At 43.4% G+C, this 112,977-nt stretch overlaps 2 protein-coding genes across 3 annotated transcripts; one reads left to right on the top strand and one right to left on the bottom strand.

Moving 5' to 3' along the window:
- Positions 1 to 15,536: 15,536 nt before the first annotated feature.
- Positions 15,537 to 71,033, top strand: LOC129865643 (serine/threonine-protein phosphatase 2A 56 kDa regulatory subunit beta isoform). Of its 2 annotated transcripts, none has more exons than XM_055938577.1 (13): positions 15,537 to 17,457; positions 45,291 to 45,487; positions 45,959 to 46,060; positions 46,376 to 46,468; positions 46,628 to 46,758; positions 47,067 to 47,126; positions 55,952 to 56,060; positions 64,865 to 64,918; positions 65,185 to 65,235; positions 65,497 to 65,616; positions 66,553 to 66,680; positions 66,909 to 67,016; positions 68,533 to 68,623. In XM_055938577.1, exons 1-12 carry the CDS (start codon positions 17,265 to 17,267, stop codon positions 67,012 to 67,014), a joined length of 1,344 nt encoding a protein of 447 aa, XP_055794552.1. In that variant the 5' UTR covers positions 15,537 to 17,264; the 3' UTR covers positions 67,015 to 67,016; positions 68,533 to 68,623. The 2 variants fall into 2 exon arrangements, with proteins under 2 accessions (XP_055794552.1, XP_055794551.1); XM_055938576.1 differs by having other exon boundaries at positions 15,538 to 17,457; positions 66,909 to 67,010; positions 68,533 to 71,033.
- A 3,438-nt stretch (positions 71,034 to 74,471) lies between these two features.
- Positions 74,472 to 77,760, bottom strand: LOC129864832 (glycoprotein hormone alpha-2-like). Its single transcript, XM_055937115.1, has 3 exons — positions 77,640 to 77,760; positions 74,916 to 75,100; positions 74,472 to 74,576 (listed from the first exon to the last, which is right to left on the bottom strand). The coding sequence occupies exons 1-3, from the start codon at positions 77,758 to 77,760 to the stop codon at positions 74,472 to 74,474; spliced, it is 411 nt and encodes a 136-aa protein (XP_055793090.1).
- Positions 77,761 to 112,977: the final 35,217 nt, after the last annotated feature.

Below are 112,977 nucleotides of genomic sequence, written 5' to 3'. Positions count from 1 at the left end.
TGTAGACATCAATGTACAACACATCTGTAACGGTTCTCCTCTTCCTCTTCATCCGAAGAGGAGGAGCATGGATTGAACCAAGACGCAGCGTGATACTTAGACATGATGTTTAATAAACAAAACAGAAAACACGAAAGAACACTTGAAGTTACAAAACAAATAAACGATGTAGACAGACCTGAACGACGAACTCACATGAAACACGAAGAACGCATGAACACGAAAACTGCCTACATAAAACGAACGAACAAACAAACAAAACCGAAACAGTCCCATGTGGCGCAACGACATACACAGACACAGGAGACAACCACCCACAACAAACAGTGTGAAAACACTTACCTTAATATGACTCTCAATTAGAGGATACGCCAAACACCTGCCTCTAATTGAGAGCCATACCAGGCAACCCTTAAACAAACATAGAAACAGAAAACATAGACTGCCCACCCAAACTCACGTCCTGACCAACTAACACATACAAAACTAACAGAAACAGGTCAGGAACGTGACAACATCAGTTGTATGTGACAAGGCGAAAAAATATTTCCAAGCCAAACCATATCATAACTGCTACACACAACACACATCGTTGTCACCATATTAGCACTAACGAACACATTAGTAAACCTGCTACAATCATGCAGTAACGTTACAGCGAACAGTCAGTAAGCAGTTAAAATCAAATCAAATCAAATTTTATTTGTCACATACACATGGTTGGCAGATGTTAATGCGAGTGTAGCGAAATGCTTGTGCTTCTAGTTCCGACAATGCAGTAATAACCAACAAGTAATCTAACCTAACAATTCCACAACTACTACCTTATACACACAAGTGTAAAGGGATAAAGAATATGTACATAAAGATATATGAATGAGTGATGGTACAGAACGGCATAGGCAAGATGCAGTAGATGGTATAGAGTACAGTATATACATATGAGATGAGTAATGTAGGGTATATAAACATAAAGTGGCATAATTAAAGTGGCTAGTGATACATGTATTACATAAAGATGGCAAGATGCAGTAGATGATATAGAGTACAGTATATACATATACATATGAGATGAGTAATGTAGGGTATGTAAACATTATATTAAGTGGCATTGTTTAAAGTGGCTAGTGATACATTTTTACATAATTTCCATCAATTCCCATTATTAAAGTGGCTGGAGTTGAGTCAGTATGTTGACAGCGGCCACTAAATGTTAGTGGTGGCTGTTTAACAGTCTGATGGCCTTGAGATAGAAGCTGTTTTTCAGTCTCTCGGTCCCTGCTTTAATGCACCTGTACTGACCTCGCCTTCTGGATGATAGTGGGGTGAACAGGCAGTGGCTTGGGTGGTTGTTGTCCTTGATGATCTTTATGGCCTTCCTGTGACATCGGGGGGTGTAGGTGTCCTGGAGGGCAGGTAGTTTGCCCCCGGTGATGCGTTGTGCAGACCTCACTACTCTCTGGAGAGACATACGGTTGTGGGCGGAGCAGTTGCCGTACCAGGCGGTGATACAGCCCGACAGGATGCTCTCGATTGTGCATCTGTAGAAGTTTGTGAGTGCTTTTGGTGACAAGCCAAATTTCTTCAGCCTCCTGAGGTTGAAGAGGCGCTGCTGCGCCTTCTTCACAACGCTGTCTGTGTGGGTGGACCAATTCAGTTTGTCCGTGATGTGTACACCGAGGAACTTAAAACCTTCCACCTTCTCCACTACTGTCCCGTCGATGTGGATAGGGCGGTGCTCCCTCTGCTGTTTCCTGAAGTCCACAATCATCTCCTTTGTTTTGATGACGTTGAGTGTGAGGTTATTTTCCTGACACCACACTCCGAGGGCCCTCACCTCCTCCCTGTAGGCCGTCTCATCGTTGTTGGTAATCAAGCCTAGCACTGTAGTGTCGTCTGCAAACTTGATGATTGAGTTGGAGGCGTGCATGGCCACGCAGTCGTGGGTGAACAGGGAGCACAGGAGAGGGCTCAGAAAGCACCCTTGTGGGGCCCCAGTGTTGAGGATCAGCGGGGTGGAGATGTTGTTACCTACCCTCACCACCTGGGGGCGGCCCGTCAGGAAGTCCAGGACCCAGTTGCACAGGGCGGGGTCGAGACCCAGGGTCTCGAGCTTGATGACAAGTTTGGAGGGTACTATGGTGTTGAATGCTGAGCTGTAGTCGATGAACAGCATTCTCACATAGGTATTCCTCTTGTCCAGATGGGTTAGGGCAGTGTGCAGTGTGCAGTGTGGTTGCGATTGCGTCGTCTGTAGACCTATTGGGTCGGTAAGCAAATTGGAGTGGGTCTAGGGTGTCAGGTAGGGTGGAGGTGATATGGTCCTTGACTAGTCTCTCAAAGCACTTCATGATGACGGAAGTGAGTGCTACGGGGCAGTAGTCGTTTAGCTCAGTTACCTTAGCTTTCTTGGGAACAGGAACAATGGTGGCCCTCTTGAAGCATGTGGGAACAGCAGACTGGGATAAGGATTGATTGAATATATCCGTAAACACACCAGCCAGCTGGTCTGTGCTTGCTCTGAGGACGCGGCTGGGAATGCCGTCTGGGCCTGCAGCCTTGCGAGGGTTAACACATTTAAATGTTTTACTCACCTCGGCTGCAGTGAAGGAGAGCCCGCAGGTTTTGGTAGCGGGCCGTGTCAGTGGCACTGTATTGTCCTCAAAGCGAGCAAAAAAGTCTGTCTGGGAGCAAGACATCCTGGTCCGCGACGGGGCTGGTTTTCTTTTTGTAATCCGTGATTGACTGTAGACCCTGCCACATACCTCTTGTGTCTGAGCTGTTGAATTGCGACTCTACTTTGTCTCTATACTGGCACTTAGCTTGTTTGATTGCACTTACTCTGGTGGGCCCCGGTGGCAAATAAATTGTAAAACCAAAAGCTTACCTTGACTTGGGTTGTGTTGTTCCAGTGTTGTGTTGGATAGTCATAGCGAACTAGCTAACATAGCATTCCGCTGTTTGAGCAGGGTTTTTGAGTAGGCTAAACTATCTAGCTGCATTTGCTAGCTAAGTAAGTGAAACTGTTAAAAAATGATGAAATTTCTCTCTCTCTTGCTTCTCCTTCATTTTGGAAGAAATTGATTTGTTCAAAACTGTTCAACTATGGTCTTTCTCTCTCTGAGTCAACTACTCACCACATGTTATGCACTGCAGTGCTAGCTAGCTGTATCTTATTAATTCTCTGATCCTTTGATTGGGTGGATTGCTGCAAGAGCTCTGATAGGTTGGAGGACGTCCTCTGGAAATTGTCATAATTACTGTGTAAGTCTATGGAAGGGGGTGAGAACCATGACCCTACTAGGTTTTGTGTTGAAGTCAATGTACCCAGAGGAGGACGGAAGCTTGCTGTCCTCCGGCTACACCATGGTGCTACCCTACAGAGTGCTGTTGAGGCTACTGTAGACCATTGCAATTTGAATCAATTATTTGGTGAGTTGATTATATTTAGTATAGTTTTATCTAAATAGTATAACTTGTGTTCATGTTTAATTTTTTTAAATCTGATAATGGGGTTCACCACACCAAAATCCTTACGTACTGACTACTCACATAGAAAGTGAGAGTGTAAATTAAAGTGGTTATATGGAGAAATTAAATAAAAAAATAACCATAAGTATTGGCTTACATACAATATTTACAGGCCCATAGAGTATTGAGCTCCTGAGGGAAGAAGTGCTGCCAGAGTCACCTGAGCTTGATCGGGTCCATCGGACTTTCCAACCTATGCGAGCACCCGGCGCGAAAGGTTCCATCAATACTCAGTGAAGGAGATGGTCCTTCGCTCAGCAAGCAGAAAAACACTTGAGTTCCAAGGACATCAAATCCGGCTGACCCAAAGCTACTCCAGCGAGGTGACCAAGGATCGGGCTGCATTCCATAACATCAAGACTGAGCTGTATAACAAGGGGGTGAGATTGGCACTGCGTTTTCCAGAAACTCTGAAAGTCTTCCATAACAGAGTGGAGTTCTAGTTCAATGCAGCAAAGATGTGGAAAGTACAAAGAAAAAATACTTCCCTCACTGTAAGCACAAGACAGTCGAGGAGTATATAACTAATATTGCAATAGTCATATGAATGTAGCCAAGAATGACTTTTTACTTTACTAGAGACAATATGGGAATAATTCAGAGAAACTCATGAAGGTGAATGAAGGCTCCTTTTATTACTATTTTTTACCAATGGTTTTAAATCATGTTCATTGGGCCTGTTTTCACTATGTAATAATGGCTAAGCTAACTTTGTGTCTATTTTTATTTTTTTATTTCAAACACCGTTTGAAATTCGACCAAAAGAAGGAAGGGGAATTACACATTATTCCTCATAAATAACACAAAATAACTTTACTTTGAGCAAATTAACTTTCAAGAGGAAAATGTACTAACAATAGCAATGAACTTTGACTCCACTGGACACATGAACATTGTCCACACAATTAAAGGAACTATGACATTGAAAAACAGGATCATTCAAGAGAAGAATCATACATTGTAAGACTTTTCTGTAATTTCAACAGTAAAACACTGTAGAATGCACAGTAAAATACCTGAAATGTGTTTTACAGCATTAGTGCTATAGATTGCACTGCATTATGGGTAAAATGCAAAAGGATACTGTTATTAAATGTAATTGTAAGCCTCCTGTAAAAATGACTCTAACTTACTGTATTTCTTTACAGTAGTACCCAAACACTGCTGTAGTTGGTGGCGACAAACAGTCTGATGTGTGTGTGTGTGTGTGTGTGTGTGTGTGTGTGTGTGTGTGTGTGTGTGTGTGCGTGCGTGCGTGCGTGCGTGCGTGCGTGCGTGCGTGCGTGAGAGAGAGAGAGAGAAAGAGAGCTGTATCTCATAGTTGAAACCAAGACTGTTCTCAGAGCAGGTCTACCGGTTTTTACTAGCAGGTTACGAGAATTAACGCAGCAGGTTAGAATAATTAGGTAAAGGTTAGGGAAATCTAAAATGCTAACAATGTCCCCGACGCAACTCGACCCTATCTACAACCAAGCCTGCCCTGAGAACACACTTGATTTCCACTAATGCAATGTTCCGCGCCAAACGGTCTGCGAGGGAAGACTCATGAGTAAATAAGCTTTCTGTTCTACTCGAGCTATGTTATTTTTTATTTTAGTGGAAAAGTCGCCTAAATATTTTTGAGCAGCTGCCAGGTATTGTAATGAAACAGCAGAGAGCAGGTCTCGAACCCTCGACCTCCTAACCCGAGGTCCGGCGCGCTATCGATTTCCGCGCTTATAAACCCAGGGTCGTTACAGTATGTACTAATTCCATATACTATATACTTCTATACCGACTGCAGGTTTTCTTAACTAAGCTAATAACTAGGCTACTAAGCTACTAACTTTTTTGGATTGTGTTAGCTAACAGTAGCAAAGTTGACATATCGGTCTGATCTTTCTTGCTTGTAAAATTATCAGTGATATTGTAGCTATAGAGCAAATCATTTTAGTATTAACAACGTGCAGAAAATGTGTTTCTTTGGATAGGCTACTTAACTGGTGGGTGCGTTACATGGGTGGCATGGTGCTAACTATGGTATTAGTGGCAAAGTTGTTTAGTTGTGCACTGGGGCCTCCCACTCCTCTTTCTATTCTGATTAGAGCCAGTTTTCACTGTTCAGTGAAGGGAGTAGTACACAGCGTTGTACGAGATCTTCAGTTTCTTGGCAATTTCTCGCATGGAATAGCCTTAATTTCTCAGAACAAGAATAGACTGATGAATTTCAGAAGAGAGTTCTTTGTTTCTGTCCATTTTGAGCCTATAATCGAACCCACAAATGCTGATGCTCCAGATACTCAACTGGTCTAAAGAAGGCCAGTTTTATTGCTTCTTTAATCAGAACAACTGTTTTCAGCTGTGCTAACATAATTGCAAAAGGGTTTTCTAATGATCAATTAGCCTTTTAAAATGTATAAACTCGGATAAGCTAACACAACATGTCATTGGAACACAGGAATGGTTGTTGCTGACAATAGGCATCTGTACGCATATGAAGATATTTCGCAAAAAATCTGCCGTTTCCAGCTACAATAGTCATTCTGATCAATTTTATGTTGTTTTAATGGACAAAAAATGTGCTTTTCTTTCAAAAACAAGGACATTTCTAAGTGACCCCAAACTTTTGAACGGTAGTGTACACTAAAGGCCTTGTTGTAATGGGAGAAAATGGTGACGGATACACATTTAGAAAGATCTCACTGATTTTGGTCACAGAATCACAGGTTCATTTAATTGTTGGGGTGTATCAGTCTGTGTCACTGGTCGATCTCAGGGTTAATTTTATACCAGATTCTCTGATTAATTATGTGTGTTAATGCAGCTAGTCTGAGTGATTTATTACCCACTACCAGTTTATAAAGTGTCAGGTTTCTCTGTTTCCCTGCATCACTCAGTGTGCTCTCCTTAAACCAGTGTAGGCATGGAGGGTCTTCAAGATGCAATTAATCACCAATTGGCCGAGTTGGATACTGAGATGGTAAGATCTTTGTCAACGCATCTGAGGGCAAACGTTGGAGTGGAGAATATTAAAGACCTTGAATATGTTCAGCCGGAGGACATAAAATACCATTTGATGCCAATATAGCGCCGGGAATTGCTTCAGTCCTTCAACCAAAGAGGTGAGATCTTGATTGATAAATGTAACATATTTATGTAATTGTTATGAAAAAAGGTGCAATCTAGAACCTAAAATGGTTACTTGGCTGTCCCCATAGGAAAACCCTTTGAAGATCCCTTTTTGATTCCAGGTACATGTATAAGCCTTTTGGTTCCAGTTAGAACTCTTCTGGGTTCCATGTAGAACCCTCTGTGGAAAGGGTTCTACCTGTAACCAAAAAGGGTTCTACTATGGGGACAGCCAAAGAACCCTTTCGGAACACTTTTTTCTAATAGTGTACACACAAGGTTAAAAAGTTTCTGTAAATAGTTAATTTGTTTACCATCAAAATAAGTGGCTTATGCTATGAGGGAGTGAGGCATATGCAATAAAAGGGACAGAAATAACAAAAGTACATAAAAGTACAAAAATATACAAATGTTTCTGTAAAATGTTGGTTTGTCCTCTTATGCTGGTATGGAGTGCAGCGCATAGCCTAACAGTTAAAAAATAAAACAATTATAGGATCTGTAACAATGGATAGGACACTTGTCCTCCTCCAAGCATCAGTGACCCCCAGGAACAGTGGCCTTTCCTTTTCACCAAGTTATGGGTCTGCGACCACTTCAATACCCTCACTGGCATCGTGATTGACAGTCACCTGACTCAAGCCTTCCTGAACAAGGTAAGAGAATTGTCAACTTTTTTAAAAGCCAAAAGACCAAGTTGAGGAGAGGAGAGAGATCCAGTGCCTGTTGAATGAAATCAACGGTTACATCAGAGGAAATGACGATCTAACAGGCACTGCGGCCATTCTTTTGTTGATGACCCACTTCAAAGAGAAGGACGAATCTCTGTTCCTCTTGGCAGATGTGAGGAATAGTGCATTTATACTTATAAAGTTTATATGATTAATGGTGTTTATACTGTACTATTACACATGATTTGAATATTTTTAATATGTATGTTTGTCACGCCCTGACCTTAGAGAGCCTTTTTATGTATCTATTTGGTTTGCTCAGGGTGTGATTTGGGGTGGGCATTCTATGTTTTGTTTTCTATGATTTTGTGTTTCTATGTTTTGGCCGGGTATGGTTCTCAATCAGGGACAGCTGTCTATCGTTGTCTCTGATTGGGACCATACTTAGGTAGACCTTTTTCCCTCCTTTCGTTGTGGGTAGTTAACTTTGTTTGTGGCACTAAAGCCCTGTAAGCTTCACGGTTGTTTTTCGTTCATTGTTTTGTTGGCGACATTTTGAAACAAAAAGGGAAATGTACGCTCACCATGCTGCACCTTGGTCTTCTTCCAGCAATGGCCGTGACAATGTTTTGTGATTTTAGGTCACTGCAACTCGGGTTTATGTCGAGGCGCAAATTCCTTTGCCAGACACACCAAGGCTGATGTCACTTGATGTGTACTGGAGGCGAAGTCAGGTGCAGGAGAGCAGAGTGAAGTGAACAGGCGCACACTTTATTCCGGTAAAATATCAAAAGCACAAACAATGTGCCCAAAACACGAAACATAGACAAATGTCTGGTGCGTAACAAAAACACCAATAGACAAAATATACATAACACAAACAATCTTACACAAAGACATGATGGGGAACAGATTAATAAATACATGTAGATTGATTTGGGAATGAAAACCAGGTGTGCAGGGAACAAGACAAAACAAATGGATACATGAAAAATGGTGCGGCGATGGCTAGAGCCGACTTCGGCGGAAGTTGTGACAGCTGGTCATCCTTGGTAATACACTAATTTGATTTAAGGGGGAACAGAAATATATAGTATTGTGGTACCTATCTAGAGATGTCTAGTAAGTATACACTAACACCCTTACTTTTGTGTATTTCAGGAAATACTTAATTGGGTTCCTCAAAATGGATGGTGTCGATCGAGGAGAGAGTGGTCTGTGTTTTGGACAGTGAGTCCATTTTTTGCTGCTGCCCTCTCTGAGCTCTTCAGCACTTTCTATATTTTTAACATAGAATACCAAGAGTCGGCCTCTGCAACCTTGGAGCTGATACAGAGGTAAGCATTGAACATTCATTGATCCAACACTTACATTTAGCATTTGTTAGTTACATTGCAATGATATTTCTTATTGTTATTTTTTCAATGCCTCAACTGATTTAATATATTCTATGTTGGGTTCGAATAAACCCTGAAGGAACCAAATGCACAGTGAAAGCAGAAGTGAGCCAGAACACCGGAAAGGTTGTTCAGAGGGAGCCATTGCCAATTAACCCACATGTTACTCGCTTTCTCGCAGACCTGAAGGAGTTTGAGTGGAAAAACTCCAACATGTAAGTACACAAACACACACCTGATGAACACAAACTTTATTTGTCAGTTGTCATCTGCCTTTTTAACCCAGCGAGTAATTGCAATCGCTCTTTCTATTCTTTCTATTTCCATGTCTGTCCGAGTTGACGAAACAGAGCTAAGGAGGATCAGAGTTTCAAAGATTGGGGTGATAATCTGTACGCCACCGAGACTTGTTTGCGTCTCTCTTTCTCTCAGAAATCCTGCCATGCGGGTTGGATCAGCAAATGGACTGCTTTGCCCCATCCCGGAGCCTGCGTTGGCTTGTGGAAGCCTGCTTCTCTGGCTCCAGTCAAGCCCTGCTCACTCCTCTTTATCCATACTTCTCTCAGCCACTTTCTCTCTCGATCTCTTTCTCGTTTCTCTCTCAAAGACATGCAGGCAAGCAGTTGTTAAAGTTTTTTTTGTAAACATTTTTCCCTGTTCAACTGTTGTTTTCCTAATTTTCATTGATCGGTTTAGATTTATTTATTTTTCTTACATAATCCTGTATTTTCAAGAATGACCTATTCTGATGTCTTGGTGTATGGTGAAGTACATTATTGGCCAGTGTTTGTCAGTGTTCTTATCACTGTATCTCTGTGTCTGTTTCTCTCTCTCTTTCTCATCCCAACTATCTGGAGTTGTAATGTTGCTCTTTTCAAATGTTGTTCTTTGTGGTTAAAGTGCAATTCATGTGAAATTCATGTTATGAATTTGAATAAATATATATATATATATATTTGTACACGTATTGTTTTTCTTGCAATATTACATTTCAGGGAGCTGTCTTCTAAAGACAACCTGCAAGGCTGATTAGTACTGTAAAATAATTGTATATTACTGTAGGTATTTCCCTGTAGATTTACAGCATTATACTGGCACCACAGTTGCCAGTTTAATACTGTAATTTTGCTTTACAGCAGTCATGCTGTAATATAGTTCACAGTATGATTTTCCTTACTGTAAAACGTATTACAGCATCCCTGTTACAGTATAATGCTGTAAATATTCAGGGAAAGGTTTTACAGTGTAGACATATACATGTCAATTTTTCCATTGTCTGGGGTCTTTTTGTTCCTATATCATTGACAGCGATTATAGTTATTTCGTTTTCATTTTATCTATTTATTATTTCCTTTCCCAGATGTCCATTTAAAATCCATTTTGGGGGGAGCCTTTTAGGATCAATGATAATTTAAAAATAAAAAGGGTATTAACTAATCTGGTTTAAAACTTAAAATAAAACTATAAACACCTTTTCATATAGAAATAAGTTTGGGAGATGTAGGAGTGGTTTTGTTTACTCAGGAATTGGATCATAGGGCAGGGGGAGGAGAGTAAAGGAGGAACAATGGGTACAGTGCATTTGGAAAGTATTCAGACCCCTTGACTTTTTCCACATTTTGTTTTGTTACAGCCTTATCATAAAATGTATTGAAAAAAATACCCCATAATGACAACGCAAAAACAGGTTTTTAGAAATTATTGCTAATTTACTAAAAATAAAAAACTTTATCACATTCAAATAAGTATTCAGACCCTTTCTTGGAGCACCTTTAGCAGGGATTACAGCCTCGAGTCTTCTTGAGTATGTGTAACGGCTCTCTTTCGGTGAGTGAGTTGACCAAGGCGCAGCGGGTTGTGAATACATAATGAACTTTATTTAACAAGACGAAACTAAACACACGAAGAACACTTGAATAATTTTACAAAACAACAAAACGAACTAGACAGACCTAAACTATGAACTTACATGAAACGAGGAACACATAAACAGGAACGACCGTGTGGTGCAACAAACACAGACACAGTGACAATCACCCACAAACAAACAGTGAGAACCTCCTACCTTAATATGACTCTCAATTAGAGGAAAACGCAAAACACCTGCCTCTAATTAAGAGCCATACCAGGCAACCCAAAACCAACATAGAAACGGAAAACATAGACTGCCCACCCAAAACTCACGCCCTGACCATCACACACATACAAAACAACAGAAAACAGGTCAGGAACGTGACAGAACCCCCCCCTCAAGGTGCGAACGCCGGGCGCACCAGCACAAAGTCCAGGGGAGGGTCTGGGTGGGCATCTGACCACGGTGGTGGCTCAGGCTCCGAACGCTGTCCCCACACCACCATAGTCACTCCCCGCTTCTGTATTCCCCTCCCAATGACCACCCTCCAACTAAAACCACCTAAATGAAGGGGCAGCACCGGGATAAGGGCCAGCACCGGGATAAGGGGCAGCACCGGGATAAGGGGCAGGACCGGGATAAGGGGCAGCACCGGGATAAGGGGCAGCACCGGGATAAGGGGCGGCAGGTCCTGGCTGAGGGACTCTGGCAGGTCCTGGCTGAGGGACTCTGGCAGGTCCGGGCTGAGGGACTCTGGCAGGTCCGGGCTGAGGGACTCTGGCAGGTCCGGGCTGAGGGACTCTGGCAGGTCCGGGCTGAGGGACTCTGGCAGGTCCGGGCTGAGGGACAGCTCCTGACTGTGGGGCAGCTCATGACTGTGGGGCAGCTCATGACTGTGGGGCAGCTCATGACTGTGGGGCAGCTCATGACTGTGGGGCAGCTCATGACTGTAGGGCAGCTCATGACTGTAGGGCAGCTCATGACTGTAGGGCAGCTCATGACTGTAGGGCCGCTCCTGACTGTAGGGCCGCTCCTGACTGTAGGGCAGCTCCTGACTGGCTGGCGGCTCTGGCAGCTCCTGACTGGCTGGCGGCTCTGGCAGCTCCTGACTGGCTGGCGGCTCTGGCAGCTCCTGACTGGCTGGCGGCTCTGGCAGCTCCTGACTGGCTGGCGGCTCTGGCGGCTCCTGACTGACGGACGGCTCTAATGGCTCGGGACAGACGGGCGGCTCTAATGGCTCGTGGCAGACGGATGGCTCAGAAGGCGCTGTGCAGACGGATGGCTCAGAAGGCGCTGGGCAGACAGATGGCTCAGAAGGCGCTGGGCAGACAGATGGCTCAGAAGGCGCTGGGCAGACAGATGACTCAGACGGCGCTGGGCAGCCAGATGGCTCAGACGGCGCTGGGCAGACAGATGGCTCAGACGGCGCTGGACAGACAGATGGCTCAGACGGCGCTGGACAGACAGATGGCTTAGACGGCGCTGGGCAGACAGATGGCTCAGACGGCGCTGGGCAGACAGGCAGTGCAGAAGGCGTTGGGCAGACGGCCGACTCTGCCCTGCTGAGGCGCACAGTAGGCCTGGTGCGTGGTGCCGGAACTGGAGGTACCGGGATGACGGCACGCACTTCAAGGCTAGTGCGGGGAGCAGGAACAGGGCACACTGACCTCTCGAAGCGCACTATAGGCCTGGTGCGTGGTACCGGAACTGGAGGTACCGGGCTGAGGGCACGCACCTCAGGGCGAGTGCGGGGAGAAGGAACAGTGTGTACAGGGCTCTGGAGACGCACAGATGGCTTAGTGCGTGGTGCCGGAACTGGAGGCACTGGGCTGGAGACACGCACCATAGGGAGAGTGCGTGGAGGAGGAACAGGGCTCTTAAAACGCACTGGAAGCCTGGTGCGTGGTGTATGCACTGGTGGTACTGGGCTGGGGCGAGGAGGTAGCGCCGGAAATACCGGACCGTGCAGGCGTATTTGCTCCCTTGAGCACTGAGCCTGCCCAACCTTACCTGGTTGCATGCTCCCCGTAGCCCGTCCAGTGCGGGGAGGTGGAATAACCCGCACTGGGCTGTGTTGGCGAACCGGGGACACCATGCGTAAGGCTGGTGCCATGTAAGCCGGCCCAAGGAGACGTACTGGTGGCCAGATATGTAGGGCCGGCCTCATGACATTTGGCTCAATGCCCAATCTAGCCCTACCAGTGCGGGGAGGTGGAATAACCCGCACTGGGCTATGCACCCGTACAGGAGACACCGTGCGCTCTACTGCGTAACACGGCGTCTGCCCGTACTCCCGCTCTCCACGGTTAGCCTGGGAAGTGGGCGCAGGTCTCCTACCTGCCCTCGGCCCACTACCTCTTAGCCCCCCCCCCCCAAGAAATTTTAGGGTAGTACTTGCGGGCTTCCAGCCTTGCTTCTGTGCTGCCTCCTCATAACGTCGCCTCTGCGCTTTCGATGCCTCCAGCTCCGCCTTGGAACGGCGACACTCCTCTGGCTCTGCCCAGGGTCCTTTACCGTCCAGGATCTCTTCCCATGTCCAATCCTCCTTTTCCCACTGCTGCTGTCGTTGCTGTCCGTTAACCCGCTGCTTGATCTGGGTTTGGTGGGTGATTCTGTAACGGCTCTCTTTCGATGAGTGAGTTGACCAAGGCGCAGCGGGTTGTGAATACATAATGAACTTTATTTAACAAGACGAAACTAAACACACGAAGAACACTTGAATAATTTTACAAAACAACAAAACGAACTAGACAGACCTAAACTATGAACTTACATGAAACGAGGAACACATAAACAGGAACGACCGTGTGGTGCAACAAACACAGACACAGTGACAATCACCCACAAACAAACAGTGAGAACCTCCTACCTTAATATGACTCTCAATTAGAGGAAAACGCAAAACACCTGCCTCTAATTAAGAGCCATACCAGGCAACCCAAAACCAACATAGAAACGGAAAACATAGACTGCCCACCCAAAACTCACGCCCTGACCATCACACACATACAAAACAACAGAAAACAGGTCAGGAACGTGACAGTATGGCGCTGCAAGCTTGGCACGCCTGTATTTGGGAGTTTCTCCCATTCTTCTCTGAAGATCCTCTCAAGCTCTCTCAGGTTGGATGGGAAGCGTTGCTGCACAGCTATTTTCTGGTCTCTCCAGAGATGTTTGATTGGGTTCAAGTCCGGGCTCTGGCTCAGCCACTCAAGGACATTCAGAGACTTGTCCCGAAGCCACTCCTGCGTTGTCTTGGCTGTGTGCTTAGGGCCGTTGTCCTGTTGGAATGTGAACCTTCGCCCCAGTAAAAACATCCCACATCACGATACTGCCACAAACATGCTTCACCGTAGGGATGGTAGCAGGTTTCCTCCAGACCTGACGCTTGGCATTCAGGCCAAAGAGTTCAAGCTTGGTTTCATCAGACCAGGGAATCTTGTTTCTAATTCTCTGGGAGTCCTTTAGGTGCCTCTTGGCAAAATCCAAGCTGGCTGTCATCTGCCTTTTACTGAGGAGTGGCTTTTGTCTAGCCACTACCATGAAGGCCTGTTTGGTGAAGTGCTGCAGAGATGGTTGACCTTCTGGAAGGTTCTCCCATCTCCACAGAGGAACTCTGGAGCTCTGTCAGAGTGACCATCGGGTTCTTGGTCATCTCCTTGACGAAGGCCCTTCTCCCCCGATTGCTCAGTTTGGCTGGACGGCCAGCTCTAGGAAGTCTTGGTTGTTCCACACTTCTTCCATTTAATAATGATGGAGGCCACTGTGTTCTTTGTGACTTTCAATGCTGCAGACATTTTTTGGTACCCTTCCCCAGATCTGTGCCTCGACACAATCCTGTCTCGGAGTTCTATGGACAATTCCTTCGACCTCATGGCTTGGTTTTTGCTCTGACCTGCACTGTCAACTGTGGGACCTTATATAGACAGGCGTGTGCCTTTTCAAATCATGTCCAATCAATTGAATTTACCACAGGTGGACTGCAAGTTGTAGAAACATCTCAAGGATGATCAATGGAAACAGGATGCACCTGAGCTCAATTTCGAATCTCATAGCAATGGGTCTGATTACTTATGTAAATAAGGTATTTCTTTTTATTTTTAATACATTTTAAAACATTTCTAAAAACCTGGTTTTCAGTTTGCCATTATGGGGTATTGTATGTAGATTGCTGAGGATTTTTATTTATTTAATCAATTTTAGAATAAGGCTGTAACGTAACAAAATGTGGAAAAAGTCAAGTTGTGAATACTTTCCAAAGGCACTGTAACCATTGATTACAATCCCGTGAACATACCCATCTCCTGACCACTGTGCTCAGCTCAGCACCATCTCCTGTTTACCAAACTGATACCCGCTCACGTGTGCAAGGAGAGGTGACAACAAGAGAGAGGAGGAGAGGAAAGGAAAGGAGAAGGAGGGGCCAGTGAAAGAGAGAGAGAGAGAGCAACCTGGTCTCAGAGCATTTCGTATTATTCTGTACCTCAATCCGAGACACTCCACTTTGCATGATATGTTATGTTTGGTTTTGTTACATGAGAGAAATGGTTACTGAAGCAAAAACTCAAATGTTGCGAGTACGAATCTCTCTTACTTCTTTTAAGATAATTTGCAACTCATTTACATGTTAGCTAACCCTTCCCCTAACCCTAACCCTTTAACCTAACTCCTAAACTTAACCCTAACCCTTACCCTCAACCCCTAGCCAAGCTAACGTTAGCCACCTACTTTTTGCAAATTCTTAACATATTGTAAATTTTGCAATTCGTAATATATTGTATGTTTTGAAAATTCATAACATATAATACGAACTGTAATTCGTAACATTTAATACGAAATGGGTGATGGCAATCCACAAAAGAATACATAGCCCTACAATACGAAACTTAACATAAATGGAGTGTCTCGGGTTTGCATACAGAATAATATGAACTGCTCTGAGACCAGGTTGGAGAGAGAGACAGCATTACGACACCACTGGAGAGACGTGGAACAGTGATAATAAACGATAACGGCTAGGTTTACTAACTGGGTTAATACAGATGATTACATCATAAACATTGCGCATGCAGACACAAGGCACTAGAGCGCATGCAGTGACCGGTTGCGCAATTGAGAGTGAGAAACTGGGTTAGAACAAATGGAGGAGAGGAAGAAGAAAGGGATGTACAATGGTTTACCTCGTCTGTAGACACTATCAGCATCAAACTAATGTAGACACGTACAGAGGGGATGAAAGAAAGGGGTGAAGGAGGAAGAGAGAGGGAGGAGAGAATGGCACAGACACATAGACAGTGGTGAACAATCGGTGGACGAAGCCTAGCTAAAGAAACAGAAGGAGGGGACAGGAGGTCGGATAAAAGGGATAAACTATGTTCTTTTTTATTTAAAGATGGGGAGTGAAAGAGGGAGTGTTCGCCCTCGGCGTCATAACGCATCCACGGATTAGCCCAAGCCAAACGCTCCACCGCCCGTCCATGGCGTAAAGACCGGGGTACATAAATATATCTGAAATAATTAAATAATTCGCTGTGGCGAGAAGAGCGTCAGCCGCAGTGTGTCTCTCCTTGCACCACGTAACTGCAGCCGAAACAGAGACGAGGACAGGGAGGACGGAGAGAGAGAGAACAAGCCATCCCTTTCCTAAAAGAACCAAGGAGAGAGGAAACGCGACAGGCAGACAACAATGGGAATATAGGTCTATATATACCTAACCCATCTGTGAGCAACCAGCACAGCGGAGGTTTTTGTGGTGTTTTTAGCGGTTAGCTATAAAGGAGCCCGGGGATTCGGTGTTGCAGCGGCCGCGCTGAAGAACAGCACATGTCAACACGTTCAATCTCCACATCTCCATCCCCGCCCTGCGCGGATCGCATATCCGTCTGTAACGGCAGCGCCAGGCAGGTTACCGAATAACGGAGCAGTTAACGGAACCGGGGATCCGTGATGAGAAGGACTCAGATCAATGGTTTTATGATATGAGCCTTTGGAAACTAATCAATTAATGAATGACTTAACATCGATGAGAAAGGACCAATCAAACAACTGATTTTATGGATTCATGTTGTTGACATTTTCGGAATGATCCCCATAACCAGCGCTCGGAAATAAGCCTGCTTTATCGGTGTGATGTGCTTTATCTAAGGATCCATAGGCTATGGGCTCTATTCATGACATAAATATATACATAAATACAACATTTAGGCTGATGACTTAGTAGTAGTCTTAACAACCCATGCGTTTCTTCCTATCTCTATCGATAGATACATGGACAATTAGGCCTACCGTTAGATCTATTGCGTTTGCTTTGCATACAAATATGTTTCGGTTAATTTAAAAACGAGTGAAGCAACCGTCTTTTCGTCCCTCTGCTGTATTGAGACGTTAGGCAGCAGGCAGGCAGTCACAAGCAACACACACACCATCCGTCCCTCTCTGGACTGCACCTCTCCATCTCTATCCCTCCCTCCTTCCTCCCTCCTCTATCCCCCCTCCTCTAATCCTCCCCATCCCCCTGTTCCATTCCCAGATTATCCATTTTTATTAATTTGTTTACGTATTAGCTCTATAAAGGATTAAAAATTGTTCACCCTATCTCAATCCTATACGCCTCTCCTTCACTAGCATCTCATCGGCGCATCCAGACACACAGACACACAAACTTGACATACACACCGGACCGCTCGCCAATACAACACAGCAGCGATGGAGACCACCAAACTGCCCCCAACCAGCCCTTCCTCCCCGACCACCGGGTTCTCGGTACCTTCAGCGGAGAAGGTGGATGGGTTTCCCCGGCGCTCAATGCGTAGAGCCCGGCAGAGGCGCTCCCACTCCTCGTCCCAGTTCCGCTACCAGAGTTCCCAGGTCGAGCTAACGCCACTGCCGCTGCTCAAAGGTGGGTCCTCTGCTTTCTCCTCAATGTCTATTCTATGTGGTAGACCTTTTGTAGTACGCTACTATTTTTTGTCCTATCAATGTGTGTTTTATCTGTCTTATCTTATCCTATGTTTACAGTAGGCCTGCCTTTGCTCAAAGATGGGTCCAATACCTGCTTATCAAGGTCTATTCTATGTAGTGTGGCCTGTAATATGATTTAGGTTGCAGCCTATTTCCTTGATAGCCTATTTCCTCAATAGTGTACTTTTGACCAGGGCCCAAAGGCGTGTCCTACATCTCCATCAACTTCGATTCTATCTTTTTTTATACAGCCTAGGCCTATTCCTGAAAGGTGGATAGCCTACCCCTCCCTCATCAATGCTTATTGTATGTAATAGGCCTATTGATCAAATGTAGTGCACTAAATAGGGAATAGGATGTCAACGTAGTGCATTACATATGGAATAAGTAGTGCACTACAGTACATTAACGACATTTATTCTACTGATTTGATTTAGTCATTTAAAATCATAAGCCTATCAACGTGCATGGTATAGTCCATGAGGCCGTGCTGCATGTAGGCTAATAGACAGTATATACAATTACACTACATGGCCAAAAGTATGTGGACACCAGTTCAAATGAGTGGATTCGGCTATTTCAGCCACACTCGTTGCTGACAGGTGTATAAAATCGAGCAGACAGCCATGCAATCTCCACAGCCAAACATTGACAGTAGAATGGCCTGTACTGAAGAGCTCAGTGACTTTCAACATGTCACTGTCCATAGGATGCCACCTTTCCAACAAGTCAGTTTGTCAAATTTCTGCCCTGCTAAAGCTGCCCTGGTCAACTGTAAGTGCTGTTATTGTGAAGTGGAAACGTCTAGGCGCAACAACGCCTCTGCCATGAAGTGGTAGGCCATACAAGCTCACAAAACGCGACCGCTGAGTTCTGAAGTACATAGTGCTTAAAAATCGTCTGTCCTCGGTTGCAACACTCACTACTGAGTTCCAAATTGCCTCTGGAAGCAACATCAGCACAAGAAATGTTAGTCGGGAGCTTCTTGCACACAAGCCTAAGGTCACCATGCACAATGCCAAGCGTCGGCTGGAGTAGTGTAAGCTCGCCGCCATTGGACTCTGGAACAGTAGAAACGCGTTCTTTGGAATGATGAATCACACTTCAACATCAGGCAGTCCGATGGACAAATCTGTGTTTGGCGTATGCCAGGAGAACGTTACTTGCCCGAATGCATAGTGCCAACTGTAAAGTTTGGTGGAGGAGGAATAATGGTCTGTGGCTGTTTTTCATGGTTCAGGTTAGGCCCCTTAGTTCCAATGAAGAAAAATCTTAATGCTACAGCATACAATGCCATTCTAGACGACACTATGCTTCCAACTTTGTGGCAACAGTTTGGGGAAGGCCCTTTCCTGTTTCAGCATGACAATGCCACCGTGCACAAAGCAAGGTCTATACAGAAATGGTTTGTTGAGATCAGTGTGGAAGAACTTGACTGGCCTGCATAGAGCCCTGCCCTCAACCCCATCAAACACATTTGGGAATGCTGACTGCGAGCCAGACCTAATCGCCCAACATCAGTGCCAGAGCTCACTAATGCTCGTGACTGTATGGAAGCAAGTCCCTGCAGAAATGTTCCAACATCTAGTGGAAAGCCTTCCCAGAAAAGCGCAGGCTGTTGTAGCAGTTGTAGCAGACCAACTCCACAGTAATGCCTATGTTTTTGGAATGAGATGTTCGACGAGCAGGTGTCCACATACGTTGGGCCATGTAGTGTATGTTTGATGTAGGCTAATCAAGTAATTTCTAATCATTATCAAAGTGGATGAATCTAGAACAGAATATCCCATAATGCAGTGGTTCCCAAACCTTTTTGGCCCATGACTCAATTTTGTTATCAACATTTATTTGTAACCCCACCATGTAAAAGGAAGTAATTTAATCAATGGCCACAATGTTTACTTTTTTAATTGTGGATATGACAGTCTATTACAGATCAGTCTGACAGTACTTTTGACAGTATTTTAATCTGAAGGAAGGATGATTTGTAGTGATTGAAATCAGAATCAGAAAGGTATTATGAAGTGAAGAAGATCATCAGGCAATAATTTTGTATCGTCTTCTGTGTAGAAAAGAACATCATCATTGTATTCATAAAGTATCTCAGAGTAGTAGTGCTGATATAGGAGCAGTTTTGTCTTTTAATGAATAATGAATAAGATTACAGGGGACCTGATCCTACATAACCACTTATACTCTGAGAAGCTTTGTGAGTACACATGCAACAATACAGTAAAATAAATAAGTATTTGTCCTCCAGACCTCCACATCTCCCTCAAACAGGCTGTTAGCTTGGCACTCATACCCAGCTTTGATGTCCTCCCCTCAGGCTACAGCATCAGCCTGCCTCCCTGGTCATGGGTCTCCACGCTTTAGCTAACACGCTAACGATGCTAAGGTCACATTTTCACCCACAGGGAGACTTTCCTCCTCTCCTCTCCCCTCTCCTCTTCCCTCCTCTTCTCTCCCCTTTTTAGTTTTATTATGTATTATTTTACCTTTATTTGACTAGGAAGTTGAGGCAGAGAATCTGTTTATCAAGAGTTAATTCGACCCAAGAGTTATTGCGACCCAAATGGCAATCTATTCCCTTTGTAGTGCATTACTTTTGACCAGTGCCCTATGGTCAATAGTAGTGCACTACATAGGAAATACGCTGCCATTTGAAACACAGCCAGTGAACCTATAACAGGGGCCTGGTCGTATTTCTAGAACATTATAACATTATTCATATAGATTCTTTACTGAATCCAATTCAATTCTGAATCAATTACAAGCAAATTAAATACAGCAGTGTTTTTTAGTTTTTGCCATACTGTAGCGCTACACACCTGTTTCAACTAATCAACTCATCATCAAACCTTTGATAAGTGGAATCAGGTGTGTTAGTGCTTGGGCAAAAACTAAAATGTACACCCCTTCGGGTCCACAAAACCAGGATTAGGAAACACTGGAATACAACAATCAATTAAAATACAGTTGGATAATTGATAGAATATGCAGACGATGCCAAACTTATGTATGAAGGGCACACAGTTAGAATCCAGAGGCATAAGGGGGCTCTGTCTGTGTGTGAGTGAGTGTGTGTATGTGTGTGTTTGTGTGTGAGCTCTGAGCGCTGAGCGCTGAAGCCGTTGGCAGAGCCTTGCTCCCTAAGATAGACCAGATAGTTTATCTCGTGATCGCCCTGCTTCACACGCACGCACGTACGCACAAACACACACAAACACACACACACACACACACAATTATACCCTTGCAAATCGTACTTTAAAAGAGCCAATAATGTACTTTTAGGGGACAAAGTAGTATCTTTCTTACATATAGTCTACAGGTACAAAAGCGTAACTTTAGAAAAGGTACAAATGTGTATCACCACAGTGACAAAAAAGTTTTTTCATTTTAAGTGACAAAGACATACCTGTTCTCTATACCAATTCCTCAAATGTACACACCTCTCTGTCATTCAACTTCTGACACCAATGTAGCAAATTCAAGGGTAGCCTTGACTGGGACTTGAACCTGGGTCCAGCAACTGTCAAGCCTACACCTTAACCATTATGCCACAAAGTCCATACCACATGGCAGTGTTGTGTTAAGGTCACTATGCTATCCATTACAGCTCTTTAGTGTGACATGCTCTTATGTAAGCCTCTATAAAGACTTCAGAAGTGGCAGCAGACATGCTCTAACTTTAACTAACTTAACTATAGACTTTTTAAACTGGCACAACACTTCCACTCATCAGTGGCAAAAAATACTAACTGAAAGCCACACACCCACTAAGCCACGCCTCCAATATAAGCCTGGCACAGGTGTATTCATTATTGTACCTTATGTTGGGTACAAATATGTACCTTTCTTCAATACATTGTCAATTTGTAGCTTTTCTGCTAAGCAAAGGTACAGATTAGTGCCACCAAGAATTGTTTTTAATATCTGTGTTTTTGCATGTACTGTACATTGAGTGATTTATTGTTTGATTGATCTTATGCTACACAAAGATAAATACAAAAAATTATAACTAATTAAACATTTTTTGCACCTGTTACTGAAATGGTTGTTCCAGTTTAAATTACTCAGGTAGTCTCCTCACACTGTTTCTAATGCTGGCAGCCATTATAAATGCAAGTTGCGGGTGAATACAGATTTCAACTGTTGGATAGACTAACACTGGCTGGATTCCAATAGGAACTACTCAACACTTTGCAAGCCAGCATAATGTGACTTGCAGGTAGGGTTTCAAAATGCTGGTAAATTTCCCTTGTTTTCAAGAAATCCCGGTTTGAAGATTCCTGGAAATCCTTCAAACATGTTTTAAACTTGGGAATTTTGGGAGACTTACCAGAATTTTGCAAATTTACTTGCAGGCCCGATGTGGCCTGTAAACCATGAGTTTCAGGCCACTGTATTAGGATAAAGCTAGGTCATGAACAGTCAAAATCATGTTTCTCATGAAATTGGATGATATTTGGATGAAACCAGAACAAGGTATGATGACCAAAGTATGAACAAGTACTGTTGCTCCTGCATAAATAAAGTTTGATCATAAAGTTACTGGTCCCCTCCCTCATGTCAAACTCTTGGATTCAGGAGGCGGTATTATTAAAGGGAATGGCTGATATCACCCTAATTCACGTTTTAATACACCAATGGTAACATTATATTCTCTTACCTAATAAAAAAACTGTGCCTTGTAACCAACATCGGAGAAGGCATGTTTGCAGAGTTGCGGGGTTTACAGCCAGATAGCTACTCTCCTGGTGCCAATATTTGACTGTAGGGTGTCAGCAAATATAATTAAAAGTGTACACTATTCATATATGGCAAAGATATTTATATGATTCCCTTTCATCTGTGTCTGGTGTTAGCTGGTTACTTCAGCCAGCATGGAACAAAAGGAGTGGAAGGGTTGTTCAAAACTATGACGCAGTTGTCACATCCGTCTGTGCTGCTGTGAACCGCAACACAAGAGACATGCTAAATCGGAGATGTGTAAAATACAGTTGAAGTCAGAAGTTTACATATACCTTAGCCAAATACATTTAAACAAATATTTCACAATTCCTGACATTTAATCCTAGTAAAAATTCCCTGTCTTAGGTCAGTTAGGATCACCACTTTATTTTAAGAATGTGAAATGTCAGAATAATAGTAGAGAGAATGATTTATTTCAGCTTCTATTTCTTTCATCACATTCCCAGTGGGTCAGAAGTTTACATACACTCAATTAGTATTTGGTAGCATTGCCTTTAAATTGTGTAACTTGGGTCAAACGGTTCAGGTAGCCTTTCACAAGCTTCCCACAATAAGTTGGGTGAATTTTGGCCCATTCCTCCTGACAGAGCTGGTGTAACTGAGTCAGGTTTGTAGGCTTCCTTGCTCTCGCACACTTTTTCTATTGGAATGAGATCAGGGCTTTGTGATGGCCACTCCAATACCTTGACTTTGTTGTCCTTAAGCCATTTTGCCACAACTTTGGAAGTATGCTTGGGGTCATTGTCCATTTGGAAAACCCATTTGCGACCAAGCTTTAACTTCCTGACTGATGTCTTGAGATGTTGCTTCAATATATCCACATAATTTCCCTGCCATATATTTTGTGAAGTGCAACAGTCCCTCCTGCAGCAAAGTACCCCCACAAGATGATGCTGCCACCCCTGTACTTCACGGTTGGGAGGGTGTTCTTCAACCCCCGCCGTAAAAAAGCCTCCCCTTTTTCCTCCAAACATAACGATGGTCATTATGGCCAAACAGTTCTATTTTTCTTTCATCAGACCAGAGGACATTTCTCCAAAAAGTACGATCTTTGTCCCCATGTGCAGTAGCAAACCGTAGTCTTTTTTATGATGGTTTTGGAGCAGTGGCTTCTTCCTTGCTGAGTGGCCTTTCAGGTTATGTCGATATAGGACTCGTTTTACTGTGGATATAGATACTTTTGTACCTGTTTCCTCCAGTATCTTCACAAGGTCATTTGCTGTTGTTCTGGGATTGATTTGCACTTTTCCCACCAAAGTACGTTCATCGCTAGGAGACAGAACACGTCTCCTTCCTGAGGGGTATGATGGCTGCGTGGTCCCATGGTGTTTATATTAGCATACTATTGTTTGTACAGATGAGCGTGGTACCTTCAGGCATTTGGAAATTGCTCCCAAGGATGAACCAGACTTGTGGAGGTCTACCATTTTGGCTTATTTATTTTGATTATGCCATCATGTCAAGCAAAGAGGCACTGAGTTTGAAGGTAGGCCTTGAAATACATCCACAGGTACACCTCCAATTGACTCAAATTATGTCAATTAGCATATCAGAAGCTTCTAAAGCCATGACATCATTTTCTGGAGTTTTCCAAGCTGTTTAAAGGCACAGTCATTGATGAAATTTCTATGTATTTTGAGCTTTGTGTGTCAGCAAATTTGCTTGAGATGATTTTACTCTAACCAGTTGTGTGAAGTACTTAAGTAAACCTACTGTAAAGTACTACTTAAGTAGTTTTTGGGGTATATTTTTGACAACCTTTACTTCACTACATTCCTTAAGAAAATGATGTACTTTTTACTCCATACATTTTCCCTGACACCCAAACATACTCGTTACATTTGGAATGCTTAGCAGGACAGGAAATTCTTCAATTCCCTCACTTATCAAGAGAACATCTCTGGTCATCCCTACTGCCTCTGATCTGGCGGACTCACTAAACACAAATGCTTTGTTTGCAAATTATGTCTGAGTGTTGGAGTCAATCTCATCAATCTTCACACAATACCCCATAATGACAAAACAAATACAGGGTTTTAGAAATGTTTGCAAACATATTAGAAATAAAAATTTGCTATCACATTTACATAACTATTCAGACCCTTAAAACCTCTACCACTTCACTCTCCCGGATCCGGGATCCTCCTCATCAAAAAAGCTGACTAGCATAGCCTTGCCTAACGGGACAGGGATATCATATAATATAATTTTCATGAAATCACAAGTCCAATACAGCAAATGAAAGATAAACATCTTGTGAATCCAGCCATCATTTCCGATTTTTAAAATGTTTTACAGCGAAAACACAATATGTATTTCTATTAACTAACCACAATAGCCAAACACACAACTGCATATTTTCACCATGTTTCCACCGCATAGGTAGCTTTCACAAAACCGACAAAATAGAGATAAAATTAGTCACTAACCAAGAAACAACTTCATCAGATGACAGTCTTATAACATGTTATACAATACATTTATGTTTTGTTCGAAAATGTGCATATTTGAGGTATAAATCATAGTTTAACATTGCAGCTACCATAAAAAATAGCACCAAAGCAGCCAGATTAATTACAGAGAGCAACGTGAAATACATAAATACTCATCATAAAACATTTATGAAAAATACATGGTGTACAGCAAATGAAAGATAAACATCATGTGAATCCAGCCAATATTTCCGATTTTTTAAGTGTTTTACAGCGAAAACACAATATATATTTATATTAGCTCACTACAATAGCCAAACACACAACGCAATTTACTCCCCGCAAAAAAATAGCTTGCATAAAACTGACAAAATAGAGATAAAATTAATCACTAACCTTGAACAAATTCATCAGATGACAGTCTCATAACATCATGTTATACAATACAATTATGTTTTGTTCGAAAATGTGCATATTTATAGCTACAAATCCTGGTTATACATTGTGAATACGTAGCATCGATTCACCAGAATCTCCGGAGATATTTTGGACACTCACCTAATCTGACCAAAGAACTCATCATAAACTATACATAAAAATACTTGTTGTATGGCAAATGAAAGATACACTGGTTCTTAATGCAACCGCTGTGTTAGATTTTTAAAAATAACTTTACCATAACATACAGCTTGCATTATTGTGAGACAGCGCTCACCAAAACGGCGGAGAATAGGAGTCAACATTTTACACAGAAATACGAAATAACATCATAAATGTTTTCTTACTTTTGCTGAGCTTCCATCAGAATGTTGTACAAGGAGGCCTTGGTCCAGAATAAATCGATGTTTGGTTTTAGAATGTCCATTTCTTCTGTCGAATTCGCGCCACAATGCTAGCCAAGGTTGCTAACATTCCCATCCTCTCTTGACGCAAAGAACGGAAAACTCCAAATTCCCAATAAACGTTGAATAAACTGATAGAACTCGGTTGAAAAAACCTACTTTATGATGTTATTATCATATGTATCAAATAAAATCAGAGCCGGAGATATTCGCCGTGTAAACCGAACGCTTTTCAGAAGACAATGTCGAGCTCCGCCACGCGCCTTCGAAGACAAAGAAAATTCCAGACCTGTCACTCCAAAAGCCCTTGTTTGGCCTCAGATCAAGCTAGACACCCCATTCCACCTTCCACTGCCTGTTGACATCTAGTGGAAGGCGTATGAAGTGCATGCATATCGATAAATAAAAGCCAGTTGAATAGGCAGGCCCTGAAACAGAGCCTCGTTTTCAGATTTTTCACTTCCTGTATGGAAGTTTGCTGCAAAATGAGTTCTGTTTTACTCACAGATATAATTCAAACAGTTTTAGAAACTTCTGAGTCTTTTCTATCCAATAGTAATAATAATATGCATATTGTATGATCTAGAAAAGAGTACGAGGCCGTTTCATTTGGGCACGATTTTTTCCAAAGTGAAAACAGCGCCCCCCTATTGACAAGAATTAACATCTATGGCAGGGGTGGGCAACACCAGTCCTCGAGGGCCTGATTGTTGTCACACTTTTTCTCCATCCCTAGCAAACACAGCTGATTAATCAAATTGCATTCTAAACTGAAGATCATGATTAGGTGATTATTGGAGTCAGGTGTGTTAGCTGGGCCTGGGGAAAAACTGTGACACCAATCAGGCCCTCGAGGACTGGAGTTACCCACCCCTGCTATAAGTGATCGATGTCCCTATACCGGGACGGTTGATAGTAACGTACGCTAACGTGCGCTAATGTGATAAGAAGGACGTAACAGCAAACCTTCCAGGACATAGGCATGTCTTATATGGGCAGAAAGCTTACGTTCTTGTTAATCTAACTGCACTGTCCAATTTACAGTAGCTATTACAATGAAAAAATACCATGCTATTGTTTGAGGAGAGTGCACAACAACAACAAAAAATTAATCACGGCAACTGGTTTGATATATTCAGTTCAAGGTAAATAATGTACTTACACTCAGTAATATTGCTCTGATTTGTCATCCTGAGGGTCCCAGAAATAAAATGTAGCATAGTTTTGTTTGATAAAATACATTTTTATATTAAAATGTAGGAACTGGGTTCTACAGTTTGAACCCCTGCTGTCTCTGGCTCCACATCCACCCTGCCTGGCCATCTAGATGTGTGAAAGTTAGTGTATAAGGTAATGATCCATCATGTATGACATTCCTGGGAATGTGTAAACTTACATTTTGTGTCACCACAAAAAAAAAAAAAATGCATATTTTTTGGTTTGTATTATCTTTTACCAGATCTAATGTGTTATATTCTCCTACATTAATTTCACATTTCCACAAACTTCTAAGTCTTTCCTTTCAAATTGTATGAAGAATATGCATATCCTTGCTTCAGGTCCTGAGCTACAGGCAGTTAGATTTGGGTATGTCATTTTAGGCAAAAATAGAAAAAAAAGATCCTTAAATTAACTCAGTACTTTGTTGAAGCACCTTCGGCAGCGATTACGACCTTGAGTCTTCTTGGGTATGACGCAACATGCTTGGCACACATGTATTTGGGGAGTTTCTCCCATTCTTCTCTGCAGATGCTCTCAAGCTCTGTCAGGTTGGACGGGGAGCGTCGCTACACAGCTATTTTCAGGTCTCTCCAGAGATGTTCGATTGGGTTCAAGTCTGGGCTCTGGTTGGGCCACTCAAGGACATTCAGAGACTTTTACCGAAGCCACTCCTGTGTTTTCTTGGCTGTGTGCTTATGGTCGTTGTCCTGTTGGAAGATGACATTTTGCCCCAGTCGGAGGTCCTGAGCGCTCTGGAGCAGGTTTTCATCAAGGATCTCTCAGTACTTTGCTCCGTTCATCTTTCCTTCGATCCTAACTAGTCTTCCAGTCCCTGCTGCTGAAAAACATCCCCACAGCATGATGCTGTCACCACCATGCTTCCCCATAGGGATGGTGCCACGTTTCCTCCAGATGTGACGCTTGGCATTCAGCCCAAAGAGTTCAATCTTGATTTTCATCAGACCAGAGAATCTTGTCCTTTAGGTGCCTTTTGGCAAACTCCAAACGGGCTTTCATGTGACTTTTACTGAGGAGTGGCTTCCGTCTTGCCACTCTACAATAAAGACCTCATTGGTGGAGTGCTGCAGAGATGGTTGTCATTCTGAAAGGTTCTCCCATCTTCACAGAGGAACTGCAGCTCTGTCAGACAGTGGATGATCCTCAGAGGAGGAAGGGGAGGACCATCCTCCGCAGTGAATTTCATAAAAATGTAAATTGTAAAGCATTTAAAAAGTGAATCATTTTTAAATTAAAATATGCTAAATAAAATCACGTCACCAAAAAGTTGATTAAAAAACACTATTTTGCAAAGAAGGTCTACAGTAGCCTTCTCACCCCCTTCCATAGACTTACACAGTAATTATGTGACAGGACGTCCTCCAGCCTATCAGAGTTCTTGCAGCAACTGACATGTTGCCCACCCAATCAAAGGATCAGAGAATTAATCTAGTACTGAAAGCATAAGCTACAGCTAGCTAGCACTGCAGTCTCTAAAATGTGGTGAGTAGTTGACTCAAAGAGAGAGAAAGACAATAGTTGAACAGTTTTGAATAAATTCATTTCTTCTTAAATGAGGAAGCAAGAGTGTCATTTTCTTCCACTTTCAGTTTTACTTACTTAACTAGTAAATGCAGCTGGTTAGTTTAGCCTACTGAAACACCCTGCTCAAACAGGGATGCTATGTTAGCTTGCTGGCTATGACTTTCTAACACAACACTGGAACTCTTCCAAGTCAAGGTAAGCTTTTGGTATTACTAATTTATTGCCACTGAGGCCCGCCGGTGTAACTGCTTACTGATTGTACACTGTAACCTTACTGCATGATTGTTTATTAATACGTTACTTCTATTAGCTATACTGACTATGATCTTACTTTAGCTAATATGGTGACAACGATGTAGGCTGTGTGTAGCGTATTGGCTTGGAAAGGTTTCTTCGCCTGGTCCCATACAGCTGATGTGTTGTGCATTGAAGTCCACAAGCGAAGGGAAGAGGTGAAAGGAGGAGAGATGCAAGAAGGAATACAACTTGGCTGCTATGAAAGTGAACTATGTTTACACGTGATCAGGGGTGCATTCATTTCGCCGATTCTGTTAAAAAAAGTTTCTTAAACGGAAGCAAACGGAACAAAACGGGGATAAACATACCTGAATTTCTCTAATAGAAACTCTCGTTTGCAACTGTTGGACTAATGATTACACACTATCAGCTAGATGCAGGCAAGAGTGTGCAAGGCGGTATTGAATGTCACTGTCTGTCCATCTGTGCACCTACGTTGTAAACTTTCATTCATAGGCTAGGTGGTAGCAACCTCTTGATGGGTATAGGTAAAATTTGAGTATCATGTAGTAGCCTAAACCTATCGCTGTTACATTGAACTGGGTGAATGGAATATGAATGAGAGTAATCCAATATGCTGTACTAGAAAAAAGGCTATGCTCATTAAAATGAAATCGTCCTCCCTCATCTTAAACAAGACTGACCGCCACTGCTGTCCGAATGACCCTCAGGTTCTTGGTCACCTCCCTGACCAAGGCCCTTCTCTCCAGACTGCTCAGTTTGGCCAGGCGGCCAGCTCTAGGAAGAGTCTTTCCATTTAAGAATGATGCAGGCCGCTGTGTTCTTGGTGACCTTCAATGCTGCAGAATTGTTTTGGTACCCTTCCCCAGATCTGTGCCTCGACACAATCCTGTCTCGGAGCTCTACGGACAATTCCTTCAAACTAATGGCTTGATTTTTGCTCTGTAATGCACTGTCAACTGTGGGATCTTATTTAGACAGGTGTGTGCCTTTCCAAATCATGTCCAATCAATTGAATTTACCACAGGTGATCTCCAATCAAGTTGTAGAAACATCTCAAGGATATTCAATGGAAACAGGATGCACCTGAGCTCAATTTTGAGGCTCATAACAATGGGTCTGAATACTTATGTAAATATATATTTCTGTTTTTTCTTTTTAATATATTTGCAGGGAAAAAAAGTGGAACAGGAGTGAAGGTTGCTGATAATGGGCCTCTGTTTCCAGTTACAATAGTCATTTACAACATTAACAATGTCTACACTGTATTTCTGATCAATTTGAGGTTATTTTAATGGACAAAAATGTTGATTTTCTTTCAATAACAAGGACATATCTAAGTGACCCCAAACTTTTGAACGGTAGTGTATATTTGCCGATTTTCAGGTGGTTGTCTTACGAATTGTATTGCATTCAGCTTCTTGTATTTCGCCTCTTGTATGAGCTATATAATGTATTCAGTGTGAAGTCTAGTGATTCATACATACATGTAAATGGAGCTAAAAACTTTTGTTTGTGTGTGTGTGTGTGTGTGTGTGTGTGTGTGTGTGTGTGTGTGTGTGTGTGTGTGTGTGTGTGTGTGTGTGTGTGTGTGTGTGTGTGTGTGTGTGTGTGTGTGTGTGTGTGTGTGTAGAAGAGCTGTATAAATCCATGTTATTGATTCATTCTGAATCTGAACGTATGATCCAAATTATGATCTGAACTGTATCCATATGTGTTGTCTGCTGTAATTATTGTAATTATTGCTTGATTTACATTGTATTCATGTCGTTATGTCCAAAAATAACACCCCTCGCCACCGATAAAAATACTTTTACATGACCCTCACCTTGTACTGAAAAATAATTGCACACCCTCCACCCTCAGAATTAACTCGAAATAATGTTCACGGCCACAAATAACAATAACTGTAGCGACCCTGTGTTTATAAACATGGATATCAAATTTGCCACTTCAGCATGCTTTTCATGGCACACTTGATGCCACGTAGGGCTATGGGCCAGAAGGTTGAGGGTTTGCCGACCACCACGGGCCAGCTCACCCTCCCTGCCTGTTTCAATACACTATGTTCAGAGCAGACAATAATCAGCTAGGGGGAAATCAGATTTTCACCATTTTGATGCTATATTTTTTATTATATAAAATATATGCAACACATTTCCAACCAACAGTTTTCTGTGCCAATGCACCACACAACCAATAAGCAAAGCAAACCGGCTTCAGGCTGTAACGGGTGTCTAGATCTTCCTCCTCCTCGGACTAGGAGAGGAGAGAAGGATCGGAGGACCAAAATGCAGCGGGTTGTGAATACATAATTAATGAATTTATTGAAAGACAAAGACGAACACGAAAAACACTTGGAGAATTACAAAACAACAAAACGACGTAGACTGACCTAAAACATGAGAACTTACATATAACATGAAGAACGCATGAACAGGTACAGACTACAACTAACGAACGAACAAACCGAAATAGTCCCGTGTGGTGCAACCTACACAGACACGGAAGACAATCACCCACAAACAAACATTGTGAACAGCCAACCTTTATATGATTCTCAATCAGAGGAAAACGTCAAACACCTGTCCCTGATTGAGAACCATATAAGGTTAATTACAAGTGACCTAAACATAGAAACACAAAACATAGAATGCCCACCCCAACTCACGCCCTGACCAACTAACACATACAAAAATAACATAAAACAGGTCAGGAACGTGACAGAACCCCCCCTCAAGGTGCAAACTCCGGACGCACCACCAAAAGTCTAGGGGAGGGTCTGGGTGGGCATCTGTCCACGGTGGTGGCTCAGGCTCTGGGCGTGGTTCCCATCCCACCATAATACATCCCCGCTTCTTTATCCCCCTCACAATGCCCACCCTCCAAATAACCCCACCTAAATTAAGGGGCATCACCAGGATAAGGAGCAGCACCGGAATGAGGGGCAACACCGGAATGAGGGGCAACACCAGAATGAGGGGCAACACCAGAATGAGGGGCAACACCAGAATGAGGGGCAACACCAGAATGAGGGGCAACACCAGAATGACTGGCGGATCCTGGCTGGCTGGCTCTGGCGGATCCTGGCTGGCTGGCTCTGGCGGATCCTGGCTGGCTGGCTCTGGCGGATCCTGGCTGGCTGGCTCCGGCGGATCCTGGCTGGCTGGCTCTGGCGGATCCTGGCTGGCTGGCTCTGGCGGATCCTGGCTGGATGATGGCTTAATGCTGGATGACGGCTCTGGCTGGTCATGGCTGGACGACGGCTCTGGCTGGTCATGGCTCGCTGACGGCTCTGGCTGGTCATGGCTCGCTGACGGCTCTGGCTGGTCATGGCTCGCTGACGGCTCTGGCTGATCATGGCTCGCTGACGGCTCTGGCTGGTCATGGCTGGATGACGGCTCTGGCTGGTCATGGCTCGCTGACGGCTCTGGCTGGTCATGGCTCGCTGACGGCTCTGGCTGGTCATGGCTCGCTGACGGCTCTGGCTGGTCATGGCTCGCTGACGGCTCTGGCTGATCCTGTCTGGCGGAAGACTCTGGCTGATCCTGTCTGGCGGAAGGCTCTGGCCGATCCTGTCTGGCGGAAGGCTTTGGCTGCTCCTGTCTTGCGGAAGGCTCTAGCGGCTCCTGTCTGGCGGAAGGCTCTAGCGGCTCCTGTCTGGCGGAAGGCTCTAGCGGCTCCTGTCTGGTGGAAGGCTCTAGCGGCTCCTGTCTGGCGGACGGCTCTGTAGGCTCATGGCAGACGGGCGGCTTTGCAGGCTCATGGCAGACGGGCGGCTTTGAAGGCTCAGTACTGATGGGCGGCTTTGAAGGCTCAATACAGACGGGCAGTTCATGCGGCGCTTGGCAGACGGACAGTTCAGACGGCGTTGGGCAGACGGGCAGTTCAGGCGCCGTTTGGCAGACGGGCAGTTCAGGCGCCGTTGGGCAGACTGCAGACTCTGGCCGGCTGAGACGCACTGTAGGCCTGGTGCGTGGTACCGGAACTGGAGTTACCGGGCTGAAGACACACACCTTCAGGCTAGTGCGGGGAGCAGCAACAGGGCACACTGGACTCTCAAAGCGTGCTATAGGCTTGGTGCATGGTACCGGCACTGGTGGTACCGGGCTGAGGGCACGCACATCAGGGCGAGTACGGGGAGAAGGACCAGTGCGTACAGGGCTCTGGAGACGCACATGAGGCTTGATGCGTGGTGCCGGAACTGGAGGCACTGAGCTGGAGACACGCACCACAGAGAGAGTGCGTGGAGGAGAAACAGGGCTCTGGAGACGCACTGGAAACCTGGTGTGTGGTGTAGGCACTGGTGGTACTGGCCTGGAGCGGGGAGGTGGCGCCGGAAATACCGGACCGTGCAGGCGTACTGGCTCCCTTGAGCACTGAGCCTGCCCAACCTTACCTGGTTGTATGCTCCCCGTCGCCCGACCAGTGCGGGGAGGTGGAATAACCCGCACCGGGCTATGTAGGCGAACCGGGGACACCATGCGTAAGGCTGGTGCCATGTAAGCCGGCCCGAGGAGACGTACTGGTGGCCAGATATGTAGGGCCGGCTTCATGACATCCGGCTCAATACTCAATCTAGCCCGGCCGATACGAGGAGCTGGTATGTACCGCACTGGGCTGTGCACACGTACAGGAGACACCGTGCGCTCTACTGCGTAACACGGTGTCTGCCCGTACTCTCGCTCTCCACGGTAAGTACAGGGAGTGGGCGCAGGTCTCCTACCTGACTTCGCCACTCTCCCTTTAAGCCCCCGCCCCAAGAAATGTTTGGGGTTTACTCACAGGCTTTTCGGGTTTCCAGCCACGTCTCCTTGCTGCCACCATACGCCGGTATCCCTCCTCGCACTGCGCCAGAGAATCCCAGGCGGGCTCCGGCACTCGCCCTGGGTTGATCGCCCACCTGTCGATCTCCTCCCACGTAGTGTAGCCCAGATCCTTTTCCTGCTTCCGAGCTAGCTCCTCATATCGCCACCTCTCTGCTTTCGCTGCCTCCAGCTCAGCTTTGGGGCGGCGATATTCTCCTGCCTTAGCCCAGGGTCATTTTCCGTCCAATATTTCCTCCCATGTCCATGAGTCCTGGTTTCGCTGTTGCGCTCTCCCCCGTCGCTTGGTCCTAGGTTGGTGGGTGATTCTGTAACGGGTGTCTAGATCTTCCTCCTCCTCGGACGAGGAGAGGAGAGAAGGATCGGAGGACCAAAATGCAGCGGGTTGTGAATACATAATTAATGAATTTATTGAAAGACAAAGACGAACACGAAAAACACTTGGAGAATTACAAAACAACAAAAGGACGTAGACGACCTAAAACATGAGAACTTACATATAACATGAAGAATGCACGAACAGGTACAGACTACAACTAACAAACGAACAAACCGAAATAGTCCCGTGTGGTGCAACCTACACAGACACGGAAGACAATCACCCACAAACAAACATTGTGAACAGCCAACCTTTATATGGTTCTCAATCAGAGGAAAACGTCAAACACCTGTCCCTAATTGAGAACCATATAAGGTTAATTACAAGTGACCTAAACATAGAAACACAAAACATAGAATGCCCACCCCAACTCACGCCCTGACCAACTAAACACATACAAAAATAACATAAAACAGGTCAGGAACGTGACACAGGCGCTTCAATATCATGGCTTGCGATTTCAACACCACAATCAAAAAGAGACTCTAACCACATTTCCATCCACAGTTTTTATGCGAGTAAAGTCATACCGTATAAACAAAAAATCAAGACAGCTGTGATGGAAATAGGAGGTTTCGGTACAATTTAATAAATGCCGACAGATAATTAATTTGTTCGGAATTGTGAGATTTTTTTGTGTCTGTAAAATTAACTATGCAAGAAACGGTGGTGGAAACACCTTTATGGGAACACATTTTATGCTAAAATATCGCATCAAGCTCTTTAATTATTTGTTACTTTTATTTGTTTTATTTTTAATTTTTTACTTATCTATTTTTAACTTAACACTTGTTTTTCTTAAAACTGCATTGTTGTTTAAAGCCTTGTAAGTAAGCATGTCACTGTAAGGTCTACACCTGTTGAATTCGGTGCATGTGACCAATAAAAGTTGATTTGATTTGATGTTACATGTGCAACCGGAGGAAGAAAAAACTCTAGACCATCTTTACTCCAGACAGAGAGATGCTTACAAAGCTCTCCCTCGCCCTCCATTTGGCAAATCTGACCAAAACTCTATCCTCCTGATTACTTCTTAAAAGCAAAAACTAAAGCAGGAAGTACCAGTGACTCGCTCAATACAGAAGTGGTCAGATGATGCAGATGCTAAGCTACAGGACTGTTTTGCTAGCACAGACTGGAATATGTTCCGGGATTCTTCTGATGGCATTGAGGAGTACACCACATCAGTCACTGGCTTCATCAATAAGTGCATCGATGACGTTGTCCCCACAGTGACTGTACATATCTACCCCAACCAGAAGCCATGGATTACAGGCACCATCCGCACTGAGCTAAAGGGTAGAGCTGCCACTTTCAAGGAGCGGGACTCTAACCCGGACGCTTTAAGAAATCTTGCTGTGTCCGCCGACGAACCATCAAACAGGCAAAGCGGCAGTACAGGACTAAGATTGAATCCTACCACACCGGCTTTGATGCTCGTCGGATGTGGCAGGGCTTGCAAACAATTACGGACCACAAAGGGAATCACAGCCGAGAGCTGCCCACTTCTATGCACGCTTAAAGGCAAGCAACATTGAAGCATGCATGAGAGCACCAGCTGTTCTGGACGACTGTGTGATTATGCTTTCCATAGCCGATGTAAGACCTTCAAACAGGTCAACATTCACAAGGCCGCAGGGCCAGACGGATTACCAGGATGTGTACTCTGAGCATGTGTGGACCAACTGGCAAGTGTCTTCACTGACATTTTCAACTTGTCTGTGACCGAGTCTGTAATACAAACATGTTTCAAGCAGACCACCATAGTCCCTGTGCCCAATAACACCAAGGTAACCTGCCTAAATGACTACCAGTCTGTGCTGTAATGGAGCAGGTTGAGAGCTTCATATTCCTTGGTGTCCACATCACCAACAAACTGTCATGAGGGAACGACAACACCTATTCCCCCTCAGGACACTGAAAACATTTGGCATGCGTCCTCAGATACTCAAAAAGTTGTACAGCAGCACCATCAAGAGCATCCTGACTGGTTGCATCACCGCCTGGTATGGCAACTGCTTGGCCTCTGACTGCAAGGCACTACAGAGGGTAGTGTGTACGGCCCAGTACATCACTGGTGCCAAGCTTCCTGCCATCCGGGACATCTATACCAGGCTGTGTCACAGGAAGGCCTCAAGAATTGCCAAAGACTCCAGCCACCCTAGTCATAGACTGTTCTCTCTGCTACTGCATGGCAAGCGGTACCGGAGCACCAAGTCTATGTCCAAAAGGCTTCTTAACAGCTTCAACACCCAAACCATAAGACTCCTGAACAGCTAACCGAATGGCTACCTGGACTATTTGCATTGACCCCCCCCCCCCCCCCCCATTTTTAGGCTGCTGCTACTCTTTGTTTATTATCTATGCATAGTCACTTTCCCTCTACCTACATCTACATATTACCTCAACTAACCTGTGTTATTTTTCTATTTTTGTCTTTTTTTCCCCCTTCAGTTTATTTTTAAAAAAATCTAAAAACGGCATTGTTGGTTAAGTAAGCATTTCACTGTAAGGTCTACTGTTTTATTCGGTGCAATTGACAAATAAAATTTGATTTGATTTGTTTCTCAAACGTCAAATTTCAAACTTCTTCCAAACGTCACATTTCAAAGTGTTTAAGGTTAAGTTTAGGCATTAACTCAAAATTGTTAAGTTGAGGCATTAACTCAGAATGGTTATAGTAAGGGTTAAAGTTTGGAAAAATTTCAAAAACAACATTCTATCGTTATCATGCAACCTTTCAAACCAGAGGCAGATGCTTGCACCCATCTGCCATTCCCGTCCACAACACAGTAGCAAAACCAAAACCTACTTGAAGGTAACACTGCTCACTGTTGCCCCTAGTGGCCGGTTTCCACGCCATCTCCCTTCGTCTTCAGACATGGATGGACGTTGAATACGGACTTGTATCACAGGTGACCTGCCTGAATATTGATATAATAACCATCATATCGAAGTAAACTTGGAGTCACGCAATGATGTGGTGGGTATCCTCCCGGGTGGTGCAGTGGTCTATGGCACTGCAACGCAGTGCTAGCTGAGCCACCAGAGTCTCTGGGTTCGCGCCCAGGCTGGGCTGGGTTCGCGCCCAGGCTCTGTCGCAGCCGGCCGCAACCGGGAGGTCCGTGGGGCGACGCACAATTGGCATAGCGTTGTCTGGGTTAGGGAGGGTTTGGCCGGTAGGGATATCCTTGTCTCAGTATGAATAAAATGTATGCACTCTACTGTAAGTCGCTCTGGATAAGAGCGTCTGCTAAATGACTAAAATGTAAATGTGGTGTGTGATCCTCCCACTACGACTCGGGAAACCATGCAGTTAATGTCAGTGTTAAATAACGTATGATGAACTTCACAGGGTGGTGAAAGTGCACAGTGATCTTTTAATGCTCCTTTCCAATAAATATTGAGTGTCTGATTCTGGTGACGTGATGGTAGATGCTTGACTACTTGGATGCCATAATAATGTCATCAAGTAGACTAGCCTAACAGCACAGCGAGCTGTTGGCTGGAGCGCATGTGCCATGACCAGAGTTGGCACATTTGCTATTTAACGCAAAAGTCTTTGTGACAAAACTATTGGTAGAGCTGAAAATGTGATGAAAACACACCGAACTTCAGATTTTTATTCGGTACATGAAAACTTAAGAGAAAAAGTACATTTTGTGTGCGCTATGTTATCACATAGTGATTTTTAGTCTGTTTGGTGGAAACACCATTGGTGGGAAAATATGCATATTTTCTATATGTGGATTTTTAAATATTCACATGAAAATCTTTTGCCAATTGAATGGAAGCCTAACTTATATCAATCTCGATAAACAGAAAATACTTCTGTTTGTAGGCCTATCCAGTATTGAAAGCTTTGTTTGACAATCTCCGAATGTCATTAAATCTTTCGGTGTTTTGTAACAGATGTTTCTTTCCATTTATCAGATGGCTGCTGCACAGTTTTTAATACTATAATTATACTTTGGAAAAACGTGCGTAGGTAGCCTACAGGAGACTTTTGAAGTAGCCTAATTAGATTAAAACGTTGCGACTGGTTGTGTTTATGCCACATACAAAAGGTAATACATTGTAAAATATAAATTACAAATCTTTAAGCTATATTAAAGAGTTAGGCTCTAGGTGCGCGAGGAGTAGTCGTATGGATTGGAGAGGATTCAGAGCACCGTTAAGCTTTTCTTAATGACTGGGCCTGCTGGGAGGATATGTCTTTGTTTACACAGGCAGCCCAATTATGGTATTCTTCTCCCTAATTGGTCTTTTGACCATTCAGATCAGCTCTGAAAAAGATCTGATGTGAACATTTATGATGTGATCGGTCAAAAGACCAATTAGTGGAAAAAAGATCAGAATTGGGCCGCCTGTGTAAACGCAGCTTAAGTGGTCACATAGGACGACTTAGGAGAATGATGATCCGCAACAGACAGCATATCTCAGCATGAGAATTGAAAATACAGCCAGACTGGCCTGTTACTGTCCCTTTCCAGACCTTGTAAATTATCGAGTGTAGAACTGATTCAAATTGAATGAAACGTTCAAATCACAGGGCTTTTGCGCCATTATTCAAATTACATTTTCACTGCAGCCTGGAGTAGAATGTTGAAAATTGGTGCAGCTTTGAATTTTTTTTTTTGTGTGGCATGAATACTAGTTAGCCTATTGCAGATCTGGACATGTACGATCCACCTACTACCATTGTCACTATGAATGGTAGGTAGAGGGCAGGATATATACACTGCTCAAAAAAATAAAGGGAACACTTAAACAACACAATGTAACTCCAAGTCAATCACACTTCTGTGAAATCAAACTGTCCACTTAGGAAGCAACACTGATTGACAATAAATTTCACATGCTGTTGTGCAAATGGAATAGACAAAAGGTGGAAATTATAGGCAATTAGCAAGACACCCCCCAAAACAGGAGTGATTCTGCAGGTGGTGACCACAGACCACTTCTCAGTTCCTATGCTTCCTGGCTGATGTTTTGGTCACTTTTGAATGCTGGCGGTGATCTCACTCTAGTGGTAGCATGAGACGGAGTCTACAACCCACACAAGTGGCTCAGGTAGTGCAGTTCCTCCAGGATGGCACATCAATGCGAACTGTGGCAAAAAGGTTTGCTGTGTCTGTCAGCGTAGTGTCCAGAGCATGCAGGCGCTACCAGGAGACAGGCCAGTACATCAGGAGACGTGGAGGAGGCCGTAGGAGGGCAACATCCCAGCAGCAGGACCGCTACCTCCGCCTTTGTGCAAAGAGGTGCACTGCCAGCGCCCTGCAAAATGACCTCCAGCAGGCCACAAATGTGCATGTGTCTGCTCAAACGGTCAGAAACAGACTCCATGAGGATGGTATGAGGGCCCGACGTCCACAGGTGGGGGTTGTGCTTACAGCCCAACACCGTGCACGACGTTTGGCATTTGCCAGAGAACACCAAGATTGGCAAATTCGCCACTGGCGCCCTGTGCTCTTCACAGATGAAAGCAGGTTCACACTGAGCACATGAGCACATGTGACAGACATGACAGAGTCTGGAGACGCCGTGGAGAGCGTTCTGCTGCCTGCAACATCCTCCAGCATGACCGGTTTGGCGATGGGTCAGTCATGGCGTGGGGTGGCATTTCTTTGTGGGGCCACACAGCCCTCCATGTGCTCGCCAGAGGTAGCCTGACTGCCATTAGGTACTGAGATGAGATCCTCAGACCCCTTGTGAGACCATATGCTGACACATGCACATTTGTGGCCTGCTGGAGGTCATTTTGCAGGGCGCTGGCAGTGCACCTCCTTGCACAAAGGCGGAGGTAGCGGTCCTGCTGCTGGGTTGTTCCCCTCCTACGGCCCCCTCCACGTCTCCTGATGTACTGGCCTGTCTCCTGGTAGCGCCTGCATGCTCTGGACACTATGCTGACAGACACAGCAAACCTTTTTGCCACAGTTCGCATTGATGTGCCATCCTGGATGAACTGCACTACCTGAGCCACTTGTGTGGGTTGTAGACTCCGTCTCATGCTACCACTAGAGTGAGAGAACCGCCAGCATTCAAAAGTGACCAAAACATCAGCCAGGAAGCATAGGAACTGAGAAGTGGTCTGTGGTCACCACCTGCAGAATCACTCCTTTTTTGGGGGTGTCTTGCTAATTGCCTATAATTTCCACCTTTTGTCTATTCCATTTGCACAACAGCATGTGAAATTTATTGTCAATCAGTGTTGCTTCCTAAGTGGACAGTTTGATTTCACAGAAGTGTGATTGACTTGGAGTTACATTGTGTTGTTTAAGTGTTCCCTTTATTTTTTTGAGCAGTGTAGTTAGACTGGTAGACCATATTGACCTGGTGGTATAGTAATAGTTAGCGCACGGAAAAGCGTAGTGCATAAGGGAAGTACCAAAACACCTTGATATACAGTGGGAAGAAAAAGTATGTGAACCCTTCAGAATTGCCTGGATTTCTGCATAAATTGGTCATAAAATTGTATCTGATCTTCATCTAAGTCACAACAATAGACAAACACAGTCTGCTTAAACTAATAACACACACACAATTATAATTTTTCATGTCTTTATTGAACACATCGTGTAAACATTCACAATGCAGGTTGGGGAAAGTATGTGGATTTAAAAACAGTCTGGCCCTCCTTTGGCAGCAATAACGTCAACCAAACGTTTTCTGTAGTTACGGATCAGACCTGCACGATGGTCAGGTGGAATTTTGGGCCATTCCTCTTAATCAAACTGTTTCAGTTCCACAATATTCTTGGTTTGTCTGGTGTGAACCGCTCTGTGAAGGTCATGCCATAGCATCTCAATCGGGTTGAGGTCAGGACTGACTGGGCCACTCCAGAAGGTGTATTTCTTCTGTTCAAGCCATTCTGTTGTATATTTACCTCTGTCTTTTTGGTTGTTGTCCTGTTGCATCACTTAACTTCTGTTGAGCTTTAATTGGCGGACAGATACATTCTCCTGCAAAATATCTTGATAAACTTGAGAATACATTTTTCCATCGGTGATAGCAAGCTGTCCAGCCTTGAGGCAGCAAAGCAGCCCCAAACCATGAGGCCCCCTAAGAAGAGACTTGCTTGGGCCAAGAAACACGAGCAATGGACATTAGAACGATGTAAATCTGTCCTTTGGTCTGATGAGTCCAAAATTGACATTTTTGGTTCCAACCACCGTTTCTTTGTGAGACGCAGAGTAGGTAAATGAATGATCTCTGCATGTGTGATTCCCACTGTGAAGCATGGAAGAGGAGGTGTGATGGTTTGGGTGAGCTTTGCTGGTGACGCTGTTTGTGATTTATTCCGAATTTAAGGCACATTTAACCAGCATGGCTACCACAGCATTCCGCTCTGCAGCGATACGCTATCCCATCTGGTTTGCGCTTAGTGGGACTATCATTTGTTTTCAACAGGACAATGACCCAACACACCTCCAGGCTGTGTAAGGGCTATTTGACCAAGAAGGAGAGTGATGGAGTGCTGCATCAGGTGACCTAGCCTCCACAATCACCCGACCTCAACCCAATTGAGATGGTTTGGGATGAGTTGGACCGCAGAGTGAAGGAAAAGCAGCCAACAAGTGTTCAGCATATCTGGGAACTCCTTCAAGACTGATGGACAATCATTCTAGGTGAAGGTGGTGAAGAGAATGCCAAGAGTGTGCAAATCTGTCATCAAGGCAAAGGCTGGCTACTTTGAAAATCTAAAATTTTTGGTTACTACATGATTCCATAAATGTTATTTCATAGTTTTCATGTCTTCACTAATATTCTACTATGTAGAAAATTGGAGAAATAAAGAAAACCCCTTGAATGAGTAGGTGTGTCCAAAACTTTTTACTGGTACTGTAGGTGAGGTGTATGCAAGGAGATGAGGAAATTTGACTAGGATGGAAGAAATTATGTAGCAAAACCTGCAAAGGGTGAATGTTAACCATGGAAAAAACGCACTAGCCTCTTCTGTGCCCAATAAAAAAAACACACAACCCTCCCCATAGCAAAAAAAAAGTTAGACAACCCTGCCTTATTCTGTACCCACCCCAGCCCAGTACATTTTGGACTGTCCCTTATGTGGTTATGCTGTGTTGTGTTTTTTTGAGATGTAAGACATTTCCTTGTTCTATATCTTCTCTACCTCTCTTTCTCTCTCTCTCTGTCTCTCTCTGCCTCTTTATCGCTCTCTCTCCCTCTGTCTCTCTCCCTTTCTCTTTCTCTCTCTCTCTCACTGCGTCACAATGTGGGTGAGGTTAGACAATGAGAGAGAGACGGAGGAGGGCTGCAGCTAAAATAGAGTGGCTCTTCGTCACACACACACACACACACACACACACACACACACACACACACACACACACACACACACACACACACACACACACACACACACACACACACACACACACACACACACACACACACACACACACACACACACACACACACACACACACACACACACACACACACACACACACACCCAGCCAAAACAGAAAAAGTGTTTTTTAAAGATGAGAGAAGTAGTTGCTCATCTCATTTAGGAAGCCACAGAGACAAGGAGGGAGGGAGGGAGGAGAGGTACCCAAGGATATGGAGGGAGGAAGGGGAAGAGAGTAAGACAGAAGAGCAACAGAGATGATGTCATCCTTTAAACCAGTATACCTCTCCCTTCTCTCTCTCTTTCCCTCACTCTCTTTCTCTTTCCGTTTCCCTGTATCTCTCTCCTCTCCCTCTGTCTCTCCCTTTCCCCCATCTCTGTCCTGTCTCTCTCTCTCTTCTACCTCTCTCTGTGGTAGTACTATATTTAGCTCTGGCTGTGTGTGTGTGTGTGTGTGTGTGTGTGTGTGTGTGTGTGTGTGTGTGTGTGTGTGTGTGTGTGTGTGTGTGTGTGTGTGTGTGCGTGCGTGCGTGCGTGCGTGCGTGCGTGCGTGCGTGCGTGCGTGCGTGCGTGTGCGTGTGTGTTGCCGGGTGTCTGAATCAGTGATGCTTCTTCATGTCTGCCCCTTAAAGGTGTCTGCACACCTTTAAACTCCCTGTTTTTTTCACGTTCTTTCTCTCTCCTGCCCTTTCGCTCTCTAGCTCTATTTTCCTCTCTCTCCATCCATGTTTCCACAAACTTACTGTCTCCAATTTAATTTGTATTTTTCTGACACTGTGCTGCGGAAATTACAATATGTACATTTAGAAAAAGGGGTACTGAAAGGGTTCTTCAACTGTCCCAATAGGATAACCCTTTTTGGTTCCATGTAAAAATATTTTTAGTTCCAGGTAGAACTCTTTTCGGTTGTACCTGTGTAAAGGGTTTTGCAATGAACTTAATAGGGTTCTACCTGGAACCAAAAGGATTTTACCTGGAACCAAAAAGGGTTCTTCAATGGGTTCTCCTATGGGGACAGCCGACGAACCCTTTTATATTCTAGATAGCACCATTTTTTCTAAGATTGTAGCTCTCTCTCTCTCTCTCTCTCTCTCTCTCTCTCTCATTCTAGTTCGCTCCCCTCTCTCCATCCCTTTCCCTACCACCCCCTCCTGTATCCCTAATCTTCCCTACCAAGCAAAAAGGTATCTTTAAATGATACCCTATTCCCTGTATAATCCACTACTTTTGAACAGAGCCCTATGGGTCCATTGGGGACACACATTCTATTCCCAGCACAATTCCTTTCCTTGATACTGTAGCCCAGGGATGGGCAACTTTGATGGGGATTGGGGCTACAAAAAATTGGAACTGATCATGAGGCGACACAGTGGCTTGCGGGTCTGCGTACCCACATCCATACCCACACATGCAGTCAAGTGATTTATGCAATCAATATATTTGTGCAGTTAAACTACTTAAATCTCTTAACTAAACCCCCTGTATATAGCCTCACTTTTGTTATTTTATTGCTACTCTTTAAATATTTGCATGTAATATATTTTTTTAACTTATCTATTTTTTTATTTATAATTGCATTGTTGGTTAAGGGCTTGTAAGTAAACATTTCACTGTAATCAGCATGTGTGACAAATAACATTTGATTTGATTTCATTCTACCCTTAACCTTTTTAACATTTTACTGGCCCGCGTCTTGATGGCACAGAGAAATATTTCATACAATTCTACACATTTTGCCATGGGTTGCAGAGAAAATGTTGGAGTTTTAAAGCAAGTTTTCTGGATTTCTACATATTTTACCATTGGGCAGAGAGAATATTTAGCAATTTTACAACAAATTTCATACAATTCTACTCATTTTACCATGACTTATGCCATGTTAATATGGTATCTGATTGCGAGTGACTTACAAAATCAATGGGGAGGTCAGGGCCCCTGGGCATGTGCCTTGTGTGCCCTGTCGATATTTGGACATGATTACTCATTGGCCATGATAACTAGTTTAGATAACTGGCTAGACTAACTTACCAAGCTCATGATTGGCGCAGTGGTCTAGGGCACTGCATCTCAGTAATCAAGGCATCACTACAGACACCCTGGTTCACAACCAGCTGTGATTGGGAGTCCCATAGGGCAGTGCACAATTGGCCCAGCGTTGTCTGGGTTTGGCCAGTGTAGTCTGTCATTGAAAATAAGAATTTGTTCTTAATTGACTTGCCTTGTTAAATTAAAAAAATGTTTACTGACACGGATATTTGAGTAACTGTCAGTGACTGACATACTGTAGCAAGTAAAAACTACTGATGCAAAACCACATTTTAAAATGGCATCTTGTGTATTCTACTACTCTAATTCTCAACAGTAAGTTGACACCCAGACTAAGTTGAAAAAAAATGTAAACGTTTTGCCCCCCCGTTTTTGGAAATCGATCCGCGGGCCTCCGTGGGCCGTCAGTTGCCCATCCCTGCTATAGCAATACTCCTTTGCTCTCTCTCTTTCTCTCTCTTTCTCTCTATTTTCCCTCCCTTTCTCAATCTGTTCTTTCTGGTTCCTAGTTCGGCTCTTCTTCATACAATTACTCTCTATTAAAAACTGATTCGATTTCTCCTTCATAGTCTGACTATGGAGGGAGAGAGAGAGGAATGGATGGAGGGAGGAGAAAAGAAAGGAGGGGTGAGACGGAGCTCTACAGGTCGACCATTTTACTCGCATATGCACCTAAATGTTTTGCTCTGCAACCTGGAAGTTTTATTTAGGAGCACCAATGAGCCAAACATTTCGGGGGATTCTAGCATTAATATCTAAAATATTTTTCATTGTGTCACAATCTTTTTGTTTGTGCGCATATATTTTTCAACTCACATGTGCTCCTTATAAAAAAGGTCAGCGTAGCCCTGTGAGAGGGAAGGAGGGATGGGGGAAAGGGTTGGAGAGGTGCGAAGAGGGGAGGGGTGGATGTACACTTTTAACAGAGACTTTGAACATTTAGTTCTCACAAATTACTGTTTGGTGTTACCTTAATGTGATCAAAAAGTGCAGCCTGTTGGTTTAACGGTTTTGACTGTTTGCAGGAGTGTTGTGTGTTTAACTTCTCCGTCTCTCCATCTCTCTCCCTCTCCCTCTCTCCATACCCCCCCAGATGCCCCTGTGGCAGAGCTCCATGACCTGTTCTGTAAGAAGCTGCAGCAGTGCTGCGTCCTCTTTGACTTCCTGGACTGTGTGGCTGACCTGAAGGGGAAAGAGATCAAACGAGCTGCGCTCAACGAACTGGTGGAGTCTGTTGCTACAAGCAGAGGAGTTCTGATAGAGCCACTCTACCCAGAGGCTATTAAGATGGTGAGAGAGGAGGAGTGAGGGAGGGAGGAGGAGGCAGGAGGGAGAAGAGAACGTGAGAGGAGAGAGGGAGGGAGAGGGGGGATAATAGTAGCGGAAAGGGGGTGGAGAGTGGATAGAGAGGAGTAGAAGAGTGGAGAAAGGGAGAGAGGGAGGGACGAGAGGAGGTGGAGAGATGTAAAGAACTCTTCAACCGGAGTGTAGAAGAAAATAAAGGATTGTTTGAAGGAGAGAGAGAAAGAGGGAGGAGAGGAAGAGGGACAGGACGAAGGAAAGAGATAGATAGCATTGGAGAAAAGAGAAAGGGTTATGAAGTTCAGAGAAGCCTAGGTTCATTTATTTTCTATTCTCTTATATTCATCCTTTTCCTTTCCTCCCTCCCTCCACCTCTCCTCTCGTCTCTTCTCCCTTTCTCCTCCTCCCCTCCCCTCTTCTCTGCTCCCTCCAACCCTCCATCACTCTATCCTCTTTTAGATCTCAGTGAATATCTTCAGGACATTACCCCCCAGTGAGAACCCAGAGTTTGACCCGGAGGAAGATGAACCCACTCTAGAGGCCTCCTGGCCACACTTGCAGGTACACACACACACACACACACACACACACACACACACACACACACACACACACACACACACACACACACACACACACACACACACACACACACACACACACACACACACACACACACACACACACACACACACACACACACACACACACACACACACACACACACACACACACATATGGGCAGTCATACGGTTAGACCCAGATTTGAAATCTATGTTTGTGAAGATGATTCCATCTATCACCTTCTGTCTTTTTTATTTTTTATTTAACTCTGTCTTAACTGTGTGTGTGTTCTTTGTGTGTATGTTTTCTCAGCTGGTGTATGAATTCTTTCTGCGTTTCCTGGAGAGCCCAGACTTCCAGCCCTCCATGGCCAAACGCTACGTTGACCAGAAGTTTGTTCTTCAGGTAAAAATCAATTTCGTACATGTCTGCCTCATACAATATGTATTTCAATATGTCTGTCTCTGTTTGTGTATTACTCAAACTCTCTGGGTTCTGCATTTTGATCATTTATTTCTCTTTCTCTGTGTGTGTGTGTGTGTGTGTGTGCGTGCGTGCGTGTAGCTGTTGGAATTGTTTGACAGTGAGGATCCGAGGGAGAGAGAGTACCTAAAGACCATCCTGCATCGTGTCTACGGCAAACTGCTCGGCCTGCGGGCATACATACGCAAACAGATCAACAATATCTTCCTCAGGTATCACACACACACACACACACACACACACACACACACACACACACACACACACACACACACACACACACACACACACACACACACACACACACACACACACACACACACACACACACACCCACGCGCGCTCAGGTATACACGCACGCATGCATGTACATGTACACACTCACTCACTCACTCACTCACTCACACACTCACTCACTAACACGCAAACTCACACAGACACTCATGTACACTCACACGTTAACATTGCAAATGATGCGTTTGTGTGACAGTGTGTGTGAGACCTGTCTCTGTTCTTCCAGGTTTATCTATGAGACCGAGCACTTCAACGGTGTGGCAGAGCTACTGGAGATCCTGGGCAGGTGTGTATCTTCTTGTATCACACACTCTTTACCCTTTATGTGGTGCAGGCACTCAAGTTCTGTTAGATCAATACATGTCACTGAAAGGTCTATGCACACTCTAGAGCATGTGTTCTTATTCCTGGTCCTAGGGCCCGAAAGTGGTGCGCATTTAGCACTACACACTTGATTCCTCTAATCAAATCATTATTAAACCTTTGATTTGTGGAATCAGGTGTGTAGTGCTAGGGCAAAAACTAAAATGTGGAATAAGAAACACTAGTCTAGAGAGTGCAGACTGTAGACCTTTCCCCAAGGGAAAACCAATTTCTAATGAAAAATTATGAAAACCAGCCAACATTGCCGTCCTTGAGGACTGAAGCTGTGCATCTCCTCTACACTCTACACCAGGAATGTGCAACTTTGATGGGGGTGGGGGCCACAAAAAATCTGAACTTGTGTGTCTGCGCACCCACATCCATACTCACACATGCAGTCAAATGATTTGTGCAATCAATCCATTTGTGCAATTAAACTATTCTTAACTCTATTAACTACATGCATTATACCCTCCTAGCCTTTTGGGGGCCCTAAGCAAGATTTGGGCCCCCTACCCCCTACCTCGCGGGCAATTATTTTTACTGGCCCATGTCTTGAATGATGGATCATTTTTTTTTAGTTTTAAAGGGATAGTTTACCCAAATTACAAAATGACACATTGGTTTCCTTACCCTGTCAGAGTTTTCGCATTTGATGCACAAATGCCATTTGTCATGGGACAGATATTAGCATTTTTCAAACATCATGTTCAAAACCTCTATAAGTGACCTTTTTGAGCTTTCCAATCATTTATAAATACTTTCGGATGATTTGTAATTTTGTGTGAACTATCCCTTTCAAGCCAAATTGCAGTCAAAAAGGTGATTTCCCTGTGTTTTATATATATTTACCCACTATGAGGTTGGAACAATAGTGTGACATTTTTTAGATGATGATGCCCTTTTAGTGTTTAGCTGTTTAAAAAGACCGCCCGAAATTTCAGCCTGCTTGGGTAGTTTGGAGTTTTGGACTGCATGGTGTAATTAGTTAATAGACCAATAAGAAAGAGAGTTCCAAACCTCTCTGCCAATAACAGCTAGTTTTCCCGTCACGCTCAGACCACTCCCAGACAGTCCTAGCAAAATTATTACTTGAGAAATTACACTTTGCTACGAAGCTATTTTTGTTTATTTTTTAACGATTTTATTTGAAAAAAATCACTATAAAGTACTTACATGTAACCCAGAAATGATTTGATATTGAGATAAAAGCAGCTGCATTGGACTTTTAAAGTACATTTTCTGCAATTCTACACATTTTGCGTGGAGAGAAAATGTAGCAATTTTATAACAAACTTCATGCAATTCTCCTAATTTTGCCATAGGGCAGAGAGAAGAAAATAGCACATTTTCTGCAATTCTATCCGTTTTGACGTGGGGTGGAGATACATTCTTGCAGTTTTAAAATACATTTCCTACAATTCTACACATTTTGCCATGACTTAGCCATGTTAATATGATATCTGGGTGAGAGTGACTAATAAAATCATTGGGGGCCTACTGGAGGTCAGGGCCCTGGTCGGTATTTGGCCATGATTACTACAAGTTTAGATAGCTGGCTACACTAACTTACCAATCTAAAAATTGTTAGCTGACATGGCTAATTGAGTGACTGTCAGTGACTGACATAACAACATTTTGATGCACAGCCAAATTTCGAAATTACACTATTGCAAGTCTCAATAGTAAGTTGAGACCCCGAGTAGAAAAAAAAATGTAGGTCGGATTGTTTTTGGAAATTGTTCTGCGGGCTGCCAGTTGCCCCTCCCTGCTCTACACAGTTTCTCTTTCTCCCTTACAACAAGTGACACACACTGTTTATCTTTCTCCCAAGTCAACAAAACATACCTTTGATTTTAGGTTTCTTCATGCTGTGACTGAGAGATTGAGAGATAGAGAAATGGAGGGAGGGTGAAGGAGTGAGGGAGTGAGTCAATGTTTTGGGGGAAGGAGGGGATGTGGGCTTCAGGTTGATGTTGACTGAGTATTTATAGACCCACCCACAAACTCACTGATAGATAGAAGAAAAAGAGAGCGAGGGAGAGAGAGGGTGGACAGAAAGAGACGGGAGGGGGGGAGAATGAAATAGAGGGGTATATAGGGGTGCCGTAGACAGAAGAGAGAGGATGAGAACGGGAGGATTAGAGAGGGATGCGATAGAGAGAGAGGCAATAGAGAGAGGCAGATATAGAAAAGGAATGGAAGAGAAAAACATTTGTTCTATTTTATCTTCCATAGCTTCTTCTCTCTCTTTCATTCCTCAAAATAGGAAGAGAGAAAACAAGGGAAGAAAAAGGTCGATTAAAGGATTTAAAAAAATTATAAATGGAAGACAGACACAAATAACAACTATGTGAGAGTGTGAGAGAGAGAGAGAGAACTATGCATACCTCTGCCTAAATATCAGTGCCACATGCAGGGGTGCAACTTTGGTTTTAGAAGTGGGGGGAGGGGACATAATAATATATATTTTTTTATCAGATAAACACTCCAAACAGCCTACCTAGCCACTCTGAGGTGTCCGCAAGGATCTGGCAAAAAATACTTGAATCAGTAGAGAACCCATTGTGAGGTTTTGGTCACCAACCAAGAATTCACAAAATGGGACAAACACCAAATTGTGACTCTACAGAGCAAAATTAGGCTAATTATCAAAATCCAGAAAAGACCCGATAAATTATACAACCACCTAAAAGGAGGCGATTCCCAAACCTTCCATAAAGCCATCACCTACAGAGAGATGAACTTGGAGGAGAGTCCCCTAAGCAAGCTGGTCCTGGGGCTCTGTTCACAAACACAAACAGACCCCACAGAGCCCCAGGAGAGCAACACAATTAGACCCAAACAAATCATGAGAAAACAAAAAGATAAGTACTTGACACATTGGAAAGAATTAACAAAAAAACACAGCAAACTAGAATGCTATTTGGCCCTAAACAGAAAGTACACCGTGGCAGAATACCTGACCACTGTGACTGACCCAAAATTAAGGAAAGTTTTGGCTATGTACAGACTCGGTGAGCATAGCCTTGCTATTGAGAAAGGCCTCCGTAGGCAGACCTGGCTCTCAAGAGAAGACAGGCTATGTACACACTGCCCACAAAATGAGGTGGAAACTAAGCTGCACTTCCTAACCTCCTGCCAAATGTATGACCATATTAGAGACACATATTTCACTCAGAACTCCCTCGGACCCCAGACCTCACAACCATAAAGGACAATGGGTATTTTTAGCCAGATTCTAATTCTATGTCGAATTTTATGTTCCTTTTGATGGCGTAGAACGCCCTTCTTGCCTTGTCTCTCAGATCATTCACAGCTTTGTGGAAGTTACCTGTGGCACTGATGTTTAGGCTGAGATATGTATAGCTTTTTGTGTGCTCTAGGGCAACGGTGTCGAGATGGAATTTATATTTTTGGTCCCAGCAAACTGGACCTTTTTTGGAACACCATTATTTTGTCTAACTGAGATTTACTTTCAGGGCCTAGGTCTGAGAATCAGTGCAGAAGATCTGGGTGCTGCTGTAGGCCCTCCTTGGTTGGTGAAAGAAGCACCAGATCATCAGCAAACAGTAGACATTTGACTTCAGATTTTAGTAGGGTGAGGTCGGGTGCTGCAGACTGTTCTAGTGCCCTCGCCAATTCGTTGATATAGATGTTGAAGAGGGTGGGGCTCAAACTGCATCCCTGTCTCACTGCAGAGCCCTGTGGAAAGAGATGTGTGTGTTGTTTGCCAATTTTAACCGCACATTTGTGTACATGGATTTTATAATGTTGTATGTTTTTCCCTCAACACTGCTTCCATAAATTTGTATAGCAGACCCTCATGCCAAATTGAGTCAACATCTTTTTTGAAATCAACAAAGCATGAGAAGACTTTGCCTTTGTTTTGGTTTGTTTGGGTGTGCAGGGTGAGTTTGTGGTCTGACGTACGGGAATTTGGTGAAAAGCCAATTCGATATTTGATCACTACATCATTTTCACTGAGGAAATGTAGGAGTCTGCTGTTAATGATAATGCAGAGGATTTCCCCAAGGTTGCTGTTGACGCATATCCCACTGTAGTTATTGGGGTCCAATTTGTCTCCACTTTTTGGTTCCACATTTTGGGGAAGATGCCAGAGCTGAGGGTGATGTTAAAGAGTTTAAGTATAGCCAATTGGAATTGGTGGTCTGTGTATTTTATCATTTCAGTTAGGATACCTACAACACCACAGGCCTTTTTTGGGTTGGAGGGTTTGTATTTTTTCATTCAATGTAACTGGAGAATCCAGTGGGTTCTGGTAGTCTTTAATAGTTGATTCTAAGATTTGATCATGTAGAGCGCATTCAGGAAGTGTTCTGACCCCTTCACTTTTTCCACATTTTGTTACGTTACAGCCTTATTCTAAAATGTATCAAATAAAAAATGTCCTCATCAATCTACACACAATACCCCATTATGACAAAGTGAAAACAGGTGTTGTAGTCATTTGAACATTTAAAAAAAGAAATACCTTATTTACTTAAGTACTCAGAACCTTTGCTATGAGTCTCGAAATTGAGCTCAGGTGTTTTCTTTGATCATCCTTGAGATGTTTCTACAACTTGATTGGAGTCCACCTGTGGTAAATTGAATTGATTGGACGTGATTTGGAAAGGCACAATCCTGTCTATATAAGGTCCAGCAGTTGACAGTGCATGTCAGAGCAAGAAACCTTCCAGATGGACAACCATCTCTACAGAACTCCACCAATCAGGCCTTTATGGTAGAGTGGCCAGACACAAGCCACTCCTCAGTAAAAGGCACATGAGAGCCCGCTTGGAGTTTGTCCAAAAGGCACCCCAAGGACTCTCAGACCATGAGAAACAAGATTCTCTGGTCTGATGAAACCAAGATTGAACTCTTTGGCCTGAATGCCAAGCGTCACGTCAGGAGGAAACCTGGCACCATCCCTATGGTGAAGCATGGTGGTTTAGCCTGTCTAGGATCAGCGTGGCGCTAGCGGCACACCCCCCCCCCCCCACTGAAAAACCAGTGCCGCGAAATTCAAAAAAAATATTTTTTTTAAATATTTAACTTTCACACATTAAAGTCCAATACAGCTAATGAAAGACACAGATCTTGTGAATCCAGTCAACATTTCCGATTTTTAAAATGTTTTACAGGGAAGACACAATATGTAAAGATGTACATCTATTACCTAAAAACACATTAGCATAATCCACCATCTTTTATTTGTCCACCAACACCAGTAGCCATCACCAATTCGGCTAAACTAAGATATTTATAGCCCCTAACCAACAAAAAAACTCATTAGATGACAGTCTGATAACATATTTATGGTATGGGATAGGTTTTGTTAGAAAAAAGTGCATATTTCAGGTAGATGGCATAGTTTACAATTGCACCCACCATCACAAATGGACTAGAATAATTACAATGAGCAACGTGTTTACCTAACTACTAATCATCAAACATTTCGTAAAAATACACAGCATACACGAATCGAAAGACACAGATCCTGTGAATACAGACAATATTTCAGATTTTCTAAGTGTCTTACAGCGAAAACACAATAAATCGTTATATTAGCATAGCACATAGCACATAGCAGCCCAGCATTGATTCTAGCCAAAGTGGGCGATAACGTCAACATCGCCAAAAATATATTAATTTTTTCACTAACCTTCTCAGAATTCTTCAGATGACACTCCTGTAACATCATATTACACAATCCATATAGAGTTTGATCGAAAATGTTTATATTTAGCCACCAAAATCATGGTTAGACAATGTGAAATGTAGCTCAGCTGGTCAGAAAATGTCCTTGCGCCACTTAGACAGTGATCTACTCTTATACATAAATACTCATAAACGTGACTAAAAAATATAGGGTGGACAGGGATTGATAGACAATTTAATTCTTAATACAATTGCGTTATTACATTTTTTAATTTATCCTTACTTTTCAATACAGTTTGCGCCAAGCGAAGCTACGTCAAAAAACATGGCGTCCTAAGCCACTAAAATGTTTCGACAGAAACACGATTTATCATAATAAAAATGTCCTACCTTGAGCTGTTCTTCCATCAGTATCTTGGGCAAAGGATCCTTTCTTGGGAGAAATCGTCTTTTGGTGGAAAGCTGTCCTCTTGCCATGTGGAAATGTCAACTGCGTTCGGGATGAACTGAAAAGCGTGCCCAACTTTTCACATCGTTGCAAAAATAAATGTCCCAAAATCGCACTAAACGGATATAAATTGCTATAAAACGCTTTAAATTAACTACCTTATGATGTTTTTAACTCCTATAACGAGTGAAAAGATGACCGGAGAAATATAACAGGCTAAACTAACGCTTGGAACAGGTGCGCGCCGGTGTCCTCTTGGCTCATGACGCAGCTCCCAAAGAATGACTAGCTTCAGGGTTTTTTCATTTGTAGGGCCTGTGAACGCGCAATCGACCCCGTTGGAATCGTCATCACGTAAAGGCATCCAGGGGAAGACGTAAGAAGTGTCCGTATAGTCATAGCAACGACAGTGCCCTTTTAAATGACTTCAGAAGAGTGGCCAACATTTCTCAAATCTGACTCCATGTCAGGGAAATTGCTGTAGAATGGGCTCTGTTCCACTTAGAGACAAAATTTCAACTCCTATAGAAACTATAGACTGTTTTCTATCCAATAATAATAATAATATGCATATTGTACGATCAAGGATTTTGTGGGAAGCCGTTTAAAAAATTAGCCAAATTAGCATAAGTAGTCTAAACAGCGCCCCCATCCCCAACAGGTTAGCAGCATCATGCTGTGGGACTGGGAGACTAGTCAGGATCGAGGGGAAAATTAACAGATTAAAGTACAGAGAGATCCTTGATTAAAACCTGGTCCAGAGCGCTCAGGACCTCAGACTGGGGCGAAGGTTCACTTTCCACTAGAACAATGACCCTAAGCACACAGCCCAAACAATGCAGTACTGGCTTTGGGACAAGTTTCTGAATATCCTTGAGTGGCCCAGCCAGAGCCTGGACTTGAAACCGATCGAACATCTCTGGAAAGACCTGAAAATAGCTTTGCAACAATGCTCCCCATCACACCTGACAGAGCTTGAAAGGATCAGCAGAGAAGAATGGGAGAAACTCCCCAAATACAGGTGTGCCAAGCTTGTAGCGTCATACCCAAGAAGACTCAAGGCTATAATCGCCGCCAAAGGTGCTTCAATAAAGTACTGAGTAAAGGGTCTGAATACTTATGTAAATGTGATTTTTCATTTTTTTACATTTTAAAACTTCTTCGGGATTGCCCCCTTTTTTTCAATTTTCGCCTAAATGACATACCCAAATCTAACTACCTGTAGCTCAGGCCCTGAAGCAAGGATATGCATTGTCTTGGTACAATTTGAAAGGACACAGTTTGAAGTTTGTGGGAATGTGAATTGAATGTAGGAGAATATAACACAATAGATCTGGTAGAAGAAAATACAAAGAAAAAAACAACCGTTTTTTTTCTAACACCATCTTTGAAATGCGATAGAAAGGTCCCAGTTCTAGCCATCACTCTGGTTGTAATTCCGATGGTGTCTACAAGATGGTAGAAGTGTATGTGCAAAGTTTCAGATGGATAACTTGAAGTATGAGAAAACTTTATGACATTTAGTGTGAAGTCACCCAGGTACATTTGGGCAAATCGTGAAGGAGGCATTTGCATTCATATTACATTTTTTTCTGCAAGAATATCGTCAAATCTGTATACTTGGACTTTGAACAAGCTTTTACAGTATTAGTAGCCATATTATAAGTTCAACATTTGCAAAACAACCAGTTTTCATAACTTCATAACTCTGAATATTCTTATAATTTGTGTCCAAAAGTTAAAGGCATGCTGTCGTACAAGATTAGTAGCTACATTTCACGACCGATACAAGGTTTCTGGGTACCCCCGTAAAGCCTAGCTCTTTGGCTATCTAGCTAGCTTTGTTTGACCCCGATTGGTCCTTATTTGACAAAGTTAGAGTTGTTCAAGTGAAGACCGCCCGCGTCATCGGCGTGCCATGAAGGCATCGCTATCTCACCAAATATGGTGTCCTATAGGATATACTACACCCCTAATGATATAGTGAAGTCTGGTTACGTTCTAGGATCTCTGAGAAATACATACAAACATGATTTGACTGGTTGAAACAACGTATAGGGTTAGATTTTCAGATTTCTTTCTTTGCAAATTGAACAAGTGGAAATACAAAATCGATCATGCATGCTATATGGACCTTTTTAGGATATGAAAAAGGATTCTATCTAACAAAATGACACTTCATGTTATCTCTGGGACCCTTTGGATGATGAATCAGAGCAAAATGTATGAATTTAAGAACACATTTAACCGTCAGAGGTGAATTTATCAAACCTATCGTGGTGAAAAAGTGTTTCGTTGTTAGGAGCTCTCTTCAAGCAATAGCATGGCATTTTTTCGCAGTAATAGGTACTGTAAATTGGACAGTGCAGTTATATTAACACAAATTTAAGCTTTCAGCCAATATAAGACACTTCTATGTACCGACATTTGTTGTTTCTCTAAAATCTGCGATCGTAACAAGGCTCTGCATGATTTACAACTTTCCCGTTGACCGGACGCCTTTCCTACATTTGCAAACATTTCTAAAAACCTGTTTTTGCATTCTTTATCAAACAATTTGTCATTGTTGTAAATTTCCTTAGGCTGTCTGCTTGAAATTTTTGATTTCATAGGGAAGCTTCTCTCTCTGTCTACAGCATTATAAACGGGTTTGCTCTGCCCTTGAAGTCGGAACACAAACAGTTCCTGGTTCGAGTCCTGATCCCTCTACACACAGCCAAGTCTCTGTCCATCTTCCATGCACAGGTCAGTCACTCTCTCTGTCTCTCTCTGACTCTGTCTCTCTCTGACTCTGTCTCTGTCTGTCTCTTTCTCTCTGTCTGTCTGTCTCTGTCTGTCTTTGTCTGTCTCTGTCTGTGTTTGCCTGTCTCTCTGTCTGTCTCTCTGTCTCTGTATGTCTGTCTATCTCTGTCTGTGTCTCTGTCTGTCTGTCTCTGTCTGTCTCTCTGTGTCTCTCTCGCTCTGTCTCTCTCTGTCTGTCTCTCTCTCTCTCTGTATGTGTCTGTCTGTCTCTCTCTGTCTGTCTCTGTCTGTCTCTGTCTCTGTTTGCCTGTCTCTGTTTGTCTGTGTCTCTGTCTGTCTGTCTGTCTGTCTGTCTGTCTGTCTGTCTGTCTGTCTGTCTGTCTGTCTGTCTGTCTGTCTGTCTGTCTGTCTCTGTCTTTCTCTCTGTCTTTCTCTCTGTCTGTCTCTCTGTCTGTCTATGTGTCTGTCTCTGTCTGTCTCTGTCTCTCTCTCTGTCAGTGTCTATGTCTGTGTCTCTCTGTCTGTGTCTGTGTCTGTGTCTCTGTATCTCTGTCTCTGTCTGTCTCTCTGTCTCTGTATGTCTATCTTTCTCTCGCTCTATCTGTCTCTCTGTCTATGTCTGTCTTTCTGTCTGTATGTGCCTGTCTGTGTCTCTGTCTCTGTCTCTGTCTGTGTCTGTCTGTGTGTCTCGTCTGTCTGTCTGTCTGTCTGTCTGTCTGTCTGTCTGTCTCTGTGTGTGTTCCCCAGTACTAAGAGTTAAAGGTGCGCTATGGAGAAATAATTTTCTAAAGTTCTCATTTACAACTGCGCCTGGCCAAGATAAAGCAAAGCAGTTCGACACATATAACAACACAGAGTTACACATGGAGTAAAACAAGCATACAGTCAATAATACAGTAGAAAAATAAGTCTATATACAATGTGAGCAAATGAGGTGAGATAAGGGAGGTAAAGGCAATAAATAGGCCATGGTGGCAAAGTAAATACAATATAGCAATTAAAACACTGGAATGGTAGATTTGACAGTAGATGAGTGTGCAAAGTAGAAATACTGGGGTGCAAAGGAGCAACATAAATAAATACAGTAGGGGAAGAGGTAGTTGTTTGGGCTATTTATAGATGGGCTATGTACAGGTGCAGTGATCTGTGAGCTGCTCTGACAGTTGGTGCTTTAAAGCTATGCTGAGTGATAAGTGTTTCCAGTTGCAGAGATTTTTGTAGTTCGTTCCAGTCAATGGCAGCAGAGAACTGGAAGGAGAGGCGGCCAAAGGAGGAATTGGCTTTGGGGGTGGCAAGCGAGATATACCTGCTGCAACGCATGCTACGGGTGGGTGCTGCTATGGTGACCCGCGATCAGAGATAAGGTGGGACTTTACCTAGCAGGGTCTTGTAGATGACCTGGAGCCAGTGGGTTTGGTGACGAGTATGACGCGAGGGCCAGCCAACGAGAGCTGGCCTTCTCGTTGGGGGCCAGTTATGTGACAAAACAAGGAATTATAGTGTGGAAAATCATTCTATAATCTAAACAGCTGTGAAATATATTTTCCATAACCAAAATAACTCACATTTCTATGTGCATTTGGTTGGGTTGCCCAAAAAGTTACACATTGCAGCTTTAAATATTAAATGAGAGAGACTGCATTGTGCACCCATGACCACTAGAGACCGGCCTGGAGTCACACTACAGACTGAAAGCACATCCAGCTGTGATCACAACTCACACTTTCCTCTTATAGACACACACAACCAGTATCTGTGAATGTGTGTCTGTGTCAATGTGTAGGTTTCTATATATGTATGTGTGCTCTATTCAATCTGTATGTTTGCATCTCAGCCTTGGTGTGTGTGTGTGCATATATATGTGTTTGTGAATGTGTCAGTGTTTGTGTGTGTATTCTGAGTATAAACGTCAGCTTGCCCTACATTTCTCTCTTCAGACTCCATGTATTATTTATTAACACACACAGCACGGCCTGCCAAACACACATGCTCTCTCGCTCACTCGATCTGTTTCCCAGTACTAAGAGTTAAAGGTGCATTATGGAGAAATAATTTCCTGGTTGCTAAAACTCTACTACTTCACCTAATTTCAGGTTATGTGACAAAACAAGCAAGTATAGTGTAGAGAATCATTGTACAATCTGTACAAAGCTTCAGAACGGGAACCATAGAAATAGCGCGCACAGAACAGATCTACCGCTTCATTGACTTGCTTTCAGAATGACAGATCTATAACTCACATTTCTATGTGAAATTTGTCAGGTTGCCCAAAAAGTTTCATATTGCCTCTTTAAATATTAAATGAGACTGTAATGTGCACCCATGCCCACTAGAGACCGGCGTTGAGTTACACTACAGACTGACTGACTGCACATCCAGCTGTGATCACAGCTCACACCATCCTCTTATACACACACACAACCAATATCTGTGAATGTGTGTCTACGTGTAGGTTTCTATATGCGTATATGTGCTCTATTCAATCTGTATGTACTTGTATGTGTGCATCTCCTCCTTGGTGTGTGTGCATATATGTGTGTGTGTTAGTGTGCATGTATTCTGAGTCTAAACGTTGGCTTGCCCTGCATTTCTCTCTTCAGACTCCATGTATTATTTATTAACACACACAGCATGGCCTGCCAAACACACAAACACACAGTTCCCTCAGGGAAAGAGCATGGTTAGCAAACCCCATTCACTCCAGCTAGGATCAGCTCAAACTGCCCAAATAAAAACCATTAGCAGTGCTGGTAGGTTGGTTTATCTCAAGGGTATTCAACTCTTACCCTAAGGGGTCCAGAGCCTGCTGGTTTTCTGTTCTACCTGATAATTAACTGCATCGACCTGTCCCAGGTCTAAATCAGTCCCTGAGCAGAGGGGAACAATGAAAAAAGCAGTGGAACTGGCTTTGACTTCCAGAGTTGAGTTTGAGGGGTCTATTTGGTCTGAGAGAACAGTATCTGTTTTCTTACTACAAATGTGCCTCTATCTTTTTAAAGGGATACTTCGGGATTTTTGCATTGAAGTCCTTTATCGACTTCCCCAGAGTCAGATGAACTCATGGATACCATTTGTGTGTCTCTGCATCCAGTATGAAGGAAGTTTGAGGTAAGTTTTGTGAGCCAATGCTAACTAGCTTTAGCACAATGACTGGAAGTCTATGGTATCTACTAGTATGCTAGCAGTTACCATAGACTTCCAGGCATTGCGCTAACGCTAGTTAGCAATTGAGCTAACTGTTGTTAGCAAATACCTTCAATCTGCACGCAGAGACATAAATGGTATCCATCCTCTGGCAAAGTAGATAAAAAGGTTTCATTTTTAAAATCCTGAAGTATACTACATTATTATTATTATTATTATGACCTCATCACTGAAAGATAAGATGTTTCCCTCTACAATACCCACTAGCCGCACAGGACTAATGAGAAAAGAGTGTACAAGACCAGGCACTAAATCAGACTGAGGGAAAAAGAACATCATCAATGATGTACTTTTTTTACACAGAAGATCATACAAAATGATTGCCTGATGATCTTCTTAATACCATTCTGATTTCAGTCACTTCAAATCATACTTCCTTCAGATTGAAAAACGATCAAAAATACTGTCAGACTGATTTGTAATTGACTGTCATAGCCCCAATATCAAAAATATTTTGATATCAAAATGGGGTCGCTGGCCAAAAAAGTTTGGAGCCCATGGTCTAGCTGGTTCTGTTGGCAGACCAGCGAGGTCTAGCTCAGGGGTATTCAACTCTTACCCCACGAGGGCCGGAGCCTGCTACTTGTCTGTTCTACCTGATAATGCATTGCATCCACCTGGCGTCCCAGGTCTAAATCAGTTCCTGATTAGAGGTGAACAATGAAAGAAAGCAGTGGAACTCAGAGTTGAGTTTAAGGGGTTTAGCTGGTCTGACTAGCATGGTCTAGCTGGTTATGCAAAAACACAGCGAAGGCTGGTCACCAGCAAAAACACAATCAAGGCTGGTCACCAGCCTATGCTGGTCTATGCTGTTTTTTTTCATCAAGTACGGGGGGGAACAATGGCTTGTTTCTCAAATGGTACCCTATTCCCTATATAGTGCACCACTTTTGGCCAAAGCCTTTGGGACCTGGTCAAAAGTAGCGTACTACTGATAATAGGGTGGGGCTTCTGGTTAAAAGTAGCCCGTGGTTTAGACCAGTGTTTCCCAACTCCAGTCCTCGAGTACCCCCAACAGCATACATTTTTGTATTACTCCCTGACAAGCACACCTGATTCAACTTGTCAACTAATCGTCAAACCCTCCATGAGTTGAATCAGGTGAGTTTGTCTGGGGCTCCAAAACAAATATGCGTGTGTGTGTGTGTGTGTGTGTGTGTGTGTGTTTGTGTGGTTCGGGGTACTCGAGGACTGGAGTTGGCAAACACTGGTTTAGGCTGCTGTATTTACATTTTTAAAGTCACCAGTTGTCACCTCTTATTAGCCTGGAACTACAAACACCATAAACTCTATCCTAACAGACTACAATACCGATAATCCCTCACCTAACAACAGAAAACAACTCTGTATTTACCCTAGGCTTGTCACTAATCTGACTTTAATACTTTAAACGCTTCAACTCCTGTCTTATTTTAATCACTGGTTCTTTCCTGCTTTTCTCATTCATCCCTCCCTCCATTCACCCTCTACCTCCGCTCCAACCCTCTGTTGATCTTTCCATATAATGTGCATAGGGAGTAAGGGATGGAGAAAGTCAGGGATGAAGAGAGAAAGAAAAGTGAAAAAGATGGAGAGAGAGGGGAAAAGGTGAATGGGAGGCAGAGAGGTAGAAAGTGAATGAATTATAGAGAAAAAGAAAGCGAGACAGATAGTAAGGAAGAAATATACAGAGAGAGAGAGAGAAAGGAGAGGTATAAGCTCTATGTCATATACCCTCAGGGCAGGCTGTGACATCACTCCTTCCGAAGTAAACACACACACTCCGTCGCCATGGTGCCCACTCGCCATGGCAACGCGCCTAGGCGGAGGGGCACCAACTTGGAAAACGTATCTTTCCGATCCTTAGAGCAGTAATCCGGTGGGATCAGGGTTTTACATCCCATTGTATTCACACTCTAGGGCAGGGTTTCCCAAACTCGGTCCTGGGGCCCCCCCTAGGTGCACGTTTTGTTTTTCCCCTAGCACTACACAACTGATTCAAATAACCAACTCATCATCAAGCTTGGATTATTTGAATCAGCTGTGTAGTGATCTGGCAAAAAAAAAAAACTTGCGCGGGGGGTGGGCCCCAGGACCGAGTTTGGGAAACCCTACTCTAGGGAACATGTGGGTGTGTGTGTATGGGTGTGTATTCTGACTCTTGGGAATGCCACAACAAGAAAAAACTACAGATTACTGCAATACCACTGCTCATAACACAACACATGGGGTGTGAGTGTGTGTAGTGTTTGTGTGTGTGTATACACACACAGTATTTGAATGTGTGTGCGTGCATGCGTAAAATACAATATTTTAGTGTGTACACAGTATACAGTACTCCCAGCTAGCCCATTTGATTCCTTGGAAGTTGTTGGAATGTACGCTTTTGGTTTCCCATTGGTTCTGGGAACAGTCTCCTGACTGGTAAAACTGAATGTTTTTAAATGTTCTGGGAACTTACATTTTTAGGTTGCAGGGAGGTTCTGAGGACATTTTACTATGGTTCCTTGAAAGTTTTCCTGATAGGTTTAATTAACGTTCTGAGAACCGGAATTAAAGGTTATTTGGAGGTTTTTTAATAATTTCCTTTAAACTTTCACTGAATGTTTCAATAAGACTTTTAATAGCACTGCTAGCCCAGCTGGCACATAATGTTCTGAGAACCATATGTTTGTCAGAGCTTGGTGAGAGCATGGTTGTCCAATGGTTATTTTGCATACAACCTTCCCACAACATTCTGGGAATGGTGCAGGATACCCAGCTAGCACATAACGTTCTGAGAACCATGTTTCTCAGGTGGGAATTTCAGTACTTCATCATAAAGTTTTTTTACAGGTTTTACATTCCTATTTAAAGTAATGTTCTCTGAACGTTCAGAGAACGGTAAGATACCATGTTCTTCTGTGGGAATTTCAGTACTTCATCATAAAGTTTTTTGCAGGTTTCCTTGTGGTTCTATTTAAAGACATGTTCTCAGAACATTAAGAAAACGTTCCATAAAAACCACAATAAAACATGAAGAATGTTATTAAAAAATATATACATTCTTTTCAGCGTCAGCAAAACTCTCTCTATCCTCTATTTTGTTAAGTGTGTTCAGGTGTGTTAGCTGCGCCCACTAATTGCCCACACCTGATCTTAATGAATGCTCGTTTCCTTTGAAATGGTCTCTGATTGAATATACTAAAATGAACAGCTTTGTATGAGTTAAAAAACATGGCATCCTAGCTCCATCCTGGTGGCGCAGTGGACAAATTCCTTGGATAGAGAACAGACGATCATTGGTTAAAATCTCACTGATGCCGTGCCACAAGAAAATGATATGTTTTTGCATGAATAATGCCTAAACAGATGAAATTCCATGTGTTATATCTGTGCTTGGAGTTCAACACAGTTAAGCTAGCAGTGTTATTAAAAGTCTTATTGAAACATTTTCTCAGAACATTATTTAATTACCTTCAAATACCCTAGAATTTCCATTCTCAGAATGTTAATAAGACCTCCCAGGGAAACTTTCAGGGAACTATAGTAAAATGTTCTCAGAAAACATTATGCGGAAGTACTGAAATTGCCACAGAAGAACGTTAATTCTTAACATTATTTCTTAACTATTTGAGAACATTCCCAATGTCAAACCAGTTGGAGAATATTCCTAGAACATTATCAAACTGAAATTAAATATAACCATGGTTGAACTTTTAGGAAACGTTCTCTTAATGTAATACTTTTTTTTTTGTGAAGTTCCTTAACCTGTCTAGGATCAGCGTGCCGCTAGCGGCACACCCCCCCCCCCCCCCACTGAAAAACCAGTGCCGCGAAATTCAAAAAAAATATTTTTTTTAAATATTTAACTTTCACACATTAAAGTCCAATACAGCTAATGAAAGACACAGATCTTGTGAATCCAGTCAACATGTCCGATTTTTAAAATGTTTTACAGGGAAGACACAATATGTAAAGATGTACATCTATTACCTAAAAACACATTAGCATAATCCACCATCTTTTATTTGTCCACCAACACCAGTAGCCATCACCAATTCGGCTAAACTAAGATATTTATAGCCCCTAACCAACAAAAAAACTCATTAGATGACAGTCTGATAACATATTTATGGTATGGGATAGGTTTTGTTAGAAAAAAGTGCATATTTCAGGTAGATGGCATAGGTTACAATTGCAATATTTCAATATTTCAGATTTTCTAAGTGTCTTACAGCGAAAACACAATAAATCGTTATATTAGCATAGCACATAGCACATAGCAGCCCAGCATTGATTCTAGCCAAAGTGAGCGATAAAAGTCAACATCGCCAAAAGATATAAATTTTTTCACTAACCTTCTCAGAATTCTTCCGATGACACTCCTGTAACATCATATTACACAATCCATATAGAGTTTGATCGCAAATGTTTATATTTAGCCACCAAAATCATGGTTAGACAATGTGAAATGTAGCTCAGCTGGTCAGAAAATGTCCTTGCGCCACTTAGACAGTGATCTACTCTTATACATAAATACTCATAAACGTGACTAAAAAATATAGGGTGGACAGGGATTGATAGACAATTTAATTCTTAATACAATTGCGGAATTACATTTTTTAATTTATCCTTACTTTTCAATACAGTTTGCGCCAAGCGAAGCTACGTCAAAAAACATGGCGTCCTAAGCCACTAAAATGTTTCGACAGAAACACGATTTATCATAATAAAAATGTCCTACTTTGAGCTGTTCTTCCATCAGTATCTTGGGCAAAGGATCCTTTCTTGGGAGTAATCGTCTTTTGGTGGAAAGCTGTCCTCTTGCCATGTGGAAATGCCGACTGCGTTCGGGATGAACTGAAAAGCGTGCCCAGCTATTCACATCGTTTCAAAAATAAATGTCCCAAAATCGCACTAAACGGATATAAATTGCTATAAAACGCTTTAAATTAACTACCTTATGATGTTTTTAACTCCTATAACGAGTGAAAAGATGACCGGAGAAATATAACAGGCTAAACTAACGCTTGGAACAGGAGCGGGTCGGTGTCCAGCACGCGCGTTACGCACCAAGGAAAGACTTGCTAGCTACAGGGTTTTTTAATTTATAGGGCCTGTGAACGCGCAATCGACCCCATTGGAATCGTCATCACGTAAAGGCATCCAGGGGAAGACGTAAGAAGTGTCCGTATAGTCATAGCAATAACAGTGCCCTTTTAACTGACTTCAGAACAGTGGCCAACATTTCTGAAATCTGACTCCATGTCAGGGAAATTGCTGTAGAATGGGCTCTGTTCCACTTAGAGACAAAATTTCAACTCCTATAGAAACTATAGACTGTTTTCTATCCAATAATAATAATAATATGCATATTGTACGATCAAGGATTTTGTGGGAAGCCGTTTCAAAAATTACCCGATTAGCATAAATAGTCTAAACAGCGCCCCCATCCCCAACAGGTTGCTGAGCAACTATACGCCGCCATTCCCAGAAAGTTATGGGAAGGTTGAATGCAAAATAACCATAGGACAACCATGCTCTCACCAAGCTCTAAGAAACATATGGTTCTCAGAACATTATGTGCTAGCTGGGCTGTGTGTGTGTGTGTTAACCTACTGTATGTATCTACCACTCTACAGCTGGCGTACTGTGTGGTCCAGTTTATGGAGAAAGATTCTACTGTCACAGAATACGTAAGGAACACCTTTTCGGTTGGAAAATTACAGTAACTTTCCTAAAAATCCCAGGCCTTCCAGAAATCCTGATTTCAGGATTTCCTGCATATTCCCTACTGATTCCAGGAATACTCCAACCAGGATTTTGGGAAAACCTGGGAAATTCGGATTATCGTTTACCGGAATTTTGCAACCTTACTGTTGTTAGTCACTGCTCACACTGGAAGTTCCAGTATACATAAAACACTGTAGCAGGACTTTGCCTCTGTTTGTTTTCTATTCAGATCATACGAGGGCTCCTCAAATACTGGCCCAAAACCTGCACCCAGAAAGAGGTGAGACATCTTTGTGTGTGTATGTTTTTTTATAAACTCATGGTGTGATTCTCTCATATGTGTGTGAGGCTGTGCATGTGCATCTGTGTGTGTGTGTGTGTGTGTGTGTGTGTCTGTCCGTGTGTGTATATTTGTGTGCATCTGTCTCTTCATCTTTGTGCGTGTTTTTCTTTGTGTGTGTGTGTGTGTGTGTGTGTGTGTGTGTGTGTGTGTGTGTGTGTGTGTGTGTGTGTGTGTGTGTGTGTGTGTGTGCATCTGTAGGTGATGTTCCTAGGGGAGATAGAGGAGATACTGGATGTGATCGAGCCATCTCAGTTTATCCGTGTTCAGGAGTCTCTCTTCAAACAGATCGCTGCCTGCATCTCCAGCCCACACTTCCAGGTACACACACACACAAATTAAAATTAAAGCACACACATGCACGCACGCACACACACACACACACAGATCTCTGCCTCCATCTCCAGCCCACACTCCCAGGTTAGGCCATGCCCACCACATCTGGGCAGCCAATCCCCTGTCCTCTCACATTGATCTAACAAACTGCAAAGGACAAATTCTATGGACAATAAAGATTTGTTGTACTGTAATACACTGAGTGTACAAAACATTAGGAACACCTACTCTTTCCATTACTGACTTACCAGGTGAATCCAGGTGAAAGCTATGATCCCTTATTTATGTCACTTGTTAAATCCACTTCAATCAGTGTAGCTAAAGGGGAGGAGACCGGTTATAGATGGATTTTTAAGCCTTGAGACAATTAAGACATGGATTGTGTATGTGTGCCATTCAGAGGGTAAATGGGGAGAGAAAAGATTTAACTGCCTTTGAACGGGTTATGGTAGTAGGTGCCATTTTGTATCAAGAACTGCAACGCTGCTGGGTTTTTCACGCTCAACAGTTTCCCGTGTGTATCAAGAATGGCCCACCACCCAAAGGACATTCAGCCAACATGGCACAACTATGGGAAGCATTAGAGTCAACATGGGCCAGCATCCCTGTGGAACACTTCCAACACCTTGAAGAGTCCATACCCTGACGAATTGAGGCTGTTCTGAAGGAAAAGGGGGGGTGCAACTCAATAGTAGGAAGGTGTTCCTAATGTTTTGTACAGTCAGTGTATATAACCTAAGCTTTCTCGTTCTTCCTCCCTCTATTCCCCTTCTGCTCTCCCTCCATCCATCCCTTCCTCCTTCTTCCTTCCTTCTCCCTCACTACTTCTCTCTCTTTCTCCATCCATTTCTCTCTCTCTCCCCCTCATCACTTTCTCTCCCTCCCTCTCTCCATCTCTCTCTCCCTCCCTCCCTGCTGTAGGTAGCAGAGAGGGCCTTGTACTTCTGGAACAACGAGTACATCCTGTCTCTGATAGAGGAGAACTGTCAGGTGATTCTACCGCTGGTCTTCGCCACACTCTACAGAGTGTCCAAGGAGCACTGGAACCAGTGAGTGACCTCTACCCCTTAACCTCTAACCCCTAACCTTTGCTCTTTAAGTCTGTATGAACTGTGAATCTCTGCAGATATACCTCTTTAACCCCACCTTCACTCGTTTTCTGTCCTTCTCTCTTCCTCACCTCTCCATCTCTCTCTTTCTCTCTCTTTCTCTCTCCCTCCATCCCCCTCTCCCTCCCTCCATCCATCCTCTCTCTCTCTCTCTCTCTCTCTCTGCAGGACTATAGTCTCTCTGATCTACAACGTTCTGAAGACCTTTATGGAGATGAACAGCAAGCTGTTTGATGACCTCACTGCCTCTTACAAAGTGGAAAAACAGAAGTGAGCGTGCGTGTACTAATATGTGTGTATAGCACCCCTGTTTCTCATCCTCCCGTCTTTCTTTCTCCTTTTCTCTTTGTGTTCACTTGCATTCAATTCAAGGATCTTTATTGACACGAATGTTCCCTCTAAGCTACAAGCATTCGCAGGTGCGCAGCTCGCCGGGACTGCCCCGCAGAAGAAATATCAGCCCGCGCAGAGAAGCACGAGATTGAACTTCACTCAACTTCCTACAGTGTTCCTCCTTAGTTAACACTATTAACATTTCGCTTTCCTGTGGGAATTGTGATCGAATCAACGCAACATTAGCCATTTTCAATGCAACATACCGAAACAAAATGAACTATGCAAGACTTAGTATGCAAAACTAACTATGCAAGAGATTTTGTTGTAGGCAGAACATTTCAGAGTAAGATTCTATTGCAATGACACGCACGACTTAGCCCGTACTCTACACAGACTGGTGCGTCACAACCAATCAGAGCTGCAGTAGGCCTATATGCAAATAGGCCATTGCTGTATATGGATCTGTGCCATTCACTTTGTACTGGACTGTGTTTACAGCATGAGTGGTCATGTGTAGATACGCTTGTTTTAAGATCAAAGCGAGAGCCACATGTGCACATTTGTTCATATCCTTTAAGAATTAGTGAATTATTAGCCCAGTTATTGATAATTTGTAGTCAGCAATGGGCGAGTGATTACTTCCTACAAGAGCACAAAACGTGTATCTTTGAAAAACGAGTTGGGTAAAGAGCATATTTTGTCTTAATTTTGGTAAATTGAGACCGTCTTGAATTAGCTAAATTGCCAATAAGGCAAAGGGTAGAATAATTTGTCTGATTCTCTGTAATAATAATATGGAAATAATAATGCATTTTATTTTGTAAAGTGGTTTCTTGCATCAAACAACAAGACAACATTTTCATTCACCTCCTTGTCTGAAGGATAAGTGGATAAATAGGTTAATGTCAAGCCCTGCATGTTTTTTTTTTTAATCTCATGGAATGTAAATCTCATGGAATGTAATGTACATTGAACACCACACATTGGCTTCTACTGTTAGAACAGATATTTCCATGTTAAAATGGTATGGGATGCATTTTCTCATTTGAAAGTTGCATTGATTAGCATCACAAGTCATTATCTTCAATCAGTCAATCAAATGTATTTTATAAAGCCCTTTTTCCATCAGCAGTTATCACGAAGTCCTATATAGATTATCTTACATTTCTCTGTCTCAATCCCCCCCACAACTTGACACAACTGTGGGAAGCATTGAAGTCAACATAGGCGAGTATCCCTGAGGAACGCTTTCGACACCATGCCCCGACGAATAGAAGCTGTTCTGAGGGCAAAATGGGGGGTGCAACTCAATAGTAGGAAGGTGTTCCTAATGTTTTGTACACTCAGTGTGTATATAACCTAAGCTGTCTCTCTCTTCCTACCTCTTCCCCTTCTGCTCTCCCTCCCTCCCTCCCTCCATCCATCTCTTCCTCCTCTCTCTCTCTCCCCCCTCAAGGGAGTTGAAGAGGGAGTGTGAGCGTGCAGAGCTGTGGCGGGGGCTGGAGGAGCAGCAGGAGAGGAGACTGCAGATCCTGGGGGAGGCCAGTCGCAATCAGAAGAACCTCCAGGAGAGAGGGGAGCCTCCTCAGCCCTCCTCCACACAGACGGCATTCCCTGAGCAGCCAAACCCCGAGCTCAGCGGAGCCTCTTCTAACACCTAGAACCAGACAGCGGAGGATCAGTACCAGGATACATAGAGTACTTAGAGGACATACAGAGACAGTATGGACATAGCCAAACACACACATGTACACACGAAGGAGCAGACGCACACGCTCAAACACACACACACACACACAAACACACACACACCCACACACACACACTGAGAACGTACACATGAACACACACATAGTCGCACACAGGCATATACTGTATACACACACACACACACACACTCATGCAGAATGTAAACAAAATATGAATCAACTCAAACAGACTGACACTCACCTACATTGAAGTGCAAACACAGCCCTCTACATACTCACTGGAAGACTACCCACACAAACTGCCCATCTTAAACAAGACATATTTTTCTCTCTCTCACACAAACACACACTCACACTCACACTCACACTCACACACAGGTACTGGTTCTAGCTGTCTAGGTTTTGACGTGGAACCGTTTTCCCGGTTCTCCGACAAAGGACTTTATACCGTCCCAAAAGATACAGAGGAATGATGACGTGAATGCTACATAATATTGTTGCTTCTTCTTCTATTATTCTCTACTGTACTACTACTACTACTACTACTGATGTTTTTATATATATATATGTCTGAATATTATGATTATAGTGTTGGTGGGAGAATCTTTAGTGTAGAACTCCTAAAGCTTTAGCATAACTAGAGCATGGTCCAAATCACACCCTATTCGCTACAGAGCGAGTGCACTATTGGCCAAATGTAGTACACTATATGGGGCCTAATCCCCATATTGTAGTGCAATACTACTGACCAAAAGCAGTGCACTATAATGGGGAAAGGGGCTACTTCCCAAATGGCACCCTATTCCCTACATAGTGCACTACTTTTGACAAGAACCCTATGGACCCTGATCAAGAGTAGTGCACTATTTAGGGAATAGGGTGCCATTTGGGACGGACCCAGTGTATGATTTTGGGCGACCCCTAATCTCCTAAACTAAAACAATGTTCTGATACGTCATTATTCATGTCCATTCATAATTGGGCATAGAGAGAAGTAAGAGAGTCAGAAAACCATGTTTTTCTAGTAATATTCAAATTTGTTTTGGATAATGTGTGTATTGGGGTTGTGTCCTAAATGGCACCATTTCCCTATGAAGTGCACTACTTTTGACCAGGGCCCATAGAGCTCTGGTCAACAGTAGTACACTATATAGGGAATAGGGTGCCACTTGGGATGCGGCCTCAGTCTACCATCTGTGGGCTCAGTCTACTAGTCCTTGATATCACACAGTCTTACTGTACTTCTGTGCATCTTATTATGATTCATTCGTTTGATGAAATTATTTTGAATTTGTTTGAATATTTTTATGTTTTTGTGTGTTCATTTTGGCGATATCTGATATTTATGATATTTTTTTATTTGATCTCTGTAATTGTGACCTTATTGCAGGAAGTTGGCAAAGATGAGACGTGTTTGTGTGTGTGTGTGTGAGAGAGATGGCGAGGTCATGGAAGTGTGTGTGTATGCGTGTATGCGTGTGTGTGTGTTCATGTGTGTAAGATGCAGAGGTGATGGAAGTGTGTGTGTGTGTGAGAATTCAGTCTGAGTGTAACAGTGACAGGAGATGTGTATAGACAGAGTGATAGAGGGAGAGAGGTGGCATCGATCCCTCTTTCTCTCTTCTCTCCCTTTCTCTCCTTTCGTGGGAACAGGATTTGAATCAGAATGTAACACTTTTGATTGATTGTGAATCTGGAGGTTTTTCTTGCGTCTCGTTACCAAGACAACCAGACCAGCAGCCTTCAACACTCTTTTAACTGTTTTTAATTTCAACAAAACAAAAAAGGACATAAAGAAACAAACCTCACTATCGTTAAAACACTTCCTGAATTTTGCAAGTTACCCATAATTCCCCCATTTGTCAGTCAGTCAGTTCACTGGGAGAATAATCTTCCTGTCCCCTATTCTGTTCTAGAACGAAAAGAATCCTTCCGGAAATCGGGAATTCCGGAATTGGAACGCAATTTATCAACTGAAAGAAGAGGTTCCCGTCAGTAGAATTATAGAACAGCAATAATAATGGAATTGAATATGTACACATAAGTAGCATTGCTAAACTGCAATTGCAGTGTCCTCCTGGTCTGGTTTGTAGGCTATCCATGCTCAGAAACATAGAAACGATTGAGGATGACAATGTATTTTTTTTCGGGGACCAACAGCTGGGTAGATGAATGTACAGTCAAGTTAAACCAGGATTGTAGAAAGGAAAAGATGATGTGCTAAATTAACTTCACTTTGAGAAAACAATGGAGTGTGTTTGTGTCATTTTTTAATGGTCTCTTGTGTAATCTCTCTCTCTCTCTTTTGTCCCTATCACTCCATCCATCTAATGGGGCATAGATGTTAATTCCCCTATTTAGGGTTCTGGACTGGTTCCAACTGATATATTGCTGTACAGAGCGCTCTGTGAATTTCACAGGGTTCAATGCCTTATAGTGCCAGCAGTGCTGACTTGAAGTGTTAGGTTTCACACCATACATTTGCATAGGGAATGAGTGTCACATTTTCTGTTCTATCCAGACAAAGCAAATCCGGTAATCATCGTTTCATCTCGCTGTGATATTCTCAGACGAATTTATAGCTGTCAACATTTAAAAAAAACTTGAAATAATTTAGTAGAATTGAGACCGAACACTTTCTCTTGGTCAAAGAGGGACGAAATTGTGTCTCTGCGTTGCTCAGGCGACGCTTGGCAGGAAATGCTCTTTTGTCAGTTATATGAAATGTGGCCAAATTTGTCTCATATTTATTTTACATTTATAAGAAAGATTAAATCTTTTCTAATTTGATTGCTACTATATTTAGAAAGCATTTAATTAATTCCTCCACTTTTGTTGAATAGGGAAAAAATCATGTATGATTTTTTATATTTTAATAATATTTGTACTATGTATTTGAGCTTGTGTTCTCATTACTAGTAATTATTTAGTGCCATCTCATGACTTCTATTTAGTCGGAAATCTACATTCTACATCTAAATCTACACACACACTATCTACTTCTCTCTCTCTGCCTCTCACTCGCTCCCTCTCATCCTTCACTAATTTCTCCATCTCTCTCACTCTTGTTCTCACACACAGACACACACACATAGAAGACCCCCCCCCCCCCCCCCAGGAGTCGCCAAGTTTAAGGGCATTTCGTTATAATTGCTATGACGTCGGAGTGTCCGTACAATTTAACTGGACTAAAAGCAAAATCAAAACATTTGTTCTGAGATAGGGCATATTCAGACAGTGGAGACGATGCTAAACTGTTGTTTTTTATAATTAAACTAGTCTTTACATAGCCTACCAAACAGATTTGTATAGTCTACTTTCGTTGTTGGTGGTTATCTTTATTTTGACAATATTTGTGAAATGTTCAATTATTTGTTGCTCCTTTAAAATAGTTGAATCCTTTTATTTTCTTGTAGTTAACAGACACTTCTCATGACGATGATGTTTATTGGTACTACGCGTGTCACTCCAGGTAATTTGAGCGCATGAGGACCATCAGCCTTGCTGTCGCCATTAGACATGTTTTCAGGTACATTTCTGTACGCGAACAAAACAGACCTTTGATTCTGTTGATAAGACAACGAAAGCAACCAGTAGATTGTAGAATGCAGCATAATTCTAATAACACATCTACATCATTGACGTAAATGTTTAGAAATCAGTTTAGCTTACAATTTTAATGAAATAAAAACGTTGTATAACTGATGGACATTTTATTTCCTTTATCATAACAAGAACTTATCACTGTACTTGTCTAGTTGCTCAGGCTCAGCACAGAGATCTCTTGATCGGCCGTGCAGGAATCATGACGTACGCTAGGGGGAGTTCTATATGTTTGTCGTGTCAGAACAGAAGAGACTTCAATAGTTTGACTTACCTGTCTTACATGAAGCAAGATTGAACTGATAGTAACTTATGTGAAAGTTACCGTAAATTATTACAAAAATGTTGTTGACCAGATGTAGACCAGATGTAAATTTGATGTATGAGTTTAAAATGTATTGAGCCATCAGACCATTCTCATCATCACTTCTCTCTCTATTCATCTCTCTCTGTCTCTGTCTCAGGATTTTGTTGCCCCGCTAACTCTCTCTGGCTACATTTACACAGGCAGCCCAATTCTGATTTTTTTTTTTTGCTAATTGGCATTTTGACTGCTGCAACACCTGGGAGATAGGTAAACAGGACAACAAACACATGCACACACCTGGACACTTCCTTGAACAAAGAGAGGGCTTTTTTGAGCTGCTGTAGAACTCCTCCTCGCTTGGTCTGCCTCCGATTGTGTATGTGTTTATTCTCGCTTGCTCTATAAGTCGTCCCACGTCTTGCCATCTCATCATATCATCTTGCCATATCTCACCTTATCAAACAACAATGATGTATCATTGGCAGGGTTAATAGGGTGGTTATGTTGTTTCTGTTGCCCTATAGAAGTTGTTCCCGGAGCCCCCCTACATCCAGCGGCACCACCATGTGTGTTCCTACGGGCGTACACGCTATCTGACGACCCACCTGCCAGGCTGCCAGCTTCACGTCTCCCCCCTTTACACCTAGAGCTGTGTGGGGAGTGTATGTGTGTGTGAGATATATGTCTCACCCCTCTACCCTTATCCTCTCACCCAGCAGTGCCACTACTGTCTGCTTCACACAGGACACTGAGGGAAAGGAGTATGTGTATTGGTTGGGGTGTAGGGGAGGGGAGCAGGGATTGTGTGTCGGGGGACCAGGTTGTGTGTTTGTGTGAGAGAGAGATTGAGGAGATGAGATGTGTGTGTGTGTGTGTGTGTGTGTGTGTGTGTGTGTGTGTGTGTGTGTGTGTGTGTGTGTGTGTGTGTGTGTGTGTGTGTGTGTGTGTGTGTGTGTGTGTGTGTGTGTGTGTGTGTGTGTGTGTGTGAAAGACCAAGAGGGTTTCATATTGCTGTATGTACACTGCTGTAGTGTTATAACACAGAAAACTTCTTTAAAATCTGTTGTAATCTTTTCAATTTTTATTTCATCAACACTTCCAACATTCTTTCTTGTCACTCATTTACAAAACATCAATTGTTCAAGCTCATTAATATAAATAAAGTTTAATGTACATTCTTTTGTCTCTTAATGTCTGGCTGTGTAGTGGACATAGAAATATAATTAATAGAACAGAATTGGAACTTCTGACCATGGCAACTTGATTGGTAAACACTCAAATTGGCTGCCAGTCCACCCATTGATTAGAAAGTGGATTCTAGTTCTACTCATTCTAGTTCTGTGGTAGGGGCTGTATAGCAGATCTATGTAGAGTTATTTATTGTATTATCAATCTAACTGGCTGTCAGTGCCTACGTATGCATCCCAAATGGCACCCTATTCCCTTTATAGTGCACTACTTCTGACCAGTCCGCTATGGACTGTATGCACTACAAAGGGATGTGCACTACGAAGGGAATAGGGTGTTAACTCATACAGGGTCACAAACTGTCTTCTCCTGTCTTAAACCAATGTTTTAACCAACAATTCTTAAATAAAGCAACGTTATAAAAAGTGTTTCTCAAGTCTTTTTTCCCTGCTCCACCATTCCATTCTAGGCATGCACAAACCTCTCTCTCTCATATACAGTACATTTGATTGACAGATTGCTCTCCTTGAGACTCTTATACCAGTCCTCATACAGTTTGTTGCATGTTCCTGCGGCGACGGTGGCATCTCAGTAGCGTGACTTGCGACACATGTCGCAGTGACAGGCCCGCGCCGTCAGGATCTTAATGTCGTTGTGATGACGAGCACGAGGGCAGTCCAGACGAACTTTGATCTTAGGGAAATTAATACAATTTATATCACATTTTTTACATTTTCAGACATGTCAAGTGACAATGTTCCAACCAAATAGGTAATCAGGATGACATACCCTTACCCTACGTGTGTGTGTGTGTGTGTGTGTGTGTGTGTGTGTGTGTGTGTGTGTGTGTGTGTGTGTGTGTGTGTGTGTGTGTGTGTGTGTGTGTGTGTGTGTGTGTGTGTGTGTGTGTGTGTGTGTGTGTGTGTGTGTGTGTGCATATACTCTACCTTTGCGTCTTTGCGTCTTTGCAGTGCAGTATTTCAAGGCTGAGATAATGTTGTGTGTGTCTCTGTCTCTGTGTCCATACTCTACCTTTGCATCCTTGCTGATGGTACAACATCTTGACGCTGAGGTGATGTTGTGAGTGAAGTTAGATGCCACCAGGACAGAGTAGCGTGAGGGAAAGGCACTGGACTCACAGTATCCAACACAGGCATACACAACATGGGTTCCCTTACATGTCCCACGCCGGTCACTGCGGATGGTCACGTTAAATGCTGCAGGAGCGGAGAGGAAAGAGGAGAACAATTAATTTAAACAAGTAATTGACCAACAACAATTCAATTATTTGAATTACATTTTGTATGTTTTTTTTCCTGTGAGCTCAATGCGCACATTGCACAGATTCTCTAGAGATAAATTAGATCCAGCCGGAACTGTGACGATGTAATAGGGAGTTGTTGTTTCCAACAGGCCAATATTCAACATAATTACCACATGTTATTCGCTAAACTAACTACAATGACCATAATCCATTGCGCATCTAGTTGTCCAGTATGTGTTTCTTTTATGCCTGCTATGGGAAGAGACAGAAGAATGCACAATAGTGAGGGGATATAGATATCAGCTGTTGCTTGGTGAGGTGTCCCTACCTGAAACTGCAGTTGAAGTCGGAAGTTTACATACACCTTAGCCAAATACATTTAAACTTAGTTTTTCCACAATTCCTGACATTTAATCCGAGTAAACATTCCCTGTTTTAGGTCAGTTAGGATCACCACTTTATTTTAAGAATGTGAAAGGTCAGAATAATAGCAGAGAGAATGATTTATTTCAGCTTTATTTCTTTCATCACATTCCCAGTGGGTCAGAAGTTTAAAGACACTCAACTAGTATTTGATAGCATTGCATTTAAATTGTTTAACTTGGGTCAAACGTTTCAGGTAGCCTTCCACAGGCTTCCCACAATAAGTTGGGTGAATTTTGGTCCATTCCTTCTGACAGAGTCAAGTTTGTAGGCCTCCTTGCTCGCACACACCTTTTCAGGTCTGCCTACAATGTTCTATAGGATTGAGGTCTGGGCTTTGTGATGGCCACTCCAATACATTGACTTTGTTGTCATTAAGCCATTTTACCACAACTTTGGAAGTATGCTTGGGGTCAATGTCCATTTGGAAGACCCATTTGCGACCAAGCTTTAACGTCCTGACAGATGTCTTGAGATGTTGCTTCAATATATCCACATAATTGTCCTTCCTCATGATGTGTGCACCAGACCACCACCACCACTCATCAAGTGCACCAGTCCCTCTTGCAGCAAAGCACCCCCGCAACATGATGCTGCCACCCCCGTGCTTCCCGGTTGGGATGGTGTTCTTCGGCTTGCAAGCATCCCCTTTTTTCCTCCAAACATAACGATGGTCATTATGGCCAAACAGTCCTAATTTTGTTTCATCAGACCAGAGGACATTTCTCCAAAAGTACGCTCTTTGTCCCCATGTGGAGTTGCATACCGTAGTCTGCCTTTTTTATGGCGGTTTTGGAGCAGTGGCTGCTTCCTTGTTGAGCGGCCTTTCAGGTTATGTCGATATAGGACTCGTTTTACAGTGGAAATAGATACTTTTCTACCTGTTTCCGCCAGCATTTTCACAAGATTCTTTGCTGTTGTTCTGGGATAGATTGGCACTTTTCACACCAAAGTACATTCCTCTCTAGGAGACAGAACACATCTCCTTCCTGAGCGGTATGGCTACGTGGTCCCATGGTGTTGATACTTGCGTTCTATTGTTTGTACAGATGAACGTGGTACCTTCAGACGTCTGGAAATTGCTCCCAAGGATGAACCAGACTTGTGGAGGTCTACAATTTTTTTTCTGAGGTCTTGGCTTATTTCTTTTGATTTTCCCATGATGTCAAGCAAAGAGGCACTGAGTTTGAAGGTAGGCCTTGAAATACATCCACAGGTACAGCTCCAATTGACTTAAATTATGTCAATTAGCCTATCAGAAGCTTCTAAAGCCATGACATAATTTTCTGGAATTTTCCAAGCTATTTAAAGGCACAGTCAACTTAGTGTATGTAAACTTCTGACCCACAGGAATAGTGATACACTGAATTATAAGTGAAATAATCTGTCTGTAAACAATTGTTGGAAAAATTCCTTGTGTCATGCACAAAGTAGATGTCCTAACCGACTTGCCAAAACTATAGTTTGTGAACAAGAAATTTGTGCAGTGGTTGAAAAACAAGTTTTAATGACTCCAACCTAAGTGTATGTTAAATTCCGACTTCAACTGTACGTGGTCTAAGTGATTGATAGTTGTATTCAGCAGTCATAAAAGAATGCCTTATTTACTATGAAGAACTGTGAAATAGTGATTTTGTCAGACAGCATAAGCAACAGCTCGATAGAGATGAAATGATGTATTGGAATGAAATAATAAAGTCATCAAATAAAACGAATGTAAATATTTTATTAAAGTAAAGTCATGTGAATAAATGATGGTTTATAAGTGATAAGTGATAAGCAGTTAAACAATTAATAGTTTTTTTTCTGTGTTGTTACAGCATTCAACTCTGATTGTTTTTTATTAAATGAACCAAAACCACCTCAAAAAGCAATAATCACTCAGCACGAGTGTGTTTATCTGTAAAGTGTGTGTGTGTGTGTGTGTGTGTGTGTGTGTGTGTGTGTGTGTGTGTGTGTGTGTGTGTGTGTGTGTGTGTGTGTGTGTGTGTGTGTGTGTGTGTGTGTGAGAGTATATATTTTTATATTATGTGTGTGTATCTGTATATGTCTGTGTGTGTTAGACTGACGGTATAGATGGCAGCCAGGTCCTGTGCTGAGCTCCTCGTAGCTGAAGTTGAATGGTGACAGCAGCAGCAGGGTCAGCAGCAGCATTAGCACACATAGGTTAGAGGGCACACACTGAGACATGATGACAAAGGACAGTGGCCTGCATGGGACAAACAGAACAAACAGAGAGAATAATTCATATAAGTTGGAGTTGCCATGCCTCGAAGTGTGTGTCTGTGTGTCTGTGTGTGTATATGGTCATTTGCACTGTTTAGTCTCAGCCAGTGTGTTTAGGTGATTGTTACCCTGTTTCAGTGTGTGTGTGTGTGTGTGTGTGTGTGTGTGTGTGTGTGTGTGTGTGTGTGTGTGTGTGTGTGTGTGTGTGTGTGTGTGTGTGTGTGTGTGTGTGTGTGTGTGTGTGTGATAATCATTCCTCATTTGAAAGCAAAATCTATGCAAAAAGTCTACATTAAGTTATGAGAACAGATATAACGTCAGTATTCGGCCCCAAGTGCCCAACGTGGAACTCAAGTTTATCCATCATATTCTGTAGGCCTACATGCACGAATACGTATGACAAAACTAAATATGTTACTGAATCACTTGACAAAACCCTTAGTATAAATGTAAGAATAATGTGTAGACTAAGTAAATTCCTACAAGATCAGATTTATCTGAAACACACCAATCCACTATTTTGTGGCCAAAACACACAGTATTTATTACATACTGTATACACTATTTGCAGAACTTAAGTTATTGTATTTTACTTAGTGAGATGTGGCTCATTAAAACTTTCATGCAACATATATTGACAGAGACAGACAAACATCCACTGACACACACAAACACTCAATAATTTATACACAAAATCTCGCCAACACAATAATGTATCTAAAAGCCTGAATATGTAAAGAAAATACAAAATTGAGACGATTAACAAGCTGTACAAGTGAGAACAACAATTATCAGGTGTGTGTGTGTGTATAAGTGTGTGTGTGTGAGGTGATGGTGTTACCTGTTAAGTTGTGGTATATGTTTTCTTCAGCCCAGGGGAGTCAAGGTGAATCGGCAGGGCAGCAGCGTCGACAGGTGTGTGTGAGTGTGTGTTTCCTACCTCACACACGGCTATATGTAGCTCCTCAGGTAAACGGGAGAAGAGTCTAAGTCACTCCTTTGGTCACACCCACAACAACCTCTTTTTCTCTCTCGAAGTGTGTGTGTTTGTGTGAATGTGAGAAAGTGTTTGAGTGTGTCTGGACCCCTCCTTTTCTTAACCTTCACTCTTCACTCCTAGTCTCTCTCTCTCTCTCTCTCTCTCTCTCTCTCTCTCTCTCTCTCTCTCTCTCTCTCTCTCTGTCTCTCTCTCTTTAGATTAATTACGTCGTTATATCCCAAAAATGTACATTTATTTGGCGTGTTTGTTTCAGAAAAACACCGGTTCTAACTCGCCCAACATGACTACACATTATCTAATAAGTTACCTGTAATCTTGCTCCAAACATTTCAAACAACTTTCCTAATCCAACTTTAGGTATTTTAAAGAGCGATGGGAGGAGATGAGAGAGAGAGAGAGTGTGCGTGTGTGTGTGTGTGTGTGTGTGTGTGTGTGTGTGTGTGTGTGTGTGTGTGTGTGTGTGTGTGTGTGTGTGTGTGTGTGTGTGTGTGTGTGTGTGTGTGTGTGTGTGTGTGTGTGTGTGTGAAAGACCAACAGTGTTTCAAAATGTTGCATGTACACCACTGTAGTTTTATGACACAGCAAATCTTAGGGCAGCAAACCTTATATTCAATTTTCGCCTGAAATGATAAACCCAAATCTAACTGCCTGTAGCTCAGGAACTGAAGCAAGGATATGCATATTATTGGTACCATTTGAAAGGAAACACTTTGAAGTTTGTGGAAATGTGAATTGAATGTAGGAGAATATAACACAATAGATCTGGTAAAAGAAAATACAAAGAAAAAAACTAACGTTTTTTTTCTACCACCATCTTTGAAATACAACAGAAAGGTCCCAGTTCCAGCCATCACTCTGGTTGTAATTCCGAGGGTGTCTACAAGATGGAGGCAGTGTATGTGCAACATTTCAGATGGATAACTTGAAGTATGAGAAAACTTTATGACATTTAGTGTGAAGTCACCCAAGTACATTTGGGCAAATCGTGAAGGAGGCATTTTTTGTCCAAATGTTAAAGGCTGGCTGTCGCACAAGCTTAGCAGCTACATTTTGCGACGGATACGGGGTTGTCGGATATTCTCGTAAAGCCCAGTTCATTGGTTATCTAGCTAGCTTTATGTGACCCCGATTGGTGCTTATTTTACAAATTTACAGTCAATCAAGAGAGGACCGTCCGTGTCATCGCCGTGCCATGAAGGAGTCGCTATCTGACCAGATTTGGTGTCCTATGGGATATACTACACCCCTAATGATATAGTGAAGTCTGGTTATGTTCTAGGATCTCTGAGGAATACATACGAATGTGATTTGACTGGTTGAAACAACGTTTAGGGTTAGATCTTCACAGATAACTTTCTTTGCAACTTGAACGAGTGGAAATACAAAATCGATCGTGCATGCTATATGGACCTTTTTAGGATATGAAAACGTATTTTATCTAACAAAACGACACTACATGTTATCTCTGGGACCCTTTGGGTGATAAATCAGAGCAAGATTTCAGAATTTAAGTACACATTTCACCTTCAGAGGGGAATTTATCAAACCTATCGTGGTGAAAAAGTGTTTTGTTGTTAGGAGCTCTTCTCAAACAATAGCATGGCATTTTTTCCCAGTAATAGCTACTGTAAATTGGACAGTGCAGTTATATTAACAAGCATTTAACCGTTCAGCCGATATAAGACACTTATATGTATCGACATTTGTTGTTTCTCTAAAATCTGCGATCGTGACACAAGGCGCTGAATGATTTACAACTGTCCCATTGACGGGATGCCTATCCCTAAATAATATATCTATATTTTAATTAATAAAAAAATCTGTTTAGTGATCTTTTTTCCATTTTTACTTCCAACATTCTTTGTCACTTATTTACAAAACATCAGTTCTTCAAGCTCAAAAGTTTGGACACACCTACTCAATCAAGGGTTTTCTTTATTATTCTATTGTCTACATAGTAGAATATTAGTGAAGACATCAACACCTTGAATTAACACATATGGAATCATGCAGTAACCAAAAAAGTGTTAAACAAATCAAAATATATTTTAGAATTTAGATTCTTCAAAGTAGCCACCCTTTGCCTTGATGACAGCTTTGCAAACACTTGACATTCTCTAAACCAGCTTCATGAGGAATGCTTTTCCATCAGTCTTGAAGGAGTTCCCACATATGCTGAGCACTTTTTGATTACTTTTCCTTCACCCTGCAATCCAAATCATCCCAAACCATTTCAATTGGGTTGAGGTGGGGTGATTGTGGAGGCCAGGTCATCTGATGCAGCACTCCATCACTCTCCTTCTTGGTCAAATAGCCCTTACATAGCCTGGAGGTGTGTTGGGTCATTGTACTGTTGAAAAACAAATGATAGTCCCACTAAGCGCAAACCTGATGGGATGGCGTAACGCTGCAGAATGCTGTGGTAGCCATGCAACTTCTTAAGGATCGGTGTCTTGCTAGCGGGACAACTTCCGATGAAACTGGAGGGCACATAATTAAAAAAAAATCTAATAGTCATTATGAATTTTAAACATTTCGGTACATATAAGTGTCTTATATCGGCTGAAAGCTTAAATTCTTGTTAATCTAACTGCACTGTCCAATTTACAGTAGCTCTTACAGCGAAAACATGCAATGCTATTGTTTGAGGACGGCACCCCACATCAAAATAGTTTTCCACCGCCACATATTTCCATTCACATATAAAGATTAAATATTCACTTACTTATTGAAAATCTTCGTCTGATTTGTCATCCAAACGGTCCCAGCTATAACCTTTTACGGCTAGGGGTTCCGTAGCGGAACATTTCGACAACATCCGGTGAAATTGCAGAGCGCGAAATTCTAAATAAAGTATTAGAAATATTTCACTTTCATACAATCACAAGTGAAATACATCAAAAAAAAGCTTAACTTCTTGTTAATCCAGCCACCGTGTCAGATTTCAAAAAGGCTTTACGGTCGAAAGCAAACCATGCTATTATCTGAGGACAGCAACGCATCAAACAAACACATGACATTCATATTTCAACCCGCTAGGCGCGACACAAAACTCAGAAACATCACAAACGTTCCTTTTGTTAGATTAATTCCGTCGTTATATCCCAAAAATCTCAATTTATTTGGCGTGTTTGATTCAGAAAAACACCGGTTCCAACTCGCCCAACATGACTACACATTATCTAATAAGTTACCTGTAATCTTGGTCCAAACACTTCAAACAACTTTCCTAATCCAACTTTAGGTATTTTAAAACATAAATAATCGATCAAATTTAAGACGGAATAAACTGTATTCAATAGTGGATAAAATTAAAGTGGAGCGAGCGCCAGGTTGCGCACCCCAAACACAACAGTACACTAGACTCGACACTCAGTCTGAACGGCCATACTTCTTCATTACTCAAAAGAAAAACATCAACCAATTTCTAAATGACTTAAATGACTTAAATGTAAAGATTGTTGACATCTAGTGGAAGCCCTAGGAACTGCAACCAGATGCCTCAGAAATCTAGATTCCCATAGAAACCAATTGAAAACACAGTCATCTCAAAAAAAAGAATCCTGGATGGTTTGTCCTCGGGGTTTTGCCTGCCAAATAAGTTCTGTTATACTCACAGACAATATCTTAACAGTTATAGAAACTTTAGAGTGTTTTCTATCCAAATCGACCAATTATATGCATATCCAGCTTCTGGGCCTGAGTAGCAGGCAGTTAACTTTGGGCACGCTTTTCATCCGGACGTGAAAATACCGCCCCTATCCCAAACAGGATAACATGTAGTGTCGTTTTGTTAGATAAAATCCTTTTTAATTTCCAAAAAAGTCTGTTTAGTTGGCGCCATCGATTTGAGTAATCCATTCGTTCAACTTGCAGAGAAAGTAACCTGAAAATCTACCCCTAAATTTTGTTTCAACAAGTCAAAATATGTTTCTATTTTCTCCTCAGACTCCCTAAAATATAATCAAACTATAATATTTATTTCGGAAAGAAGAATGTTCAATAGGAAACCGATTTTAGCAGGTGCACAACTTTGTCATGGCGTCCAAAAACACAGATTTCCAAGACTGTGTCCTCTTACAAAAATTGTTATTTCTTATTCGTTTTTGAAGTTACAAGCCTGAAACCTTGAACATAGACTGCTGACACCATGTGGAAGCCACCCAGGCAGCTATTTTACAATATGACCTTTTTCTTGCATTTCTAAGAGGATGGTCTCTCAATAAAAAAATCCGGATGGTTTTTCTCCTGCCATATCTATTGTGTTATATTCTCCTACATTATTTTAACATTTCTACAAACTTCAAAGTTTGAAGTTCCAATGGTACCAATTATATGCATATCCTGGCTTCAGGGCCTGAGCTACAGGCAGTTTACTTTGGGCATGTCGTTCAGGCGGAAATTGAGAAAAAAGGGGCCTAGCCCTAAGAAGTTTTTAATTAAGTGATCCTTGAATTCTAAACAAATCACAGATAGTGTAACCAGCTATGCACCCCCACACAATCACACCTCCTCTTACATGCTTTACGGTGGGAAATGAACATGCGGAGATCATCCGTTCACCCACACCGCGTCTCACAAAGACACGGCGGTTTGAACCAAAAATCTCCAATTTGGACTTCAGACCAAAGGACAGATTTCCACTGGTTAATGCCCATTGCTCGTTTTTCTTGGCCCAAGCAAGTCTCTTTTTCTTATTGGTGTCCTTTAATAGTGGTTTCTTTGCAGCAATTCAACCATGAAGGCCTGATTCACGCAGTCTCCTTTGAACAGTTGATGTGTCTGTTACTTGAACTCTGTGAAGCATTTATTTGGGCTGCAATCTGAGGAGCAGTTAACTCTAATAAACTTATCCTCTGCAGCAGAGGTAACTCTGGGTCTTCCTTTCCTGTGGCGTTCCTCATGAGAGCTAATTTCATCATAGCGATTTCTGTTTTTTGCGACTGCACTTGAAGAAACTTTCAAAGTTCTTGACATTTTGCGGATTGACTGACCTTCATGTCTTAAAGTAAAGTATTTTCTCTTTGCTTATTTGAGCTGTTCTTGACATAATATGGACTTGGTCTTTTACCAAATAGGTCTATCTTCTGTATACCACCCATACCCTGTCACAACACAACTGATTGGCTCAAACGCATTAAGAAGGAAAGACATTCCACAAATTAACTTTAAACAAGGCACACCTGATGATTGCATAAGGGAATCTACATCTGAAGGCCTGGTACAAGCAAAACATCTCTCCAACTACAGACTCCAGTGTCTCAGGTCAGGCAGTTTCTTTTCCCTCAAAAACACCTTTTAAGCCCAAGTCCACCTTTTGTCCCATCGTCCAGAATGCCACACTAAATACATTTGCCAAGAAAGTGAATTTTGATGTGGAGAATCTGTTTAAGGGTAAAATTGACTCCAACCAAACACAACGTAATCTTTCTAAGACGGAGAGGGATGCAGTTGAATCATTGTCCAAAAATGAACGGATTGTGGTTAAAACAGCAGACAAAGGTGGCGCTACAGTAGTGTGGAGTAAAGACAAATATGTGACAGAAGCCTACCGTCAATTAGACAATGATGAATTCTACCAATCTCTTATCTTCAACCCTACAGAGGACCTAGAAACTGAATTGAAAGGGATCCTCACAGAAGCTAAGGAGAATGGCTACATTTCAGACAATGGGTTCAAATTTATTTTCAATGGCAGTCCGCGTATGGCTTCTTTTACCTTCTTCCAAAAGTCCACAAAAATCTTGAAAATACCACAGGCAGACCAGTCATTAGTGGTAATGAAAGTCTGACAGAGCCCATCTCTAAGTACATTGATTACTTTATTAAGCCTTTTCTGACGTCACTCCTAGCCTATCTTCAAGATACCACAGATGTGTTGAACATAATTAAGGAATTGAACAATATAGGTACAGCTTCCTTTTTAGTCACCATGGATGTGGAGTCTCTATACACCACCATTGAGCATGAACAAGGTTTGGCAGCTATGCACCATTTCCTGAGTACCCGGCCTGTAGGATGCCTCCAACAGAATTCATTGTCTCACTGACTGAATGGACTCTTAATCATAACATCTTTATCTTTTAGGACCGTATTTTTAAACAGGTCAAAGGATGTGCCATGGGAGCTTGCTACAGCCCTTCCTACGCTGGTTTGTACTTGGGTAAATGGGAAAATGACTTCATTTTGGATCCTTCTAATAACCATTTCTTTGACCGGATTATATGGTGGGGACGCTATATTGATGATGTTTGCCTGTTTTGGTCCGGATCAGAAGATTAACTTATTTCCTTCCACCAATACCTTAAAGGCATTAACCCAAACATCAAACTAACTATGGAGTACAGCAAGGATAACATACATTTTTTGGACCTCGACATTAGTAAAAATGACAAAGGTTGTTTGCACACATTAATCTTTAGGAAGCCTACAGATGAGAATACTGAGGGCAGATAGCTTTCACCCCAAAAGGCTAAAAGAGAATATTCCATATGGCCAATTCCAAAGAGTCCGCAGAATTTGCGATCAGGAATCAGACTACAGTGTCAAATCTGCTGAATTGGAGAATCGCTTCTTGAATCGGGGCTACTGCGTTCAGGTCCTGAAAGATGCAGGTATAAGGGGTGGATTACTTGACAGAGAGAACTTGTTGCGAAGGGGAGTGCTTCGTGATACATCAGAGAGTGTATTTTGTTACAAAATACAGCACTGAAGCAGAGAACATTAAAAGAATCATTAAAAATAATTGGGGAATCCTCCAAAGTGATATGCTACTACGCCAAGTCTTTCCTGAGCCACCAGTCATAAGCTTTAAGAGATGTCCTACCCTAAATGACAAATTAGTCCAGAGTTATCTTCCAGGTGACTCTCAAAGAACTTGGCTTGACCACAAACCCAAGGGCTCTTTTAAATATAACCATTGCAACCATTGCAGAAATATTGCACAGAATAAGTATTTTGTTGACACAGCTTCAAAAATGGAGTATTACGTCAAGTATTTCATTAACTGCAAAACCACTCATGTCATCTATAGATTGGAATGTCCACAGTGCAAGGCATTCTACATTGGACGGACAAAGAGACGCCTTCAAAACCGCTTAGCGGAACACAAGTACGCCATACGGGTAGGCAATGAAGACTACCCCACGGCAAGGCACTACAAGTCCTTACACCATGGCAACCCTGCCTCCCTACAAGCTATGGGTATTGATCATATTCCAGCCTCTATTAGAAAAGGGGACCGTCTTAAACAATTAAACCAAAGGGAAAGTTTTGGGATTTACAAACTACAGGCCACTAAATACCCTGGTTTAAATTAAGATATCGATTTCTCACCCTTTCTGTAGGGTTTTGATAGGTCCATTTGCTCTCATCTAGTGGACATTTTGCTCAATTGCCCTCAGCTATGTTTAGACTGTTGTTGTTCATGTTTTGCTGTGTTCTAGTGTACTATGGAATATATTGCTGTCTTATTCTTGACACTTCTCCCAGTCATATTTTAGGTTAGAACTAACTTTCTAAGTGTCCTGATACTTCTAGCTTGGAGTTGTATTTTTATGATAACATAGCTTCAGTATTTCACTTTTTAATGTGTATAGTATTGCTTACTAGGTGTTTCCAATCAATTTTGTAACCACTCCCTCTTCTAATTAGGGCTAATTGGAAAAGCTGTTCAAAAGAGGACATTGTATTCGTTCTTTGTACTCCCTGACGAGGGCCATGCAGCCGAAACGCGTCGGATAAAAAAAATAACGTTGTTTCTATTGAACATGCCATACTAATAAAGGCATTTTAATTCATTATATGAAGAGTGTCTTGGTCCTCCTTTCTATTTGATGACCAATTTACCCCTTTTACCAAAGAGCACCTTCTGTCTACCAAATTTACTATTGTGTACCTTAGTAGAGCTTCCCTTCCTCCTCTTTCTATAAGGCACACCTGTAAATTGAAATGCATTCCAGGTGACTACTGTCAGGATGGTGTATTGGAGGCGAAGTCAAGTGCAGGAGAGCAGATATTAATGAACAGGCGCACTTTTATTATAGTTCCAAAAACAAGAGCACGTACATGAATCAAACGCGCTCAAAAAACCGAACATAAAAGTAGAGCGCATAAACTAACACTACCTAACAATTGCACACAAAACATGATGGGAAACCGAGGGTTAAATACAAGTAGCTTAATTGGGGAAATGAAAACCAGGTGTGTATGAAAACAAGACAAGACAAATGGATATACGAAAAATGGAGCGGCGATGGCTAGAAAGCTGGTGACGTCGATCGCTGAACGCCGCCCGAACAAGGAGAGGGGCAGAAGTCTTGACAACTACCTCATGAAGCTGGGTGAGAGAATGCCAAGAGTGTGCAAAGCTGTCATCAAGTCAAAGGGTAGCTACTTTGAAGAATCTGAAATATAAAATAGATTTTGATTTGTTTAACATTTCTTGGGATACTACATGATTCTGTATGTGTTATTTTATAGTTTTGATGTCTTCACTACTATTCTATAGTAAAAATATTAAAAACAAAGAAAAAGCCTTGAATGAGTAGGTGTGTCCAAACCTTTGACCGGTACTGTGTATGTATATATATATATATATGTGCATGTAGAGTCATTCGGAAAGTATTCTGATCCCTTCACTTTTCCACATTTTCTTACGTTACAGCCTTACTCTAAAAAATACATTTCAAAATAACATTTCTTCAACAATCTACACACAAAACCCCATGATGACTAATCAAAAACAGGTTTTTAGATTTTTTAGCAAATTTATAAAACAACAAAAACAGAAACACTTTATTTACATAAGTATTCAGACCCTTTGCTATGAGACTCGAAATTGAGCTCAGAGCTCAGGTGTATCCGGTTTCCATTGATTATCCTTGAGATGTTTCTAAAACTTCATTGGAGTTCACCTGTGGTAAATTAAATTGATTGGGCATGATTTGGAAAGGCACACACCTGTCTATATAAGGTCTCACAGTTGACAGTGCATGTCAGAGCAAAGAGGCACAGATCTGGGGATGGGTACCAAAAATGTCTGCAGCATTGAAGGTCCCCAAGAACACAGTGGCCATCATTCTTAAATGGAAGAACTTTGGAACCACCAAGACTCCTTCTAGAGCTGGCCGCCCAGCCAAACTGAGCAATCAGGGAAGAGGGGCCTTGGTCAGAGAAGTGACCACAAACCCGATGGTCACTCTGACAGAGCTCCAGAGTTCCTCTGTTGAGATTGGAGAACATTCCAGAAGAGCAACCATCTCTGCAGCTCCACCAATCAGGCCTTTATGGTAGAGTGGCCAGACGGAAGTCACTCCTCAGTAAAAGGCTCATGACAGCCCACTTGGAGTTTGCCAAAAAGCACCCAAAGGAGTCTCAGACCATGAGAAACAAGATTCCCTGGTCTGATGAAACCAGCATTTAACTCTTTGGGCTGAATGCCAAGTTCACGTATGGAGAAAACCTGCACCATCCCTACAGTGAAACATGGTGGTGGTAGCATCGTGCTGTGGGGATGTTTTTCAGTGGCAGGGACTTGGAGACTAGTCAGGTTCGAGGGAAAAATGAACAGAACAAAGTACTGAGAGATCCTTGATGAAAGCCTGCTCCAGAGCGCTCAGGACCTAAGAATGGGGCGAAGGTTCCCCTTCCAACAGAACAACGACCCTAAGCACACAGCCAAGACAACGCAGGAGTAACTTCAAGACAAGTCTCTGAACGTTTGTATGTATTTGTGTATATATCAATATTTACACTAAAATATATGGGGTATTGGAAATGATGCAGACAATTACATTGATGGAAGCTACAATCTATCTGCAATATTAAAGCTGATCTCCCTCCTAGAATGTTGCTATGTTGCAATGTTCAGTTGACTCCTCTTTCCTCCATTAAATGAATAGAAACATTATAATCCTTACTTCAGTGAGAATGTATGTGCAGTTAAACTTTGGCCATAGAATCAATGATGAAAAAAATACGTATTTTCAATGTCTGTAAATTACATCATTCCAACTTTCATTCAGAACTTCAAATTAACCTGACTTCAACAGCCAGAAAAAACACGTTTTCAAATTTCATTCGGAACCGAAAATTAATCTGATTTCCACGTCCGAAAATACAAATTTTCAATGTCCCAAAAATCTGAATTTTATACGAGAATTACGTATTTTCAACGTCCGTAAAAACCCTATTTTAAACATCTGCAAAAATATGTATTTTCAACATCCTTTTGCTAATTGAGATGGTTGATCTTGGGAGAGGGTTTCAAATTAAATCTGTCCATGAAAATAAGATCACGAATTGAGGAAGTTTTGTACTGGTCAATGAGAGTATCAAATTTGGTCAACAAAAAATGTAATTGCTTATTTGAGGCTTATTTTATCTAATAGAAGTTGTCTTATAGTTAGGTTGTAACGATTGCAATGAATAAGCGGACTCGTGGTATTTCAGAAACTTTGATATGCTTCATATCGGAGTTGTGCCAGTTGTTCACACGCGTATCTGCACTCTCAATGGTTAGAATGGTCCCATCTGATCTCGCCTTCTCCCCCTGCCTCCCATCTTTGAGGACATGTATTTCCATTGTTAGAGCAGTCATTCAACTATCTTGTCTAGATAATCTTCGGTGGTAGAGAGGGGTCCGGGGTCAGAAGTCAGGGGTAAGAGGTCATGGGTGAATTTGAACCAGAATCTGGGTTTCTAGGAGATGTTGAATATGGCTATTCTCCTTTAAAACCTCTTAACTAATGGCAAAATGTAGATTTCTGCCTAAATAGACATACCCAAAAGTAACTGCTATTCATGTGTAATTTCCTAAACTTGGTATATTTAGAAAGAAGACATCTGTGAGATTATGAGGAAATTATCTGGAGATAGATAGGAGTTACATAGGTCAGAATACACAAGATCAAGCACACACAAAAAAAAAAACATTTTTATGAATTTTTAAGTCATCTTTCATTGACAAGCTATAAGTGAATTACTGATTCCCAGAGCTGGAAACATATCAGATGGCTTCCACAACATGTGAACAATATCAAAAATATGCGATTGATAGACCTAACAACTCGAAATGGGGAGACGTCTTAGTAAGTGGTGTCAGGTGTTTCCTTGCCTCTGAGCCAGTTAGCAAAAGTTTGCAGTAGGCATTAAAAGGTCCTAGGCCTTGCTTTGTTCCAGCCAGGTCAACTGCATATCACTGGAAAGCTTATCTCATTGACTACCAGACTGTCAAGGTGCTATAGTAGCCAATCCCCTGTGTAATGGATGACTACAGCGCGTAAGCAGGCAACATTATATTTTTGATGCGCAAAGATATAGTCTAGGGGCTGGTGATCAATAACGGTAGGTCACAGGCAGACAAATAAGATATCCGCGTGATCTGTGGAGTCCCAGCTTTCAGTGTGTATCAACGTACTCTGTGTTTATTTTGTTTATGCGTCACAACGCTAACCGGAATGTAGGTAGCAGCCGTCTTGAAATGAGGTCATCGGCTCGCCCTTATACATTTGTATGCCCATATATGGTAGTAAGTTACACGAAAGATTTGAAGGCACCAATCAATATCCAAGATACTCAGCTTTCCACAGACACCCAGATTTAATGCAAATAGTCCGGGTAGCCATTTGATTGCCTGTTCAGGAGTCTTATGGCTTGGGGGTAAAAACTGTTGAGAAGCCTTTTTGTCCTGGACCTGGCACTGCGATGCGGTAGTAGAGAGAACAGTCTATGATTGGGGTGGCTGGGGTCTTTGACAATTTTTAGGGCCTTCCTCTGACACCGCCTGGTGTAGAGGTCCTGGGTGGCAGGACCTGGATGGCAGCTTAGCCCCAGTGATGTACTAGGCCGTACGCACTACCCTCTGTGGTGCCTTGCGGTCAGTGGCCGAGCAATTGCCGTACCAGGCAGTGATGCAACCAGTCAGGGTGCTCTCGATGTTGCAGCTGTAGAAACTTCTGAGGATCTCAGGACCCATGCCAAATCTTTTTAGTTTCCTGAGGGGGAATAGTCTTTGTCGTGCCCTCTTCACAACTGTCTTGGTGTGTTTGGACCATTCTAGTTTGTTGTTGATGTGGACACCAAGGAACTTGAAGCTCTCAATCTGCTCCACTACAGCCCAGTCGATAACAATGGGGAAATGCTTGGTCCTCCTTTTCCTGTAGTCCACAATCATCTCCTTAGTCTTGGTTACATTGAGGGATAGGTTATTGTTCTGGCACCACACTGCCAAGTCTCTGACCTCCTCCCTATAAGCTCTTTCGTCGTTGTCGGTGATTAGGCCTACCACTGTTGTGTCATCTCCAAACTTAATGATGGTGTTGTAGTCATGCCTGGCCATGCAGTCATGGGTGAACAGGGAGTACAGGAGGGGACTGAGCACGCACCCCTGGGGAACTCCAGTGTTGAGGATCATCGTGACAGATGTGTTGCTACCTACCGTCACCACCTGGGGGCGACCCGTCAGGAAGTCCAGGATCCAGTTGCAGAGGGAGGTGTTTAGTCCCAGGAACCTTAGCTTAGTGATGAGCTTTGAGGGTACTATTACATTTACATTTAAGTCATTTAGCAGACGCTCTTATCCAGAGCGATTTACAAATTGGTGCATTCACCTTATGATATCCAGTGGAACAACCACTTTACAATAGTGCATCTAAATCTTTTAAGGGGGGGGGGGGTTAGAAGGATTACTTTATCCTATCCTAGGTATTCCTTAAAGAGGTGGGGTTTCAGGTGTCTCTGGAAGGTGGTAATTGACTCCGCTGACCTGGCGTCGTGAGGGAGTTTGTTCCACTATTAGGGTGCCAGAGCAGCGAACAGTTTTGACTGGGCTGAGCAGGAACTGTACTTCCTCAGAGGTAGGGAGGCGAGCAGGCCAGAGGTGGATGAACGCAGTGCCCTTGTTTGGGTGTAGGGCCTGATCAGAGCCTGAAGGAACGGAGGTGCCGTTCCCCTCACAGCTCCGTAGGCAAGCACCATGGTCTTGTAGCGGATGCGAGCTTCAACTGGAAGCCAGTGGAGAGAGCGGAGGAGCGGGGTGACGTGAGAGAACTTGGGAAGGTTGAACACCAGACGGTCTGCGGCGTTCTGGATGAGTTGTAGGGGTTTAATGGCACAGGCAGGGAGCCCAGCCAACAGCGAGTTGCAGTAATCCAGACGGGAGATGACAAGTGCCTGGATTAGGACCTGCGCCGCTTCCTGTGTGAGGCAGGGTCGTACTCTGCGGATGTTGTAAAGCATGAACCTACAGGAACGGGTCACCGCCTTGATGTTAGTTGAGAACGACAGGGTGTTGTCCAGGATCACGCCAAGGTTCTTAGCACTCTGGGAGGAGGACACAATGGAGTTGTCAACCGTGATGGCGAAATCATGGAACGGGCAGTCCTTCCCCGGGAGGAAGAGCAGCTCCGTCTTGCCAAGGTTCAGTTTGAGGTGGTGATCCTTCATCCACACTGATATGTCTGCCAGACATGCAGAGATGCGATTCGCCACCTGGTTATCAGAAGGGGGAAAGGAGAAGATTAATTGTGTGTCGTCTGCATAGCAATGATAGGAGAGACCATGTGAGGATATGACAGAGCCAAGTGACTTGGTGTATAGCGAGAATAGGAGAGGGCCTAGAACAGAGCCCTGGGGGACACCAGTGGTGAGAGCACGTGGTGCGGAGACAGATTCTCGCCACGCCACCTGGTAGGAGCGACCTGTCAGGAAGGACGCAATCCAACCGTGGGCCGCGCCGGAGATGCCCAACTCGGAGAGGGTGGAGAGGAGGATCTGATGGTTCACAGTATCAAAGGCAGCCGATAGGTCTAGAAGGATGAGAGCGGAGGAGAGAGAGTTAGCTTTAGCAGTGCGGAGCGCCTCCGTGACACAGAGAAGAGCAGTCTCAGTTGAATGAGTAGTCTTGAAACCTGACTGATTTGGATCAAGAAGGTCATTCTGAGAGAGATAGCAGGAGCGCTGGCCAAGGACGGCACGTTCAAGAGTTTTGGAGAGAAAAGAAAGAAGGGATACTGGTCTGTAGTTGTTGACATCGGAGGGATCGAGTGTAGGTTTTTTCCGAAGGGGTGCAACTCTGGCTCTCTTGAAGACGGAAGGGACGTAGCCAGCGGTCAAGGATGAGTTGATGAGCGAGGTGAGGTAAGGGAGAAGGTCTCCGGAAATGGTCTGGAGAAGAGAGGAGGGGATAGGGTCAAGCGGGCAGGTTGTTGGGAGGCCGGCCGTCACAAGACGCGAGATTTCATCTGGAGAGAGAGGAGAGAAAGAGGTCAAAGCACAGGGTAGGGCAGTGTGAGCAGAACCAGCGGTGTCGTTTGACTTAGCAAAAGAGGATCGGATGTCGTCGACCTTCTTTTCAAAATGGCAACGAAGTCATCCGCAGAGAGGGAGGAGGGGGGGAGGGGGAGGAGGATTCAGGAGGGAAGAGAAGGTGGCAAAGAGCTTCCTAGGGTTAGAGGCAGTTGCTTGGAATTTAGAGTGGTAGAAAGTGGCTTTAGCAGCAGAGACAGAAGAGGAAAATGTAGAGAGGAGGGAGTGAAAGGATGCCAGGTCCGCAGGGAGGCGAGTTTTCCTCCATTTCCGCTCGGCTGCCCGGAGCCCTGTTCTGTGAGCTCGCAATGAGTCGTCGAGCCACGGAGCAGGAGGGGAGGACCGAGCCGGCCTGGAGGATAGGGGACATAGAGAGTCAAAGGATGCAGAAAGGGAGGAGAGGAGGGTTGAGGAGGCAGAATCAGGAGATAGGTTGGAGAAGGTTTGAGCAGAGGGAAGAGATGATAGGATGGAAGAGGAGAGAGTAGCGGGGGAGAGAGAGCGAAGGTTGGGACGGCGCGATACCATCCGAGTAGGGGCAGAGTGGGAAGTGTTGGATGAGAGCGAGAGGGAAAAGGATACAAGGTAGTGGTCGGAGACTTGGAGGGGAGTTGCAATGAGATTAGTGGAAGAACAGCATCTAGTAAAGATGAGGTCAAGCGTATTGCCTGCCTTGTGAGTAGGGGGGAAGGTTCTGGACAAAGGGTGAGGTCAAAAGAGGAGAGGAGTGGAAAGAAGGAGGCAGAGAGGAATGAGTCAAAGGTAGACGTGGGGAGGTTAACTTCTTCTGGCTGCAAGCCCGAAGTCGGTACACTTATGACAACAGCCAGCTCAAGTGCAGGGCGCGAAATTCAAAAGAGATATTTTTTAAATATTTAACTTTCACACATGAACAAGTCCAATACAGCAAATGAAAGGTACACATCTTGTGAATCCAGCCAACATGTCCGATTTTTAAAATGTTTTACAGCGAAAACAGCACGTATATTTATGTTAGCTCACCACCAAATACAAAAAAGGACAGACATTTTTCACAGCACAGGTAGGATGCAAAAAGCCAACCTAACTAACCAAGAACCAACCAAACTAACCAACAAACAACTTCATCAGATGACAGTCTTATAACCTGTTTGGGCTGCAAGGGTCAGTATTGAGTAGCCAGATAAAATGTGCCCATTTCAAACGGCCTCGTACTCAATTCTTGCTCGTACAATATGCATATTATTATTACTATTGGATAGAAAACACTATCTAGTTTCTAAAACCGTTTGAATTATTTCTCTGAGTGAAACAGAACTCATTCTGCAGCACATTTCCTGACCAGGAAGTGGAAAGTCTGAAATCGATGCTCTGTTCTACTTCCTGCCTATAAATGGGCACAAGACCTATTAGTATACATGCACGTCATACACCTTCCTCTGGGTGTCAAGAGGCTGTGAGAGAAGAAATTAGGTGATTATCTTGGTCTGAGATGGAACACATCATCTTGGAATGACGTGTCCCCCATTTTCGGTACTCTGAAGAGCGCGAGCTGGACAGTGGGATTGCCTTTTGTTTAGCTGCCGTTATAGGCGACTACAATCTCCGGCTTTGATTTTATTTGATACATGTCACCATATCATTGTAAAGTATGTTTTTTCAATATAGTTTCATCAGATTATTGAAATTTTTTCGGGGTTTTGCCGTGTTCCGTTCTCTTCCGTTTGTTGACATGGAGAGTGTCGTGCCACCCGGCTAGCGCGCTTGCTAAAAGAAGAGGGAAAGTTGCCGTTCTGAATCCAAACAACGACTGTTCTGGACAAAGGACACCTTGTCCAACATTCTGATGAAAGATCAGCAAAAGTAAGACTGTGACGTTCCTGACCTGTTTTGTGTTGTTTGGAATGTGTTTAATTGGTCAGGGCGTGAGTTTTGGGTGGGTAGTCTATGTTATGTGTTTTCTATGTTGGGTTAATGGGTTGCCTGGTATGGCTCTCAATTAGAGGCAGGTGTTTGGCGTTTCCTCTGATTGAGAGTCAAATTAAGGTAGGTTGTTTCACATTGTTTGTTGTGGGTGGTTGTCTTCCGTGTCTGTGTAAGTTGCGCCACACGGGACTGTTTCGGTATGTTTGTTCGTTCGGTTTTTGTGTAGTCTGTTTTTCCCTGTTCGTGCGTTCTTCGTGTTACATGTAAGTTCTTACGTTCAGGTCAGTCTACGTTGTTTTGTTATTTTGTAAATCCTTCCAAGTGTTTGTTTTCGTGTTTCGTCGTTTGTCTAATAAATCATTATGTATTCACAACCCGCTGCATTTTGGTCTTCCGATCCCTCTCTCCTCTCCTCGTCCGAGGAGGAGGAAGAATATTACGACAATCGTTACAGAACCACCCACCAAACCCGGATCAAGCAGCGGGTTAACGGACAGCACACGAAGCAGGATTTCTGGTCTTGGGACGAAATCATTGAAGGAAAAGGACCATGGGCTAAAGTGGAAGTGAATCGCCGCCCATGGGAACAGCTGGAGGCAGCTCGGAGAGCGGAGGAAACTGGAGAGAGGAACCAGCGTTATGAGGGGACGCGTCTAGCACGGAAGCCCGAAAAGCCCGCAAGTACAACCCAAAAATTTATTGGGGGGGGCCTAAGAGGTAGTGGGTCTAGGGCAGGTAGGAGACCTGCGCCCACTTCCCAGGCTAACCGTGGAGAGCGGGAGTACGGGCAGACACCGTGTTACGCAGTAGAGCGCATGGTGTCTCCTGTACGTGTGCATAGCCCGGTGCGGGTTATTCCACCTCCCCGCACTGGTAGGGCTAGAATGAGCATTGAGCCAAGTGCCATGAAGCCGGCTCTACATATCTGGCCACCAGTACGTCTCCTTGGGCCGGCTTACATGGCACCAGCCTTACGTATGGTGTCCCCGGTTCGCCTACATAGCCCGGTGCGGGTTATTCCACCTCCCCGCACTGGTCAGGCGACGGGGATACAACCAGGTAAGGTTGGGCAGGCTCAGTGCTCAAGGGAGCCAGTACGCCTACACGGTCCGGTATATCCGGCGCCACCTTCCCGCCCCAGCTCAGTACCACCAGTGCCTACACCACACACCAGGCTTCCAGTGCGTCTCCAGAGTCCTGTACCTCCTCCTGTTCCTCCTCCACGCACTCGCCCTGAGGTGCGTGCCCTCAGCCCGGTACCTCCAGTTCCGGTACCACGCACCAGTCCTATAGTGCATATCGAGAGTCCAGTGTGCCCTGTTCCTGCTCCCCACACTAGCCTTGAGGTGCGTGTCTCCAGTCCGGTACCACCAGTTCCGGCACCACGCACCAGGTCTACTGTGCGCCTCAGCAGGTCAGAGTCATCTGTCTGCCCAGCGCCGTCTGAGCCATCTGTCTGCCCAGCGCCGTCTGAGCCATCTGTCTGCCCAGCGCCGTCTGAGCCATCTGTCTGCCCAGCGCCGTCTGAGCCATCCGTCTGCCCAGCGCCGTCTGAGCCATCCGTCTGCCCAGCGCCGTCTGAGCCATCCGTCTGCCCAGCGCCTTCTGAGCCATCCGTCTGCCCAGCGCCTTCTGAGCCATCCGTCTGCCCAGCGCCTTCTGAGCCATCCGTCTGCCCAGCGCCTTCTGAGCCATCCGTCTGCCCAGCGCCTTCTGAGCCATCCGTCTGCTCAGCGCCTTCTGAGCCATCCGTCTGCCCAGCGTCTTCTGAGCCATCCGTCTGCCCAGCGCCTTCTGAGCCATCCGTCTGCCCAGCGCCTTCTGAGCCATCCGTCTGTCCCGAGCCATTAGAGCCGCCCGTCTGTCCCGAGCCATTAGAGCCGTCCGTCTGTCAGGAGCCGCTAGAGCCGTCCGTCAGTCAGGAGCCGCCAGAGCCGCCAGCCAGTAAGGAGCCGCCAGTCAGGAGCTGCCAGAGCCGCCAGCCAGTCAGGAGCTGCCAGAGCCGCCAGCCAGTCAGGAGCTGCCAGAGCCGCCAGCCAGTCAGGAGCTGCCAGTGCCGCCAGCCAGTCAGGAGCTGCCAGAGTGCATATTTCAGGTATAAATCATAGTTTACATTGCAGCTACAATCAGAAATTGCACCGAAAGCAGCCAGAATAATTACAGACACCAACGTCAAATTCCTAATTACTCATCATAAAACATTTCTGAAAAATACATAGTGTACAGCAAATGAAAGACAGGCATCTTGTGATTCCAGCCAATATTTCAGATTTATTAAGTGTTTTACAGCGAAAACACAATATAGCGTTATATTAGCTTACCACAATAGCCAGAAACACAAGCCATTCAGTGTACAGCAAATGAAAGACAGGCATCTTCTGATTCCAGCCAATATTTCCGATTTATTAAGTGTTTTACAGCAATAACACAATATAGCGTTATATTAGCTTACCACAATAGCCAGAAACACAAGCCATTTCCCAGCAGTAAAAGTTAGCGATCGTAACAAACCAGTAAAAGATATATAATTTTTGACTAACCTTGATATTCATCAGATGACAGTCCTATAACATCAGGTTATACATACACTTATGTTTTGTTCGAAAATGTGCATATTCAGAGCTGATATCAGTGGTTATACATGTTGCTATCGTAGCTACTTTTTCCACAACGTCCGGATATTTTTCTGACACTTTTTCTGACACATATTCTGACCAAATAGCTATTCATAAACATAACTAAAAAATACATGTTGTATAGGAAATGATAGATCCATTAGTTCTTAATGAAATCACAGTGTTAGATTTCTAAAAAATAACTTCATTACGACATCCAGCTTTGGTATAACTAGAGTACCCAAAAGTTGGGCGCCGACGACTAGTTCACATGTACGACAGATATATGAAATAGCATCATAAAATGTTTCTTACTTTTGCTGATCTTTCATCAGAATGTTGGACAAGGGGTCCTTTGTCAAGAACAATCGTTGTTTGGATTTAGAACGGCCTCTTTCCCTCTTGAATTAGCAAGCACACTTGCCAAGTGGCGCGAATCTCTCCATGTCAACAAAGTCAGAGAACGGAATACGGCAAAACTCCCGAAAAAATTTCAAAGCCGGAGATAGTAGTCGCCTATAACGGCAGCTAAACAGAAGGCAAATCCATGTACCCCCTCGCGCTCTCCAGAAAACAGGAAATGGGGGACACGTCATACAAAGAGCTTGTATTCCACTTCAGACCAAGATAAACACTCAATTTCTTCTCTCACCGCCTCTTGACATCCAGGGGAAGGTCTATGAAGTGCACGTATACTAATACGTATCATGCCCATTTATAGGCAGGAAGTAGAACAGAGCCTCGATTTCAGACTTTCCACTTCCTGGTCAGGAAGTTTGTGCCAAATGAGTTCTGTTTGACTCACAGATATAATTCAAACGGTTTTAGAAACTAGAGAGTGTTTTCTATCCAATAGTAATAATAATATGCATATTGTACGAGCAAGAATTGAGTATGAGGCCGTTTGATATGGGCACCTTTTATCTGGCTACTCAATACTGCCCCTGCAGCCCAAACAGGTTAAAGTCACCCAGAACTGTGAGAGGTGAGCCATCCTCAGGAAAGGAACTTATCAAGGCGTCAAGCTCATTGATAAACTCTCCAAGGGAACCTGGAGGGCGATAAATGATAAGGATGTTAAGCTTGAAAGGGCTGGTAACTGTGACAGCATGGAATTCAAAGGAGGCAATAGACAGATGGGTCAGGGGAGAAAGAGAGAATGTCCACTTGGGAGAGATGAGGATCCCAGTGCCACCACCCCGCTGACCAGAAGCTCTCGGGGTGTGCGAGAACACGTGGGCAGACAAGGAGAGAGCAGTAGGAGTAGCAGTGGTATCTGTGGTAATCCATGTTTCCGTCAGTGCCAAGAAGTCGAGGGACTGGAGGGAAGCATAGGCTGAGATGAACTCTGCCTTGTTGGCCGCAGATCGGCAGTTCCAGAGGCTGCCGGGGACCTGGAACTCCACGTGGGTCGTGCGCGCTGGGACCACCAGGTTAGAGTGGCAGCGGCCACGCAGTGTGAAGCGTTTGTATGGTCTGTGCAGAGAGGAGAGAACAGGGATAGACAGACACATAGTTGACAGGCTACAGAAGAGGCTACGCTAATGCAAAGGAGATTGGAATGACAAGTGGACTACACGTCTCGAATGTTCAGAAAGTTAAGCTTACGTTGCAAAAATCTTATTGACTAAAATGATTAAAATGATACAGTACTGCTGGCTGGTGAAGTAGGCTAGCTAGCAGTGGCTGCGTTGTTGACTTTGTTTGAAAGTGTAGCTGGCTAGGTAACCTCGATAACTGGCTAGGTAACCTCGATAACCTCGATAATTACTCTAAACTACACAATTATCTTAGATACAAAGACAGCAAAGACAACTATGTATCTAGCTAGCACTACACTAATCAAATCGTTCCGTTGTAATGTATTATTAGTTTCTACAGTGCTGCTAGTCGGTAGAAGTTGACTAGCTAGCTAGCAGTTGTTGACTAGGTAGGAGAACGGTGGAGCGGCGACAAAAATAGCTGGCTAGCTAACCTCGATAATTACTCAAAACTACACAATTATCTTAGATACAAAGACAGCAAAGACAACTATGTAGCTAGCTAACACTACACTAATCAAACTGTTCCGTTGTAATGTATTAGTTTCTACAGTGCTGCTAGTCGGTAGAAGTTGACTAGCTAGCTAGCAGTTGTTGACTTAGTAGGAGAACGGTGGCGCGGCGCGGCGGACGAAAATAGCTGGCTAGCTAACCTCGATAATTACTCTAAACTACACAATTATCTTAGATACAAAGACAGCAAAGACAACTATGTAGCTAGCTAGCTAACACTACACTAATCAAATCGTTCCGTTGTAATGTATTAGTTTCTACAGTGCTGCTAGTCGGTAGAAGTTGACTAGCTAGCTAGCAGTTGTTGACTAGGTAGGAGAACGGTGGCACGGCGCGGCGGACGAAAATAGCTGGCTAGCTAACCTCGATAATTACTCTAAACTACACAATTATCTTAGATACAAAGACAGCAAAGACAACTATGTAGCTAGCTAACACTACACTAATCAAGTCGTTCCGTTGTAATGTAATAGTTTCTACAGTGCTGCTATTCGGTAGAAGTTGGCTAGCTGGCTAGCTAGCAGTGTTGACTACGTTAGAAGGACGAAAATAGCTGGCTAGCTAACCTCGATAATTACTCTAAACTACACAATTATCTTTGATACAAAGACGGCTATGTAGCTACACCTCATACTATGGTGTTGAACGCTGAGCTGTAGTCAATGAATAACATTCTCACATAAGTGTTCCTTTTGTCCAGGTGGGAAAGGGCAGTGTGGAGTGCAATAGAGATTGCATCATCTGTGGATCTGTTTGGGCGGTACGCAAATTGGAGTGGGTCTAGGGTTTCTGGGATAATGGTGTTGATGTGAGCCATTACCAACCTTTCAAAGCACTTCATGGCTACGGAAGTGAATGCTACGGGTCTGTAGTAATTTAGGCAGGTTGCCTTCGTGTTCTTGAGCACAGGGACTATGGTGGTCTGCTTGAAACATGTTGTTATTACAGACTCAATCAGGGACATGTTGAAAATGTCCGTGAAGACACCTGACAGTTGGGCAGCACATGCCCGGAGCACACGTCCTGGTAATCCGTCTGGCCCCGCAGCCTTGTGTATGTTGACCTGTTTAAAGGTCTTACTCACGTCGGCTACGGATAACGTGATCACACAGTCGTTCGGAACAGCTGATGCTCTCATGCATGCCTCAGTGTTGCTTGCCTCGAAGCGAGCATAGAAGTGATTTAGCTCATCTGGTAGGCTCGTGTCAGTGGGAAGCTTGCGGCTGTACTTCCCTTTGTAGTCTGTAATAGTTTGCAAGCCCTGCCACATAAGATGAGTGTCGGAGCCGGTGTAGTATGATTCAATCTTAGCCCTGTATTGACGCTTTGCCTGTTTGATGGTTCGTCGCAGGGCACAGCAGGATTTCTTGTAAGCTTCCGGGTTAGAGTCCCGCACCTTGAAAGCGGCAGCTCTACCCTTTAGCTCAGTGCGAATGTTGCCTGTAATCCATGGCTTATGGTTGGGGTATGTACGTACAGTCACTGTGGGGACGACGTCCTCGATGCACTTATTGATAAAACCAGTGACTGATGTGGTGTACTCCTCAATGCCATCGGAAGAATCCCGGAACATGTTCCAGTCTGTGATTGCAAAACAGTCCTGTAGTTTAGCATTTGGTTCATCTGACCACTTTTTTATAGACCGAGTCACTGGTGCTTCCTGCTTTAATTTTTGCTTTTAAGCAGGAGTCAGGAGGATAGAGTTGTGGTCGGATTTACCAAATGGAGGGTGAGGGAGAGCTTTGTACGCGTCTCTGTGTGTGGAGTACAAGTGATCTCGAATTTGAGAAGTTTTTGCCCAGTGGGATGTCACTTTTTATTTTGACCTTTTCTGGAAGTATTTACCAGCTGTAACGACAGTAATGAACGTAGTTGCTCAGTGAAACTCCATTCTTTGGTCAGTACCGAATGTATTTGACATTAAGCTTGAAAAGCTGTTGAATGGTAAATTGAATGGCTGCTTCCTGGGCTTAACGTAGGATCACCATATTCAACGTCTCCTGTAATCCCAGATTCTGGTTCAACGTGAACTCAACTAAAACAGTGTTTAATTGGATGGAATAAACTGTCTAATCCTTTCCTTACCGTCATGGCACTGAATGAACACACACAGACTCACACACTAAAATAACAAGTGGAAGCGGACACATTAATGATATTAACGTTATTCAAGACGCCGCTATCTCCCGGGTTACTGAGACTGACGGGTAGAGGAACGATAGAAACACCAGACAAACACACACACAGAGAGATACAAACAAAGACACAGGACGTCGGATACGAATAATGCAAATCACTGACTCATGCTCACAGAATTAGCTTTTGTGACATTGCATGGTGTGTGAGAGGCTCACGGTCGTTAAGTCTGTAAGGGCAAGATGGAGTGGTGATTGTCAGATAGTATGTATGTATGAGAGAGAGAGAGCAAGAGAGAGAGAGAGAGAGATAGAGAGAGAGAGAGAGAGAGAGCAAGGGCGAGTCAAAGATAAATAATGACAGTACGTGTGTGTGAGTGAGAGTAGCATTGTGTGGGTGTGTCACAGCCCTCAATCCACTTAAAGCAATGAGATCACTTCAGTTACAAGTGGTCCATCAAATATGGACACACACACACACACACACACACACACACACACACACACACACACACACACACACACACACACACACACACACACACACACACACACACACACACACACACACACACACACACACACACACACACACAGTTTACAGTCTTACAGGCTAACTGAGATTGACAGGAGAAAAGTGGAGTTTCCACGACATGCTTTTGACAGAAGTTGAAAATACACACACACACCATCCACACACACAAATACCCCCTTCCCCGATTTTGACAAAAGCAGAAAATACGCACACACCACCACACACACAGACCCCCGATTCCCCGCCCCCCCCCCCCCCCCCCCCCCCACACACACACACACACACATACTCTAACCATTTCAGACTGGAGTGACGTCAGGTAGAATAGAAAGGTTTACTAGTGTCAGCCAGAGCCATGTATTTAGAGAGTTGGGCCAATGCGGTTTCTACATTATGGTGCATTTTCATGACACTTCAACATTCTATGGCAGCCATGTTAGATCCCATTGACATTACATGGGAATATCTTTTTTTAAATACTTTAAAACTGAATGTCTAGAATTGGAACAATATTCAAAATTCTAAAAGTTGGCCTAACTCTCTAAATATATGGCTCTGGTGTCAGCTAATGTCGGCTGTAAAGATATTAGATGCAGTTTAAGATTAGGGCTGTCCTCAAATCTTTGGATAAAACCTAGGAATGCAAAAGCACCCATACAGTAACACATTCGCGTATTAGTTAAGATCATAGAATTTATTACAACAGGTATCAAAACCCAACTCCAAAACCTTCCAAGATGAACTAAGATGAAATATATATAATATGACCCCAAAAGAAAAAAGGAAAGACAAAAGTTATCACCCTCTTATTGGTTAAAAATAACCTTACCGAACAAAGAGGTTTAATAACTTCTTGTGGCTTGGGGGCAGTATTTCGACGTCTGGATGAGAAGCGTGCCCAAAGTAAACTGCCTGTTACTCAGGCCCAGAAGCTAGGACATACATATAATTTGTAGATTTGGATAGAAAACACTCTTAAGTTTCCAAAACTGTTGATATAATGTCTGTGAATATAACAGAACTGATATGGCGAGACCCTGAGGAAAATCCATCCAGGAAGTGAAATATACACTGCTCAAAAAAATAAAGGGAACACTTAAATAACACAATGTAACTCCAAGTGGCCTGCTGTATGTAACCATTTGTAACCATTTGTGGCCTGCTGGAGGTCATTTTGCAGGGCTCTGGCAGTGCACCTCCTTGCACTAAGGCGGAGGTAGCGGTCCTGCTGCTGGGATGTTGCCCTCCTACGGCCTCCTCCACGTCTCCTGATGTACTGGCCTGTCTTCTGGTAGCGCCTGCATGCTCTGGACACTACGCTGACAGACACAGCAAACCTTTTTGCCACAGTTCGCATTGATGTGCCATCCTGGATGAACTGCACTACCTGAGCCACTTGTGTGGGTTGTAGACTCCGTCTCATGCTACCACTAGAGTGAGAGCACCGCCAGCATTCAAAAGTGACCAAAACATCAGCCAGGAAGCATAGGAACTGAGAAGTGGTCTGTGGTCACCACCTGCAGAATCACTCCTGTTTTGGGGGGTGTCTTGCTAATTGCCTATAATTTCCACCTTTTGTCTATTCCATTTGCACAACAGCATGTGAAAATTATTGTCAATCTGTGTTGCTTCCTAGGTGGACAGTTTGATTTCACAGAAGTGTGATTGACTTGGAGTTACATTGTGTTGTTTAAGTGTTCCCTTTATTTTTTTGAGCAGTGTATATTTTTTTATGTGGGTATTTTCAATTGAATGCCTATAGAGTATCTCATGAGTTAGGACCCAGATTGTAGTTCCTATGGATTCCACTAGATGTCAACAGTCTTTAGACATTGTTTCAGGCTTGTTTTCTGAAAAATGAAGAAGAATGAGACATTTCTGTCAGTGGACTGTAGAATCATGCAGTGCTGGTTGCGTGCGTGACCGAGTGTGCACCCTTCGTTGTTTTTCCTTTCTATTGAATATGCTATTGTCCGGTTGAAATATGATCGATTATTTAGACAATTGGCAATCTAAGGATTAATTATAAACATTGTTTGACATGTTTCGACGAATTTTACCGATACTATTAGGATGTATTCGTCTGCATGTTTTGACCGCCTTTGAGCCAGTGGATTACTGAACCACACGCGCAAACTAAGTTTTTGGGATATAAAGATGGACTTTATCGAACATTTATTGTGTAGCTGGGACTCTTGTGACTGCAACCATATGAAGATCTTCAAAGGTAAGTGATACATTTTATCGCTATTTCTGACTTTTATAATTCCTTTACTTGGTTGTAAAATGTTTGTATGCTTTTGAAAGCGGGACGCTGTCCTCAGATAATCGCATGGTATGCTTTCGTTGTAAAGCCTTTTTGAAATCTGACAAAGCGGCTGGATTAACAAGAAGTTAGTCTTTAAGCCGATGTTTAACACTTGTATTTTTTATGAATGTTTATTATGACTATTTCTGTATTTTGAATTTGGCGCTCTGCAATTTCACCGGATGTTGTCGAGGTGGATCACTAGCGGAACGCCTGCGCCAGAAAAGTTAAAAGGCTAATTGATAATTAGAAAACGCTTTCGCAATTATGTTAGCACAGCTGAAAACTGTTGTCCTGATTTAAGAAGCAATAAAACTGGCCTTCTTTAGACTAGTTGAGTATCTGGAGCATCAGCATTTGTGGGTTCTATTACAGGCTCAAACTGGCCAGAAACAAATGACTTTCTTCTGAAACTCGTTAGTCTATTCTTGATCTGAGAAAGGAATACTATTCCATGCGAGAAATTCCAAGAAATGAAGATCTCGTACAACGCTTTGTACAACTCCCTTCACAGAACAGTGCAAACTGGCTCTCACCAGAAAAGAAAGAGGAGTGGGAGGCCCCGGTGCACAACTGAGCAAGTGGACAAGTACATTGGAGTGTCTAGTTTGAGAAATTGACGCCTCACAATTCCTCAACTGGCAGCTTTATTAAATAGTACCCGCAAAACACCAGCCTCACCGTCAACAGTGAAGATCCGACTCCGGGATGCTGGCCTTCATAATTTCTCTCCGTGGTGTTGAGGCGATGGGAGAAGGTGCAGGGATGTAACTTGTGGTCCAGGGCAGAACGCTGGGACAGAACAGCCCCCACTCCGACACCCGAAGCATCCGCCTCCACCACAAAATGATGGAATGGGTCAGAATGAACCAATATGGGAGCTGCGGTGAAGTGGTGCTTGAGGTCCTGGAACACCCCGTCAGCAGCTGGGGACCACATGAACGGAACCTTGGGAGAGGTGAGTGCAGACAGGGGGGAAGCCAGAGTGCTGTAACCCCGGATAAAGCAACGATAAAAGTTGGAAAATCCCAGAAAAATTTGCAGCTGCACTCTGGATGTAGGCTGTGGCCAATTCACCATCGCTCTCACCTTTCCGGGATCCATTTGTACATTCCCTGCAGGGTTTTGTCCTTTTTCTCCACAAAAAGAACCCTGCGCCAGCAGGGAAGGCAGAAGGATGGATACACCCTAAAACTAGGGAGTCGTTGATGTAGGTCTCCATGGCCTTGGTCTCCAGACCGACATAGAGTACAGTCTTCCCGTTGCGGTGTGGTGCCTGGGAGAAGGTTGATCCCGCAGTCAAGGAGGGAGTGAAGTGACCCGGGCCTTACTGAAAAGCTCCCGGAGGTCCTGGTACTTTGCGGGAATGGCTTAGAGGCCTGGGCAACTTCCGAGCCCACAGGAAGACGTCCCAGGGCATGATGCGCTGACTTCAGGCAATGGTCATGGCAGAACGGGTCCAGTCTATAAGGGGATTGTGTTGCTGGAGCCAAGAGAATTCCAATACCACTGGAATCTGAAAATACTTAATTAGCATGAATTGGATTTCCTTGCTGTGGTTCCCTGACATTCGTAGGTTGATGGGAGTGGTATTGTGGGTGACCCAGCCTGTAGAGTGCCCGTCCAGCGCTCTAACGTCCATGGGAATGGAAAGGGGCAGAGTGGGGATTCCCAGCTCGGATGCCAGGATAGCGTACATAATACTCTCATCGGCCCCAGAGTCGATTAGTCCCCGGAGAGATTTGGACTGGTTCCCCCACAGCAGGATGGCATGGAAAGGGGTGCGAGTAAGGGGAGAGGAAAAGTTATCCATATGACCCACCAGAGTACTCGCCCCTACCGGTGAACCTGGTCTTTTAGTGGACAGGAAATGACATGAAATGACCAGTAGTCCCGCAATACAGGCAACTCTTCGTGTGAAGCCTCGGAGGCGAGGTGGAATCCCTGGGCGGGCGAGTGGAATCGGACGTCCTCTCTTTCCTACGTTCCCGTAGCCACCCAATGATCCAGATTGTCAAGGCAATGAGCGAGTCGATATCCGTCGGTAGTTCCCGGGCTGCTAGCTCGTCCTTCACTTCCTCCGATAATCCATGCAGGAACTTGTCGAACAGCGATTCCGGGTTACAGGCACTCTCAGCTACCAACGTGCAGAAATCGACTGCATGGTCTGCCACACTGCGGGAGTCTTGCCGAAGCTGGAGTAACTTCCGTTCAGCCTTTCTCCCGGACAATGGAGAATCGGAAACCTTCTTCACCTCCACCACGAACTGAAGTATACGGCTGACTGTTGTTCCCACATGTCCGTAGCCCAGGAGAGAACCCTCCCAGACATCAGCGTGATGAGGTATGCTATCTTCGAGCAGTCAGAGGGGAAGGAGGAGGGCTGCAGCTCGATGATGAGAGAACACTGCGTGAGAAACTCCCAAAAGGTTCCCGACTCTCCAGCGAAGGTAAGTGGGGTTCTCGGGAAACCGGGGTGGCCGGGGAGGCCGCGCTGCTAACAGCTAGTTACTGAGGGGCTGGGAGGTTACCGCCGTGGTAGGCTGCCTGACAGACAACCCGTGGAATTGCTCTAGCAATGTGATCAACGCGCGGTCATGGCGTTCGGCCAGGGTCTGGAACCCTTCCATGAGACCAAGAAAAGCAACTCCTCATGTCTTCCAATGGTTTCTCCTTGGAAGGAGACGGCGGTGCGGAGCTGGTCCGAGTCTGCTGGGTCAGGAGAAGACCCAGATGCAGACAGTTTTGAAGTCACAAATGTTTATTACAAAAACAGTGGGGCAGGCAGACGACAGGTCAAGGGCCGGCAGAGGTCAGTAATCCAGAGCAGAGTCCGAAAGGTACAGAACGGCAGGGAGGTTCAGGTTCAGGACAGGCAGAATGGTCAGAACCGGGAATGCTAGAAAACAGGAACTAGAGGAAGACAGGAGCACGGGGAAACCGCTGGTAGGCTTGACGAAACAAACAAACTGTCAACAGACAAACAGAGAACACAGGTAAAAATAGACTGGGGATAATGGGGAAGATGGGCGACACCTGGAGGGGGGTGGAGACAAGCACAAAGACAAGTGAAACAGATCAGGGTGTGACACCATCACTCTTTCACACTGTGGTAAATAAAGCCAGTTTGTTATTTAGAATTTAGAACCTAGAAACTTTTAAAGGAAGAACCATTGTAAATTGTTAAATCTTTTGTCTGTAGTGTATTTTTTGTTATGTGTCAGACCCCAAGAAGACTAACTGTCGCCATGGGCTTCGGCTAATGGGGATCCAAATAACATTTGATAAAAAGTATGTGGACACCCCTTCAAAATAGTTCATTTGGCTATTTCAGCCACACCTGTTGCTGACAGGTGTATAAAATCGAGCACACAGTCATGCAGCTCAGTGACTTTCAATATGGCACCGTCATAGGATGCCACCTTTCCAACAAGTCAGTTCATCACATTTTTGCCCTGCTAGAGCTGCCACAGTCAACTTTAAGTGCTGTTATTGTGAAGTGGAAAGGTCTAGGAACCCCAACGGGTCAGCCGCGAAGTGGTAGGCCACACAAGCTCACAAAACGGGACCGCCGAGTGTTGAAGCGTATAAAAATCGTCTGTCCTCAGTTGCAACACTTACTATCGAGTTCCAAACTGCCTCTGGATGCAACATCAGCACAAGAACTGTTTGTCGGGAGCTTCATGAAATGGGTTTCCATGGCTGCACACAAGCCTAAGATCACCATGCACAATGCCAAGCATTGGCTGGAGTGGTGTAAAGTTCGCCGCCATTGTACACCAGAGCAGTGGAAACACATTCTCTGGAGTGATGAATCACGATTCACCATCTGGCAGTCCGACTGACAATTCTGGGTTTGGCAGATGCCAAGAGAACACTACCTGCCCCAATGCATAGTGCCAACTGTTAAAGTTTGGTGGAGGATGAATAATGGTCTGGGGTTGTTTTTCATGGTTTGTGCTAGGCCCCTTAGTTCCAGTGAAGGGACATCTTAACACTACAACATACAATGACATTCTAGATGATGTCTATACGGACAAGTTCTGGCCTGGCTTAGATATTATCTGTCGGAAAGATATCAGTTTGTCTCTGTGAATGGTTTGTCCTCTGACAAATCAACTGTAAATTTCGGTGTTCCTCAAGGTTCCGTTTTAGGACCACTATTGTTTTCACTATATATTTTACCTCTTGGGAATGTCATTCGAAAACATAATGTTAACTTTCACTGCTATGCAGATGACACACAGCTGTACATTTCAATGGAACATGGTGAAGCCCCAAAATTGCTCTTGCTAGAAGCCTGTGTTTCAGACATAAGACATACCTACACGTACGCTACGGTAACAAGACGCAGGCCTCCTAATTGTCCCTAGAATTTCTAAGCAAACAACTGGAGGCAGGGCTTTCTCCTATAGAGCTACATTTTTATGGAATGGTCTGCCTACCCATGTGAGAGATGCAGACTCGGTCTCAATCTTTAAGTCTTTACTGAAGACTCATCTCTTCAGTAGGTCATATGATATTGAGTGTAGTCTGGCCCAGGAGTGTGAAGGTGAACGGAAAGGCTCTGGAGCAACAAACCGCCCTTGCTGTCTCTGCCTGGCCGGTTCCCCTCTCTCCACTGGGATTCTCTGCCTCTAACCCTATTACAGGGGCTGAATCACTGACTTACTGGTGCTCTTCGATGCCGTCCCTAGGAGAGGGGTGCGTCACTTGAGTGGGTTGAGTCACTGACGTGGTCTTCCTGTCTGGGTTGGCGCCCCCCTTGGGTTGTGCCATGGCGGAGATCTTTGTGGGCTATCCTCGGCCTTGTCTCAGTATGGTAAGTTGGTGGTTGAAGATATCCCTCTAGTGGTGTGGGGGCGGTGCTTTGGCAAAGTGGGTGGGGTTATATCCTGCCTGTTTGGCCCTGTCCAGGGGTATCATCGGATGGGACCACAGTGTCTCCTGACTCCTCCTGTCTCAGCCTCCAGTATTTGAGCTGCAGTAGTTTGTGTCGGGGGGCATTTAAAAGTGTCCCATACAATAAGGGGATCTGCTGTACCTATGTTATGTTGGAAAAAGTCAGTTGCAAATTCTTCTGTCCTAGTTAAAAACAAGTTATCATCCAGTAGGCTTTGATTACATTTTCAATATCTTCGCCCACGTGGAAATTATGTAAGTGTAACGGCTGTTGTCGGGAGAAGGAGAAGACCAAGGTGCAGCGTGGGAAGAAAAAGTAACATGATGATTGAGTGTCTATATAGCTGTTCCATGATATTTGCATTGCTACTAAGTAAACCTCCAATTGGTCCCCACTATTCCACCCACTAAAACTACTCCTCATCCAGAGTTGGGTTGTCATCCAAATGCCCGGCAGACCCCCTCCGACCCCCCGGATCCCATGGCCTGGAGAGACCGGGACCCATCCTTCGAAAAGAGCACACGGTGCCACCCACAAAACAGAAGCAGATCAACCGCCAAAAGTATTTCCATCGCCCTCACCTCAAATTGGATTATATATAGCTATTAAAAAATAGAATTTGTTAATTTCTATAATTAGCCATTCATTTTTGAAGTAATATAGGCAGTTTATGCAAAGGATTGTTTCCTCTTACCAGTATTGCCATTACCAAAATGACATTACGGCAAGCAACTATTATTTTAGCAAACAATTATTGGGATTCATTCTATATAATGTCCCTAACATCTTTTACTCCTTCGTAACAGTTGTGGGATACACACACACAAACACGCCCGCCCGCACGCACGCACGCACACACACACACAGAGAAACACTCATACACACTCAACCCCTTTCCCCCACAACAACCATAGACTCAGATTCTCAACAGTTGCACCATCCCAGAGCCCAACTCAAGAAAGGTCTTGATTTACGAATCCGTATACAGTGGCAGCTGTATGAGAAGGCCTGCAAAACTGAGCAAAAAAATGGGCAGAAATGGGGAGATTTGATTTACCATTGTAGTATCATTTTATCTAAAGAAGATACTTTTTTAAATGTAAAAAAATATATATTTTTATGAAATTCACTGAGGATGATCCTCCCCTTCTTCCTCTGAGGAGCCTCCACTGACTTAGATGTACAAGGTGGGCGAATGTCAATATGGTTTTCACAGAAGTAGTGCACTGGGCCTTTACTGCTATTAGCAGACCGACATAGCCTGAGCAAAAAACCTTTTCAGCTTCTCCACTTTTGCAAAAATGGTAGTATAATTAGGACCAGTATCTTGCAATTGTAAAATTGTTGCCCTGTCCCTTTCTCTGCGATTGTCATTCTAATGGAATCCAGAAAGACCTCTCCTCAAACATTTACATCAAAAGGTGCAAAGTTATGGGCAAAGACATCCACATCAAATTAAATATTTTTATTGATCAAATAACATGGAAAACAACCACTTTCTGTGCAGTATTAAGTATTAATTTACCATCCTTACAAACCACTTAATGTAAATCTGCATTACAGTATTGTACATACTGTAGGCTGGTCATCTTGGTTTGTACCCATGGAATTTCCATCACCATGAAAGAAACTATACACATACAGTAATTGAGTACATTGAGACATCAAGAGTTTTGTGATGATATGATGTGGCACTGTTGGTAGAGCATGGCGTTTGCAATGCTAGGCTTGTGGGATCGATTCCCATTGCTCTGGATAAGAGCGTCTTCTAAAATCGAAAATTAATTAATAGACTGTTTCAGGTTTCACATAAATAAGTTGCATTTGCAAAGTTTTCAAGAAACTGGAAAACATATCAAGCATTTTTACATTCCACAAGTATTATCAGATTAACTGTTTTGTACAGATAATTATCAGACTCAAGAAATGCTCAAATACATTTCATTTTTTCACAAAAGTGGTGCACTGGACCTTTACTAGTCCTGTATTAGCGGACCAATATAGACGTTCTCAGTGTGGGAATAATTTTTTCTGGACCAGACAATATTACACACACACAGACATACACCCACACACACACTAGTACACGTAATAAAACGGTTAGTTTACTTACACAATGGCCAGGATTCAACACGCCTTTTAAAGGCAATGTTACTGTGTTTGCAGAGATTGCGTTCAAGGTAGGCGCTGTAGATGTTTGCTCAATTAGAAATTCACTTTAAATGTCAAGCATGTTTCAGATTGAGTCCTGGCCAATATAACACAATAATAGCTAAACTTCTTTCACAAACTGTTTGTTGGAAATATTACATAGTATTGCAATCTGCTGGCACTGCTTCTTGAAAATATAGTTTTCAAGAGACGAGGAGCACAATGAAAACAAACCTTCAGTCTTTATTGTGTTTTATTCTTATGTACTGTTCTCTTCGACTGGAGCAGTGCAACCAACCAACCAACCAACCAACCAACACAAAGCAGAGATTTTAGACAAAAATTCAGTATTTATTAAATGTACAGTTATACAGTTTATATTATATCTCCAGATAAACAATAAAACATATTACATCTTGATGCATCATAGTATTATTCACTTCGACATGGCGGACCCGTCCTTTCTACATACAGTGTCTACAAACTATCTCTCACTCTCCTTCTTCATCCCGCTTTTTAAAAATGTTTATCTCTCTATATATTAAGTGGCCTGGGGCAGAGAGAGAAACTCCTCATTTCTACATACAGTGTCAACAAACTCTGTGTGCGCCCCAAATGGTACCCTATTCCCGATATAGACCAGGGCCCATAGTGCACTATATGGGGGAAAGGGTGTCATTTGGGACGAAACCTATACCTCTCTATCTCTTTCTATTAAGTGACCTGGGGGCTTGGAGAGAAACTCTTGTAAGGGGAAGGAGGGAGAGAAGGATGGATAGAGGGGTAGACAGGCTGAATGTAAGAAGGCATGGCAGTCATACAGTGTCAACCAACTATACCTCTCCTTCTCCATCTCTCAGTCTGTTCTAAAGATTATGAACAGTCAAAATTATGTCTTTCATGAAATTGGATGATATTTGAATGAAACCAGATCCCAGTATGATGTCCAAAGTATGAAAAATAACTGTTGCTTCTACATTGATAAAGTTTGATAATAAAGTACCTGGTCCTCTCCCCAGTGTTAAACACTTGGATTCAGGTGGCTGAATAATTAGGAGGATAGGGTGACATCACCATAACTCTATCATGTTAATACATCAATGGTAACATTATATTCTCTTACCTCATTTAAATAAGTACCGCCTTGTAACCAATATTGGAGAATGCGGTTTTGCAGAAGGGCGCGATTTACATAAATAGATAGCTACTCGGCTGGTGGCCAAAATTTTACGGAGGGTTTCAGAAAATATTATTAAAGGTTTACCTTC

The sequence above is a fragment of the Salvelinus fontinalis genome, chromosome 11 (genome assembly GCF_029448725.1).
Source record: "Salvelinus fontinalis isolate EN_2023a chromosome 11, ASM2944872v1, whole genome shotgun sequence".
In the NCBI taxonomy this organism is placed as follows: domain Eukaryota; kingdom Metazoa; phylum Chordata; class Actinopteri; order Salmoniformes; family Salmonidae; genus Salvelinus; species Salvelinus fontinalis.
This window is presented reverse-complemented; position numbering and strand designations above follow the sequence as displayed.

Excerpts from the sequence above, each read along its gene's own strand:
- LOC129865643 (XM_055938576.1), top strand. The coding sequence starts at position 17,265 with ATGGAGACCACCAAACTGCCCCCAACCAGCCCTTCCTCCCCGACCACC. Across the intron at positions 45,488-45,958 it reads ACCCAGAGGCTATTAAGATG|ATCTCAGTGAATATCTTCAG; the intron begins GTGAGAGAGGAG and ends ATCCTCTTTTAG. Across the intron at positions 46,469-46,627 it reads ACCAGAAGTTTGTTCTTCAG|CTGTTGGAATTGTTTGACAG; the intron begins GTAAAAATCAAT and ends GCGTGCGTGTAG.
- LOC129864832 (XM_055937115.1), bottom strand. The coding sequence starts at position 77,760 with ATGTCTCAGTGTGTGCCCTCTAACCTATGTGTGCTAATGCTGCTGCTG. Across the intron at positions 75,101-77,639 it reads ACCTGGCTGCCATCTATACC|CATTTAACGTGACCATCCGC; the intron begins GTCAGTCTAACA and ends CCGCTCCTGCAG. Across the intron at positions 74,577-74,915 it reads CCATCAGCAAGGATGCAAAG|ATCAAAGTTCGTCTGGACTG; the intron begins GTAGAGTATGGA and ends AATTTCCCTAAG.